This window comes from Tiliqua scincoides, chromosome 13 (genome assembly GCF_035046505.1).
Source record: "Tiliqua scincoides isolate rTilSci1 chromosome 13, rTilSci1.hap2, whole genome shotgun sequence".
NCBI classification, from domain to species: domain Eukaryota; kingdom Metazoa; phylum Chordata; class Lepidosauria; order Squamata; family Scincidae; genus Tiliqua; species Tiliqua scincoides.
Genome location: NC_089833.1, coordinates 16,658,351 through 16,765,414, shown reverse-complemented (window position 1 = coordinate 16,765,414; position 107,064 = coordinate 16,658,351). Strand labels below are relative to the sequence as shown.

The following is a 107,064-nucleotide window of genomic DNA, read 5'->3' as shown; positions in this document are numbered from 1 at the left end:
GGTGGCTACGTACGGGCACGGGCTGATCTCAGCTGCCACGGGGGAGGGCGGGGCGGGGCGCTGGCTGGCTGGGGGTCCCTCTTTCCATCCTGGGCTGGGCAGGCCAGGAGTGGACGCGGCCCCGCGCCTCTCCACTTGCAAGCTGCACTTACTAGCGGTTGCACGGGCGTGTGGAGGGTTGGCAGTGGAGGGAGGCACGGAGGGGTGCCCCCAGTGGCAGCCAAGGGCTTGGCAGAACGCATGCACCCGGGAAGGCCATCCAAATGTGCGCTGGTAAAGTGCGTGTGAGTTGAAGGACCACGTGGATCGAAGCGCATTTGAATAGAAAATTGCAAGCAAGACCAGAGTATGGATGAGCCTTGCATGGGGGGTCCTTAGGCACAGGGCCCAGTTGGACCAACTGGCTGAAAGCCTGCCCTGCCTCTCCCCCATGCAAGCTGGCAGTGGGCCTCTTACACGACAGGAGCCGCAATGGGCTTCCTCCAGCCCAACACTCTGTCCCATGCCTGCCTTCGGGCTGCATGGGTGCCATATGCCAGCTTCCCTGCTAGTGTGAAGGTGCCACGACCGTGTTGGGCTACACATCCCTCACCCTGTGTTCCTAGGGATGAGACTCTCATGTATCTTTGCCCTACTTGTCATCAGTATGTCTTTCTTGGGCGATGCAGAAGTCAAATTTCAACCTCCTCGGTGGCCTGGAAGTAGTTTAGCTGTCCTAAGTTGCGTTTTGGGCCCCCCACTTGGAAGTGCAGTCTCCCAATGCCCTGCCGTTAATTGCAGTGTACCAGGTTCCTGGATGTGGTGTCATTGGGAAGCATTTGGAGGACACACTGGTGTTTACAGAGTGCAAACTCATTGAGATCCTTCTAATAACACTTACGTCCCTATCAGTTAAACCGTTCAGGCCAAGCATATTTGGATGTATACTGTATATTCATCATATCAAATGTTGCACCCTGTATTTTGGATGCAGTGCATTCTGGGTTGTTGATTTTCTTTTGTCCATTTAAGTGAAATTAACCTTTAAGCTGCCTTGAGCCTCTCGCATAAGGTGGGGTATGGGATCACCTGTGGGTCACCCCATGTGAACACTAGCCCTAGGATTTGATACCCGCCAGTACATTCTCCTCTCAGGACCTAAATAAACAAATGTTTCACAGACAGGGAATGCTTTTTGCCAAGAAGCACTTCCGCTTCATTTTGCGAGTGTTTCTGTTTTGGGTGCGTTGGGTGGGGTCGCTCCACAATCCAGAAGGAGTTCACATTCAGCACTACCACAACCCTCTTGTTACACATTAAACCCATTTCCTATTGATTCAGTTCCTCCTTGGCCTTCTGGGAGCCAAGAACCCAACCAGAGTTTACACAACCTTTTGATACGACTGTCCAATTGACTGTTATGCAAACCGGTTAAAGATTAATATTAGGGCACTTGCTCTGAAATCAGAAGTGGATTCTGATTCTTCTCTTCCTTCCAGGGATGAAACCCATTGATCATATCTATATCCCCTGCACAACCCCTAACTCACAGTCCTCACCAATGAAACCACCAAGGGACACAGATTCCGAAAATTTTTCCAGGTCGAAAGAGGAACGCTTGTTATATCTGATTTCTTAAAACCAGAGTTTCTTACATGTACTGCCTGGATGCAGAAACTCTGGTTTAAGCACTCCATACAAACCAGGTTAGCAAATCACAGTTTGACCTTTGTTTTATTTCTGGGGCTGGATGAGTTCTCATAATAGTGAGGGGAGGGAAGGTGGTTCCAACTATTCCTTGTACTGCTGACTGCATGAATAGAGAGATGGGTTAGATGAACTGCCCCCTCTGTGATTATGGAAACTCACTTGGCACAAGGGGAACGACCTGGGCATATGATAAGTGAGGGTATAGGAGAGCCATGATGGGGTAGTGGTTCGGACTTAGACCTGGGAGATCCGGGTTCAAATCCCTACTCAGCCACAAAGCTTCTTGGGTGACCTTTGACTGGTCACTCTCAGCCTCGCCTACTTCACAGGGTTATGAGGACAAAAGGAGGGAAGGAATCATGTATATCGCCCTGAGCTCCTTGAGGAAAAGTGGTATTTTAAAATGTGACAATAAATAAACAATGTACACACCATGAGCTTGATGCCAGGTTGCTGAGATGTAGCTGTGCACTGCGCTCTTGCCCTTGGTGCCTCCATCCTACCATTGGGTGCTACGGTTGCTACCATTGCCACCAGCCATGGAGGGCTGAAGAAGTGACACAACCAGTACCTGAACGGGCTGACACCTGCCACCCGCTTGACCACAGTACTCTCAATTTCATTCAGTGTGCAACACAGGAAAGTGCCAGTGCACGTTCCCAGTCATTATTGATTTTATTTTTCACATTTTTATACCATCCTTCCTCCAAGGAGCTCAAGGGGGGGGTGTACATGGTTCCTTCCCTCTGTATGTCCTCACATCAACCCTGTGAGGTAGGTGAGGCTGAGAGAGAGTGACTGGCCCAAGGTCACCCAGGGAGCTTCATGGCTGAACCTGAATCTTGCAGGTCTCAGTCCGACTCCTGAACCGCTATACCATCCTGGCTCTCTCATTATGTCTGCATCCAGTCACAGCAAGCATCCTGCCTTCATAAGGTCTGGTGACTGGACTCCACATTTTGTCTGTCTTCTCCATAATGTAAAACATACCCACCCATGCCTGCTTCTCGTACATTTAAATTCATCAGGAGTCCCATGTATTTTGCACTATGTGACACACGCCTCCGTGTGCACAAGTGTTACTTTTAGATTTGCAACAAGAGTGCAGAATCGCTATAAATAGATTAGTGGTAATGTATATGTTTGGCATGTATCAATCTCAGGTGTCAGGGTGGGGAAGGACCTCTGCTCATGACTCGGTGGAGCGGCTGAGAAAAGCTGTGTTCGGCAGTTTGCATAAATTGTGCAACGTGAGCAGATTTCCGCATATGCTGGTTGAGGCATAATCAATTCTGTTTCTGCTAGTCACAGGGAGTCACTCAGCCCACTATACGCCTGGCTATTAGAACCTTCCTCCCCTAAAGTCTGAGATTTCACTAGAAGTTACCTTTCAAGACAGTGTCTCTGCAGCCTTGAGGACTAGATACTTGGGTATTAAAAAAAATATTATTCTCTCCTGTTCCTGCGTTAGCCAATCCAGTTTCACCAGCCAGTATTCACTGGAAGCAAATCAGGAAGTTGAATTACAAGTTTGTGTGGATGTGATTAGTGGTGGAATTGCTGACATGGAAATCAGCACCAGTTTAAAATGATAGCTGCCCTTGACTGGCACTGGGTACCTGCTATAATTCAGTGTTTGTGCTGAATTATAAGAATTATTGCTATAATGTACCTGAAAGTGATTGGAGTCCTGAAAGGACTTTGGTCTACCTTTGAAGTGCCATATTGAGAACTGGTGTAAACGTGGAGGCCAAGAGACTGAGCTGTGAGTGCATTCCTCGTTCATCAGGTTTTATCAACAAAACCTTTATTAGGCATAAACATTTGATAGGTGAAGACTCTGTACAGAAATCATAGAGAGAGTATAAACCTAAGTAGTACCCAAATATATGTATATGTGTGCAAAGTGCGTTCAGGTTTTATGTCTGCAGGGCTCAGCCCTGGAATGGCAGGGCCCAATGTAACACATTTTTGCCCCTCGTGGCCCCCCCCCCCCCCACTAATCCATCAGCTTCAGCAGTGAACAACCGTGGCAAGCCCCAGGCTGATGATGCCATGCGGAAAGCACGGCATCCAAAAATAGGCAGAGGTGACATGATGACGTCACCACCAACTGCTTCCAGGAGGTCCATTTTGGACCATTTGGACCTGGGGACAGGAGGGCCACTCACAGCGCTCTACTTGGCATAGATGATTCCAAGCCGGGGCGTCAGCTACAGAGCAAGCTAGCAGCATCAGCCCAGGGTCCCTTCAAAGCACAGGCCCTGATTTGGACAAATCTGCTAAATCACCCTAAGGCCGGCCCTGCAGGTCTGCTGTAAACTCACACAGTAGCCTTGGGCAAGCCGCTCCCTCAGTTTTCCCATCTGCAGTATGGGAAAAAAATAATCATATTTACAGGGTCCTTGTGAGGAGAGCAACAAGATCCCCCTCCATGTGATGACACTCAGGAAGTCCAAAAGCCAAAGATTATTTGTGGGAGAAGGCCAGAGAGCACAGACTTCTTCCAAGCAGGTACCTCTCCATGAGGCATTGAGCAGTGCTGCAAGGCACTCTCCCCACCCATGCTGATGTCTTGCTGAGATCCCAGTGGGTTTTTTTAAACAAGGGCCTTTTCTCCTCTAAACAAAAGCATGTTAATAGAAGGAGCAAGGAATTCCCTCCTCTGACAATCCCAAGAGCATTTAAGTGGATTAACTGCAATAACACAAGCAAGGAGTGATAACTAGCCTTTGGGTGAGACAATAGCCTGCAAATGCACAAACATAAGCTTTCATCTGTGGCTTTCAGGGGGGTGGGTTGGAGTTGCAGTGCTACTGGCTCGGGCATGCTCTCCCTTGCCCTCCCCCCCATTAAAAAAGTTAATTTAATGGGCCACTTTGAAAGTTCCCAGCAAAAAAACAAGTGGCTTTTCAGTGCCTTATGATGTCATTTAGCCTTCCAGGGTGGTCTTCGGAGCAGATTCAAAGCTGGAGCTTCTGCTCTTAGGATAGCCAACTCCGAACCCTTTGCGAGTTGCTTGTGTTCTGGAGGGGAAGAGACCCCTGCATGTCACTGCCTAAAATTTCAACAAGAAAATATCATTTTGTCTTTTTATATTGCACAAAGGTTCGAGCCCATAATCTTTTTTTTTCCCCTTCTAAGTTGCTTGCCTGCCTGCATTAAGCAGTCACTGTGCCAGTGAGGTGACAAAGGAAGAGAGGTAAGGTAGGTTCCCTGGGCATGATTTAAAGGCAACATCAGACATTGTTTTCTACTGAGACGCTGGCTGGCAGCAGCTCATTATTGCCCAACACTGGTTGGCAGTATCTCTCCAAGGTTTCAGACAGGAATTTTTCTCTGCCTTACCTGGAGATGCTGCTAGGAGCACCATCTGCATGACAAGTAGGTGCTTGGCCACTGAGCTACACACATGAAACCATGCCAAGCCAGGCTATTGGTCCGTCTGCGCTGACTACACTGACAGCGGCTATGCAGTGCTTCAGGTTGCAATCTTTCCTGGAGAGGCCAGGTATTGAACCTGGGGCTATCTACATGCAAGGCATGTGCTCTAGCGCGGAGCTGTAACTCCCCCCCCCCCCCAAAATGGATGCACTGCTGAAAAAAAGAAATTTGCTAAATTCCATTCCCAGGAAGACTGGATTATGCAGTTGCATAAATTACATCTATTTGTTTGACAAGTGGGATATTAGCAAAACTAACAAGTAACAAAATGATGTGCGTGAGCACTTCTGAGGAGGAGGAGGTCCTACTCCATGGACTGTACTTTAGAGGACTTTAATGTACTTTAGAGGACTTCATGGACTATACTTGAGTGTAAACATGATCACACTATCTGGTTGCAGGGACTGGGTGAGGCTTCAACACATGACAGTCAGCCAAGACCCATTATCTCCAAAATCAGCTAGAGATCTTTAAGTGACGTACAATAAGTTTCAAAGTAGGAATCCATGAGGGCTAGAAACATGTTGACGTCTTTTAAAATGAAACATGAAATTTACAGGGTCCTGTGCAGATCAGGGGCTAAATCCTGAAATTGCAAGAGGCTGTCAATAGGCCGGGGGGCTCCGAACAGTCACACACACCTTGAGAAATTCTGCAGGTCTCATCAATTTCAGCCCCTTTGAAATTCATTGAACGCTTTGCCTGGAGAAGACTGACCAATATCGCTTTGAGTGTCACCTTAGCACAATTGAGTGACAGCTGAAGTTCATTCTGTGGAGATGCAACTTTTTAATTGGTACTTCCCCCGTGCACTTTTTAATTGGTAAGCTCATTTTGTGGAGGTGTTTCCATCAAGGCATTCTGATATGGTGCAGCCAGATGTGAAAAGGGCCAAACTGAATTGGGACCATGGCAGGGCAAAGGGTTAAAGCCCTCGCACCCTGTGCCACCATCCTTATCTGGATTCCCCCTCCCCCCAATAGCTCCCCCCCAATAGCTCCCAATTTGAACAGACAAGTTAAGTTGTTGTTGGCAGTCTCGAAAGACTCTGGGATCGCGCTCTGAAAGGTGGTTCTGGAACAGCGTCTAGTGTGGCTGAAAAGGCCGATTCGGGAGTGACAATCCCTTCCACACTGGGAGCAAGTGCAGTCTGTCCCTGGTCTGTCTCCCTGGCTATGGGCCTTCCTTCTTTGCCTCTTAGCCTCAGACTGTTGGCCAAGTGTCTCTTCAAACTGGGAAAGGCCATGCTGCACAGCCTGCCTCCAAGCGGGCCGCTCAGAGGCCAGGGTTTCCCACCTGTTGAGGTCCATCCCTAAGGCCTTCAGATCCCTCTTGCAGATGTCCTTGTATCGCAGCTGTGGTCTACCTGTAGGGCGCTTTCCTTGCGCGAGTTCTCCATGGAGGAGATCCTTTGGGATCCGGCCATCATCCATTCTCACGACATGACCGAGCCAATGCAGGCGTCTCTGTTTCAGCAGTGCATACATGCTAGGGATTCCAGCACGTTCCAGGACATGACCAAGCCAACGCAGGCAAGTTAAGTATCTCATTTTTAATTATGTGCTCGGCTTAACATGGATTGTGGTACTGCATGAAGAAACATTTTGTTAATGGAGATGGGACTTGTGTGGTATGAGAATGAGTGTGATAACTTTCTTAGACAGAGCAGCAACACAGAGATGGAACAATGCCAGACAGATGGACGGTTATCACCTTTTTCCCCCCAAGGAAGTAGATGACATCACACCACCAGAAAAAAAAAAAGCATGAGTGTTAAAGATGTCTGACTGTAATCATTCTCTGAGGTCAAAAAGTCCCCCCAATTATGTGTTGTGTTGTCATGGCAGTAACTAACAACAACCCCTCCTTCAAGCAAAGATTTGAAGACTTCCATAATACAAATCTCATGGAATTAGATTTGTTGGCAAGGGCTTATCTAGAAAACATAAGTGGCTGGAAACAAAACGAGACCGTATATACATGGTCCACATTATATATGTATAAATTTGTGGTTTTTCAAAAAGATCCAAACAGCCAAACCCAGCTTGAGTGATAATTTCAGCTGCATTTTATCTCATGATAATGAAATTGCTGGTTCTCTTTTTGCTGCAGGCTGTCTGGGAGAGGCTTGGCCCATCCGTTGGAGAGGTGGGATGCTTGTGTCAAGAGTCGAACCAAGAGAAATTTGGCTTCAGGTACGTTCGTATTTTTTTAACGCTTCAGTTCCAGTTCAGACACTAACTTTAACAAGATTTGAAAACCAGTTTGAATCCCCTGAACCCTTTTTGAACCAGTTTAGGTACGTTTCATGTAGAATAGTGTCAAACACTTTCATTTGACATGTGACTCTATAAAATGAATACCATGATGACTATTTAACTTGGGGAGGGGGGGGAAATATATATACAGTAACACAGGTCTACCAAAACCAAACAAAACCTTTTTTTAATTGCCAAGGGTGTTTGAACCAAGAGCATACACTGATTGAAATTTTTCCACAAAAAAAAAAAAAAATTGAAAGGTGAGAGGATTGCAAGCCCAGAAGAAGGGGCAGATGGAGATATATGGATTTTGGAAGTAGGTTGTTGAATCAAACCTGACTCCAGCCCCCCATACTGGTTCAGAAATGGTTATCCAGTCAACCTGAACTATACCCAGACTTGTAATGGTTCAGCTTCCTGTTTGTAGGGGCAGTGGGGCCAGAGCTGGCTCTCATTCTGCATGCCAGAATATTACTTTATTATTCATTTGTATTATCTATGCGCCATCATCAGAGGTTTGCAGAATGCAAAGGAACAATTTCTGCCCCAAGGAACTTACAGTCTAAAACTCCCCACTGGGGAAACAACAGAGGAAAGGGGGAGAGATGAAGGTTGGGGTTGGTAAGGAGGAATGTGCATTCATTTCAGATACATCTATTTTGTCTTAGGGTCATCACAAGATTAAGGAGTTGGGCTTTGGTCTGAAAATATACAATCTGGGCATCCTGTCCAAGAAATTTCTAATCCATTTTGATCGGGTGGAGATTTCTTCTCTAGAGCTGGAAAACCTTTTGCATGCTGTTTGAAAATCTGATGCTTTCACTTTGATTTTAACCCTGCTCTGTGCCTGAACTTGTGTAAGAGGAAATATTTGTTTAGTTTGGCATTTGGTTTGACCACCAGAGACCGGCCAGGTGCCTCTGGAAAGCTGAAAAACTGGGCACGATGGTGAACGCAATTCCCTTTTTTCTTTGTCTTCCAGCATTCTGTAGTCAGGGATATACTGCCATTGAACATGGGAGCCCTACGTAGCTTGCATGGCTGATAACCACTGATGGACCTGTTCGCCTTGAATTTGCCTAATCCAGTGGTTCCCAAACTTTTCAACAGGCAGCTCCCTTGACCTACTGAGTCGTTGGCTGTGGCTTCTCATTAGGCGTTCAATCCTAGATATTGTATAGGGCAGTGGGTCTTTTGCAAGGATTCTGCAACTCCCCTGGCTGATTTCTATGGCTCCCCAGGTTTGGGAACCACTGGCCTAATCCATTTTAAAAACCATAAAAATGCACAGTCACCTCCACACATCTTGTGACAATAAAGCCATCAGTCGCTGGTGTTTTACAAGATGTTTGTCCTTTTGTATGTCTTGAAGCTGCTGCCCAAACAGCTTTATTGCATGATCTTGGTATTACAAAAGACAGAGAAAAACCTGTCTGGCCTAGAACAGCTCTTACCCAGCTCTGAACAGCTCTTCCCTGCATGTTATCCTGGTCATTCTTTCATGTGTTGTTCCTATGTAACCCTACGTTGTCCAACAGCCATCTCCCAGGTGTATGGGAGAGTTAACACTCCCTGGGAGGTAGCTACTGGATAACATTTATTTACCTAAGTATTTATATACTACTATTCAGGGCAGTTTACACAGGCACTATAGTCCTAAACCACCATTTTTCAATGGGATTTTTTACAGTGGTTCTCAAACTGTAGGTCATGACCCACCAGATGGAGAAGCACTGTCGCTTTCCTCTCACAAAACAGGGATGGCATCATCAATGATGATAATATTTATTATAATTGTTCCTATTACAGCAATGTAATACTTTGGCCACTCCTATTCCCATTCCCTTCAAGAGACCGCTGAACAGCCACTGGGCAAGTACTTGACGCACTTTCCCTTTTATTCCTTCTCTTCTGAAAAGAATCCCAGATATATTTTCCTTTCCAAGTGTTGTGAGAACAGGAATTTTTCCCTCTTTCTGCCAACTCTACATACTTTTTGTCATCAGAGAAGATGTGGACGAGGAGGGCCTTTTAGCAGAGGCTAAAAACAGGGGAACCGCAGAATATATTTTGGGAACAGATCAAGCAAACAGAAAGTCATTGGAAAAACTTGAGGAAAAGGGAGAGAAGTTAGTTGAATGCCACTGCAGGCAGCATTGTCTCAGAGGCCTGTATTGTGATGGAGCAGAATTTCCCAAACAGTGTATTGGGAGAACTGCTTAATTAAATACTCTGAGGCCCAAATATCATCAGAAGAAAGTGCCAGCCCTGACTCTGTATGAGTTGTGGCTTCAGCCTTGCTTCCTTCCGACTGGCTTCTACTAGAGGGTGGGCCATTCTCCCATGACTGCATGAGTGTGATTGGCTCATTCATTTGCTCCCAGTGCAGATTGCAGGCAAGGTTATTCACCCTCTGAGGATGTTGAGGCTTCCCTCTTTCCAGTCGAGGCAGAATCATGCTCAGAACAGTGACTCATTCAGAGATGCTGGAGTGGGCTCCTTTCAGGCTGGGCAGCTTCTTAAACACTCCGTAAGGAAAACATCTGAGGTGTCCAAGTGAATTGTGTCCCAGTTTTAATTCAGAAACACAGAGCGCTTGAAGCTATCAGACAGTTGCAAGATGGTGTGATGAAGAAGGAAAGCAAAAGCAGCAATTGGGAGGAAATATTTGATCCTGCAACACTGCTCACCAGATACAAGCCTGCACAGCAACCTTTAGAAATCATCAAGGCAGCTTTGCTTTAGTGCACAACCATAGTCGTCCCCCAGCTGTTGGGCGCACAGCTGTCACAGAGGTGAGAAATAGGGCCCTTCTGGTTTCCACTGACCCAGAAGTCCGACAGCAGCCCTCCCTGTTTGGGGAATTGCCAAACAGAAAGAGATAATTTGAGCATTCAGGTTGGCTATAAAAGAGGCGAAGGGCGATAAATCTTTAGTGCGTGTGGTGTTACATTCCTCATGCTGGCACTGATGACTCTTTTACTGGCAGTCTTTCTCTGTCCATAGTTTAATTTTTTTCTCACCAAGCCCGTATATGTTCACTGAATGTAGGGTAGACAGCTATGTAAAGGACCAGAAGTAGCATATATATATATATATATGGAATATAGTGTCGATGTATATGAATGCATGCGTGCTCTGTGTGCCTGTTCCACATAGGGGGAAAATTCTAATGCAAGAAGAACCATTTGGGGCTCGAGAGTGGAACTTGCTCGTGAGCCCAAATTCTCATGCGGATCTGCACAGGAATCAGACTCAATGAAGTGCGTCCCTCGCTATTGAGCAAAATGCTTGGGGGATGAGGCCATAACAGTCATAGAACATCTTCAATCAGTTAATTCCCCAATCCAAAGTGTTAGGAGGTAAAACCATCGATGCTGGTATCAGCCGCACTTAATCTCCATCTAATCTATGGCAAATATTAATATATGTCTGAAGAGCTAGCTGGGTTTGTGTACATTGGAAAATGTTGCCAGAGGGGGCTTCGGAGTCAGATTATGGGGTTAATCTGACCGTAATCCCTTTGGCAAGCGGTGTGAATGCACATTGCTCTTTGCTGATGTAATTTCACATTACCTGCGCTAGGTATTGAAAGGATTTAAATTCAGATAAGAAATGATCTTTTTGGGGGGAGGGGGAATCTTTTAGAACAAGGTGAAGCTGAAAGCTTTGAAATAACCACAATAACCACAAATCTGTTTTCGGATTTGGCAGAAACAAGACCCAGAATATTCTGATGATAAAGGGAAGTAGCAGCCAGAAGGTGCAGGGGGGGGGGAGGGGTGAGGAAGGAAAGAATTGGCCAGAAGGGAAGAGAGAAGTGATTATCTTCATGGCAGGGCCATTCTCCACATTCCCTCTTCCCTTGTGATTCTGACTCTCTAGCCCACCACTAGACACAGGTCATGGTTCAGGATGTGGACTCACCTCCCTGCATTACAATCTCTGCGCATGAACTGGAGGTTGTCCATGACTTTGTGTACCTTGGCTCAACGATCTCCGACACTCTTTCTCTCGATACCGAGCTAAACAAGCGCATCGGTAAAGCAGCTACCATGTTTTCCAGACTCGCAAAGAGAGTCTGGTCCAACAAGAAGCTGACGGAACATACCAAGATCCAGGTCTACAGAGCTTGCATCCTGAGTACACTTCTGTACTGCAGCGAGTCATGGACTCTTCGCTCACAACAGGAGAGGAAACTGAACGCATTCCACATGCGCTGCCTCTGACGCATTCTCGGCATCACCTGGCAGGACAAAGTTCCAAACAACACAGTCCTGGAACGTGCTGGAATCCCTAGCATGTATTCACTGCTGAAACAGAGACGCCTGCGTTGGCTCGGTCATGTCGTGAGAATGGATGATGGCCGGATCCCAAAGGATCTCCTCTATGGAGAACTCGTGCAAGGAAAGCGCCCTACAGGTAGACCACAGCTGCGATACAAGGACATCTGCAAGAGGGATCTGAAGGCCGTAGGAGTGGACCTCAACAGGTGGGAAACCCTGGCCTCTGAGCGGCCCGCTTGGAGGCAGGCTGTGCAGCATGGCCTCTTCCAGTTTGAAGAGACACTTGGCCAACAGACTGAGGCAAAGAGGCAAAGAAGGAAGGCCATAGCCAGGGAGACAGACCAGGGACAGACTGCACTTGCTCCCAGTGTGGAAGGGATTGTCACTCCCGAATTGGCCTTTTCAGCCACACTGGACGCTGTTCCAGAACCACCATTCAGAGCACGATACCGGAGTCTTTCGAGACTGAAGGTTGCCAACAAGAGAAGCCCACCACTCTTCTTCCTCCACACATCCTGTTCCAGGCTGTTCCCTTCTTTCTCTTTGACTTTCAGAAGCAGGAGAGAGGAGGAGGAGCCAGAGAGACATTGACCTCAGCAAATCCTCCATAGGAGATTACTTGCTTAGTCAAACTCATGGATGTGCCAACCTTGTTTCAAGGTAAGGCTGTTTCATGACAGCATTGCCAGGCCACTGCTGCCTGTGACCCTAAAACACCAAAAGTTATCTTACACTCCACGGTGTGGTTGATTTCTCACCCATCCAGTTTAGCATGCAAGCCTCAAACACATGTAAGAAAGTTTTCTGGAAAGAGCCTCGGTAACACCAGAGCCTCACATTCCACTTCCAAGGCCGGAATTAGAGAGTAGACATGTGTAATATCGGAACGATTTAATGAACTAATCCAAATGTTCCAGCCGGGGCCAATTTCTGAGCCCCACTACAGCTGCGCCATGAAGGCAAACCTCCAACATTTTATTTCCTCCGCACATACCAGCATCCGTTCTCCCTCGCTCTCAATTGGAACAAAACACTTAGCCCACTGGGGACCATGCTGAGTTGATTTGCCCGAAGCCACAATTTTGCATGATTTAGAGGTATGCGCCTTTTTCGCCTTTGCACCGCAACTGTGACTTGAGGAGAGACAGAGAGAGAGAGAGGGAGAGGGAGAGAGAGAGAGAACCTTGCTGGAAAGACAGCTAATCAACAGATTATCTTAAACACATGGTAACGCCATAAAGCCATTCTGCAGCCCACAGAAATTCCACACTTGCAAAAGAATGCAGAGCAGGTCTTGCGACTGAGCCCCTGCTGGATTCCTTTGCCCACATTTGCAGTCGCTGTGAGAACTACATACAGTGCGTACGCCTGAGAGTGAATGAGCTCTCGCAGGACTCTGCGAGCACCTGTAAATGTGCTTCTTTTTCAAGTCAACATGGCAACTCGGTCCCTCAAAACTGCAAAGTTTGGGTTGCGTGTGCTGCTGTACATGCATGGAATGTGATGTGCAATTAACTGCACACTATGCACAGATTGAATGGAACGTACAATGTGAATAGGTTTACGACTGCTCCCCCTGAATGTGAGTCCTACAGGACACCAAACAGAGACCTGAGGCTGTGGCAAGCAAGCCGTTTCTCAAAGAAGCACGATCTTCTCCGTGTAGGAACCCTGATGATCTTGGAAGGAACTCCAGGGTTTCCCAGAATACGGCTTGCAAACTCATGCCGTAAATCTCGCAGCAGAGGCCATTGTAAATTTCAATCCAAAGAGGGCAAGCCAAATGGAAACTGGAATGAATGTGGCACCATCTCAATGGTGTCGCCACTCCGGGTTATGTTCACTCCCTGCCGCCTGCCAAGTCATTCAGAGCTGCTTGGAGGACACACCAAAATGGCATGCTTGCAGGATGTGTTCGGCCCTGGCATGGCTGCCTTGGCCAGCACTAAGAGGATTCTCAGAGGCTTCCCCCTCTCCCCTCCTCCCTGTCCTCATCTCGAGGGTTTAGAGAAAGCTGCAGCTTCCCTTTGCCATGTGATAGCCCTGGTGAGCCCAGAGCTGTTGGCATCCTTCAGTCTCGGAAGACTATGGTATCGCGCTCTGAATGGTGGTTCTGGAACAGAGTGTCCTCTCCAGTGCGCGAAGCCTGGGTAAAGTAGGTATGGAGGATAGGCTGTTACCCATGCAGCAAATCCCCCCTCTCCACGTCGCTGAAATGGTCCAATGGAAAGGCAGAAGCCAATACGGTTGGTTCCAGCGGCGTCGCAGGAGTTGCCAGAACGTGACTGTGTTCAGCCATGAACTGCCTCAGGGACTCCGGCTCTGGATTTTGCCTCGAGGTTGACTCCTGAAGCCTTTTCCACAACTGGATGTAGCCACAAGGCAGTGGAGGTTTAGGATCAGAGTTTTCCTTCTCTCAGATGAGCTGCCTTCCCAGGCTGACGAGTCCCATCTATCTGGTGGCTGTTTAGTCGACTCTTACGACAAGTACAGCCAAACCGAGGGCCTATTCATACCCCCAGCCTCCAGGGGATTGAGCCCAGAATCCTTGGGGATTTCCACTCGGAATATCTTTTCCAAAGTAAAAGGCAGAGATAAGCAGAACAGTCACACCCTGGGCAGTTTGTGGGAAGTTCTCAGTTCCATTCCTAGACTGTTTTCACATCTTGACAAGCAGGACTGGCCCTACTGTTAAGCGACCCACGTCATGTGGCACTTATCCCTACACTAGTTGGCAGCAGTTCTCCAGGGTCTCAGAGAGGTGTCTTTACCAACCCTACCCAGAGATGACAGGGATTGGGTCTGCTCCTTCTGCCACAAATGTAGCACTGAATGTGTTCCCCTGGCTCCGGAGGGGGAGGGACCGCTTGCATGCTGCAGTGAGGCTCCCTGAAAAACTTGGTGCTTTGCACCCCCTCTAGCTACACCACTGCAGACAGTGTCCCTCATGCTCTGCCTCGCAAGCATGATTGGACCAGCCCCGTCTAGTGCAAAACATCCTCTGTATTCCAAGCAATGGACAGATGGCAGCAGATGTTCCCCTCACTGACTGGCCAGTTTATTCAGACTTGCCATGCAAGAGAACCATGTCAATTAAAACCATATTCCATACTGAGAATTAGTGGGGAACTTTAAAGAGCAGAGAATGTCTACACACCATCATTTACAGCAGATTAATAGATCTAGAATTTTCTGTCCTTTGTGCAGAGACACTCCAACATCACGGTTCACTCTCTTATTCCCCATCTTATTGCTGCATTTTTCTGCTTGATCTTGCTGCCCCTGCTCTTTGCTCAAATTCTGCTCAATCATACCCCATCTTTGTACTGTTCTTTCTGGTGATTTTGCCTTTCTTCTCATCGGGGCTGGCCTGAGGTGCTCTCATGCCCAACACAGTGCACCAAATGGCCCCCACCCACCCCCAAAACCCAGCAGCATACCACCTGCTGCCTCTACCTCTCTCTCTCTCTCTCCCCCTCCTTACAGAACTCTCCTAGCAGGGTGTGCTAGCAGGTTTTGTAAGGCATCTTTTGGGGAGGGAGAGGAAAAAATGGGAGGTGGATTGGACCCAGGACAACAGTGATAATTCATCAACAGGAAAACTTCTCAGATGATGATGATGATTTTACTTTTCAACATAAAGTTTGCAAAGCAGTTTGCATTCTCTGTCCCAAAAGGGCTCAAGTTAGGCAGAGAATCAGGAGAATGGGAGTTTCTAAATAAGACTCAACACCATCTCCACAGGACTTCATAGAGACAATGTTGTTATCACATTACACTGTAGTTAAGTGATGCAGCATCTGTGGTAGGTTGCTCTTATCACCAATTGTGAATTGTCGCTGTGCTTATGTTGTTCTGTACACTTTCAAGCTTGCTACCCTCTTGCATTTTCTTTGGCAATTGACTCTGCTGTTTGTTTCAGTCTGTGTGCATCTTGCATAAGTACACACACACACAAAGTTTCTCCTGCAACACATCCATTAGCCTTCAGGTGCTCATGACTCTCTGCTGTTTTTGCTTTTAACACACAACTCCAACTAGCCCTTCTTGAAGTTGCTCCCTTTTGGATTATTTCCCTCCTCCCTGCCTCATTATGTTTATCCTTTTAGTGATTGTTATAATTTTGTTTTGTTTTATTTTATTTGTTATATGCCAATAAAGGTTGTGAAGAAGAAGTTGCTCCTTTTCCAGGGTTTGCAAACAAGCAATGCTGTTAGACTGCTCACCCTCTCAATGATCAGGGCACCAAAACCTATCCAGTCTCTGAAAGTCAGGCAGTGAGAACCCAGAAGTCTCTGTAAATGCAGTTTTTCTTCCATGAGTGGAAGCTCCTCCATTCACAGTGCAAAAGTTTCAGTTCCACCCTGCTGGGCTATGGTTTGTTTGGTGTCTCAGACAGTGCCTGGCAATGTTCTGAATACTGCCGATTTCAATGAGATGTGACAGCATCTCACTTTTACTGAATTGCATCAAGTTTATCAACCTGTGCGCTGGGAGTCTGATACTCTCCATGATGCAGCAGTGATCAACAGTTTCCTGCGCATCACATCATTCACTTTTTTTTTTCTAACCGGTCCAGCCATAAGCAAAAGGAGTTATTCAAGATTCATCTTTTGAAAATACACACACACACACAAACCAAACCCTCCTGTACAGAACAGAATACAAAAACAGTTCACAGGAAATTAGGTTTATATGACAATGATTATATATAGATATACGACCTTGAAAAACCATTTTTAGATAGAGCCATTAAATTATCAAATTATCTAACACAGTGTGTGATTTTCCACGATTCATAATACATGCAAAGGAAAAACAAAACAGAATCACGATCATAAATAAAGACAATAAATACAAATTACAAAGATCAATGAAAGTGTATGGGAAGAAACTGAAAACATATCTTGCAAACACAGGGTGCTGTTGTGGAATTAATGGGACTGGGCCCGATCCATTGGGGGGGTGCTCTCCTGGGCAAGATAGTAGAATCAATGAATGGACTCAACAGTATTCTTGAGCAGCACCAGTTCATTTCAGTGGGCTTCCGAGGAGAACCTTATGCTACTTAGGTTGACTATCTTAAGACATCACCAGGCCCCTCCTCAGAAATTTCAGGATTTTAGATATACCTGACCTGGCAATCCTAGTAAGTAGATGTCATGCTGGCCTACTGGGGGCTCTTTTCCACAACATATTCTTTCTTCAATATTAGATATTTTTTGGAATGTGGGGACTGGGAAACATCCTGTTCCTCCAAACAGGCCTTCAAAATTGAATATCCAACGAACTGGGGGACACACCATGTAGTGGTTAGCTGAAGTCCCATACCCATCAGAATGCCTGCCCGCACCTGCTGTCTCAAGACTGGTGGCAGGAACACTGCCCCCTGTGCCAACAAGGGGGGCAACTGAGGCTGGCATGGGAAACCAGAGGAGGGCTTTGTTCAGGACCCTAATAACTTAGTCCCAACACTAAGCTCAATATTGATTTGGGGGGGAGAAGACTTGGCTTTTCAGCAGAACCAGCTTACAGAAATGCTGAAACAGTCAGCTATGTGGCTCTTGATACTTAAAAATGCATCATTAAAGTGCTGGGGGGGGGGGGAAGCCATGGTGAACGACATCCAGTGGAATGTAATTTTAATGAATGACTCCAACCAGTTCCCCAAAGCCACCTGCATTCAGTTCTCCATGATCTACTCTTTCTAATAACAGGCAGCAAGTGGATCTCCGGTGCACCTGATGTGAGACTTCAAAAAAAGTAAAACACACAAAATGCACATGTCTGATTTTCTTTGTGGAGCTATGGAATGGCATGGGTCAAATCGTTTTAAGTGCACAGGTTGTGACGCGAAAAGGCAGCAGAAGGAACAACTTAAACGGTGAGAGAAATGAAACTGTTGTATCTCTGGATGTTCCTCTTGAGGATCTCTGAACAAGGGCCAAGGACTCGCTCGAAGCGTGGACGATCCAGCTTGACGCACTTCAAGGGCCCACGCGCCACCACAGTGGCAGCCCGGGGCCGGTTGAGCAGAAGTGCGATCTCCCCTGGAAGCAGTAAGAAATGTACTGTCACATATAATTCGTTATTCATATCCCACCATCCACAGGCGTGGCACTCTGCCCTGAGTGAGAAGAGGGGCTCCAGCCTCAAGGAGCTTACAATCTTAGAAGAGAAACAAGAGAGACAACAGAGGAAGGGGAGGGGAATGGAGGCAGGGGAAGAATTTGTGATTATCCTGATTCTTGCGAGGCCAATGAAGGAGGCCTTAATGCCTCACCCCTTTCTCTGCAGGTAGGGTTGTAAGTTGGCCATAAATGACTCAATTTCTACAGAATTTACTCTTTTTCTTCAAGGCAGAAAGGCTGCTGGTGGGTTCTACTCCAGCACAATGTTTTCTTTTCCTATTTAATAATTTCTGGCTAATTTTCTCAATCAATAAGTACAAGCCAACTGGCTTCCATTAAGCAAGACAAGTCTTCCTGCTGCAGCCGACTGCCATTCATGGCCATAACTACCATCTAGATTAGCAATTTTCAGCCGATATGCCAGAGCACAAAAAAAGTCCACAGATGTGCCATGAGTGTTTGGAGCACAGTTGAAAATTGCTGAAAAACGTGCCCAGGTTCTGAAGCTCTGCCACTAGGGCAACTATCTGTAGTAATGAGTTGTCTGTCTCAATTCCTCTGCTGGTTCTGCTCTAGAACCAAGAAGAGTCTCCTGGAAGCCAAAAGTGACATCACTAGAGGTAAAGACCTCAGGGGTTAGGGGGCTGTGAGATGTTGCAAACTGCTGATCTAGAGATCATAGAGAAAGGAAAAAGGGAGACCCAGAACAGCGTGAACCACCCGAGATTACTGCATGAATGCCACAAGTGCACAACGGACGTGTCCTTCTAAACATTTTTCAACCTGGAACAGCTGCTCACCAAAATAATCCGATGGGCCGAGCCGCCCGACTTCCACGTACTCTTCGTTATCAGATCGACGCTGAAGCACAGAAGCTGTGCCCTGGAGGGGGAAAATGAACCAGGCAAAAGGTTGCATGTCACGTCACTTAAAATAAAAAAAAATTACACACACACACACACACACCCATTTCTTTAGGTACTGCATGTCTACATTCATCACAGAACCGAAAGCAGCACACATGAGGCTCCCAGGCTATTCTCCTTCATCCACTGTATCCAAACCTTTGAAATGTACTTAAATTACACAGGTCTACTCACATCTTGTAAAAGTTAGATCTATTCTTGGGTATATTTTGGGTGCTGAACCCAAAAATGGTATCTTGGTTGGAGGGTACAGCATAGCCACCTTATGTGCTGATTCAAACAGCTTCCTCGTGAGGAAGCAGATGCCATGCTTTCCTCACGAGGAAGCTGTTTGAATCTGCATATAAAGCTGGCTGTGCTGTACCCCCAAAACTAAAGGCAACTGAGCAAAACCAGTGCCTTTTTTTTTTTGATTCAGCACCCCCAAATATCCTAAATTTGTTGAAACTTCCTTGGCAACTAAAAAAAGAGGGGTTTTTGTATTTTTGTATTATCCGTCTTGTAGCATGAACATGAATCAGACTTTGCAGAGAAAGAGAGGGCAAGGCTTGCCCCAAGGGCCTTACATTCTAAAATGTAACGCAGAGCGACAATGGAGTTGTGCAGAATTTGCACAACTACATGTGCTTAGGCTAAATTACAGTAGGATATGGGAGACTCGGGTTGAAAAAGCAACAGCACAGAACTTTGGAATCCGATGCAATAAACGCTGTCCCAGTCAGAACGAGCCTGGATGTCTCGTAAGTCTTGTGCTTATGGGAACTGCGCCAGCCACGTCTACGGGGCACTGTGCTGGTACGGCGCACAGTTTGGCTGCCCTGTGGAATCACAGCCCAGAGAATGCCTGCTGTTTTCATGGCCTGAGTTGGAATAATCTCTCAGGGATGCTGACCGGTCCTCAGGAGGTGCTTAATTGTTCAGCTGCTCCCTTGCAGTGTGCCAAAGCCTTCCAGTTGCCGTCTCCTGTGAGCTCCCTTCTACAAGCTGCAAACCCTTTTGTTTCCTTCCAAACGCCTGGGAACAACAGGCTGCCCACAAACTTATGCCCCAGGACCTTTTCTGCGGTATTTGCCCAAGGTGAACTCAAAGGTGGGCAGCTCAGAGATGTGCAGCGGGGTTGGTCTCCGGATCAGCAAGCACTGGAAGACTTTTGATGATGTATTTTGCAATCAGGCTTCAACGACATGTGCAAATGTAGACACTGTGATGTATGACAGTGATTTGGGTTTGGACGGATCTTCTTCACAATGGACGCAGCCAGAGCTGAAGTCTCCCAGGGCTTTCCCAAAAATACGTATAAATGCAAAACTGACAGAAGGGGAGCATGTATTTTTCTCCACTGCATGCGAAGCTGGTGCCTACGGCTGCAGGTGTAGACACTCGTGTGGAGAGAGAGGTCCAGTACTGGCAGTCTGAGGAAGGGAAGTCAGGACTCAGCTGTGTCTCCACTCAGCTCGGGACAAAGAAGGGAACAGCAAAAAAAGTGCCCATGCCGGCGAGCGCCTCCCTGATGCTGGCTGCAGTGCTGAAAGGCCAGTGGAGATCAGGTGCTTGACAAGGGCTTGCAAACGAAACTGGGTGAGGTCTGCTCTCTGCACTGAGCCTGGGGGGTGGGGGCTCTGCTGGCTTCCAGGGAGAGGCAATTTTATCACTTTCCATCTCAGGAAAAGCGGTCACCATTTTATGGCTGCAAAGAGGGCCATCTGCGGCCTAGGAAGCCTGCAGTGGCCGAGCAGCTGTCAGGTGAGAGGCAGATGGAGCAACTGCATCCTAAAGCAGCAGCACCAGCAGGACGTTCCTTGCTCAGATGGTTTGCTGTGGAAAAAGAACGAGTCCCGCGTGTCTCCTTTCCCGAAGGTTTATTACAGATGAAAGCAGGGGGAGAGGCTGGCATGCCCCCATTTTACAAGGGGGAAAAAGTAAATAGATTCAGAGCTTTCTCCTCCTGTCTGGTCTCAGATAGTCTTCCTGCCAAACGCCTGATTCCACAGGCACCACTGAACAGCCTTCCCGCCCCATGTGATAGAAGGCTTCAGCAATAGGGAGCTGTCTGGGGCGATCGCTCCTGCCTCCCTGTTGCTGTCTGCCTTCCGAGTCCAAGAAACACTGTGATATCTGCTGGAGAAGGGCAGAGAAGGCGAGTCTCCATTTGTAGAGATGCAGCTTGGCAGCTGGGAGTGATGCTGATTCCAGGCACAGAATTTTTCCATCCTTGTTGTTTTTTTTTCATAGTCACATTTTTCTGCCTCTACCCTGCAAGAACACATCTAGCGTGGACCAAAAGAAGAAGAGAACACACACACACACACACACACACACACACACACACACACACACACACACACCTCTCAATTCCTGACAACAGGAAGCAGATGCGAGAAAAGATTAGATTGTTTCACTGCTGGGCTGCAAAAGCTCCATTGCTCCACCACAGAGTCCTGGAGCCCTCCCCGTCCAGAAGTGTGACCCTCCTTGCAAGAGAGGCCTCTCCGGGGCCCAGAGGGGAGGGTGCTTCTAATTAATCAACAGCAAAGCTTCTTTCTGTGTTTTGATTCAGTCCTACAGAGTCTTCCGTCTGGACGCGTCCCTGTCATTCTGTCCTCCGGAGGTGCCAAGGCCAGTTGTGGAAACAGAGATAACACACCCCGACTGGAAGCTTTTGTGACTCAGTGGCATGCAAACACTGATGGGTTTGGAGCCCTCAGCTGCTGCCCCAGCTTTGGTGGGCCGCTGTGAGATACAGGAAGCTGGACTAGATGGGCCTATGGCCTGATCCAGTGGGGCTGTTCTTATGTTCTTAACTACAATTCCCAGAATGCCTTGCAGGTCTCTTGTTATCTGGTGTGCTCCCTGGGGCATTTGGTGGGCCGCTGTGAGATACAGGAAGCTGGACTAGATGGGCCTATGGCCTGATCCAGTGGGGCTGTTCTTATGTTCTTAACTACAATTCCCAGAATACCTTGCAGGTCTCTTGTTATCTGGTGTGCTCCCTGGGGCATTTGGTGGGCCGCTGTGAGATACAGGAAGCTGGACTAGATGGGCCTATGGCCTGATCCAGTGGGGCTGTTCTTATGTTTTTTCTTTGGATTGAGCAAAAGTGTTCACCAACCGTTTGCAAAGAGGAAGATGAGAGCAGGTGGGGGGCGTTCACAGGATTGCACTGGTTGCACCAGGACTGCTGTCCTTTCACCAGGCTGGTTGAACCTCACCAAGGGCAGCTTGGTGAGCCTGGATAAAATAACAGCACTGTGCACTTCAGCACACCTTAATGCTCTTCAGTTAACCAAGAGGAAATGGGGAACCAACGTGGGTTCCTTTGAACCGGGACCTGCATTCTTCTGCCTCTCTTTTGGTGCAACGGTAAAAAACTATCACAGGCTATGGACCACAACAAGAGTTATTGTCCCAGAGTCTCCATTGACTTTGAACTGTCACCAACAAGGCATAGCGCTAAACTGTCATTCTCCAGTCAGCCCTGTACCCTGGATCCTGAGGTCTGGTACCGCTCTTCCAAAGCACATGGGGCAAATATTTCCCTCCCACCCTTAGATCACCCTAAGCCTGTCCCTGGTTCAGGCCTTCAGGTGGATCGTGTTGGGGGGAAAATGCCCATTACCTCTGCCACCAAAGCAAGCCCCCCAGCCTCCCATGAACCTTGGGGGGGCCCCAATGCTATAGGAAGGAACCCCACAGCACAGCCTTTTGCTTAAGGCCCAGATAAACTTGGAGCTGGCCCTGACTCAAGGAATGGAAGCCTCAGCAATACTCTCACAGTCCTTGTTAGTAATCAGTCAGTGCTCCCCATGGGCTCGCTTGATTCATAAGGGATGACTCTTCCACCCCTCCCCAGCATCTTCCAGAACCATGTTCGCTTTAAGGTACTGTGGGAAACTGAGATGGTAGCTACCAGTCACCCAGCACCAAAAGTAATGCTGGGGAAAAAAATTTTTTTTTTAAAGGTGCAGGGCAGATTTCCCCAGGGAGCTACACTGAGATGCTGGAGCTCCAACTCCTACCCACGGAGGTAGTATGTTCATATGCATCCAGTCTAGTCATTCATACTGGACAAATCTGCCTGTTACAACATAATTAAAAGAGCCACATTTGCTTTCTCCATTACAGCACCGCTGTTGAATTTTGGCTTGCCAAAGAAGCTACTGAAAATTTACTAGGGTACTATGGAATAGAATACCAAAAAGCCAAGCAAAAGCGCCATCCAAGTCACGCTGAAGCAGATGGAAAGTTGCTGGCTTCTCCTGCTGCTGGATGGAGCTCTCGGAGAGCAAAACACAGTTACGGAGGAGGTGACTTAGGAGTATTTTTCACCCTCTCTGGTCGTGGGCTTGGTCAGTTCCCAGACCTGCCTGACTGACGCGATGCCTCCTGGTTGTTATTAGCTGGAATTAACGGGGCCCTTGAAGCTCTGACTGCTGAAATTACAAGTTTGGAAACAGGGCCTGGCTAATCACTCCAGCAGATGCACGGAGATTCAACCCAACCTCAAGGTGATGTTTTTCAAAACCAAAAACCATTTTTAAGACAGAGCAGCTGGTTTTAATTTGAACTTTACACCAGTGCAATTTTCAAGCAATTCCAGCCCAATTCCGCTGGCCTTTCCTTGCATGCCGACTCCAGCTTCTTGCCTGTTAGAATGATTACCCCTTTTGCCGGAGTCCGGGTTGCCTAGACAGGCCCCGCATTTGCATTTCAAAAGCTAGCGCTCTCTCTGAGCGATGTCCGCCAACTGACTCCCGCTTTTCTTGGTCTGGGAAGATTAATTGGACAATAATGTGATGAAAGAAGCATTTCTCAATCTGGGGAGACACCAGCTTCCAAGCAACAGGAAAGAGCTAGTGACTTCGGAACCAAATTGGAAATGAGATTGTTCCCCAACAGCCACATGCTGCTTCGTGAATGATGGGCCGGGGCCGGAGCGATGCCAAGAAGGACAAGGCAGCGGCTCAGTGACAGAGTGCCTGCCTTGCATGCACACAGCCTCAGGTTCAGTCCCTTGTAGGGCTGGGGAAAGAAAAAACACCCCTTGACACGCTGCAGAGCTGCTTCCAGTCACAAGAAAAAGTGCTGAGCCAGGTGGTCTCAGGGGTGGCCCAACCATGAGGACAACTGAGGTGGTCGCCTCAGGCAGCAGACTGGCACCTGCTGACTTGCCTCCACTGTTCCTTCTCCTTCCACTGGAAAGGACTGTAACAGAAAGAGGGAGACAGAGAGGAGGAGGAAGTGTGGAGAGGAGGAAGGCACTGGGCCGGAGCTCTGGAGGGTGGGAGGAGCAGAGGCTGGCAGGCTGCCTCCAGACTAATATTCCAGACTATTCCAAAATCTAGACATTTTTGTCCAAGACTTGTCTTCTGTAGTGCAGCCACTAGAAGGTCTTGTGCTCGTTCCCACACACAGCGCAGGTACAGGCTATAAGTTCTATTCTCTGCTCTGCTGCATGTAAAATTGAGTGTTGGGAAAGTTAGAACAGACAAAAGAAAATATTTCTTTACTCAGCGTGTGGTCGGTCTGTGGAACTCCTTGCCACAGGATGTGGTGATGGCGTCTAGCCTAGACGCCTTTAAAAGGGGATTGGACAAGTTTCGGGAGGAAAAATCCATTATGGGGTACAAGCCGTGATGTGTATGCGCAACCTCCTGATTTTAGAAATGGGTTATGTCAGAATGCCAGATGCAAGGGAGGGCACCAGGATGAGGTCTCTTGTTATCTGGTGTGCTCCCTGGGGCATTTGGTGGGCTGCTGTGAGATACAGGAAGCTGGACTAGATGGGCCTCTATCCTGATCCAGTGGGGCTGTTCTTATGTTCTTAACTACAATTCCCAGGAAGCCTTGCAGGTCTCTTGTTATCTGGTGTGCTCCCTGGGGCATTTGGTGGGCCGCTGTGAGATACAGGAAGCTGGACTAGATGGGCCTGTGGCCTGATCCAGTGGGGCTGTTCTTATGTTCTTATGTACCTGTGCAGACATGGTTGAAAAATGTCAGAGGCCAGCAGACACCCAAATGGGTAACAGTGCAAAGAGCAAGAGGAAGCAGTTCTCATTATATTTATGCAATTATTTCAAAATTCAGACACCTTCCCATCCTAAGCAGTCTGGATAAGGGATACTCAACCTGCATTGCTATGAAGGTAGGGGAAGGTGCGCTATTTAAATAGAGTTCACCTGTCTCAGTGGCCAAGAAGAGAACCCCCACTGTTATGGGGGGGGGGATACCTGTTCGCTTGTTTTAAACTACTGCAGCCCACTTCAAGAGGCTGGGATGAAATGAGTGCAATTTTAAATGAAGTATAGTATGTTTCAAAGACAGAATAAGTGGTAGGCAGGGGGAAAAAAACTCTAATACAGAGATCCGAAGCTGATTTTTGCTGTCCTAGAGCTTCAGTGGGACATGGCTAATGTGGGGAGGAGTGTGACAAGTTCTTGTATTTTGAAATTTACCATGACACTGCTAGGCAGGGTGGCAGACTCAGCCCAAGGCGGAGGTGTGCCTCTGTCAGATACTCAGTCGAACTGGCCGGACTGAAGATGTCTCCCTAAGAAACAAAGCGGCAGGCCAACTTGCTCCAGTGCCTGTGCTATAAAGGTGGCATTTAGGTATCAACTGAGGGGGGGGGGGTGAACCACCTGAGAGACACCTGATGTTTTTGGCCAGGAGGAACAATCAGCAGCTTCTGAGAAAACAACAGACTTATAACATGTGCTCTGACGTCAGGTCTTCCAGGGCCAAGCAGAGTGGCACCTGGCCAAGAAGGCTCTGTGTTCTCCCCTCACACATGCCAGTGGACAAAGGCTGGAGAGTTGCAACAGTGAGGAGGGGTGCGGGAGAGATGTCGCGTTTGAAAGATCCCTCAGTTCAACAAAGCTCATCATTCTCTTGGCCCTCTCCCTCTCTCTCTCTCTCTCTCTCTCTCTCTCTCTGGAGCCAGGAAATGTCCACTGAGTCAACATTTTTTTTTCAAAGGCTCCCTAGTGACTTATTCATCAGCTCTTCATATTTGGAAGTGACCCTGGCGGTTCCCATGTTCAGTGTGCAGAACGCCACCCCCTACCAAGTCAGCAAGACCGAATGCAAAGAAAGGAAAGGGGGAGAGAGAGAACAGGGAGAAAAGATATCAAAGAGGTGGAGGCCGTGCAGAACCGGCACTTGATACACTCACCCCAATGTGCCTTTCTAGAGAAAAATCATTCTAAGCAGCCGATACTGTATTACGGCCCCTTTACTCCCACTGTCACCTGCTACTCGCTGTGAAAACATTCAGCAGATAGGCAGGCAAGCAGACTAGAGGTGGGGAGGGAAGCACACAGGCAGATAACATCCCTGAAGTCTCTGAAAAGAGGCTGTGGTGGGTGGCGGCTGTGGGAGGCCAGGGCAAGAGGGTGCAACCAGGATAGAAAAAGATGAGACGTTTCTAGTGGGGGGGGTGGGATTTCTCTTAGGGCGTGGTGGGAAGACGGCCCCATCCTGCAGCATCCTAACTGAGACCAACAAGGTCTGGTTGGAAGACTGCCTGGGAACTTGACGTGTACCATTTTGTGCTTAGTCCTGGAATAAAGGCAGGGCATGGATGACGTCAAAATCAATATTTGGACACAATCCACCAGGAAAATCTTTTCAATTGGACGGGCACTGCACAGCTGTTGGGGCACGGGGAGGCCTTGACCATCAGGATGGGGAAAAGTCCAAGCAGTGAGAAAGACTACAAGAATCGCAATACAGGTGGCTCCTTGTCATCTGAGGGTTTGTGATCCTCTGGTTTGACTCAGCGTGGATTGCAAGCCCGCATTGGAAGCCCTTCCAAAATTTAAAAAAAGGGGGAACAAGCAGTCAATGTGTCTCTCGTGGGGATGAATGGGGGTCCAGCCCGCTTGGGGCACCTTTTGCAACATCCCTGATAATCTCCCAGAGAAACCCGGCATGATTAATTATTAATTAGGAAGATGGATGTTGTCTGGAAGGGATTGTAAAGGCCAGGCCAGGCCAGGAGCCTCTTGAAACCCCCCGGATCTGTGGATGGAGGGCTGGCTCAGTACCTCCCCACCTCCCTGCACACACACAGCATCTGCCCCCTCCAGCAAGCAAAGCAAATGAAAAAGAACAGCTGGAGGTGAGGGGTAGTTATGGACAAGTTGTTTGTTTGTTGTTTTTTTTTTGCAGCAGCAGCAAAAGAAGAGCGCAGAAAAGGTAAATCTAAGAAGAGCCCTGCTGGATCAGGTCCGAGGCCTGTCAAGCCCCAAAATCAAGCGTCGAAACCTTTTCCGTGCACATTCTACATGCAGCGCAACAAATTGGCGGGGGGGGGGGGGGTTTGAAATCCACATCTGGAGCAGCAGCTTCCTCCAAGCAGTTCAGCCTTATCCAAATGTAATGCAAAACATCTGATTTGTAAACCCCCTTAAAATTGAGGTTTGCACCGGAACTGTGGTGCTAACCCCTGCTAATTGGGTAAGAGGCACTTTTTCAAGTGGGTGCTCCTTTTTTAGGAGGGGGAGAGTAACTGGCCCACCTCACCCCAGCACTGTCTGTTCTAGAGACTGTCTGCTGGTATTCATTTGCATCTTTTTAGATTGTGAGCCCTTTTGGGACAGGGAGCCATTAGTTATTTGATTTTTCTCTGTAAACCGCTTTGTGAACTTTTAGTTGAAAAGCGGTATATAAATACTGTTGATTGATTGATTGAACTGCCGAGGCGGCCTTAACCAGGGTGGAAAACGGCCGTTCCCACCATGGGCTCCTTTGATAGCTAAAGGGGACGTTCCTGGATGCATAAAATTAGCGCAAATTCACTGAGGACGCCCATCCTGTCTTCCACAGCCCTTGATCTTCATAAAGGTGGAAGGAGCTGAGTTTTCAAATTCTTTTTTCCATTTTCACGTATGTTCTGCTTATTCATCTGCCCTGCACTGAACCTCAGCAGTCTACATCCAAAGTTTGCCCCCAAAGCCGTTAGCCCCAGGAGCTAACAATGGAAGTTTTCCTCCATGTGGTGATTGCACCTGGTCTGGATGACCTGAGCAGATGGATAGAGGAAAAGTCCAGCGCAGGTTACAAGTCATGACGGGTGCGTGCAGCCTCCTGGTTCAAGAAGTAAGTTACCTCAGAATGCCAGGTGCAAGGGCATGGCCAGCATGCATGGATTTTGTTGTCTTGTGTGGCTCCCTGATGCATCTGGTGGGCCCAGGAAACTGGTATAGATGGGCCCCTGGCCTGATTCAGTGGGGCTCCTTTTATGGAGGAGGACTGGGGTGGGTTGGGGGTGCTATGCCAATGATCAGGAGCTGCAGAGGTCAGAAAGGCTCATATATTGATTCGACATGAACCAAACCTTTGGCTCAGGGCCTCTGAATGCACCTGCGGTGCACCTTCTGTTCCTAATACGTTCGTTCACACTGAAGACGGTTTCAGAGGCGGGCGGATTTCAGCAGCTCACGGGAAAAGGGCTGCTGAAAATTAAACCATTTGGCACCCTCCACCGGAGTTCTTTTAATGGCATCCCGCTCCGTATTTGTCTTCCTGATTTGTCAGCGAAGTTGCTGGGATGGTTTCCCATCCACATGTGGCTGTGATCCCAACTACTTAATCTGGCATGGCGAGGCTCTCGGCATGCAGGCGATATCAGGCGAGGGCTGGCTCTGCATACTGAGCGGAGTTCCATGACATAACTCCTGACCGTATATGGCACTGGCCGATGGGGACCGGAGCCAATGGATCTGACACAGGATGGAGCGGAGGAAGTGTGGGAGCCGGAGGGGCCGGGATGGCCTGCCACAGCTGTGGGCTGCAACGTTCTCAGGCTCCCACATCAGGCCCACTCCCTTCTGGGGATGGAGAACAAGCTGGACTTCCCATCGGAGGGTGTGTCTCGTGCTTTCCCCACTCATCCCACAAAGGCGCTGATGTAAAGAAGTCAGGCCCAGCGTGACCCACCAAGTGAACCACAGTCCGCCAACCACGTGTAAGGTGGCTCACAAAGGACCCACTAAAACTTCATTTTTTAAAAAAAGCAAATTGCTTTCTTACTGTGTATTACTTTTTTGCTTTAAATGACTGTTCTATGATGCTTTGATTATATGTGTTTTTAACAGAATGCAAGCAGCCCAGAGCAGGGATGTCAAACTCGATTCATACAGAGAGCTGAAGTTAGGATTCATGGCGTCTGCTGAGGGCAGGAAGTGACATCATCAATCAGAAAGTGATGTCACCAGGCAGATGACGGCCAGAAAGAAGCATTTTTGAGAGCCAGGGTGGTGTAGTGGTTTGGGAGGTGGACTCAGACCTGGAATATCCAGGTTCAAATCCCCCCTCAGCCACGAAGCTTCCTGGGTGGCCTTGGGCCAGTCACTTTCTCTCAGCCTCACCTACCTCACAGGGTTGTTGTGAGGTCAAAAGGAGGGGAGCAGCTGTGTACGCCGTCCTGAGCTCTTTGGAAGAAGGGTGGTATAAAAATGTAATAAATAAATACAATTTGTTCTCACACAGACACTCATTAGCACTAAGTGGCAGAAGGGAAAATGTGCAAATCTAGATACGAAAGAGCCCAGTTATCACACTGGGACAGCCCAGTTATAACAGGGGCCAGAGAAATTGCTTCTGTGGCCTGCATTTGGCCCATGGACCCTGGCCTAGAGGGTCTCTTAGGAGATGGTAAGGTGGCCTGTAGCACCCAGGTAATAAAAATAAATAAAATCATCACAGAGCTCCTGGGGAAACCTCCATTCACACATGGAATGAGAGGCAGGAAGCACTGACAGAGTGACTCTCCCAGGCAAGGAAGTCGTTCTATGACTGTAGGAAAACTCTGAGCACAGAAGTGGATTTAGGGAAGGGCACTGAGCCCTTCTGAGGGTGCTGGGCAGCTGCCCTGTTCTGGGTCAGGATTCCACCCCACTGTTCAGCAACACTCTGCTCAGTTTGATGGCCGAATTGGAAAGCAAGACGTAGCCTGCCGGTGAAAAACAAGCGCCTTCAAAAAACAAGGACAGAAAGAAAGGGATTGGTGGAGATGAATGCTGAAAGCAAAATCTCCTGAGTATTGTGTACACAACGGCGATAGTTTATGACATAGCAGCAAATTTGTTTTGGGGGAGCTGCGCATCTGTTACGAGGTCTGCCTGCCAAAACCTCATTCTTTATGGCAACATTCGTTGCGTGGCGCTTAAGGTTCTGCACCTCCGTGCCAGGAATCTCGAACGGGATAATTCCATGACCTTGGAACCCAGCAGATGCATTCCACATCTGCCCAGTCTGGGAAAGCCTGGAGTTGTTGTGTGAAAAGCGGGGTGGGAAAACAAGGTCTCAAAAATATCCAAGGGCAGAGAAAATGATGGGAGATTTTGGGGGACGGAACACATGTAGGTGGGGTTGGGAAGGCAGCGCTCTCAGTTCAAGAATTCTTTCAAAGAATCAGCAAAGAAGACAGGGCTTCTCATGATTTTTGGAAACTCTAAATTCTGACTGAAATCTTGATATAATAAATATTAATATTATTTAGCACCACAGAGTACACAAAGCATGTCATTCAATGTATTCACATGCATTATCTTGGAGAGCCAGCATGATAAACACCTGACCTCCTTGGAGGAAGGGTGGTATAAAAACGTGAAAAACAAAGAATATTTAAATTTTATTTTGTGCTTTCTGAAAGTGCAACTTCCTGTGTATTAATTTGATGTCGTTCTTACAATGACCCAGTAAGACAGGTGTGCTAAATTATCCCCATTTTGCAGATGGGGAAGACTGAGGCTACGAGGGCATGGCTTGCAGGTCTAAGTTCGGCTCCTGGGCCACCACACTATCCTGGCTCTCTAAAATGAATTTCGAAGTCTTCCACAACAACCTTATAAGACAGGTCAATATTGCTATCCTGCAACTAAGCCCAAGTATGTGCCAACTAAGGCTGCAATCCTATGCACAATTTTTTGGCAATAAGATTTACATGTCTAGGATGATACTGTAAAAGCGTCACATCTCTTGCCATGTTGTCAGCAAGTGCTTCTCATGAGAAAGTCCACCTTACCTCTGTGATGATGAAAAAGTCGTCTCCTGGTTCCCCTTGAACCACAATTTTTTCTCCATCTTCAAACTGGACAGGTTCTAGCGCATCCGCCACCGTCAGGCGCTCCCATTTGTCCAGCGATTCTGAAACACGAAGGAGCGCAAAGGGGGGGTTGGATGCGCCCATTCCATTGATCTGTTAGTTTTTAAGTGGCATGGCGACTATCACAACATGACTGCTGATTGGCTGGGACTGCCCATGTGACTGATCCGGGAAGATGAAAGAAGCACTACCTGGGAGAGGGGAAAGGGGCAGGGAAACAGCAGCAGACGTGGGGAACGTAAGGGGCTGCCTTTTACTGAGGCAGGTCATTGGTTCAGCCAGGATTTCAGACACAGCCCTACCTGAGATCCTTCCAGAGACTGAGACTGAGATCTCATGCATGCCAGACATGTTCTGTCACTGAGCTATGACCTCTCCTCGATGCTGACTCTGAACAGCATAGAAAAAAAGGGTGAATACTCTCACGGATCTGGTAGCCACCGATCTGGTATCTGTGGTTCTCTGTGGACCCCGAACTCCCATCCATTACTTCTGTTTCTCTTTAGCTTCAGTGGAATGCTTCCACTGCTAGTAAAGAAAAATGGAGGGAATGGACACTGGGGAGTGGGGGTATGGAGTATTGCAATTTATATTGGGTTCCCCCATATCTGCGGTTTCTGTATCTGTGTTGCTCCCCCTGTCCAGCATGGCTCCGAAGGGGAGAGGGAGGGGCCACTTGCACACCACGGTGAGGCTCCCTGCAAAACTTCAGCTTTGCACCCCCGCTAGCTACGTCACTACCGCACAGATACGGCAACAGTCACACAGGTTGCTGGAGAAAGGAACCGCTAGATGTTTTTGTGGGTTGGCTTCCTAAAACTCTGCAAGTTATTTGCATCCTTGGCTTCATTAAACTGCAAATTAGATGTCTGGGGGGGGGGGATTTAACACAAGTGAAGCGTTTCAAGGCTTTGTAGTCCAAAACCAAAAGCGAAACCATGAAGATAAAAGGCACATCCCATGGGAATTTGGTAATTGTCAAGCTTTTGTGTTTTAAAATGTATTTAAACAGTCTCAAATAATTTTTTCCCCCAGTGATATTTCTGCTTTCTGGGTGTGCTGAAACAGCTTTGTAGAATGAAAGCAAAAGGGAGATGAAAGAGGGCTGTTTCTACAAGGCTCGACACAGCGAGAAACAAGAAAACAACTAAAAGCAACTGTTCAAATACATCCAAAACGCAAAAAACAAGAGTACATTTTTAACTCAACCAACGGGACTGAGGTCTTCATGGCAGTTAAGTAATGTATGTCTAAAATGGCAGCTGGTTACACATTTACTAAAAATGAAAAATAATTTGAGACATTTCAGCTAAACACTGTGGGCCCTCAGTATCCATGGGAGATCTGTTCCCGGACCCCTTGCACATACCAATTTCTGCAGATAATCAAATCTGCTGGGTGGACCTCAAGAACCTCCTAGACACACAACCATTAGAGTCTTCTATTCACATCCAGGAGATCCTTGAGGCTCTCCAGACATGGGATCGGCACCCACATTGAATCAAATCCTGCAGGTGCCGAATCCATGGATAAAGAGGACCCACTGTACTCAGCAAAAAATGCCTTATGCTCAAAATATATCTGCAAAGAACTTCAGCTCTGGTATCAGGTTTTCTTCTTTACTTATAGGCCATCCATTACGGCTTACTCCCCAGTTACAAAGACATTTTGAGCTGCAGGAATATAAACCTCAAATGTCCTTATTTAACAGAGGATACCCCCCATTTTCTGGTACCTGTCCCTGCTATCTCTTCTCTCGTTTGCAAGAGCCTGGGGGTCTTCTGCACGCACGGAGGGTCCTCAGCTACCAAGCTATGGTTCCTCTTCTTGGCTTCAAGAGGACCAAGCCGAAGTGTAAATGGGACATTCTACAGTGTCACTCTGGCAAAGCTTAGGCCTCTGCAAATCTCTGTCTACTCCTGTGTCAGTCAAGGGCTGGGCTGCAGGGTGTGACATCCTATGTGGTGCTGGCCGATACCGACAGCACAGCAACTGAGACTCAGCCGATCACGCTGACATGACTGTCTGGGATGGTCCATGATATTGGCTGCATTGCAGTCACGTTGCACTGGTCAGTGTTTCCCCGTACAGAAGGAGATGCTACTAGCTCAGTGACAGAGCACATATTGTGAAATCCTTGGTAACTGCACACGCCGTTCCCAAGGATTCACTTATCTGCAGGACACAAGCCTAACATCAAACCATTTGCTGGCTGTTTCCAGGTATCCGTGGCCATTCTGAAGCTATCTGCAGTCGCCATTTTGAATCCGTGGCAACCACTTTGAAGCCATCAGTTGCCGTTCTGGAGCCATCTGGCCAGGCTAGCCGCCCCTCCCCCTGTACTGCATCAGAATCACGATCATTTCCTGAGGCTGGGGTCATCATGATAAAAAAGGGTGCCAATTTGATTTCCCCCCAAACCCCATTTTTTTCAAAGGGTCAATGCTTCAGTATCTGCTTATTCGGTATCTGCTGGGTTCTCCAGGAAGCTAACCCCAGCAGATCATGAGAATTGACAGTGCCTTGCACTGAGAAGGTTCCAGCTCCAATCCCAGGCATTTCAGCCAGGACTGGGGAAAAGCCCCACCTGAAATCTTTGGGAGCCCCTTGTGATCACTGTTAGCAAAACAGCTTGGTGGACAATAACATGGCTCGATAGGTGGTCCTTTCACTTGTTCACAGACCACAGCTTTGCACAGCAATGGACAAGCAGAGGCCTCAAGGATGTGGGAGCAGTTCAGCAGGTTTCTCCATGAACTCACTAATAAATGAATGGGAGCAAAATGAGAGGATACACAAGGGAGACTATCCCACTAGTAGGTGTCTTGTGCCTCTTCGAACAGTCACAGCACTGAGACCCCAGAGAGGCCCTCTCTGATTTCCCAGGGTTATCTCAGTACAGCCTCAATGAAAAGTGCCCTTTTGCACCTGATCTGAAAATGCCTCGTGATATAATTGTGTCTTCCAAGATTCTTTAAGATGCTTGCTATAATTGGCCATGATTGGCACTTGGGATTTATCAGTGGGGGGAAAAGACTGCAAAGAGGGTAGTCTGGCACTCTTGAATGCTTCACAAATAAACTGATAATTTTTCCAGATCTCTTCTGGAGCATGGCAAGTGCTACTGGAAGGAAGAGTTCAAGGACTTTTATTCTTCCCCTTTCCCCTTGCTCAAAGATACGGAGCATGTTTCTGGAATCCTGTGTGGGTCAAGGGGGGCAAGACAGGGTGCTGGTGGCAGAAGGATAACAGGAGGCCAAAGAAGGGCTATATATGGGGCACAGTGGTCTGCGGCACCTGCCAGGGTGTCTACAATAGGTTGGGAGCTGTTCCGACAGGTCCCAGACAAGCTGGCTCAGACTATACAGGGATACAGACAAGAATCAACATCTGTGGGCAAGGAGTCGGGAGGGAAAGATTGCCACAGGACAGTTTCTGAACTGCACTTCCAGTGGTTTCCTATCCTCTCATTCAACTCTAATTTGCACTGAATATAGGTGCCCCCCAGTATCTGCGGATCAGGTTATCCACGGTTCCCCACAGTTTCCCCACACCGATTACCTTCATTTATGTTGTTTACAGTTGTACAAAGGAATTGGGTACTTGCTTTAACCAGAGGCTATAAGCAGAAAGTTTATATCAAGACAAGCAGGAAGGCAGGCTGCAGCTAGAGGGGATAATTCAGCAAATGTTAACAGGAAACAGGAAGCACAGTATGCCCAAATCCGCAGTTTCCTGCATCAGCAGTGGGGCAGATATGGGGAGGAGGGACGCCTGTATATATAAACGCATGAAGCTACCTTATATTAAGTCTGTACTATTCCTGCATTGTCCACATCAATCTTTGTACAATCTTGATTTTTATTATTTTTTTTTTTTGGTACACATTTGCTTTATGGATAGTTTCTTCACATTTTGTTTCCAATCCGTATCAAAGCAAACAAAATCCACCAATCTCATGAAAAGTGGAGTAGAAATCTTTTAAACAAGTAAATAAATACAACACTTGGGGGGGGGGGAATCAAATGAAAAGAGAACACATACCCAAGATGGAAACCTTGCTGAGGAATTCTTCATACATCTTCCGCTTTCTCAATGTGCTGCCCTGAGGGGGAGAAAAAGCAGGCAGGTAAGAATGTCAGAAGCGCCTTGCTGAATTAGACCAAAGGCTGAGACAGCCAAGCACTTCATCTCTAAAAGTAACCAGCCTCTGGGGGATTCACAATCAGGGCTTGATGAAAATAAAAAATCCTTGTTTGTGTCTGACCATCAAAGGTATTCTGCCCCTAAATATGGAGGTTCTATTTCGGGATGTGCATCTGTTTGCCTCTAAAAATGCTACAAGCCTTTTTTTTCTGTTTTGGCTATTGCAGACTCACAGCTAACCCCTCTGGGATTTCTTATCTTTCAACTGCAGCAGGGTGAGTGACTGACCCAAGTTAGCTTCATGGCTCCCATGGTGAGTTCCACTGTGTGGATTTGAGCCCAGTCTCAGCTCAGGCCAGGGGTGGGCAGGGACCTTGGGAGGCAGGCAGGCTCAGGGCTGAATGGCTGGCAGCAGGTTAGTTGGATGCCGCAATTTGGGAGGCACAGAGGGAGAACTTGGGGGGTTCCCCAGCCTCAAACTGCCCAAACCCATGGAAATCAGCACATCCATGAGTCTTTAAATCCCTGACCAGTGCTCGACTGGCCCTCCAGGATCACCTGACATCGCAAGCCAGAAGGGTCCTGAGCTGCTCAGGCAAACTCCCACTGGAGTGGCCAACCAGTAGCCCCAGGGCTGCAGACAGTCAGTGCCCAATTCACACATTTCAGGATTCACTCCCCTTGACACCTGGACATTCAGGAGTCTAGTTTCACAGTGATGATTTTGAGCTGCACAATAGGTTTGCACAACCTGCTTCTACGGCTGCTCCTCCCCCATCTTCCTCTCCTCCAAAAGTTGGGCACCACCAATACAAATGGCCTAAGGAGAAATTCCTTGCCTGGATCAATCATAGCAGTTAAGGGAGGAGGAGGATCAAATGAACCCCTCACACAACTGGCTTTTCACCACAGATGAATAGAGTTCCTTCTCTTTTTCCGACAACAAAGGCTACGCAGAAGCACCCATCAATTAATCGCTTAATTAAGCTGCCTTGTTATCCCCTTAAATTTAGCCAAGCCTGCAATTAAAACAAGAGGAAACCATTCAAATGACATTAAGTCCTGGCCACTTGGGCCCCAGAGGCTTCTGCAGGCAGCCTGGAAACAGAGATCATTACCTGGTTTCCTAACTTCTGTATGCTTGTCTCCCGAGAGGGAGGACCGGAATATAATTTTTTTTGCACCTTTTTGTGTCTAAACATGGGCAAGCAGCACTTTGGTGGTCCTAAATGCTGCTTTTAAAAAAATGATAACATACATATCTGCTGCTGAAAGCAGGGCCTTGTCGGGCATGGCCCCCAAAATGTGGAAGTTCCAACTGGAATATACAGTATTTATTAATTGAAAATTATTTTTATCCTGCCTTTTAATTTCCAGGTCATGCGCAAGGCAATTTACGTAACGTCAACAAAATACAAATAAAATTTTTTCTTGATAATACCACAAGTGGTTGTAACGTGTTATGAATACACACTAGAAAAATAAGGATATAAATATTTTCACAGCAGCAATTCTAACCTAGAGCTATGTAGAAATTTATTATTATTATTATTATTATTATTATTATTATTATTAATTTATACCCCGCTTTTTGCCCAACGGGCACAAAGGCGGCTTACAATTTAAAAGTGCAACATGAAAAACAATCATTAAAAACAATTTACAATAATTAAAAAATCTAAAAACAAACAAACCCTGTGGATTTTCATATAAAAAGCAAGAAGCAAGAATGCCAGCCAGCCTGTCAACAATTAAAAGCTTTTTGAAATAAAAAGGTCTTCAGTCCACACCGAAACGTTAGCAACGAGGGAGCAGTTCTCAGTTCTAAGGGGAGGGTATTCCACAGTTCGGGGGCCACCACCGAGAAGGCCCTCTTCCTGGCCGCCACCCCTCTCACATCACTTAGTGGTGGCACAGTCAAAAGGGCCCCCCCAGATGATCTAAGAACACGGGCAGGATTGTAGGGAAGGAGGCGGTCCCTCAAATACTCTGGTCCCGAGCCGTAAAGGGCTTTAAAAGTCAAAACTAGCACCTTGAATTGGGCCCGGAACAGAACCGGCAGCCAATGTAGCCGCCGGAGCAACGGCTTGACAGTCACACCGATGTGCCGCAGCAACCACACGAGCTGCCACGTTCTGTACTAGTTGTAATTTCCGGACCATCTTCAAAGGCAGCCCCACGTAGAGCGCACTGCAATAATCTAATCTAGATGTCACTAGGGCATGGGTTACTGTGGCCAGGTCCGCGCAGCTCAGGTACAACAAGGTCTGAACAAGGTATATGTGACCAACAAGTGATGAACAACACCTTTGTTCCCACCAGGTGATTTTGCTAGACATAAACTGCCTGTGTCCATGAGGGATTCTTCATTCACTTTAGCAAAGGGAAGCCCTGACACACAAATGGGCAAACACACTGAACGTCCCCCCTCCACTGGAACCAGTGGTGCAGCTAGAGGGGGTGCAAAGCACTAAGTTTTGCAGGGAGCCTCACCACAGCATGAACGTGGCCCCTCCCCTTCGGAGTCAGGTGTATGCCTCTGTTTTGCTTCCACCACCTGGAATGGGTGTAAAGTGGAGGGGGAGGGGCTCCCTGCACATTTTGGGGACACCACCTTCAAAACTTAGTGATTTGCACCCCCTCTAGCTAGGCCGCTGCCTGGAACAGATGGGGAAGACTGTACAGCAGCTCCACAGGTAATTTACATGTGGCAACTTACATAACACAACATGTGGGGTTGTGGATCAAGATGGATGGGTAAAACCCAGAGAAAGGCAAGGTGCCAAGGCTGAAGTCCTGTGCAGAAGCACTTGGGAGTAAGCCTCACTGAACTCATAGCAGTCCCTGCTTCCCTGTAAATATGTACAGGATTTGGCTTCACAGTCCATATAAAGCAATGGGATTTTGTTTTGGAGGCAGCCCCCCCCCAGGCAGTGCAGAAGCTCCCCCTTTCCTCCCTCTCCCTCCGGCAGCTGGAAAGCAACCCAATAGCCCTCCACCGCCCTGCTGGCAAAGGCTTTTCAGATCTGCCATTGACGCTTTAATCGATTCATCACACCAATTTGCCCAGCTCGAGCCTGCAGTCTTGGGGCTGAGCTGTACAAAAATCCCTGCCTGGCTTTTCCCTTCAGTGGCTTTTCCCTTCACCTGCCAGCCCACCCTCACAAGGCCAAAGACTTAGCACAGGGATGACATGTTAATCTTTCCAGGATGGGGCAGTCATTTGAGGGCTGGAGGGAGAAGCCCTAAACAAACATTCATGTTTGCCGTTGGGGTGGGAGGAGGAGGGAAGAGGCCACTTGTCTTGTCTTTCCTGGCAAGGAAAAAGTGCTGATAAAGTCCAAGAGGAGACAAGGAAGTTGAGAAGGGTCACAGAGAGCAGGCGGAGGGCATCACCTCCATCACTGAACCTGACCCAGATGGTGAAGGCAAAGCTGGAAAGAAAAATATGGACACAGCCAACTGGCAGGACGTGAGCACTGAGCGGCTGGATTGGACTTGTTGCTAATTCAGAGACTGTGGTAGGGAGCAGGGTAAAGCCCCTCTAGCCGTCACCATCCCAACTGAGCCCCCGTTCTTGTGCACTGATCCAGCAGCTAGTTGGCCTACCTGGGGGCCGTGCAGGATGGAATTGCTGCTGGGTGACCCGGAGAAAGTAGAGGCTGCGCAGGACAACACCTCCGGAACCCACCCACAAGGAGACCAAACTATGGGAAGTTACGTTTCAGCCCAGTGGACTCGATAAAGCTTGAAAAAACGTTAACTTTTATATTAATTGTGATGCCCAAAGGATCTCGGCCAACATAATTCCGTGAGCTGCACATGATGTGTCAAAGAGCCGCGTGTTTGCCTATCCCTGGTCTAGAGGACAGTATAAGCATGCCAATGGCCCATCTAGACTGGTGCTTTTCATTTCATAGGTGGAACTTGGCCCCATTGCAGTGGTGACTATGCGGTGTGGCCCTGCCCAGTCAGACCCCCCACCAGAAGCAGAGATGGCTGGGGCGATGGGTGAAGAGGTGGACAAGATGTGGCTGTGCAGGTTACGTGGCCCTTCAAAAGGGCAGGGTTTGGGGAAGGGGAATGCAGACAGAAGCCGCCACTCTGGGGAAAGCCATTCACTCTGCTGAACAGTCTGGCCACAGTGGCAGTGCTGGCAAAAGGTGGTCCTTGGAGAAGACATGTGTGCAAAAAACAGGCTGACAAACCCCAGATTTAGACCAATGCCGTCTACTCTGAGATGCTGCGGCTCCCCCAAGGCTCCAGGGAGAGTGGAGATTCCAGCAACTGGACTTGTGCAAAGCAGATCCTCTTCCACCCAGCAACAGGCTTGCGAAAATTGGTGTTAGCTGTGCTCTCAGACCCATCTGTCTGGTGTTCTCCTGAGCTGCCCCAGCCTGCTGTGACCCCCCTCTGACCTCCTGCTCTGATGAACCCTGGAGGACGCCCCAGCCCTGGAAATGTTGGAACAACAAAGCCTGGCCAAGACCTCAGCAGCCCAGCTTGGGACACTGAGTGGAAAACTGGACACTGTGCACTCATCTGTGGCCTCGCTCCCTCGACAACCAGGGTGGAAAGTGCACCGCTGCGCATAAAAGTCCATGGCTGTGGAAAACCAGACAGGTGCTCGCCTTTGTGCCAGCAGGGCTGGAAAAAGCCGAGGCGGGCCGTGTGCGCCTGCTCCTTTTCAGAGCTGCCTGTGGGTGAAGAAGCATTTTAAGAAGCAGTAATCAGCAGCCGGGCTGCACAACCACAGTCTGAAAAAGTTAGGGGGGGAGAAAGGAGCCCAGGATCAGGAGAGGAGGAATTCAGCTTGAGAAGGAAGGCCAAAGAACAAACCAGAGCATTGGACCTTCCAGCTAAGTAATGTCTACTCGGGCAAAGAACTTTCCAGGCACCTGCAATTCACATCTTATTTTGGGAAGATTGTAGAGGTGCTGGGGATTAAACCTGGACCCTCTCCATGAGATGTATGTGTGCTATGCTGAAGCCCTTTGCTTCTTACAGGGAAAAGTATATTATTGTTGTTACTGCTGTTGTTGGTACCATCAATGGACACTACATTTCTACATGGAGTGAGAGCCCAGGGAAGCTTACAGTCTAGATACTGATGCAAGGGAGACAAGAGAGAGGGAACAAAGGCAGCAGTAAACAGGAGAAGCACATGCAATGGTTTTTGTTGCACATATTTCAACTGAGCTACTGCAGAAAAGGGGAACTGAGGCTCTCCTGGAGAATGTGGATTTTAAGAAGGAAGCAAGCAGGCGTCTCAAGAGGGCAGCTCCAAGCAAATGGGGTGGCAAAGGAGAGTCACTGGTGAGGGCAGGAGAGCTCTGGACAGGTGAGGGTTGTGGAGCTGAAAGAATGGACATCACGGCAAGAGTATTAAACACATCAACTTCACTATGGTGCTCTGTAACAATCAAGTCGAGACCTGTAGTTGAATCCTCGGATACACAGCCATAGGTCAAGGCATTGAATCCCTGCCTCCATTTTCCATCTATAAAATGGAATCTGTAATATCTGATCAAGGATCTTATAACCAGCATATCACAGTTCCATGGAGCCCATGTGGTGACATCAGGAAGTAAAATCGGAGGAGGACAAAGTTTTCTGCCTTCTGTGTGTCTGAATGGGTGAATATTTTCACTCCATTTTCCAGGCCCCCAGAACTATCACCACAATTGGAAGTGGGACATTTTGCACAAAACAAACCCCCCACTCGCCCAAACAATATTTGTGCTTCCATAAATTTAATTCATTTTTGTATGGGTTGAAGGATGGATGATTAACCAACTAAACATTGTTGAAATCCCTGAAAAGAAGTCATGGTTGTATTATTAATAAACAAGCACGTTCAAAATCCACAGGTGGCTCTTAGAGATAGGATACTTCTGAAAATCTACAGGGGAAAAGTCATTTAAAGGCTTGTCAAAAGTGAGAACCACAAAACAAGATCCCAGAGAGGTTCATTTTGGAAAGCTGTATCTGTGGGATCTAAGAAAGGGGGGAAAAAAATATCCATGGCACAGATTCAGCGGGAAAGAAGAATGCCGAAAAGGGATTTACAGATATCAAGTGAGTTCAGGGCTTGCAACCTGATATAGCTTCAAGAAAGTACAAGCTGATGCCATTTCGATTAGCCTTTGCAAACACACCATCACACAAAGTCAGGGAGATGACGGTTTCTGTGGCTCTGATGTTCTTGCACCTGCGATCTTGTGTTCCTTTCCATCTGGATGTCTCATTGCCAGAAAGTTCCTGACAAACAGAAACGGAGTTCAGGAGTATTGCTAAAATATTCAGCGGTGATTTATGGGGCAGGATAAACATTCAAAGCTGCATGGCTTGCGCCTGCTTTTTTCTTTTCTCTTTTTTTCCCCCCTTCCAAGCCGGACAACAGTCAAAAAAGGTTTCAACAAGCAGAGCAGCCAATGGAAAAATCTTCAGATGTTTCGAGAGGGCAAAACTCCCAAAGAGAGTGTGAGAGATGAACAACGGTCATATAACAAACCACATCACTGCACAGGGTCGGACCAACTAGAAAGGCTGGGGAAAATCCACCTGCCTCTGAGATCTTTGAGTCTGCAAAGATGTTTTTCCAAGGAGAGTGATGGTAGATGAATTGCCTGAGGGGGTCAAGAAAAGACTAGCCAAAGTCCTCATAAACACACTGTCCTGGAGAAACATTGTCAGGTTGCCCACACGTTGTCAAGGGGCAGTGGACGTGGCCGACTGGAGTTGCCAATGGAATCTATTGCCAAGAATGAGCTATAACATCCTCTTAAAATAAATCTGCATGTACAGTCTACCTGCAAATAGCTCTCCCGACAGGTCAACTGCTTCCTTTTTGCTTATAGCCAATGGATGATAAATGCTCTGTAGGTGGGGCTAACCTTAGGGATAGGTCAAAAGCTCTAAATGCTGCAGAACGGGGTCCATGGACCATTTTAGCACCTTGTCAGTGTGCCATGAGATGAAAAAGGCTGAAAATTGCCTTTTTCTGAAAAAGGCTGAAAATCGAGGACGATTCCTAGGAATGAAAACATAAATGAAAAGACAACATAAAAAAAAAACCCTGCTTCTGTTGTTGCTGTAGGTGCTCCTGGCCAGATTGGCTCCTCCTCCCTGCCCCCTAAGGCTGCCCCCTAAGGCTGCCCCCTAAGGCTGGGGCTGTGGCCTGGAGGAGGGTGCTCTTCTACAGGTGTTGCCAAGGGATGGCTACAGAAGGAGAGACATCAAGCCTTTCATTTCTTCTTCCAAACACTAGGCTGATCTGCTATTTCAGATAGTTTTCTGGCATGTTCTAGAGATCGATCCTTTTACGGCTTAACGGCTCTTGGATCAACTTTCCCGCACTGCTTTTCATGGCTCTTCGGATGCCTGGTGGGGTTGAGAAATACTGAAAATAGGCAAAGGCCTCCAACTGGCTCAAATCCTGCTCCGGATGAGTAGACGGGAGGCTGGGAAAGGGAATTTGCCCTCTCACACTTCAAAACCAGAGAATCAAAGGTTTGGAAAGGATGAAAAAAGGCCATGAAGTCCTTCACAGCAGGGGGATCATCTAAGCAGCAGCCCCCCTTAGCTCCACCTGCCGTGGGCAGAGATGAGGAATTACTCCATGGACAAGTGCTGGCAAATGGGTCCCAAGTGCCTCAGAGTTGCACAGGTACGAAAAAAACTAGAATCACGCATCACCATCACGGTCCTCACTGCAGGGGCGGCCCGTCCGTTCGGTGAGGGGAGGGAACGCCTCCCTCCAAGTTTCCAAGTGTTTGTGTTGTTTGTTTTGTAGGCTGCCTCGGCAGCTTTGGTGGGAGTAAACAAACACCCTAAATAAATAAACATGATGAAAGGTGGATCCCAGCACTTCCATCTTTCCACTGCACCCTCGCACGGAGCCTCCCTGCCATCCACATCAATAATTGTGGACGGAGCGAGAAAGATGATCTGAGCTCTAAGAAGGAATTCTGGAGAGGCTTGGGCTGAAAAAGGCCGTCTGCTGGCTGCGTGGAGGTCTCAAGAGAATCTACCACCTTCCAGAGCCTGCTCCAAACCACCCACTCCTCTCCACGCCACTCTCCGTGGCTTCTCATTTTGCTTTCCACTCCTCAGATCTGCTTCCCCCTCTGCTTGACTCTTGGCTTCAGACTTGCTGGCTTGCTTCCGGGTTCTTCTTCTTTCCTCTACCCACTCCATCCCTGGTCCTTCCAAAATGACATCTGTGCTATGAAAGAGCTATTATGTCCCCCAGAAAGCTTCACCTTGAATGAAGAAACCAAACCAGTGACGACCAAGAGAACAGCAGAGAGAGGCTCACCTTACAGACAAAAGACCAATTCTGGCCAGCATTTGGTTGGCTTGGGATAAAGAATGGAGCAAGCCGGATACTGAATGATGCTTACATTATACATTCTTAGCAGAGTATCACACAGAGAGAGAGAGAGAGAGAGAGAGAGAGAGAGAGAGAGAGAGAGACTACAACAGGGCAGGAGGTCTGGTCTAGAGGGTAGAGCCTCCGTTTGCCTGAAGACAGCAGCTGAAGGTCGCCAGTTCGAGGCCACCGGCACCGTGAATGGCAAGACCTTGAAGCAGCTGACAAGCCAAGCCGAATTTTTCCATCTGCTCTTTGGCCGCCCTTCTAGTGAGATATGAAGGATTGTCAGCTTGCGTGGGAGGAAACTGGAGGCCAAAATGTGATACCAGATCATAAAAGGATCCATCTGAAATGTTGTAGTTCTTGAAAGACAGAACCTTCATCAATTGTAAAAATCCCTATAGGGATTTAGTATAGCCTGCCTGTGTAAACCACCTTGAAATAAAGTCTGAGCAGAAATCTGAAGACCATGAAAGGCGGTATATAAATACCTGTAATATTATTATTATTATTATTATTATTATTATTATTATTATTATTATTATTATTACTACAGTGTGCACTGACCACGAAAACAAAATACCTTGAATTGTCTATGCATACATGGTAAATGGAAATCCAGCACTAGGCCCATTTCAATTTTTTGCTTTTTTCTCTGAGGAATTTCAACTTATTCTCAGACCCAAGGTGACTTGTGAGTGTTGCTGGCAAAACACAGTTCAGAACCACAGGCCTGAGCAGCATGAAGGGTCTTTCCAAGGAAAGAGAAGAGAAAGATAGTGGAAAGGGAAGGTCAAGAACCAGAGGGAGAAACAAGACTGAAAGAAGATATGGGATGGAGGAGAAAACCACAAGAATGGTGAATACTTTGTAAAAACAACATGGGGTCTTGCAGCACTCTAAAGATTTGTAAGTGCATCTGCAGGCTGGTGTGTCTCATTTTGGTTGGTTGGCAACCTTCAGTCTCGAAAGACTATGGTATAAGCCTATAGCACCCGGTATTCCCAGGCGGTCTCCCATCCAAGTACTAACCAGGCCTGACCCTGCTTAGCTTCCAAGATCAGATGAGATCCGGCATATGCAGGGTAGCAGCTGGGCCTTATGATTTGGGGTGATTATTTTTATTGCTACCACAGACTACATCTCAGTGGGGTTTGCTCCCAGGTACATAAGCATAGGACTGCAGACTTAAACTAGCACAGAGCGTTGCTTAGGACCATGGATTTCTCTCCTAACATCATTAGCACGGCAAAGCTCAGGAGATATGTTATCACCCATCAGGGCTATTGTGAAGGGTCAATCTTGTATACATTTCAGCTTTGCACAGAAGCGCCCCATATCTATTGTACTGCGTGGCCTTTTGGCCTCATCACTTCTTAGGTGTATCTTTTCCTCCATCTCTTTCATTTACCCAGTGAGGATAGCACCTGACGAAGTGGACACTCACCCAAGATGCATCTTCTAGCCCTCGGTTGCTGGTCTGATTCTCAATTACATGCATGTTCTGCCTTTGTTTAATGGTAGAATTCAGAGAAGCATAAGTGGGGCAGCCCAGCAGTCCCTCAACCAACCACTGACCAGCCTCAGCCTTGCTTAGTTACTTAGATTACTATGATTTGGAACCTGCTGCAGGATGCCCTGGAAAGGACTTTCAGTTTTACTTTCCTAAGTGCAAGATTTGGAACTGCATCTCACTCCTAAAAAATAAAGTGAAGGAGGGAGAGATAGAGAGTTACAAAGAGAGGGAGGAAAAGGGGAAGAAGATTTGAAGCAGAGAGACAGAGAAAGATAAGGCTGACCTTTCTACACCGGATATTACAGTCTAGCCTCTGCAGCTCTCCATTGTGATCCAGAGTTGTGCTTACTCTGAAGTAAGCCTTACTGAATTCACTTACAGGAAGATGTTCATCCTGCAACATTCTGCTTTAGGCCCCTCTTGTATCATTACTAATAAAAACACAACTGCCCCTCTGAAGACTGCATTTGTTTTCTCTTGGCTTTTGGTGATACTCAAACCCTCTTTCCTGCACTCTGGACTTTGGCAGACTCAACAGTAATGTGTTTGACAGCTTCAGGTTGAGAAAAGGGTGAAGATAGTTTGTGGAAAGAGACTGACTAATGGACATGGATGAGTCACGAACCTGGTCCCAGTAAGGAAACCCACTCAATCAGCAGCAGGAGACGGGCTAATATGTGCTATTGGGTGGAACCTGCAGATGATTCTCTTTACTTACAGAAAGCCCCACAAAGGTACTCAGGCCAGGAATCAAGGGAATTATTAGTCAGATGGTCAACGTGGGAAGCACCAGGGCCTCCTCGGAGAAGTTACGGGTGACCAGAGAAGGGTTGCACAATACGTTCCATCTGATCTCGCTCATCAGTGGTAAAGATGAATTTCCCACCAAATGAGTGAGAAAGCGAGTTTTTAAAAGTGGGAGGAAGTCCACTGACCAAGCTCTGGTTTGGGAAGGATGATTTGCCAACAGAGATGCTTCTGTGGGCCCAATCCACCGATAATTTCTCCTGCAGATGCCCCACTAAAATGAATGGGGGAGAGGAGAATGCAAAAACAGAGTCTTGCCTTGTAAGGGTTGTTTCTGTGCAACCAGCTCTCCTCTGTGAATAGCAGCAACAAATAAGAACCCTACTTTATGGATTTTTTGTTACTGTGATAAGGTGGGCCCCCTTCCCTCCTTGCAAGGTCGCTTTTGGCTCCAGCCTCCCAGGGCTGGCCTGTCCATGAGGACAACTGAGGGAGTCGTCTCAAACGGTGCATTGGTGGGGGGGCACAGCTCCTCCTCCTCTTGAATCGGGGAACAGAGGAAGATGAAGTACTGAGAAGAGCGGAGTGACAGGCTGGAAGCAGGGGTGTCAAATGCTTTTTACACAGCGGGACAGGTAGCATTCTTGATGCCTGCGGAGGGCTGGGAGTGATGTCATTAAGTAGGAAGTGATGTCATTAAGCGGGTCATGATCAGAAATGAGCACTTTCTTCTCATTTAGGAACTCCTTAGCTACAAGTGACAGAAGATAATTGATAAATTAAAGATCAATAAGTCACCGGGCCCTGATGGCATCCACCCAAGAGTTATTAAGGAATTGAAGAATGAAGTTGCAGATCTCTTGACTAAGGTATGCAACTTGTCCCTCAAAACGGCCACGGTGCCAGAAGATTAGAGGATAGCAAATGTCACGCCTATTTTTAAAAAGGGAAAGAGGGGGGACCCGGGAAACTATAGGCCGGTCAGCCTAACATCCATACCGGGTAAGATGGTGGAATGCCTCATCAAAGCTAGGATCTCAAAACACACAGACGAACAGGCCTTGCTGAGGGAGAGTCAGCATGGCTTCTGTAAGGGTAAGTCTTGCCTCACAAACCTTATAGAATACTTTGAAAAGGTCAATAGGCATGTGGATTTGGGAGAACCCGTGGACATTATATATCTGGACTTTCAGAAGGCGTTTGACACGGTCGCTCACCAAAGGCTACTGAAAAAACTCCACAGTCAGGGAATTAGAGGACAGGTCCTCTCATGGATTGAGAACTGGTTGGAGGCCAGGAAGCAGAGAGTGGGTGTCAATGGGCAATTTTCACAATGGAGAGAGGTGAAAAGCGGTGTGCCCCAAGGATCTGTCCTGGGACCGGTGCTTTTCAACCTCTTCATAAATGACCTGGAGACAGGGTTGAGCAGTGAAGTGGTTAAGTTTGCAGATGACACCAAACTTTTCCAAGTGGTGAAGACCAGAAGTGATTGTGAGGAGCTCCAGAAGGATCTCTCCAGACTGGCAGAATGGGCAGCAAAATGGCAGATGCGCTTCAATGTCAGTAAGTGTAAAGTCATGCACATTGGGGCAAAAAATCAAAACTTTAGATATAGGCTGATGGGTTCTGAGCTGTCTGTGACAGATCAGGAGAGAGATTTTGGGGTGGTGGTGGACAGGTCGATGAAAGTGTCGACCCAATGTGCGGCGGCAGTGAAGAAGGCCAATTCTATGCTTGGGATCATTAGGAAGGGTATTGAGAACAAAACGGCTAGTATTATAATGCCGTTGTACAAATCTATGGTAAGGCCACACCTGGAGTATTGTGTCCAGTTCTGGTCGCCGCATCTCAAAAAAGACATAGTGGAAAAGGAAAAGGTGCAAAAGAGAGCGACTAAGATGATTACGGGGCTGGGGCACCTTCCTTATGAGGAAAGGCTACGGCGTTCGGGCCTCTTCAGCCTAGAAAAGAGGTGCCTGAGGGGGGACATGATTGAGACATACAAAATTATGCAGGGGATGGACAGAGTGGATAGGGAGATGCTCTTTACACTCTCACATAATACCAGAACCAGGGGACATCCACTAAAATTGAGTGTTGGGCGGGTTAGGACAGACAAAAGAAAATATTTCTTTACTCAGCGTGTGGTTGGTCTGTGGAACTCCTTGCCACAGGATGTGGTGCTGGCGTCTACCCTAGACGCCTTTAAAAGGGGATTGGACAAGTTTCGGGAGGAAAAATCCATTACGGGGTACAAGCCATGATGTGTATGCGCAACCTCCTGATTTTAGGAATGGGTTATGTCAGAATGCCAGATGCAGGGGAGGGCACAAGGATGAGGTCTCTTGTTATCTGGTGTGCTCCCTGGGGCATTTGGTGGGCTGCTGTGAGATACAGGAAGCTGGACTAGATGGGCCTATGGCCTGATCCAGTGGGGCTGTTCTTATGTTCTGAAGAGAAAAATATGCAAATCTTTATTTGGGCCATAACCTGCTCATGGGCCTTATGTTTGACCCCTGGGCTAGAGTGTCTCCAATTCTCTAGTCTCTCCTCCACACCTCCTCTTCCGCTCTATTCCCTCTGTCTTTTTCAAATCTGAGGAAGAGGAAGAGAGGCAGGTGCACTACTGGATCCGGGCAGGTGGTGATTGGAGGCCTCTCCTTTTTCCATAATGGTGATGTATGAAATAGCAGTCAACAAGTAGTGCCTTTTTTCCCATAGATGTCCACTCCTGTGCCTGACCATTTATTCTGCAAGCACAGCAGGGCCTACGACACTGCCCTGAGCAAAATCCTCTAACCCCTGCCATAAACTGCGATCATGCTCCATGGAGGTTTATGGCATCGTTAAAAGGGGCCGGTTAAACAGTGGCAAGAATTAAGGCAAGTAATTAGGTTTTAAACCCACCATTAGGATGCGTCTGTAGCTATCCCTATCAATGCCCCAGAGCTTGAGGTCTGTCTTGGCTTTGACGGTGGCTGCTCTTGGTGTTCCGTAGATGAGCGCAAGCTCTCCGAAGCTGCCTCCTTCGCCAATGCTGGTGACCCATTCTCCATTCACATACACCTACCGGCGACACAAAAGGGAAGCAAATCAATGGAGTCAAAGAAACTCAGTTGGGGGGAAGGGGTTGTCCTCTAAAATACACATGACACACACAAACACACACAGAGAAATAGCTTTCTTTCTCATGCTAGGGTCTCTGGAAGTCAACAGTCCAAGGACAATAGGTTGCTGAGCCGTTTCCTCACAGACTTGCCTTCACACACTCACACACACAACATCGGAGAGAGGGAAACAACCTGCTTTGTGGACAGAATTTCAAGTCTTCTTGCTTTAGTACAATGATTGTATTTACTCTTTGTGCGTTTCAGTTCCCTGCGGTTTGCTGGCATCTAAACGCTCTTTCCCCCATTTCTGGAGTTTGGTGCGCTCATGGAATTGAGGGCCAGAGCTGACACCTTTTGCTGCCTTTTCATTAAGACTGTCAGACTTGAAAGGAGGAGAGGATTGGAGAGGAGATAGCTGCAGTGTGGGTTTTATTTGGGGGGGGGTGTAGGAAAACACCAATGCACTGGGGAACGGAAAAGAAACCTCTCACAAAACGGGGAAAACATCTTATATAAAAAGGCCACTTTCACAGATATGATGCGACAAACACCAGTAAGAGGAGAGGTTCAGGGTGGACGGGAGGGCTTTTTCGGGCACAGAAAAGCACGCTTTGTAGCTCTGCCCACCAAGCCAAGCCTCCTACCACTGTTTGCTGCATTACATTCCTGGTCTCGCAGCTAGGCGGCAGGCATCCAGGGTCCCACGGGTACCACTAGACTCCACCTCAAGTACCACTTGTGGTACCTGTACACTGGTTGAGAAACACTGCGTAACCTATTTCTGCTCTACCAGCTTATATGAGCTAAACAAGCGCATCGGTAAAGCAGCTACCATGTTTTCCAGACTCACAAAGAGAGTCTGGTCCAACAAGAAGCTGACGGAACATACCAAGATCCAGGTCTACAGAGCTTGCGTCCTTTCTGTACTGCAGCGAGTCATGGACTCTCCGCTCACAACAGGAGAGGAAACTGAACGCTTTCCACATGCGCTGCCTCTGACGCATCCTCGGCATCACCTGGCAGGACAAAGTTCGAAACAACACAGTCTTGGAACTAGCTGGAATCCCTAGCATGTATGCACTGCTGAAACAGAGACGCCTGCGTTGGCTCGGTCATGTCGTGAGAATGGATGATGGCCGGATCCCAAAGGATCTCCTCGATGGAGAACTCGTGCAAGGAAAGCGCCCTACAGGTAGACCACAGCTGTGATACAAGGACATCTGCAAGAGGGATCTGAAGGCCTTAGGAGTGGACCTCAACAGGTGGGAAACCCTGGCCTCTGAGCGGACCGCTTGGAGGCAGGCTGTGCAGCATGGCCTTTCCCAGTTTGAAGAGACACTTGGCCAAAAGACTGAGGCAAAGAGGCAAAGAAGGAAGGCCCATAGCCAGGGAGACAGACCAGGGACAGACTGCACTTGCTCCCAGTGTGGAAGGGATTGTCACTCCCGAATCGGCCTTTTCAGCCACACTAGACGCTGTTCCAGAACCACCTTTCAGAGCGCGATACCATAGTCTTTCGAGACTGAAGGTTGCCAACACAATGAGTTTAGCTTTCACCGCCGAATCCTGGGAAATGTTGTTTGGAGGGGGTGCTGAGACATTCCTAGTTTCCCGCATAGACCTTCAGGTCCTCGGGTCCCATTTCGAAGAGAGCTTAATTGTTATTAAACCGGTTCACGTCTGCGGTATAGATATGCCCTAGGAGAAGCTCCGCTGCTCTCTGGCAACCAACCAGCCCATGTAAAAACTGCCATCTGGATATGCTGCAAGTCCCCAGTGGTGTGAACTTAAGGTCCTGCACTCATTTCCCCAATAAAAATGCCATTTTCTAGTATTCAGTCACATAAAAGGAAAAAAAATATACCCTCAGACAAACGACTGATGTGCTCCAAGGGGGAAGCCACTGTACTAAAACCTCAATGTTTGGCCAGACTTGACAGTAAATTTTGTCTTCGTGATGATGACAAAGTAGAGTAATGATATATTGCTCTGTCATCCTGTCCTTTGGCTGAAAGTTCAGCCGTGCTAAGTTTACTTGTGGGGAAAAAAGGAAAAAAAGAAAGGAAAGGAAGACTGTCCTTTTGGAAAAATTCTATTTAAAAGTTCCAGCTTATTTTAAGCCCTCTAATTTCCTGAGAAAGAATGAGGAGGGACAAATTCAGGACCGTGTGAGGGGGCTTCTATCGCAAACCAAACAGAGCTCTTTCAACTTTGCTTCCGGAGAACTAAAGGCCATTTTTGCCCCCCTTCTGAGTGGCGTAAAGGAAGCCTTTAGGTTAGAGAATTTCTCAACGAGGGCTCGTAGCTCCATGGCTGAGCATCTTTCCTGCCTGCAAAAGACGCCAGGGTCAATCCCTGCCATCTCCAAGGATAGCTGAGGAAGACCCCTCAGAATCCATGGAGAGAGGCAGGCCCAGCATTAGCCAAACAGGACCAGTTTGGTCCAATTGGGCCCAGAGGCTGAGAGGGGTGTGTGCTGCGGCGGTAAACGGGTCACCTGATCGCAGCCGGCACTCCGCATGGTGGGAAGCCTCTGTGCAGAGACTGGGTGCGCTGAGCAGAGCTCTCTCTGGGCCCTCCTGCCTGCCCCTGCTTCTAACTGGCCTGAAACTGAGCCAAGCCAGAAGCAGTTGGAGGTGACATGCCAACATCAGTGCATCACCATCAACCTACTTCTGGGTGCCATGCTGGCTCCCGGTGCCACGTGTGGCCCAAGCCACTGCTGCAAGTTGTTGCAGGAAGTGGGAGGGTCTGCACTGTGGGGGGCTGTACAGCAGGCGGGTCCTGCAAAACAAGTGTGTGGGGCCCTGTGTGGACTTTGCGGAATTGGGCCCCACCCCTTCCGAGGCCGACCCTGGAGAGAGGTGCTGCAAGTCAGAACAGACGCAGTGACTTTTGGTTTGTCAAGAACTGGGATCCGCCTTCCAGAGACAGCAGGTGGGTGACCTTCTTCGGAGTCCTGCCTGACCTGCTGAAAATCTCCAGTGCGCATGATACTGAGCTAAATGGGCAAAGGCAGGCTGATGATACGACCAGAGCAGGCACACATTTATCGGCCTTGTGGGGGACCCTGGAGCCGCATAAAAACTTGTGCCAGTCAGGCCTTAACAATCCCCGCTGCAGGAGGTTGTGGAAATCTACTTATTTCCAAAACCAAAAGCCCGGAGTGAAACCTGCTTAATAGGTTTGTGTGGTGAAGGTATCTCCAGACTGCACCCGGCAGAAGTCGGCACAAAATCCAGGCATTCCTCTTTGTTCCTCAAGCAGCTGACCCCAGCTGCATAGTACTTAGAGAACTAAATTCTTTTTCCCCTTGCTTTCATGTTGCTGAGAAGGAATGTGGAACTGCAGATACCCAAATATTAAGAGCATCGATGCCGCCAAAGCGTGCAACTTTCTGGAGATCAAAAGCATTGCTGGGCCTCTATTGTTTTCCATTCCTTTTTATATGAACAACTGCAGCCTGTGAGGGGTATTTGTATGCTTTCCCAAGTGAACTGACTTTACCCTCCTTCAGAGGCTGGCATGGTTCTCCTCTTAACAAGGACAATTACCCGTGGAAGCCTGATTCTCTTGCAGGCAGACCAAATAGCAGAAAACAGCAGCCCCTTCTGCACTCAGACGGCGGAGGAGAGAGAATGCACATAACTCTCTCTTCCTCCTCCCAAGTAGGCACCCAAACATTCTGGGTAAGCTGAGTATGTACCCCCAGTCCCTCACACATACATACGTGACCGTCCACATCCGGCCACCTGCATGCAGGGGGGTTGATCACCCACTTTTTGCAAACTCCTCCTCCTAAAGATAGTTTTAGTTTAAAGATCTAAACACTGGAATTGTAGTTCTCGAAATCAGACAACACCCTCATCCAACTACAATTCCCAGGACTCTTTGGAAGAATCCACTGTTAAACAGCTATGAAGTTTACAGCCCAACCCTCACCTGCACTGGTGCACGTGGAATGCATGGCCCATGTTGTATCCAGCCCAGGTGAGGAGGAGGATGGAGATCTACTCAGGGTAAAGGGATATTTTTCTACTTACCTGGTGCAATGCCCCAGCCACCCCGTGAGGCTGCTCGGATCTATACCGACAACGTCGCTGGCACAAATCTGGGAAGCCCCATGTTATGCCAGCAGGCCCAGGAAGTGGGTAAACATAGGGCGGAGGCCTCCTCTGCCAATCCTGCTCCCCTCCCAGGCTTGTCCCTAACCCCATTCCACCATTATACCTCCTCCCTGCCTCCAGAACACCCTCTCGCCACCCCTTCAAATACAGAACTTTGCAGTCCAGTTGTATGGGGGGGGGCAGCTACTATCAGACGGGGCACTTACCCTCCTCATACCCTCTCCCAGTCCCCACCCCATATTAACAAGAAGAAAGCTCTGGAGAGTTACTGCAAAGTAGTTGCAGATTCAACCAGATATTATCCATAGGGTAATGATAAATGATTAAAAAAAATCAGGGTAATGATAAAAAAAAATCATCTTAAGATCTATTTTAAAAGCTTGATTGACGCTGTCTCTTTATGCAGAAAAAAAGTAGAGTTTGTAAAATGAAACTCACCAACAGGAAGAAGGGTTTATATTTGGAACTATGGATTTGGGCTTCTTTTCCCCCTCCCCCTCCCAAAACACACACTTCGGAGCAGGTACTTTTAACATTTTTACTAGAAGCTCATCATTTCTGTTTCACCAAAGGCTTTCAGGCAGGAGGCCAAGCTTCTCCGTGCACCGATGCTGCCACCTGACCGCTGGAACAGAAAACCTTAAGCCGCTCTCCTATCTGGTGGATGTATTTTCCATATTCGGAGCTGAATGGCTAATTAACAAGCGGTCTGGAGGACGCTGCTTGACTATCAAGCGAAGTCTAATTATTTCTCAAATTATTCATACCCCACGTGCCATCCCTAACCAGGACTCCCCAGGTGGGATGACTGTGCATCCAACAGACCTCAGGAGGCAGGGCTACAGAGGCTCACTCCTCCTTCGCACCTGCTTCCGTAGCCATTCACAGGGGTGCGGTCAACACAGAAGGCAACCAGGCTGGGCACCAGTTCAGGATCTGTGCCCATCTGAGGATCTACGTGGCCAGGCCAACCCCTGAACACACATGTACACCCAAAGTATCTTCGGCAGCAGTGGCAAGAGTCAGCCAAGAGATTCTTACTCACTCAGCCCCACAGCCTCCTCTGAGCCAGAAAAGTCTGGCCAGGAGCCTCTGTATCCTTTATGTGCTGGCTTGGCCTCCAGTGGGGGCAGATCAATCTGTAGTCAGAGTGGAGCATTGAACCACCTCCCACTACAGAATCACAGCTCACAGATCACAGAATCCCACACAGAATCACAGCCCACAAGAGATGACTGCCTGTTGCATCTCTGGATGAGTCAGTGCCCCAGGCTTGCCTCCTTTTAATCAAGGTGAACTCCCAGCAGAGTGATTCATGTCTAAATGCAGGGCGAGGCTCCTCTGAGGGAAGGTAATTCTTACTCTTACATGTTTTTGAAGCAAACCTTTTTGGGTGTTAGGGACAAGTTATGTCTCCAGTTTTAACTTGGGGGGGAGGGGGAACATGAGCTCTAATTAAACTTTCCAAGGAAAATGTGCAAAAGCTCCAATGACTCTGTTTTGCCTTGCCGCAAAGTGGGGTGGGTGATTTGAAGTAGAGGAGTGGAAGAGGAGAGGGAGGCCTTGACCTCTTCCCAAGTCTCTTTTCTGCTTCCACTTTCAAAATTCAGCACAGGAAAAGAATATCGGGTGGGAGGAAGATGGAGATGGGGATAAATGGAGGAAGAACAGGCCTTCAGCTACACTACCCGTACTTGGGCTTTCTGTACGGGAGGCAGGCTGGCCCAAGACTATCCACTGCCTAACTGAGCACCAAGTGCTTCCCCTCCTCACTTGGCGGTGTGCTAACCATCTCCATAGTTCTTCCTCCAGCTCCCTGGATTTGTAAAGAGCGGAAAGGAGCAGACCAGGAAGAACTAAGGAGAGAAGAGTGGTGGGCTAGACTGTCTCTAATGGTGGGTGGTTGGACAGAGGTGGGCAACCCACCCACCCCGCCACTCAAGGTGGATTGCCAGAATCATGGACCCCGAGAGGTGGAGGGTGGAAGGATTGTGCCACGGAAAATGTGGGTTTCAAGGAGAAATCTGAAAGAAGTACTAGAACAGGGGTGTCAAACTCATTTCATACAGAGGGCCAAAGTCGGCATTCGTGGCACCCGCTGAGGAGCAGAAGTGACATCATTAAACCGGAAGTGACATCATTAAGTAGATGATGGCCAGAAATAAGCACATCATTCTCACCTTAGAAACTCATCAGCGGCAAATGACAGAAGAGAAAATATGCAAATCTGGTTCATATTTTCAAGTTATGAGAGAACCCAATTATAATGGCTGGGAGAGCCCAATTATAATGGGGGCGGGGAAATTGCTTTGGGGGCCACACTCCACTTGTGGGCCTTCCGTTTGACACCCCTGGACTGTGCTACATTTCTTTGCTTGCTTAATTCAACTCTTCTTGACATAGAAATCGAGAGTTGCTTGGTGCCTATTTTGTTTTGCCTTCTGTTAGGGTAGAGTCAAGATCCAGACCTGTCTATGCCACGACAAGCCAGTTAACGGTGAAGGTGCTGTAACATTAGCTTGTGTGTGTGTTTTCAAGTTGCCACGCTTCTCTACAAACTCTGCCCTTGTGATATTTCTGCATTTTATTTCTCGCCAAACAAAATGCAGGCCGGCAAACAAACGTGGCGAGGCCGGCAGCTGAGGCACAGTCACCTTCCCTGGCAGGAACAACGTGTCGTGCGGATTTCCTGCGGAGTGTGAGGTTTTTCAATTCCCAACAATGCCAATTAGACAGTCCCCTGACACAAACAAGTGCTTTTTTTATAAAAAAAAAAAAGAAAGAAAGAAAAGAAAATTGACTTTCACTAAAATAACTGCAAGGCACTGCCAGGCGGCTGGAAAAAACCTCACTCTGTCTTGAAATAGGTTCAAGGCAGGAAGCCAAGCCCACTGGATCGGGTTACGTGATTCTTTGACGGGGGGGGGGGGAGAGATTAGCTACTTCAAGAACCCCTGAAAGATGCCCTCAGCGTTTGCTTCCAAAAAGTCCAAAGAAGGAGGTTTCACACCTCTTTCCTAGGCATCAGCTGGTCTCATATTTTATTACTGTGGACAATTCGGCCAATATAAAACAAATCTCCCAAGGTAGTGCTGTTATAATAAACTGGGGTAGTACAGCAGGCCCTCGGTTCCAGGACCCCTGCAGATACCAAATTCTGTGGGTAATCAAATCTACAGGGAGGGGTCACGCTGACAAATCAGAAGCGCCTTCAAGTTGTGCCCTAGAGGCCTCCAGCCAGGGTCGCAGTATCCACGAATATTCCAATCCGTGGGTGCCGAGCCCGCGGATCAGGAGAGCCACTGTATAGTGGTTAAGTGAGTGAGTTGTGAACCAGGATTTTCCCAGTCTGAGTCTCGTCTCTACCATGAACTTAACTAGGTGGCCTTAGGCAATCTTCTCAGCCTCAGTCTTCCCCAGCTGTGATATGGGAATAATAAAACTTACCTTACAGGGATGTTGTAATGACAACATTGCGGCAATACACCTGAAGTGCTTGGCACACTCAGAAAGTGCTATTGTTATAACACTGGTTAATATTAAGCTTCTGATTGGCTCCACCTGACCCCTTGGAACACCCAATCTTTCCCAACCCTTCTGCCTTCCTTTTAAATCATATTCACCTGCCACATTCAGTGGCAGGGTGGGGGAAATCTCTCCTCTCTGGACCCTGGAGTGATGCAAAGGCTGCGCACCAGGGCCCAAAGCCCCAGTGGCCCTCAGAAAATGTAGTTTTGGCACTGCATTGCAAGCAGAGGTCAACTGGGTAGGACTCTCCCAAAGTGGCAACAGATGTGGCAACAGATGTGAGTGGTGGCCCTGTTAAAAATTAGTTCCTGACCAGGGCTCTCTAACCACCGGTCTAGGTTCTTTAATGCCATGGACGTAGGAATGTCACAGCCATTTTTGAGGATGCCAACCCTTGCAAATGGGGGATAAAAATCTAGTACTGGAGCAGAGCCCAGACTACAGGGGATGCAGCCCAGTAGCCATCCTGAAAAAAACAGCCTGTGATGGATCTTTATCTGCCTGAAAAAACAAAACAAGATGAAGAAACACGTTTTGGGCAAAGGGGCAACCTTTGAGTCCTCACGTCTGCTTCGGGGAAGCCTTCCCTGTGTGAGCACCCCCAATCTATTACTCGGCTCTTCAGAGCAAGCTTGAAAGAGCAAATTGAGATTTTTGAAGATGAAACCATCAGCCTGAGGCTCCCACTCATCCTCTCCGGGGAAAGACACTAGTTGAGTTGCACATAACCTAACCGGGGTGATTAGAGAGAGAAGAGAAGACTTGGGTTTCACAGGGCCCCCCAGGCGCATTCCATCTTGATAGCCTTCCATCTTGATGGTTCAGTGGCAAGTTCTCTTGCCTGCAGCTGTGGTTAATATGGGTTCTAAAACCTAAAGTAATTTGTTTGCTGATGATAGCACGTTAACCGACTTTATACGGACAAATAAGTTTGGCTCGCGACTGCGCCACATGGGAAATTATGCCTACGAGAGAGCTACCAAATCTAATTTTGGACGCCTCTCTAGAACTCTCTAGAAACAAGGCACATCACTATGTTTGCTTGCTTGCTTGTTTAAATAAACAAGTTGGGTGCATCTATGAAAAGAATACTGCATGACATAAGGGGTCAAATTTTTGTCTCTGGGCTCAGAGGGGATTAGTTTAGCCAGAGGCTAGAACAGGATGCTGGCCTAGAGGAGCTTGGTCTTTTCTAGGAGTTGTGTTCTTCTGTTTAACAGTCTTCCTTCTCCTACACAATGCAGTGATAGCTATGAGCTTACAGGCCTTTGAAGGAGGATTAGACTAATTCAAAGAGGTCAGATCTATCCATTAGCCATAATAGCTAAATAGACCTTGCATAAATACCAGGTTTGTACCTATCACAGGGCAGAGTGCTGAGGAGAAACAGGGGAAGTCCTTGTTTCTGGGCTTCCTGAACACATCTGGCTGAATACAAGAAGTGACCTTAAAATGATCTAAACCAGTGGGTCCTTCTAGCTTAGGACTGTAGTCCTCCAGAGTTCCCATGACCTGGAGATACTAGAAAAGTGGTTCCCAACTCCAACTCCACGGACCACAGGTGATCCGCGAACCCCTGAGAAATAGTCCACAACATCTTAGGAAAAAAAAAAGATGATCACCTTCAATCACTTTCAGGACCTCACTGAGAAAGCGCTCCTCCAAGGACCACCAGAGAGGGCCAAGAATGGACCACCAGTAGCTGCATCTACGTAGCACTTCCAGTGTCTTAAGTGCTCCACCATGAACTACCAAATGTAACTGTATCTTTTTGCGTGCTTGGGGGTAGGGGGTTGCATGTGGTCCATGACAATTCTAATTTTTGCCTCAGTGGTCTGCGGGCTTCTAAAGGTTGGGAAACACTGTGCTAGAGATTGAACCTGCGAACCTCTGGACACTAACCAGCTACAGTTGGTCTGATCCAGCAGGGCTCTTATACACACACACACACACACACATGCACGAGAGAGAGAGAGAGAGAGAGAGAGAGAGAGAGAAAGAGAGAAAGAGAGAAAGAAAGAAAGAAAGAAAGAAAGAAAGAAAGAAAGAAAGAAAGAAAGAAAGAAAGAAAGAAAGAAAGAAAGAAAGAAAGAAAGAAAGAAAGAAAGAAAGAAAAGTGTTTCTCCACCAGGACTAGCCCATTGACAAGGCTGACTGAGATTTGATGCAAAATTCTCACCCTCACTGCCTTGTGGCTGGCCCTATAAAGATCAGAATGTATTTAAGGTGGAGGAATGGATTCCAACTTACATCCACTTCTCCTTGGTCAATCACATAGAAGTTGTCTCCTTCATCTCCTGCAGGGAAATAAAAACAAAGAAGAGCTGGTGCATTTCAAAACCATTTCCAAAATGTGTCCAGTAGATACCTGCACAGGCCTGTGGAACTTAAATTCCCAGGCCCATTTTCACACTTCCTCTTCTGGCTCTAGCCCATTTTCTGAGTCTACACGCAATGCATATATTTTTCTTTATTTTTTTAAATTCACATTTCTCATACTGCCCATGAGGTGCCCACAGTTCCTCTCCTCCTTTTGTCCCCAAAACAACCCTGTGAGGTAGGTGGGGCTGAAAAATAGTGGCTGGCCCAAGGTCAGTCTAACTCCTGAACCATTACACCATCCTGACTTTCGTCTCTCTCTTCAGCGAAGCAGAACCAGGGGGATGTGAACGAAGAGGGTCCCTAACTCAGTAACTGAGCACTTGCTTTGTATGCAGAGCATTCCAAGTTCAGTCTCCAGGTAGCTGTGGGCAAGTCCCTTATTCTTAAGCCCTGCAAAGCTGCTGCCAGTCCGTGTCTGATGATACTGAGCTGGATGGACCAAAGGTCTGACTCAGCAAAAGGCAGCTAAATGTGTACATTTCCAGCATGGCACCAAGGCAATGGGCACTAAATCCTCCGCTAGTCCAGGCTCCTGAAATGGAAACACAGAACCGAAACCTGCCCATGGAGGGGGGTGGCTGGAGAAGAAGCTTGAGGGGGAGAGCAGGGGAAAAGTTCAGCACTCCACTCCTACCTGGTCTCCCCCCCAGCTTGCTGAAGAGAAGCAAGATCCAGGCTCCTGGCATCTTTCAATGAGACGGCTGTCCCGAAATCCTCTCTAAAGGAGGGTACTCAAGGAGCTACCATCCAGAAACCATCTCATGCCTCTCGGGGGGGGGGGGCTTCAGGCTACAAGAAAACTTCCCCACTCTAACTTTAGATTATGCATGGTACAGATCATGGTGGGTTCCTGCAACACGCCCACTTTCTTGCTTCTTGTCTGTTTGCTTACTATCTCCTGAATGAAGGAATTTGTTGGGTCCAAACCCCCCCCCCCCCATATGACAGTCTGTTACTTTCTGGTTGGCCCTAATGGAGGCAATAACTGATTTCAGTTCAAGGAACACAGCGCATCACACAATTTCTGCAATGTGTATTAAGTAGTTAGTGCTTACCTTGTTGTATGACTGTCTCCCCAGCAATGTGTGTAACAGGGAACATGGCGTCAAAGATGTCACTGCAAAAGTAGAAAAAGATGCAATGGATAGAGATCTCATTGGCTCAAAAACCCTGAATTCTACATGAATTGTGATCCTTCCTGCTCAGTGCAAAAAGAAGGTTGCACGTATACAACTACTTTAAGATTCGGGGTCACATCTACTCAGGACACTGAGAAAAACAGTTTTAACATATTCAAAACTCAGATTCAAAAATCATGAAGAACGTCAAATTAGCACAACATTTTGTTCCAGTTCTAGTTCACATAACAGGTTTTCTATACTGCTCTTTTAAATGGTTTTCAAACTGGTTTACCTGCCCAGAGAACATTGGAAATTGTTCATTTTTGTGAGAGTATACCAGTTGTCTGGGAAGAAGTTGTCTAGTTCTTTTACATAACTGTTTTTTCCAATCTATAGCCATGACACTTAAACCGGTCCAAGAGCTGGTTTAAATCTATAGTGCAGACATGCACAGAGTCCCCAGTATCAAGGAGTTAGTCCCTCTGCTTGATTCCAGAAGACCAGAATTTGAACACACAAGCACACAATCCTGATCCACCATAATTTATTTTCAAAAGATCACAGCTCTCTTAAACGTATGAAAGTCAGTCAAGGTATCAGAAATATTCATTTGGAACAAAGGAAATACTTTTTGTGTCAGAAGAAAATGGCTTGGTGGTGGCAGAGAAAAGAAGCACACCGTGATGGCTAAATGGCCAGCAGAGAAAGGGTCAACACCCACTTCCCCCCTGCTACTTTTCTATGCACAAAATCTTCAAAAACGTTTCTATGCAGGAAAGCTGTCTTCACTAATATTAACTATCAGGACCTTGTGTACAATGTGTGGTTTTCCCCGGTGGTGTAGCTAATGAACGTGTAGCCCAGTGCGGAGCTCAAAACGATGCCCCGGAAGTGATGTCATAACCGGAAGTGACGTCACATCCGGGTTTTTTAAAAAGTGCAAATTGAGGGGGAAACCTGCCTGCTCCATATTAATACCTTATTGGTTCCATGCTGCATCATAATAACATCTCACTGGCTCTCAGAACAGTCTCATAGGTCTGTTTTGAGTTAAAGAAATCCACTTTTTGTTTCTTAAGGCAGTTGTGTTTTTGTTTTCTGGTTAATTGGCCATACCTTTTGATAGAATGTAGATATTCTGATGTGGTTTGTTTCATTGCATTCTGCATTAAATTACCTTTCAAATGATATATACGAGTAACATGATGGTATTATTCATACTTACCAAGATTTTAACAATTTTGGTCACTACTGTCAAGCTCAGCTTGTTGCCCCCCTAAAGCTTGTTGCCCCCCTAAAGCTTGTTGCCTGGTGTGACTGCTATCCCCTGCACTCCCTTAGCTACGCCACTGATTTTCCCCTTGGTGAGAAAGAAGAGTAGAGATTAAGAAAGCAGAAAAAGAGATAAGAATGGGAGGTGGAGTGCATAGGAAGTTGCCCAACTGAGTCTGACCATTGATCTAACTAGCTCAGTGTTCTGGACACAGATTGGCAGCCTCTCTCTGCAGAATTTCAGAGAGGGGTCTTTCTCTGCCACACTGGAAATGAAGAGAGATAAAGGAGAGGTTAACTAGAGAATGGGTTAAGACCCCCCCCCCAAATACATAACATTGTGAAAAACATAATAAAAATGCTTTTTCTGAAGTTAATGTAGCCAGGCAGTTCTTTTGAATTAATGAAAATGAAAACAGAACCTCCAGAGTGATTTGGTTTGTGCATCGTGATTCACATAGTACATTCCTCACCCTATTGAATGAGCAAGGAGTACAAAGGAATGCTTAAAGATTCACCCAAACAGCCAGGAGGTCAGCAACTAACCTGTGGCAAATTTTCACTCCCTTATATGGGAAACAGCACATTGCAAAATCCCATTATTAGCTTATTTCCTGTCCAGCGGTTCCAAAATTCGCTCAGGCTTCGGTTCTAGGAAACAGTCAGTCATAAATTCAAATCAGAGCATTATCTTTGCTCTTGATACCTAAGCAGTTATCGTTTTGCTAGAGAGGTTCATGATAATTTGCGCATGCAGAGAGAGAGAGAGGTGCTTGTGTAAGGGAGTTATCAGAGTGGTTCAAGGCTGCCCCCTCCTGTTTGCTGTGATCTTGGGGCTACCCAGCATTGGCCTAGAGGTCAAAAGTTTTTTGGGGGGGCTATAATACCCACGTTCGCCATGCCCTGAAAAACTGGAAAGGTAAAAAATGTGATACTGGAGCGGGGCCCTTAGGTGAAGGGGAGGGGCCTGTCAATAAAGGGGAGGGCACTAAGTAAAGGGGAGGGGCCACCCACTCCAAAGAGATCTAAGATTCACCTTTGGCACCCATCCACTTGAAAGGAAAGAAAAGCAAAGATTCTAGAGAAACGCCTATTTTTGGGAAACCAGCAAGCTTACATCTGCCTGAGTGGCACAAGATGGTTGCTTGAAGTGCTGGCCCCAGAATTCGGGGGGTGGGCACAAGAAAAGTATTCTCAGTGGACCCCCCCTTAAGTTGCACAAGGCAGGGTGCCTGGTAGTCCTGTGTAGGCCTAATTTACCTGGCAGGGTTGGTGCAAAGACAACATCAAGGATATGTTGGGTGTTTGCACCTAACATATTGTGATTAGAAAAATGTGAAGTATCATTCCCATTCCCTTTCTTATTTAAGAAAATAAGAGACTGCGAACAACAGAGGGGACAGACTATTCCCAAAGGAGAAGCAAAGGGGTGGCAAACAGGAGCCTGTTGAAATCAGAATAATTTCACAGTAACACTGAAACCCCACCAGAGTGAGAGCCAAAGGGAGCTCCCAGGCAGGGGGTCTTCTATATATGGTTTTCCAGCCACGCACATTTCCTGCCCCTCTGCTTCATTCGTTAATCCATCCTGACTCACTAGCAGGTCTTCATCCCAAGAAGGACGCTGGCTAGGGATCAGGTCTCTCTCTGGCTGAAGGAAACTGGCCAAGTGGATGAGGCAGTCCATTCATCTCCTGTTTCTGCGTCCAGGGAAAGATAGGGCTGGCCACTAACTGCCTCCCCCATCAGAGATCCTCTCACGCTGCCTACCTGGGGGTAACCAAAGAAGTAACAGAGCAGATGTTTATCTTTTCAGATGCTCCCAACAAAGAACATCTGGGCCAATTAATTATCTATTGTTTTTATTTGCGTTTTTGAGGCATTTCCAACCACACTAAAGAAACAGCCCCAATCCAAGGAGGGGAATGTGTGCAGTTTGGCCAAAGGAAACTGAGAACCCGAGAGGCTTTAATGAACGGACCAAGTGGAGGACACAACCCATTTGTTCACTGATGGCAACAATGAGGTCCAGCTGGTCTCAGCGTCATCACACCTAAGTTTGGTGCACATCCTAAAACACACTCCAGAATCTTCTCCAGTGATTGGGGTTTCCTTGGCAAAATACCAGGGGTTCCAGTGGGGTTGCAGCAGAGCCACCCAAAAAGGCTCTAGCTCATCACCCACACTTCCTCTTCCACCTCGCTTCCCTCTTCTTTTGCCAATTCAGGGGGGTGGAGGAGGTGAAGGTAACTGGATGGATAGAGTTGCACTCCCTCTGCGTATGTGCTGCCTGGGATGATTACCTCTGTTGACCTTGTGAACAGGCCCGTCCTGGGTCCCAGATAGCATAGAAGTCAACGGAACTGTCCTTCTGTCCCTATAAAGGCCCAGGGCAAATACAAGCATAGGAGCTTATAGGGCCATAGCTGAGTCTTGTCTCTTTGTGAGAGAACCATAAACATGCCCCTGAAAATGGTTTTCTTGTCCGTTGTTTCCTTCTTAGAGAGACCTCTGATGTATTTAGCTCATTGGGCTGGGGGGAGGGGGGAATGATGCCTGTCACAAATTCATAATTTAAAAACCATTATAATCCGTAGATTATGGCTTGACAAAACAGACAGGTGTTCTGCATTTTCTTTGCTCTGCTGAACTTTTATTACCCAAGACAAAGATGTGCCTCTAGGCAGTGAGCACACACCGCTTGGCCCCCAACGAGAGCGCAGCACCAGTGATGTGGAGGAGGAGAAGGAAATGCCATGTGCAGTGACGGCACGCTCTTTCAAATGGAGCATCTGAGGGAACTGAGACACCTGGTGCATAGTGGGGGGGGGGAACTAACTCTGTCAATGAAGAGACAATGCTCCCTTTCTGAGCTTGGTTCAAGCACTGCTTATAATACATAATAATAATAATAATAATAATAATAATAATAATAATAATAATAATAATAATAATACAGGTATTTATATACCGCCTTTCTTGGTCTTTATTCAAGACTTTATTCAAGGCAGTTTACATAGGCAGGCTTATTTAAATCCCCGTAGGAATTTTGACAATTGAAAGAAGGTTCTATCTTTCAAGAACCACAACAGTCCAGATGTTTCTTTCTGATCTGGTTTCACATTCTGGCCTCCATCCTCCCACGCTCAGAGCAGATGGAATAGCTGGGCTTCAGCTTGTCAGCTGCTTCAAGGTCGCACAGTGCCGGTGGCCTCGAACTGGCGACCTTGTGGATGTTATCTTCAGGCAAGTGGAGGCTCTACCCTCTAGACCAGAGCTCCTGCCCAGAAAAGCCCAGAAAGCCCTACAGTGCCTAGAATCACATTCTCTCAAGGACCACTTGGACCCACATGAGTGGGTCTTCTCGTGTCTTAAGGTTATCATCACGGCCCCTGCTCACTGTGCCATCACTGACACAAATTACTGGTGAGGTGCAGAGACAGGCAGGGGTATCATCAAGGGAAGCAAGGGCTTGCAGCCTTTCTCAGCCCTTCCTGTGAGGTCCTCCTTGGGCAGGCATGGAACCCACGGATACTGAAATCCACAGGTGCTGAGTGCATGGATAAAGAGGGCCCGTTGCAATTGCCTATTCTTCCCCCATTTACCCTGCCAATGCCCCCCTGCCCTTCGTCTGCCATGTCCCTTCTGTCTGCTTCTACATTATCAGCCCCCTTAGGGCAGGGATCTAGCGCCTCTTCATTTTTTAAGCATCAAGCACGCCAATGGCACACTCCTCCATCTCCCAAGACTTCGTTTGGCAATCAGGAATTTCCAAAGTTCCTCTGTGCAGGAGTGTCATGGACATGTACAGTTCAGGCCTAGTAGCATTGCAAGGCCTGAACCAAGCTAAAACAGTAACACAGAAGTGGCTTGCATTTCCTAGCTGCTAGGATTTACAACTCAATGGAAGGTGATTATGTAGCACCTAGGCAGCCAGAAAGACGGCCATCAAGGATGGAATGCAGGCAGATCTCCAGGGGGAAGGGAAGAGCTGAGAGGGTGAGCTTCCAGCCCCACTTCCGGAGGACAGGGTCTTTGTTCCTTGTCTCTTGGTGAGAGAGGTGGTGGGTGCACATCCTGTCCCGCCAGGACCATGTGCCCATAGGTAACTGGCCTGAGGATCTACAAAAGAAGCTGACCCAGGTGAGAGTCAGGGATTAATAGAATTAGCCAGTTAGCTTTGTTGTTTTATGCTGATATGTTTCCTAGAAGTTTTATGCCTCTAGCGTTTGCTGCCTTTTGTAACCTTTCTGTAACCCTATGTATTTAATAAAGTAGAAAATCCTTTTACCATGTTGGTTCATTGTCTGTTGGGGACAAAGGTTCAGAATCCTGCCTAGCCGTTCAGCAAGCTACCAAAAATCCTCATTGTGCACTAGAAACTTGAGGACTGAGACTTTAAGTAAAGAAAGTGCTCAGTGCCTACAAGGGATATAGTTAAGCCTAGAGGGTCTCAGTGTCCCTGGACTGAGGCACTGGCTCTTACAGGGTGGTGGCAGTACTACTGAACAGGGATCTTTGAGGGCTCTAGGGTTCAGAACCAACAACTCTGAGCACCCCAAAACCCTGCGAGTGAGACCAAGTGTACGACAAGGAGGACGCACATGCAACGCACGTCAGTTTCTGCACATGTTCTTGATATCGTGATGCATGACGATAAATCAAATTCTGAGCAACAGTGTAAAGCAAAACTCCGTGTTAACTAGATGAGTGAGGAGAATATGACAACTTTGTTCAGACACGAAATCCTTATCTCCTTCAAAATAATGATAATAAAACACCAGCTGCTTTCTCTAAGAAAAACCAAGTTTTAGAGTTTTTGGTTTGTCTTTAAAGAAAGCTGCAGCTATCAAAGACAGTTGCCGAGCGTGTCTCAACATGCAGGGTGCTCTGCAAGCAGCATGAAGCCTCATCCGCAATTAAAAAATACCCCTTTCTGTCTTACGACTTATGCAGTCATTCACATTTATGCATAGGGAAAGTCTCTAGTTTGGAAGTGAAGGGTGCACTCCCTCACCCAGTGGGACAATTTGGTCCCATGACAAAAGCTTGCTGGCACCCAGATCTCCTCGAAGCTTTTTAAACCAGTGGAAATGACAATGCCGGGCAGAAAGTGGATAAAAGACAGGCTTCTCTCTCATGGAGTCCTTACATCCTACTTTACAGTGGGACCTCCTTACCTGTGAGCTCGGCATCCGTGGACTTGAATATCAGTGGATGCAGAGAACAAGGCTGGAGAGCCTCAGGGGATCTGACCTTAAGGCACTTCTGGTTTGCGCCCAGAGGTGTTCTAATGCACAGGGAGGCCAGGTGTAGCCTCTAGAGAGCTGGGTGCAGCCCCCAGGTAAAGGATTGAAGCACCGCCCCCCTTTTAATTATCCAAGGAATATTGTATCCCTGGAGGGTCCTGGAACAGATTCCAGCAGATGCCGAGGGCCCACTGTAGCTGCATGGCAAGGCAGAGGATAGAGAGTAACATTCTCCCACACAAGGGGATCCAGCTTCAGTTCCAAGCTTCTCCATGCACCCCAAGCTCTGCCGCTCAAAAGCCTGGAGTTGGGTCCCTGGTGCTACAATTCAGTCTGACTGCCAGCCGCATAATTAGGCTTTGTACTAGGATGAATATGGGCCTCTGAAAACCGTTTCATCCAAATTGTGTGTAAGGCATCTTATTTTCCTGGAGGAATGACAGGTATGAATGAGCCCAAATTATTCATTAGCCTCAATTCTCCTGTGTGTGCGTCTCTCTCTCTCTCTCTCTCTCTCTCTCTCTCTCTCTCCTGTTCACATGTCCCCAAGCACTTAGCTGCATATTTGCAAACCTGACAGATCTGAGAGAGGCAGGCAGGTACTGGGGTGCACACGCATCCCCTGCAGATTCCAGAACTTTGGACCCACAGCCAAGCCCTGAGGCCTTCCCCATGTCTGACAAAGTACTCTGCTACCAGTGAGCCTGTTTTCCAATCAAGGAGCTTTCCAAAGTGCTCTGAGCTTATCAAACAGGGCGAGGCTCCTCTAAACCCATGCGGCAGGGGTGGCATTGGAAGCTGGCCAGACTGGGCACTGGTTGAGAACCCACAAAGGGGGGCCCACTCCTGAAAGCTCAGCACCAATGGAGGTGGCAGCACCCAACAAGTCTTCAGTGGGCATCCGAGAATACTGTCCAATTAAAGAAATCTTAGTTAAGTAACTGATTAATCTGGGGTGCCTCTAACAGATCTGATGGGAGAGTCAGACCCATCTCCAGATCCCTGGCACACCAAAAGCACATTCCATCTCTCCCACTCTTGTTCTTCCCAAATCAAAATGTCCATCAGAGCCACACAGGAACACTTAATTTTACTAGCTGAGAAGAAGCACCTGCCACTTTCAATTTTGGATAATTAATGCACCGTGATTTTGTTGGGTTATAAAATACCACCCTAGTAAACACAATGCTATTTTTAATTGTGGCTACCACCACATCACACTACCATAAAAAAATTAAAAAAAACCCCACTAAGGGTGGGATGATTGTCGATTCTAGATTCCAACATCTATTTTCTACCTTGTCATGGTGACTTAGAGAACCCCCTATTCAGGCTTTCAAGCATATTTGATGGTATGCATTTGATACTGCTTGATTAAAAATAGGATCAATGTCAGAATGCCAGATGCAGGGGAGGGCACCAGGATGAGGTCTCTTGTTATCTGGTGTGCTCCCTGGGGCATTTGGTGGGCCGCTGTGAGATACAGGAAGCTGGACTAGATGGGCCTCTGGCCTGATCCAGTGGGGCTGTTCTTATGTTCTCAACTACAATTCCCAGGAAGCCTTGCAGGTCTCTTGTTATCAGGTGTGCTCCCTGGGGCATTTGGTGGGCCGCTGTGAGATACAGGAAGCTGGACTAGATGGGCCTATGGCCTGATCCAGTGGGGCTGTTCTTATGTTCTTAACTACAATTCCCAGGAGGCCTTGCAGGTCTCTTGTTATCTGGTGTGCTCCCTGGGGCATTTGGTGGGCCACTGTGAGATACAGGAAGCTGGACTAGATGGGCCTATGGCCTGATCCAGTGGGGCTGTTCTTATGTTCTTAACTACAATTCCCAGGAGGCCTTGCAGGTCTCTTGTTATCTGGTGTGCTCCCTGGGGCATTTGGTGGGCCGCTGTGCGATACAGGAAGCTGGACTAGGTGGGCCTATGGCCTGATCCAGTGGGGCTGTTCTTATGTTCTTAACTACAATTCCCAGGAGGCCTTGCAGGTCTCTTGTTCTCTGGTGTGCTCCCTGGGGCATTTGGTGGGCCGCTGTGCGATACAGGAAGCTGGACTAGGTGGGCCTATGGCCTGATCCAGTGGGGCTGTTCTTATGCTCTTAACTACAATTCCCAGGAAGCCTTGCAGGTCTTCTTGTTATCTGGTGTGCTCCCTGGGGCATTTGGTGGGCCGCTATGAGATACAGGAAGCTGGACTAGATGGGCCTATGGCCTGATCCAGTGGGGCTGTTCTTAGGTTCTTATGTTCTTATGTTAGGATCCTAGCAATCAGGTTGGCAACAAATGGAAATAATAGAAGCAAGAGAATCTGCTAGCATAGGCAGGACAACGCAAGGATTCTTGAATCCTTAGTATCAAGGATCACACTCAACACTCAACTTGTGTTGTAGCTCTGGATGAGAGAGAAAGGGAAAGTCTATATTCAGCGCTGGAGCACAGGAGTTACTCCTTAGTGAATGGCCTGCGAGATTAGGCTCCAGCACAATCATCAGTGGAGTTCTGAGGAGGAACGGGGAGGACAGGAAGGAACTAGCAAATATTCAGTTACGGTGCCAGCCATCAAAATAGGATGCAGCGGAGCTCCTGAGGAAGCAGCAAGAAACACACACACACACACACACACACACACACAGAGAGAGAGAGAGAGAGAGAGAGAGAGAGAGAGAGAGAGAGAAATGCCAATAGCCTGCAGACCCCTTGGGACCCTCTGTGAATTTCCCCTCCCAGACTACCCTGGGCAGCAGTCTCGCAATTAGCAGATTGTCTCCACCAGATCAGAACCTTGTCTCATCCATCCATCCCTTATCCCTCTCCTTCCTGCACTCTTTTCCTAGCCCCCCTCCCAGGGCTCTCTATATACTGCTGCTGCAAGTACATTTTCAGTGTTTTCCTAGCCTTTACAGCAGACACACCTTGGTTTGCATGTGGTCATCCTTTCCTCCACCCAGTGCCTTCTCATCTAGCCTCCAGGCTACTGTATAAAAGGCCCAACCAAAACGCCACACCCCACACCAGCCTCACCTCTCTGGAAGTCTGGAGTGGTGGGGCAATAGAGGTAGCTGGGCAGTGGCCTGACGCTTCAAAGGAGCTTTGGTTTGAGGGAGGGGGTTGCAAAGTAGCCACTAAAAGGTGATGTTTGGAAAAGCACTCCTTGGAAAAGCCACTGGAGCTTTTCCAAGCTCCAGTGCTGGAGTGGCCGGAGCATCAGACCCAGGGCATGAAGTGGCAGAAGAAGGCAGTAGCCGCTCCCCGTCAGTGAGCCACCGCAGACAGGACGGCCCTGCTCTGCAACCACATTCGATGCCCTGAAGGGGCTTCTGCAAGGAAGCCATGAGTTCTGTGCAGTGGCCCAGTCGTCCCCCTCCCCCTTGTCACGTCAATGTGTGCCTTCCAGGTCACGGAAAAGACTGTGTGTGGCGTTGGGTGTTCTCCCCCTTTCTCTGCCTACTTTCCACCGTTCTGTTAATCAACGGCTGACAGCAATAACCCCCTCTCCAAATACGACTTCAAGCAGGTATGCGGCTCAGACAAGTGCGGTGCTTGCTCTATCAGGCCTGCTTTTATAAGACGGCTCTCAAAGTGGCCTCTGGCATTCTCATCTCTCTAAACGCTAAGCATGGAGGAAGGAAAAATGCTTTACAATCATTTTCCCCCCTGAGGACTCGACATAATGCTGAGCCACATTATCTCAGTGAAAGAAGAAGAAGAAGAAAAACCCAAAAATTACAGCTTTTGACATTTTATATCTGAACGCACTGAAATGGTGGAAAAAGTCACTGGGAAAATTCCTCTGAGTTAAGCCCTACATTCAAAAAGATCACAACATAATAGGGCAGGAAAGACCCTCCTAAGGTTACTCAGAGCCTTGCTCTGTGCTGCAGCAGTACCACAGACATCTTGGGAATCTCTCTTAAACCATAAAACAAAACAAGTAACCCTGTGCACTCCCCCCTTGTCTTTCTAGAACATTCTTTTGGATGTGTCACATCAACCTTTGTTCCAAGGTCTACAAAACCCGGTTCTAGACTCACTTAAAAGCTAAATTGCTCTCTGGACAGAACCCCTGTGCAGTGATTTTTATCCATCTACAACTGGAGCTGCTAAACCTCAGCCCACGGGCCAAATCCAGGGCTCCAAGATTATCCTTCCAGGCTCAGAGTGCCCCAGAAGGCTCCGCTCCTTTCTGGGGGGGGGGGGGGTTAGCAACTGCCTGGTGCAAGTTTCTGAGATCAGCTGCAAAGATAGGAGGGTGTGACGCACAACGGTAAGGCTTCGCTGCTACTACACCGTGCCCAGAAGGATAATCTTGGAGTGCAGCAGGCTGTGCAGTTTGATCTAGAATATCATGAGTTTGTGGACACAATAGAAACATCTCTACTTTGCGGTTCCAAATGTACAAAACAAAGTATTTTTGCTCTAGCGAAACTCCAGGATAGGAGAAAAAAATGTAGTAGACCTTTCCCTACACACTAAATCCCACTTACTATTAATCCACTTAAAGAGGAATAACCAGGAAGCAAGAATAACACATTCCTTGTATTTGCTTCCTTGGAAGTCCTGTCCGGTTCATGCCAATCCATATGTGCTCTTCTCACTCGCAAAGGCTCTCCCATGTGATGGGGTTTAGAATTCTGCACTGCACAAAACCAGTTAACCCGTTTACTGCCTGCCTGCACAACACTTTGTCCTGTGTATTAGGGCTTTGGTTAGGGCCGGCTCAAGGTCTCTTCAAACCTGAGCTGCCATGTTCAAGCCACATACAGCCCCCAGCACCACTTTTTTGGGCAGTGAACTGGTCACCACACCTTTTGCCCTTCCTCTCACTTCCAGGATCTGAAATGCAAGAGGGGATAGAGAAGAGGAATTATGGAGGAAAGGAGAGCAATAGGCTAGAGCAGGGGTGTCCAAAGTTTTTGGCAGGAGGGCCACATTGTCTCTCTGACATGGTGTCGGGGGCCGGGGGGGAAGAATTAATTTACATTTAAAATTTGAATAAATTTACATAAGTTTTCATAAATGAATATATTAAAGATGAACTTATATGAATGAATGAAGGTCTTGCAATAGCTCAAGGCCTAAAAAAAGGCCTTGCACAAAGCAAGGCTGGCCTTTCCTTTGCTGCCTCTGCTGCATCACAGACATGAAGCAGTGGAGGGAGCCCTCATCCCACAGCTCACACGAGAGGTCAAACAGTCGCCCACACTTTGAGAGCAGTTGCGTCGGGCCAGTGCGGGCTTCAACAAATCTCTGGAGGGCCAGAGGCTCATTGGAGACTGGGGGTTTCCTGAGGGCCGCAAGTGGCCCCAGGGCCGGGGTTTGGGCACCCCTGGGCTAGAGCATGGAGGACTCTCCTCCAGACTTATTCTCTACTCCCCTCATCCATTTCAGGTCCAGGGAGAGAGAGGAGGCAAGCAAAGGAAGCAGGAGGACAGAAGCTAAATGGTGATGCATCCATAGGAAAGAGCTGCTTCAAGCATTAAGACAGCCACCCAGAATCAATGCCCATAGATCTATAATGGGATTAGATTAGCTACCACAGAATTAGAACCACAGCAGAGAGCGAACAGACAGACAACTGGAAGGCCAAAGTTCCAGATCATGTGTTGAGGTTCTTACACTTTGTATACATGGGGGGCATTTGTCCAGGGAGGGGCTGTAGCTCAATGATAGAACACATAACTCTGCCTTCAAAAAGTTGCTATCTGCATCCACTCCAAGTAGGGCAGACTCAGAGAATCCTTCCTGAAACCCTGGAGAGCAGCTTCCAAACAGTGTTTGACTATATTAAATTACACAGACTCAGTGGCAAGTAGCTTCCCAGGCTCCCCTCTACAGATGTTCCAGTGAATGAACATAGCTTGGGACATGGCCATGGTGACATTCCCTGCTGCCCTCCTCCTGCCTAACATCCACGAGAAGTAAATATTATGGTAGAGGCAGAGCATCACTCGGGGAGACAGAAAGAAGCCACAGTTAAATATTGGACAAGACAACCTTGGGGAACAAAAACACTCCATAAATGCCACCTCCCAGCATCAGGGGAACATTTTCTACAAGCGACAAAGAAGTCTTCTTCCAGAGATAATTATTGAGCCACTAATTTGAAAGGGTTACTGGGAGGGGTGGGGACAGGACATTAGACCCCTGCCATTCTCCTCCTCAAGTGCCAAACTTCAAGGCCTGTTGCACATCTGCTGAGCACTGAAGGAAGTGCAACTGCTGCGTCTTGCTAGCAAGCTAGTTGGGAGTTTGAAGTCATGATAATAAAAGGTTGACAATCTGTCCAGTAGATTATGTATGGACGGTACAGCCCATTGCTACGGATTTTCTCTTTCTTTTATTCTTTTTGCAGTTGTTGTACGCTTCATAAATCATGATGGGAAGGGGGGAAAAAATGTTTTGCAATGTTCCAAAATGACCTGGCTTCTATGCTTAAATCCAGAAGAAAAATGAAAGCTGATGAGCCAACAGCAAATCCCTCACCATTTGGTCTGGGTCTTTGAACCTGTAGGTACAACCATTCCACTGGATGCATGAATTCTTGGCTTAACCAGAAACTTAGCCTGTTGCCAGTTCAACACTCTGCTGTCGCAGGAGCCGTTTCAGGTTTGCTTTGAAGACATCCAAACTGAAGAGTTACCAATAAGGGAGCAGACAATAGGTGAGGATGAGGCTCTGAGGGTGCGCGGGGACAGACTTACCAGCCTCAGGGAACAGCCTGCCCAACAAGCCCAGGGCCAAAGACATGCTGGGAGGGGCCAGGAAGGCCCCAGCTGGGCCGGGCTTGAGCTATTGGCCAGTGTCCAAGTACCTGCAGGAGCCTTCTGGTCCCATCATAAGTATCCCACTTGTCAGGAGGTTTCCCACTTGTTGCAAGAGCAGGCATCGGACCCAGAGGGCAATCGGGCAGGGAGGGTGGAACCAGAAAGGGGGAGGAAGGACTGGTTGAAAATTGCTGCTCTAACTGTTACATCAACTGGCTAAACCTTTAGTTGGCCAATTGATGGAAATGCAAAGCAAGTAGACACTTGCTTCCGGGGGGGGGGGATGGCTGCTTTTGAGGCTGGCCTGTTCGTGTCACGGGGAACAAAAAGAGAACCAGAGAGCCACCTTTGCTCTGACAATGACTGATTTCAGTTTTGTTTCTTGGACAGTTATCTTAGATTCAATCTACACATTAGACAGAGTGCAAGTGGTGGAGTTCCGGACTGTTCCACTCCAGACTACAGATGGGGGACGACGACACATATTTTAGAATCCTTCCCCATGCAAAACACACCTGGCATGTAGTAAGCCAGCAAACCAGGGAGATGCCTGATGCACAGCGAAGACTTTAGTAGGGGGCAGCATTCTAAAATATGCCACCAAACGTGCCTGCAGCGTGAAGGGGAACAATCCCAAATTCCACCACAGCAGCCTACCATCTCATTCTGTGCATGTGTAGACTGGATTTTTTTAGTGCCTTCAATACCTCAAAGAGAGGTCTCAGGAATGTGTAAATATATATCAATTTCACTGGTTAAACGGAGATGACGGTTCAGCTAAACCACCTTTATGCATCCAACAGTTCTGCTTGGAAACTGTGCAAAGCAAGTCTACACAAGCTTACTGGGCAGTAAATCCCCCAGTGATCAATGGTCCTTACTCCCAGGTAAGGGAGCGGGGGACTGAGGCACCAGCAGGCCTTTTCTTGCACCTGGTAAAACATTCTCTGATCATCTCCTGAAGCTCATGGAACAGCGCTTCAGTCTCTAAGGCAGCAGGATGCTTTTTGTCTTCTACCTTTCCTGCCGCAAAATGGGGAGCTGATTCACAGAGGGCTGGACACAGTAAGCATTCTGAACAGTAAATCCTGAAGCTCCGGTGTAGCTTAACTGGCACTTAGATTGGAAAATGGCTTGGAACTGATGTTGGCTGGCCTTCTGTTCCTGTGTCCACATGACTCACGCATCAGTAGATTTCATTCAGGCCTCCACACTGGGAATACACTGATTGCGAGAGATAATACATCCAAAGGACTACAAATCAGTAAGTGTTTGAGTGTAACCTTTGGAGTGGTGCAAGTTTTCCTTCAGCCAGGAAAACAAACCTACTTAACAGGAGCCGAGACCCTCAAGGCACTTCTCTCTGCCTCCAAAAAGCTTCCAGGATCAAAGTGGGCCAAGTAAGACAGAGGTAGAGCATAAGGGGGAGACAGAGAGAGAGAGAGAGAGAGAGAGAGAGAGATGGATTACTTTGTGTGTTTTCAGGATGTAATTAAATCTGCTTTATTAAGGCGAGAGAGAGAATTGTCCTTTTGTTCATGGGACAGGCTGACTGGCGATACCTTCTGCAAACAGGAGAGATAGAACACAGCTTAAACCCACTTTGTTTTCTTTGGGGAGGGGTCCTTCTGCATTTGTTCAAGGAAGTCCAGAAAGATTGATTTATAAACTTTATCTTCAGGAAACGCCTCCTTTAAACCGCTCAGCTGGTAAAGGATCATTCCCTTGGCGGAACTGGGATCAAGAGGTGGAATAGCCTTTATCATTTAAGGCAGCCGACACAGCTACTTTCAGTCTTTTTCATCTCACAGCACTCTGACAAGGTGCTAAAATTTTCAGGACACACCCATCAGTTTTTCAAAATTGTCAAGGTATACCATGCCGGGGGGGGGGGAGGTGGCTCAAATTCCCCAATGGCCCTACTAATAAGTGATCCTTCCCCAAACTCCCACGGCACACCTGCGGACCATTCGTAGCACACCAATGTGCCATGGCACACTGGTTGAAAATAGCTGATCTAACAAAACCGTGTAGCATGGATGCATCAGAAGATCTTACAGGTGATAACTGATTCTACGGAAATGGAAATTATCCTAAGAAGGATAAGTCACAGGTTAAGTAAAAAAGAAAAGTCCAAATAACTTGTAAGCAAGCAGGCTATAAGGACATCTCCAAGGTGAAAAGCAGAAATGAATTTTAAAAGTCTGGATTGCACACACAAACAAAAATGGTTTGGGGACTTAGCTAAGAGCCATCTCAGTAAATACAGGGTCCCAGTCCCATGTATACCAAAATCACATGAAATGGGGGGGGGGGGGAGAGAAACTAATGGGGAATATCAGGAAGGAGAAGCGCTTACCTCTCTCTACCCATTCTTCCCTGCAAATATTAATTTGTATCACTTGCCCTTCTTCCAAGGAGCTCAAGCCAGTGCACCAAGTTCTCCCCACCCATGCTATTCTTACAACAACCCAGTGAGGTAGGCTGGACTGCAAGATAAGCTAATGGCTCAGCATCACTCAACTAGCATGGCTGTTGTGCTAACCCCCACCCTCTCTCACCTCTGAGAACCCCATGTTTCCCCTCACACCATCTAGTTCCACCTTCTATTGTTCTTGCTGACTACTCAAAGGTAAAAAGGAAGAATGCAAGGATGTACTAGTGGGGAAAAGGAAAGTGATTAAGAGGGCAATCAATTGCAGGCTCTTGCAAAGAGGAAAGGGCTGTTGGGTGAGATTTTAAGAGAGGAAATGATTCAGTGGCTGGGGAGAGAAATTTTCAAGCAGATGGAGTCTCACATACTTAATTAAATCGGTCATGAGGGGGGGACAACCGGGAAGACGCCAAAGAAAACGAACATCAGTATTGCAGAGAGATTTTCTGTTGAGGTGGAAAGGACTTGGAGGAAGGCAGTGTAGCCTGCAAAGCCCTTTCGTATAATTTTGTAGGAAGGAAGGATTCCCACTGGGATATACAAAGTTCTTAGGCAAGCCTAGTATTTGGCAGCTTCCAAGATTCCTAGGCAGGCTGTCCCCCTTGCTTGCTAGAACTACCTTTTGCTCTTGCCTTGACAAGGGACCCGTATGTTCCAATTATCTGCATCAGGTGTGGAGCTGAATTGCAACTGGTTTGTCAAGTGTTCTTTCATGGCAGAGAGAGAGAGAGAGAGAGAGAGAGAGAGAGAGAGAGAGAGAGAGAGAGAGAGAGCGATGTTCTTTTGTCTTCTGCACAACACCAGAACCAGGAGACATCCATTCAAATTGAGTGGCGGAAGAGTCAGAACAGACCGAAGGAATTATTTCTTTATCCAGCATGTAAATGATCTGTGGAACTCCTTGCCACAGGATGTGGTGATGGTGTCTGACCTAGATGCCTTTCAAAGGGGATTGGACAGATTTATGGAGAAGTCAATCACAGGTTACAAACCACGATGTGTAGATGCAGCCTCCTGGTCCTAGAAGTAGGCTACCTCAGAACGCCAGATGCAAGGGAGTGGCTCCAGGTTGCAGTACTCCAGATGTACTGTGTGCTCCCTGAGGCATCTGGTGGGCCACTGTGAGATACGGGAACGAAGCTGGACTAGATGGGCCTTTGGCCTGGTCCAGCAGGGCTCTTCTTAGGTTCCTGAATGGCTGATGCATATACTGAGATGGTTCGGAAACGCTTGGGGTACAGAGAAGCCAGAGGAGCTGGGAAGCATCCAAGAGGGATGGGTCGATTTTGTTGCCCCAGCAAGCTCTGGTGCCGGCCTGAGATCCTTTTCTCAGAGTACAGACTAACTTTAAGGAGGATGGCAAACAACCTAGAGGCTGCACAAAAGATCATGGCGAAGAGATCTATCAATAACGAGTAGCTACATTGGCTATATTCAGCCTTCATTTTCACAGGCAGTCTACCAGTGAATACAATTGCAGGGGGGCAGAGCAGGGGAGGGTTACTGTTATCATTGCCCTCCAAAAGCAGATGCAATGCCTGGATCCGTACCAACTGTTTCTGATCACCAGAAGTCTGTTTGACCAGCCAGAGCCTGAGATTTCAGCAGCCCTGCCCTCAGAAGTCCAGAACAGTTCTGGGGTTTTCGATGTAAGAGCTGTAGGGGGTGGGCATGTGTGTGTGGAACTGGGAGGCTACCTTGGGCCAAGTAGTACAGCTAAGGGCCTGGACTAAAGGGCTGGGGCTTGTGCTTTCGGAATCAGGAAAAGTGTGTGTCGTGACAGTTCATTCAAAAAATGAGTTCACTCTAAAGTCCAGCCTTTAGAATCAGGAAGGCATTTGAGGACGAACCTGCCTCTGGAGTGGACATCCACACTCTCCCCTAGACTCATCTGGTTAGAGCCAGAGCATCCTCTGAAACAGAGCCAGTGAAATCTTCCTCCTGCTCTCATGCCTCCAACGCGAAGGCACTGTTTCCATTTAAAATCTGTTTTAATCATGTTCTCTGTCTCTGCGTCCAGAGAGTAAAGAAGCAGCCTGAGCCAAATGAAGTGAGAATCACAGATGCCTTCGGGGGGGGGGGGGTGATAATCCAACTGCTGGGTGGACAAACACCTCCACATTCAGGGAGCACAGCAATTGCAGTAGTAGCTATGCTGAGGAAGGGCAGGGGCTGGGCGAAAACAGGACAAGCTGGAAGGTCTGGGATCAGCAGCTGCAGGAATGTGGAGCTGTCTTTTCCAGATGTGACTTTGGGGGCTGGCTTTCTCATCACCACCTGCTGGATGGCTTGGCTGTTTGGCCCCCAAATCCGAGGGCAGAAGCGTCCGCCCACCATTGCACGGTTTGTAGCAGCATTTCGCAGCCTGACGTTTGCGCCTCAATAGCGAGTGTTGCGTCAGAGAGCAATGGTGCCTCCTGCTGACCCTGGGGTCAGCCGAGCGATACGTTGTCAGCCCAGGCTGGTAGCAGCAATCCAGATGCCTCAGTCAGGAGGGACCAGCCTTAGGAGCTGGGGGGGGCCCATCTGAAAACGTTTCTGCAGGGCCCCAGGTTCTCAGCCAAGATCCGTAGGATCTTAGAGATATAAGTAACATTTATTCAAGACTTCTATCTATATGGTAGAATGGGAAGCTGTCAGTATGTGTGCATGCATGTGTGTTAACAGACCACATGGACTTAAGCACATTTTAATATAACATTGCAGACATGCAAGCCGACAAATAAACAAAATGCGCAGACTGCCTTTGAAAAGGGAAGTAGCTATAAAATCACTTGTTTTAGCAACTTTGAAATGATTTAGTAAAAATATCAATTTTATTTTATTTTTACCTTAGTTTGCGGGACCCTCAGGTAGGGGACCCAACTGGGAGCAATAGGTCCAACTGGCTTAAAGCCGGCCCTGTCGGGCATCTTGCGTTCACAAAACTGCATTTAAGAACATAAGAACAGCCCCACTGGATCAGGCCACAGGCCCATCTAGTCCAGCTTCCTGTATCTCACAGCGGCCCACCAAATGCCCCAGGGAGCACACCAGATAACAAGAGACCTGCAAGGCCTCCTGGGAATTGAAGTTAAGAACATAAGAACAGCCCCACTGGATCAGGCCACAGGCCCATCTAGTCCAGCTTCCTGTATCTCACAGCGGCCCACCAAATGCCCAGGGAGCACACCAGATAACAAGAGACCTGCAAGGCCTCCTGGGAATTGTAGTTAAGAACATAAGAACAGCCCCACTGGATCAGGTCACAGGCCCATCTAGTCCAGCTTCCTGTATCTCACAGCGGCCCACCAAATGCCCAGGGAGCACACCAGATAACAAGAGACCTGCAAGGCCTCCTGGGAATTGTAGTTAAGAACATAAGAACAGCCCCACTGGATCAGGCCACAGGCCCATCTAGTCCAGCTTCCTGTATCTCACAGCGGCCCACCAAATGCCCAGGGAGCACACCAGATAACAAGAGACCTGCAAGGCCTCCTGGGAATTGAAGTTAAGAACATAAGAACAGCCCCACTGGATCAGGTCACAGGCCCATCTAGTCCAGCTTCCTGTATCTCACAGCGGCCCACCAAATGCCCCAGGGAGCACACCAGATAACAAGAGACCTGCAAGGCCTCCTGGGAATTGAAGTTAAGAACATAAGAACAGCCCCACTGGATCAGGCCACAGGCCCATCTAGTCCAGCTTCCTGTATCTCACAGCGGCCCACCAAATGCCCAGGGAGCACACCAGATAACAAGAGACCTGCAAGGCCTCCTGGGAATTGTAGTTAAGAACATAAGAACAGCCCCACTGGATCAGGCCATAGGCCCATCTAGTCCAGCTTCCTGTATCTCACAGCGGCCCACCAAATGCCCAGGGAGCACACCAGATAACAAGAGACCTGCAAGGCCTCCTGGGAATTGTAGTTAAGAACATAAGAACAGCCCCACTGGATCAGGCCATAGGCCCATCTAGTCCAGCTTCCTGTATCTCACAGCGGCCCACCAAATGCCCCAGGGAGCACACCAGATAACAAGAGACCTGCAAGGCTTCCTGGGAATTGTAGTTAAGAACATAAGAACAGCCCCACTGGATCAGGCCACAGGCCCATCTAGTCCAGCTTCCTGTATCTCACAGCAGCCCACCAAAAGCCCCAGGGAGCACACCAGATAACCTCATCCTGGTGCCCTCCCTTGCATCTGGCATTCTGACATAGCCCATTTCTAAAATCAGGAGGTTGCCCATACACATCACGGCTTGTACCCCGTAATGGATTTTTCCTCCAGAAACTTGTCCAACCCCCTTTCAAAGGCGCCCAGGCCAGATGCCATCACCACATCCTGTGGCAAGGAGTTCCACAGACCAACCACATGCTGTGAAAAAGAAATATTTTCTTTTTGAACGATCTGACCATCACCTTGTTGGGTCCCACAGTCTGTGCCCAGCATGGCTCAGAGCTTAATGGTGAGGTGCTTGGCTTCTTTACAAAAGGCCTCAGGTTCAATCTTTAGCATCCCTTCCACTAGGGGTGAGAAAGACCCTTGTCTGAAGTGCAGTTGCTTGTTACCAGAGTGTCTGTGGTCCTGCACAGCTGCCTGCTATTGCTTTGTAGATATCCTCCTGCTTCCACACCTGAGCTTAATAGAAATGTCTCTTTTATTCCTGGCCATTACTTGTGTTTCTGATTGTCCATGCCAGGTCACAGATTTTTTTCCCTCTTCAAGTTGCTTCCTTCTTTTCTGGTAATCATCTTGAACACAGTGACACCAGGTGGCAGGTACCAAAACAGTCACTCTGTAATGACCAAGCCCAAATTCCTCCACTTAAAGAGAAAAAAAATCTCCCAATAGCACCCTCAAAAATAGAGTAAGTGCAAGAGCTGTCAGAGGAATTCTGTGCATGTGCAAGATGTCAGGCTGGTCAGTGTCAATGCTGCGAAGGAGACAGAAATGGATAGCTAAACTGCTGGGAGGGAGGGAGGGAGGGAGGGAGGGAGCAGAGAAAGCCAAAAGAGAGGAAGAGAAAAAAAGGGTACCAGAGAATCTCTTCCCCTTTGAGTGTATGAGGTATCAAAGGATCCGATGGAGATGGAGAAGCAACACAGAGGTTACTCAAATTATACAATGCATCCCCGGTATCTGTGGATCAGGCACCCAAAGATCTGACTCACCACAGATGCTGTGAATACTGGGGGAAAGCCACTTCCATTTTGCTTATCGAACCAGAAGTGACACGGATTCACGTATCTGTGAGTTTGTGTATTTGTGGGGGTCCCAGAAAGGATCCCTGGCGATAACAAGGTTGCACTATACTAACATATCCCCCCCCCCCGATATGGGGCAGATCCAAAGGAGGACCAGCTCCTGAGCTCCCTGTCTCACAGCTGCCCTACATCCTGAGACTTTTGCCCAGTCCTCAGCCTGCCTCCAGGCAAAGATTTAGTCCCAGCTGAACTGACGACTTGTCCTTCCCCCACAGAAGCCGGACTGCAGACTGTTTGGTTCTCTGAGCACACGGAATGTTCTATGCTGTCACACACCAGGCTCAACCAATCAGCGCCAACTATACATTAGGGATGGATTTCTGGAGTTGGAGGGCCTTGAGTCTGATCTAAGGGGGGAGGGGGCTTGTCATATATTCTATGTGGGAAGGTTGAGAATTAGCCACAATGTGGGCACTGCCTGGTGTGAACTGCATTTTATCTATATATTCCATACACCGGACATCATATTCCTTCTTGAAACTGCAACTCTCCAAATGCCTGGGGAAGCCTTTGGACATTTTTACAACCCACTGTAAGGTGCCAGGGAGACTCAAACCCAGGACTCTGACAGCCAGGCTCAATATTTCCCGTCTGTCTCCCCTCAAAAAAAAAATAAAAAAATCTGGAGTTACCAAACACGGAAAGTATTCTGTTACAGCCAGCCACAATAACTGCAGGCAGAGAACAGCTGGTAGGGAACACGGTATATCAGACTCTTACAGCTGCTGCAGTTCGTTCAAAGACCACCTTTGTTTTGGGAAATCTTAGAAACCGTTCCTTTTTACAAGGACACGGAGAGGCCAGCTGCCGCCGCACAAGACGCAGCGCCGCCTCGGTCAGGAAGAACTAGGTTTCAATCCATGCTCTCTTTACACTGGAGGAAATGCATTAAAGGAAACTTGGCTGGGCTGGAGTAAGGAAGCTGTGAACTTCGACCTAAGTAGATAGAGAAGCTTAACTGGGTGCACAGAAACAGCCCCTTCCCCCCCCAGGAGGAGTTGCACCAGATCTTCTCATGCAAGGTGAATCCCACCAAGTGGCTGACTGAGGAGGCCGTCTCAGGCAGCAGATGGATGGAGGATTCCCCCCTTCATCTGCTCACTCCTCTCCATTGCTCCTCCTCTTCCTATCACTTGCTGGACTAGGGCTGGCTTTAGTACCACTGCACCAATTCTGCGTAATCAGGCTCTGCGCAATCAGGGTGGCAGGGGGTAAACCTCCGTGCAGAGGCCAGCATGGCGAGCACAGCTCTCATGTGGTCCACCTCTGGATCTGACAGGGCTGAAACTGCTGCCCCCCCCCCGAAAGTAGTTGGCAGGGACACCATAACGACACTGCCATCTACTTCCAGGTGCCATGTTTTGCACGGGGTGCCATCAGCCCCAGGCTTGCTGCTGCCACTTGTGCCAGTGAGTGGGGGGGCACAGGAAGTGGGAGGCCCACAAAAAATGTTTGGCGTTGGGCCCCGTAGCTCCTAACGCCAGCCCTGCCCAGGACAGGAGAAAGAAGAGGGGGATGGAGTGGAAGACAAAATGAGGAGAGGGGTAGGTTAAAGCATTGAGTGGGAGAGGAAGTGTGGAGGAACGGAGGGGCAGGGCGAGGGCACCCCTAACACTCTAGCCCACCACTCTGCTCTCCTCCTCACTTCCTTTCTCACAGTGACTGCCTCTTCCTTTTCCAATCCAAGGAATAAGGGAGGCAGAAGCTGACGCATGACCAGGTAAGACTGGACAGTATTTGGCAGGTACCAACAGATCTTGAGTTGCTCCTCAAGAAAACAGAAAGCTCCTTAAGGCACAGAAAGCCATCTAGGACAGGCAACATCCCCACATCCTGTGGCAAAGAGTTCCACAGATCAATGACATGCTGGGTAAGGAAATATTTCCTTTTGTCTGTTCCAATTCTCCCGTCACTCAATTTGAGTGGATGTCCCCTGGTTCTGGTGTTGCGCAAGAGGGAAAAGAACATCCCTCTCTCCATCCACTCTCTCCATCCCCTGCATAATTTTATACATCCCAGTCATGTTCCCCCTCAGACACCTTCTTTCTAGACTGAACTGAGATCAAGGAGAGGTCAAGATGGAGCAAAACCAGCCGGGAAAAACAGTTTCTCTGCACTGAACAGCCACCAAGTATTCTCTGCTACAACCCCTATTGGTCACATTTCCACAACTGGCGAACAATCAATAGCAGGACCAACAGGAAAGGCAGAAGAAAGGACTGGGTCCTACCTTCTCTCATTATCATCCAGGTGAGCAAAGAGCACATTCTTGGAGATGGCTTTAGCCAGAGCAGTCATCGTTTTGTAGTCCTTTGGAATAACCTGATGCGGGAGAAGAAAGGAAGAGGCACACGGTGAACAATACCTCACTGGTTCTCAGACACCAAAGCGTTTTGGTCCATGTTCTGTACTTGATCAGGTCTCATCTGCTGATCCTACTAGGGCTGACCCAAGACCTCAGAGCACCAGAGGGGTTGTTCCAATTGCTATCCCCCTGACCCCGCGATGGGCCAGCCTTTGCTCCTCCCACTTCCTGGACTGGAAAAGGAAGAGGGGTCACACTCTAGACAGCACAAATGAGTTGCATAGATTTAGAGCTCTAGGCAGAGCAGATGCATAAAGCGGCATAAAAAAATAAGATTTACAGCACCAGCACTGAGATCAGCATCCCACATACTGTTACCTTCCTGACATAAGAAACAGCATCTTCTTCGGTGTACACCTCGGCGCTGACCCCTCCCCTTCTGCGCCGAGCTTTGACCACTGGGTTGGGAGGGGGAGGAGAAATTTCATCATCGTGGGAATCAGACTGGGAGTTGGATTTCTGCCAAGTCAGGATCTTCTTGTATTCTTCCTGTGAAGTTGGAAACAGAAGAGCGAGACTGTGAGACATCCATTTTTGAGGAGCCCCTTCTAATGATTGGCCATTCACCTCTTGTTGCAATTGGGGCAGGGCATTTCTGCCAGAGCCCCATAATGTTGCTGAAAGACCAGAGACAGGGAGCGCCTGCCATGCAAGAATGGCACAGAGACGTTGACTTGCCCATCTCAGCTGCTGCACTGCTGAGCCCCCCCCCCCCCCCCCGGCAGAGATGCAACTTTACAAGAACAAAAATGGTGCCCCAATTGCCAGGGTCACAGAGATGCTGCATACTCTGAGATGAAGGGCAAGGGCAGAGAAGGAGCCTACGTGGAGTGCAACCAGTGATTTAAAACCCCAGCTACAACCCGGGAAGGGGTGAATGGAGCTCACGCTGAGCAGAGGGTGTGCTGGGAGCCAAACTCAGCAAAGACACGCCCAGTGCAAGCATTAAAACCAGTGCCTGATTTCCTACCAGGTTCATCAAGGAGGGTCTCCAAGAGGAATTTTATCAGGGGGTACAAAGTTTATGCCACCGAAACACCCCCAGCATCCTGTGTGGGCAGCGAGGCTGGGCGAGATCCGAAAATGTAAGAGCTACATGGCCACAGTGGTCAATTTCCATATGATAAAATGATTGTCGGCATTTGTCCAACATCTCTGTGCTTGAGAGACAGCCATTACCGTGGACGGACGTGCCGAATGGGGTAAATGAAGGGAGATTGTAGTCATGTGCGTTTCTTGTTCTTAACAATGTGTTATCACGTTATATGCTTGTTATCATGAAAGGCGTACACAGGGTTCTTCTCTCTCCTTTTCTCTTTAAGAAACCAACAATGCACTGTTTGTGATTTAGGGAGATGTTTGTATCTCACTGATCCCTGCCCTTTTTCCAAATGCCGCAGTTGCATTAACTGCACACAGGTAAGAGGGACACCTATGTTTTAAGAGTCTACCATAAATGCTTAGATAGCCACTACACCAGCAATTTTCAGCTGGTGTGCCACGGTACGTTGGTGTGCTGCAGAAGGTCCACATGGGAGTTTAGAGCACAGTGGTTGAAAATCTCTTCTGGGTTCTGCAGCTCTGTTTTTAGGCCAGCTGACTGTAGCATCAAATTGTTTGAACCTCTTTCTCCACTGGGAGAGGCAGTTGACCTAAAAACAGAGCCACAGAACCCAAAGAGTCTCCAGGAAGCCAGAAGTGACATCGCAAGAGGGGAAAACCATGGAGAAGACTGTAGAGGTCAGCTTGCCATGAGACAGAAAATGCTGAATATTGCTGCTCTGCATGATCAGTCATTCTGGAAACAGCTGATATGGCTTCTAGGAGACAACATGGGATTGCAATACAAAGGATTAGGATACTCTGAGAGAACCTTGCAAGGACCGATCACCCCAGAATCCCTCATGTAGATTCCGGAGACAGAAAGCTGGAGACTCAGTGTGCGTGATGCACATAAGAACATAAGAACAGCACCACTGGATCAGGCCACAGGCCCATCTAGTCCAGCTTCCTGTATCTCACAGCGGCCCACCAAATGCCCCAGGGAGCGCGCCAGATAACAAGAGACCTGCAAGGCTTCCTGGGAATTGTAGTTAAGAACATAAGAACAGCCCCACTGGATCAGGACAGAGGCCCATCTAGTCCAGCTTCCTGTATCTCACAGCGGCCCACCAAATGCCCCAGGGAGCACACCAGATAACAAGAGACCTGCAAGGCTTTCTGGGAATTGTAGTTAAGAACATAAGAACAGCCCCACTGGATCAGGCCATAGGCCCATCTAGTCCAGCTTCCTGTATCTCACAGCGGCCCACCAAATGCCCCAGGGAGCGCGCCAGGTAACAAGAGACCTGCAAGGCCTCCTGGGAATTGTAGTTAAGAACATAAGAACAGCCCCACTGGAGCAGGCCACAGGCCCATCTAGTCCAGCTTCCTGTATCTCACAGCGGCCCACCAAATGCCCCAGGGAGCACACCAGATAACAAGAGACCTCATCCTGGTACCCTCCCTCGCATCTGGCATTCTGACATATCCCATTTCTAAAATCAGGAGGTTGCACATACACATCATGGCTTGTAACCCGTAATGGATTTTTCCTCCCGAAACTTGTCCAATCCCCTTTTAAAGGCGTCCAGGCCAGTCGCCATCACCACATCCTGCGGCAAGGAGTTCCACAGACCAACCACACGCTGAGGAAAGAAATATTTTCTTTTTGAACGACTTTTTGTATAGATTTGTACAACGGCATGCCCTTGAAAGATATCAAAAGCGTCAGGCCAGAAGACGCTAGATTTGCACATGGCTGCCTAGATTTGCACATGGCAGCCCTTGAAAGACATCAAAGTCAGGCCAGAAGACATCACGAAGTAACACTTAACAACTACATGAGCTCACGGCATGAATTCCGTGAAACCCAACTAATGACCCCCTAGGGAGACTTCATCATTTTTCTGTGAAAAACCCGGCGTTCTTAAGCAGATTGCTCATCGCTAGTCTAAGTCATATTGCAGTCTGGACCAAAGTCTCTTCCGAGTCTCGTCTGCTCCTGTAACACATCGACAAGACAATTTAGGAAGTGTTTCTACCAAATAGTCAGAGCGGAGGAGGCAACAGCTCGGCTATCAACGGCAGACGTGCGGCTAATTATCATCTCAATCACTTGGTTATATTTACAGAGGAAATGAGTGATGGTGAGCTCATCAGTGGTAACATGAGGAAGGAGTAGGGTGCTGGTAATGGTATTCTAATTGGATGGCACCTTCCCAAAATGTTAAGAGACTCCGGAAAAACACATGATTAAAAAGTTGGTAGCCAGCAACATCTGTGACCATCTCAAAAAGAGAGACCTTAAGGAAAAACAAATTTTGTTTCGGTGTCCGATAAAGTGTAGAAAGCAGTTCCCAAAAGCGGGTGCTGAAATAAAATTGGTTTGTCTCCAAGATGGTATAAAACCCTTCGTTGTCTTGGAGGCAACAGGTGGGCAAAGCAACTTCCCTGAAAGTTGATCTCATAAAGGAAACTGTTGAGTTTGAAAAGAGGCAGAAAATGTGGAATAGGTTTTAGGGTACCTTCCCTACTAGGGAAGGCTATAGAGCTTGGGGCATTTTCGTTAAGAGACATGATTAAAGGGGAGGCAGGATCGAGGTTTATAAGCCTGGGGTGGAGAGATACATTTTTCTCCTCTCGTGATATCAACGGTTAGTATACCACTGTCTAAAGAAACTGAGCAGCGAATCAAGAGGTCCAGTTTGTATTTCTCCTCTGCCACAAACTTAGGCGAGCCACTCCCCCTCAGCCTGTCTTCTCCATTTGTAATATGGCGATAACAGCACTTATTTATCTTACAGAGCTGATGTAAGGACTGTATCAAGGCAATCACTGCACACTCAGGCTGCAATCTCATCCACACTTACCTGGGAGTAAGTCCCATTGACTATAATGAGATTTCCTTCTGACTAGACATGCATAGGATTGGGCTTTCAGTATGCTCCAGAAAAATGTTAAGTAGAACACAGGCCTGCAAATTTGAGGGTCAGAAAAACTTCTCAAAATTTGTGATGGTTTTTTAACGAATGTGGGGCGCCGATTCAGAAAATGGCATCAGTTTTGCCCTATGATATCTAGTTTCAAAGATACAGCATAGTGAATGGTTTGAGCAGCCTCCTCGCAAGGAAGCCTTGGCAAAAGCTTCCTCACAAGGAAGCTGCTTGACTCATTCACTGATGAGGCTATGGCGTATCTCTGAAACTAGACAAGATAGGGCAAAACCGATGCCATTTTTGGACATAAGCGCCCTAAATATACCCAGGAATAGGTCTAAATTTTAAGACAGTAAAATGTGTGTTGGTCTGCGTAATTATTATAAAACTGATTAGCAAGAGACTCAAGACAGACAAAAACAAAAAGTGCGAGGACTGAACATGAACTACAGCCCCCACCCCAAGACAAAGAAGCATCAGCCACAGTTCACAGAAGGATCACTGACTAGTTTCTGGATCCCCTCCCTATTTTATACATGGCCTTCTCAGTTCCAAAATGAAAGTGCACAAAACAGCTTATAGGAAAAGAACATGTTAAACAATAATACACAACTTAAAAATGCATACTTGTGGACCTACCGACCATTAAGTTCTTAGGCTAAAGATCTGCTTGCCTGCTAAAGACCTGAAGAGAGGTGGGTGGCGACAAGAGACATGTCCTTTTCAGTGTTGGCACCTCACCTGCTATGCCGTGGTATTGAGGGTTTGGGGGCAGCTAATGCCACCCTTAACAATTATAATAATAATAATAAAGTCTTTATCAAACCTGCAGATAGCAAACATCATCTCTTCTCTCAAATGCAGAACAAAGGACTTATGCCTTTTGCTTCTGAACTTTCACTGATGCAATAATTTAACAAGTACAAATGTAAGGAGTCAGAAACAGCAGTTGGTTAAACGGGTGATAGTCCTTACAATAAATAAATCAGAACAGTACACAGTCACACAACTACTTTGAGGGAGAAAAAAGACACAGAGGACTATACCTCTATAACTGCAGGTAGCAATTGCCGACTCACGCAATCCACCATGTCTCAGGAGTGGCAGCCCAGAGCCTCTGAGTTCTCTGCCTCCAACTCAGAGCCCCGACACACGCCTACATCACTCGCACAAGGCGCCTGTACGACACCTCGCCTTCAGAACCTCCCAACAAGCATGGCTCGACGACATCCTGCATCATCCACGCCGAGACTTGGCAAGGTCTGGACATCACTGGCTCAGAGGAGCTGGCAACACAAATACTCGCAGGCAAAAAAAATTGAGAATCGGCGCTGTTGCAAGCAAACGCATCTGTTTGGCGTAGCTGGGTCTCAGCTTGGAAAATGCTAGCGTGCTAGCATGAAGCAAGCTCCTCTGAGCCTTTTGGGCTGCCTCTCTCGCACTTTGGCACAACCATGCCACCAACATCCCAACTGGAAATCATTTCTTTACCCTATGGGTGACTTTTTCACATGTCCATAAAGTGTGACAAGGGCTTTAAGGACTTCTAACTTCCCTGCCCCACACCTTTATTTTTATTTTTTCCCCAATATCCAACCGCTCTTGGTCACAACGTTGCTTTCTTTTCTCCCCCACTCCCCAGTTCTTTACAGTGAACTTTAAGGATATTCCCTTATTTGAGTGCCTGTTTCATAAACACCATTCAGATCCGTCCAGTAGAATTAGGATGAGTCTGAGTGCATTGGAAGATTTAAACACACACACACTTAAACAAATACCTATAGCAAATCATGGAAAAGGGACAACACGTACACCTTTCTGAGTGTGGCTCTTTAAGCAATGATCCCCCGATGAAGCATGCCATGAAGCCTTCAAGAGAACTGACTTCTGCGTAAACACCTCACCTGGCTTGCCTGTTTTTCTTTTTGGTGGTTGTGGTTGCCATGACAACATGCCCGCACAGGCTGTGCTGGAATGGCACGTATAATTCACAAGTGTAGTAAAATCCTGGGTTCAGATTGGACTGACTGCCTGTCTGTCTGATCACATCTAATTCAAAAAAAGGATGCAGTTCAGAAAAAGGCACGGCTGTGTGCAAAAGGATATCAGGCAGGCCTTGTGAGGAAAGAAAGTGTGATCAAGATCATTTTTTCTAGCTAGTGTTGGTGCCAGGTTGGCAAGTACTCCCCCCACGGTATCCATACTGAGTACCCCCACAGGCACCTGGACTGAGGATCCAGAGATCAGCCCAGCCAGTTGAGCTCTTCACCCCTCTTCACTCTCCCTGGATGCCATCCCTGTTTATAGCATTTGAAAAAGAACAATTTCCCAAACAGACCAATGGATTGAAAAGCAGCGAGACTTGGCCTGACTCATAAGAAAGCAAAACAAGCCCTGCCAGATCAGGCCCAAAGTTGACCTAGTCCAGCACCCTGTTCCCCACAATGGCCAGCCAGATGCCTTGGAGGAGCCCACCAGCAGGAGATGAAGTCATGCACACCCTCTGCAACAGACAGTTCAAAGGCAGACTGTCTCTGAACCTGGAGGTTCTACGTGGCCATCTTGGCAAGGCGTCTTGATAAGGCATCTTGACAAGACGTGGCCACCTTGACAAGGCAAAGAAAGAATTTGTTTTTTTAAAGTCATCCAAGCTCAACTGCTAAAATTGTCAAGGCACACCACCAGTTTCTGGACAGTTGACAAGGCACACCACGCTGCTGCTGGGGGCGCTCGCATCCCCCAATGGCTCCACTAATAAGTGACCGTCCCCCAAACTCCCACAGAACACCTGCATATCATTTGCGGCACACTGGTTGAAAAACCGCTGTTCTATCCCATCACTCTCTTCTATTCCAGAACATTCCCCTCTTCCCTTTTCTAAACCAGGCAGCAGCAGGTATGGCAGAGGCAGTAGCTGAGGCAGAATTTGAGAGAGGAAGATGCAGCTTGGGGGTAGGAGACTGGCACTTGGCTCAGCACCAAATGCGGGGAAGTCCTTGGCCAGCCCTGGCAGAGCGAGTCTCATGCCCAATGCACAAAAAGGTATTTCTTTGGGCGCTTTTATGGTTCCAAGAAAACACCATTTTCTTCAGGCATCGTTGTATCTGCTGACCACAGCATCGAAGAGGTTTCGTCACATGAATGCGAGACTCAAAGTAACCATATTGTTTCTTAAACATTCCAGGAAGAGCTTCAAGAACATAAAGTAGCCATTCAATATGGCTTAGGTGCTCTTTCGCCCTCCCCAGTTGGCTTTCCCAACCCGCACAATGCTTTGAAAGGGCAATGCGCAGCAAGCAGCAAATTATTATTTCTTGCCGACCTTCTCAGTGCAAGTTGGTCTGGAGATATAAGTGGCGATGATTCTTTTTTTTTTTCCAGTTAATGTTTTATTTATTTATTACAGATACAGGTAAGGAAAATTGGATAGACTTAGGGTTAGGACTACATAGGTTACACACAAGGCGATGTGTGTATATAAGTGGCGATGATCCTAAAGACACACATACACAGTGGCCTGCGCATGTCTACTCACCATCTGATGTGGCCTGCTAAAAATGTCCAGGTGACAGACAGTCCAGTGGTCCAGTCAAATGGATGTACCTCCACCTGCCCCCACAGCTTGACACCAACCCTGCTGTTTCTGGTCTACCTGCTTTGATAACTGTCCTCTGGTTGGAGATGCTTGGATCTACGTGAAAGCAAACCCAGCCATTGCACATACCAAGGATATATCTTCCAGTGTTGTAAATGGTTGCCAAGGGTGTGCTGTTGCGCGACAAAGACATTCTCAATGATCTTTGCCTCTTAGCATCACTTAATGCATCATTTGCCGTTCAAGGGGAAGTTCCCTGGGCACCTCCTCAACCTCTATCTCTTGCCAAAATGGCATTCATGTATTAACTGCTGAGTCATTTAACAAAGATGCCTGTATTTTAAGAGACTGCTTTCTAGACTTAATGCCTTGACAGTCTCTGCAAAAGCAGCCACTCTGATAGCTGCAGAAACCATTCAGAGAGATGTGATTGTAACATGAACATTCAGAATGCCACAAGAGTCCCCCCCTTGCATGCCAGATCGTTATGGGAATCCACATCATAGATTCCAAGGAGGAAAATATGAGTCTCAACACGCCTCCAGCACAAGGCAAGCCTTGCAAAATGATCGAGAGCATCACATGAGAAGAGAAATCAGGACATGTAATTAATCTGTGAAACTCCTTGTCATAGGATGTGGACCTGGCCTGGATGCCTTTCAAAAAGGATCGGACAAATTGATGGAGGAGAAGTTCATCTCAGGCTACAAGCCATGATGACTGTACACTGTCTCTGAATACTTGGTGCAAGGGAGTTGTAACAGGATGCAGGAATTGTGTTGTTGTGTGCTCTGGTGGGCCACTGTGAGATCCAGGAAGCTGGATTAGATTGGCCTTTCGCCTGATCCAACAGGATTCTTCTTATGTTCTTAGCTATTAACATCCATCAGTTTAGAACCTAGCTTACATTTGTAATCCAAGGCCTTGCCTCATGCAATGCTTAGGCTCAAGTCAGGTAGCAGCTCCAGCAACAGAGGGCAGATGCAAAGTTGAACCTTCCCAGGCCATAGGCTGGAAATCACTTGCTGAGGATATTGCTCCTCTACCCAGCCCAGTGAATCTCCTGGATCCAACAACTTCACTTAGTTTTCATTCCTCCCCATCCCAGCGTGACAGGTTCTTACAATTCCTTTTATTTGCTTTTTCACACCAACACCAGAAATAGAAAGAGAACTTCACACCAGCAAAAAAAAACTTCACAGCTATATTGAAACAGAAGTAGTCAATCAGAAAGCCTGTAAGGAAATTACTCTGCAGTCTTTCGGATTTCACAGGAAAATAAGCTGGATATTTCCCAAATTAAGTTGGATATGGTTGTCACATTCCAACCACTTTTGGGGGTTGAGAACTCAGGACTTGGTCAGTTCCTCCAAGTTTGTGCCCTAAAATTAGGGGATGGCAGTGTTGATCAGTGGGTGAAGTACATGCTGTTCAAGGCAAAAGATTCCTGCTTCAACCGTTGGTGTCTCTACCAGGGCTGGGAAAGCTCTTGGACAGATGCTATAACCAGGCATGGAAAACCTCAGCTAGAGACAACCAACCAGTGGTGTCGCTAAAGGGGTGTGGGGTGCATGGGGTGACACACACGGGGTGGGGGGGCACCACCAGTGACCAAAATAGCTAAAATCACAGTTTGTAGGAATAATATCATCATGTTATATACCATTTGATGCATAATTTACAGCAGAATGCGAAGAAAGCAATCTGCATTGAAACACCTACGTTCTACCAAAAGGTATAGCCAAAAAACCAGTGGGGGCGGGGTGATGGTACATCACCATGCCCACCACCTGAGGCCATTGCCCCGTCCGCCGCATGGGAGGAGATCCATCAAGGGTGTGACGTACTAGTGATGCAAACCCTAGTGATGCCACTGCAACCAACGGTCTTGACTCACGTACTTTGGCTCTGGAAAATTCCATGTTTGATCCCTGAAAAAAAGGGGGAGCAGCACCAAGTAGAAGGGAAAGAAGAGGAAGTGAGGCCTCAAACACGTGCTCAAAACTTTTATTGAATGGTGCCCAAATGCCCAGTGAGTTTCAGCCTCGGCCTTCCTCAGGATCACTGAAAAAAACGAAATTTTGTATAAATGTTTACTAGTCAGGATAGGTTTATAAATAAACCGCTGAAACAAATACAAACCAAGACAATGAAACTATGGCCCCGATCCTATTCATACTTTCCTGGACGTAAGCCCCACTGAACACCCTGACTTACTTCTGAGTAGACATGCATAGGATTGTGCCATGAAGCTAATTTCACAAGAAGGTGGGGAAGTACTGCGGTTATTCTTTCACAAGGATGTTTTAAAAATGGCATTAGGGTGGTTACTGTGGCCCCTTATAGAGCCACAAATTTTTCATTCCATTTCAGTTCCTCCTTGTAATCAGGGAAGAACGTTGCACCGACACGTGGCTTCCTTCAATTATTTGCTTTTTAAGTTAATTTTGGGTCGTGTTTTTTTTAATGTTCTTCAATTTGATGGCTTCGTAAGAGCGCCACCAGCTTTGGCTTCAGACCCTGGCCGGGACAGACTTGGGTACAAAACCCTGGAGAGCTACGACGAAACTTTATGGCCCAATAAAGGCAGTTTCACACGTTCATAGTGCTCTTTCCTGTGCAAAAAGTTGCTACAGGTATGCAGTGAGCAGGAGAGGCAGTTCAGGACACTGGCAAACCAAAATGCACATCGTTTTGCAACTACTGTAATTCTTCCTTATATTTCTGGCTCAGCAGGACTCCTGAAGCTGCTTGAAGCTTCCTTAAATACAGACCCAGCAGTGACACTGAGCGCACCCAGACAGTGGCTGCTTGCTTACTCTGGCAGCCCACGTTGTAGAATACCGCTGTGGCTTTCTGACGCATGCACGCAGGTCGGATCCAGGATTCCTTACCGCCAATACTGCAATACAAAATGCTCAAGTTGCATGTCTGCACAAAATGTTGCACCCCAATATCCTCAATCTGTCAAGCAAGCAATGTGGGAACCCATTGTGCCCCAGACTCCCAGAGGTCTTGGACAGCAATTCAGGGACAGAGGAGACCTCTCTGGATGCAGGCCAGCGGGGTTCAGCCTCAGGACCCCCTCAGTCCAGAGACAGCCTAAGACCTCCAGGCATCTAAGGCAGCATACCAAATGTACACCCCCCTTAACCAGAGGTGCACCAGCAGTCATATCCACCACTCCTCCTCGACTCATAAAACAAAGAGAGAGACAGAGGAGAAGAGGAACAGTGGAGAGTAGTCTCCAGCACTCTAGCCCAGGGAAGTTTCATTCAGAGGGCTTAAGTTAGCATTCATGGCGCCTGCTGAGTATCGGAAATGACATCATTAAATGGGAAGTGATGTCATTAAGCAGATCACGGCCAGTAACAAGCACTTTGTTCTCACTCAGAAACTCATTAGCTGCAAATGACAGAAAAGAAAATGTGCAAATCTTGTACATAATTTCAGGATACGAGAGGGCCTAATTATCATGTTGGGAGAGCCCAATTATAACGGGGGCCGGAGAAATTGCGGACATTTGGCCCTCAGGCCCTTTGACTCCCTAGTTCTAGCCCATGACTATCTTCTCCTCTACACTGATCATTCTGGGCTGGTTCCTCTCCTCCTCTTCAATTTCAGGGACAGGAACAGAAGGAGGTCATTCCCTGTTGGTCCACCACCCGAGATGACCACCTTAGGGAGCTTCATGGACTCCAGGTTTGGGCCCACCAGGTCTGGTTGAGGTTTAGTTTGACTGACATGTTGCCAAAGACTACAGATTCCTTGAATGAGAAGGGGTTGAAATTCTGTGGTAGAGCATCTGTTCTGCATGCAGAAGGGGCCTCAATTCAATTTCTGGCATCTGGCAATCCCAGAAAGAGCCTGGAAAGAAGGACCCCTCCCTCCAATCCTAAACTCCGGAGAGCTCTGGAGAACAATCCTGAGATAGATGAATAAACAGAAGGCAGCTTCCTTGTTTGGCAACCTTCAGTCTCGAAAGACTATGGTAGAAGCCTACAGCACCCTGCAAGAAATCAAAAACCGTAGTATCATCACCTCTCCAAATATCAAACTCCTAGCAAAGGTAATAGTGTACTGTTGATCTAGGGCTGCCAGGGGGCCAGCTCTACTCAAGTCTCCAAAGCAGGGATTTGGCTATAAGCGGGGGGGGGGGGGGGAGAGAGAGAGAGAGAAGAGACTAATTCAAGAGCCCTGGTTTAAAGAAGAATCTGAAGCATTGCCACACTTTCAAGACGTGCTCTGAAGACATATGTCTAGAAAAGATTTATTCCCTGAAACACTTCACGGAGGGTGGGGGCCGGGCACAGCCACTTGATGCTTCCTGCTCCTGAAACAGCCCATTGGCCCATTTCACCCAGGTTTTAAAAACAAATGCAGTGCATTAAAACATTGTTTTTGCTTTGCAAATTGCTTGTGAAGTTTTTTGTTTTGTTAAAACACCATAAATAATTTTTTTTTTTATAATCTTTACCTGGCAGCTGTTCACCAGGGGTTTCAGAGAGAGAGGGTCTTTCCTAGCCCTAAAGATGCCCAGAGGGTTTGAGGTGAGGATGCTTCTGCATGAAATAGACATACCTGACCACTGAGCTTCACCCACACTGTATGACACAACAAACCCACAGCCCCTCCCCAAGGTGGGCAGAAAATGGTCCATCATTTGCTGATGGGCTGCTTCTGAGGACTCTTGCAAAGTTCCATCCCGCTGGGCAAGTCTTAAAGAAGAGTCACATTTGAGATAACTTAATACAGATTATTTCTCCCTTAATGGTTCAGAGATCTTAAACATGCGCTCTTCCTAAATACACCAGGAAAAACATCAGTGAGCTATAGGAACTTGAGTTTAAAAAAAAAAGCCCATGCAAGATTGAAGCCCAACCCTTCGCAACATAAAAGAGCAATTTTGAGGTGGAGGTGGTGATCTGTGGGCAATTGATTCATCAGCCGAGAGTTCTAGCCGAGCCTCATATAAAGTGACCTTGACAGGGGTCTGGCCTCTGCTAGTCTCTCATAATGCATGCCGTGTGTGCCTGAAAGTTCTAGGTGTTGCTCCACTTAAGCACAGGGTTTATGTTTGCAGATTTTCTTTAACTTGGTCCATCTCTCTGCTTTTTTGTTTTTTGGCACATTATTGAACAAAACTCAGAAAGCAAACACAAGCTTGGACCCGTTTCGGCCATGGTCCAAAAGACAGGTGCCCACAGCAAAAGTACAACTGCAAAATCAGCTTGCACACAAAAGGATCCCCCCCCCCACACACACACAACATGATACATAGGGTAACACTTTTGATTTGGAGGTCCATGGGCCAAAAAAGAACCCTTCTGGTTTTTTTTTTACAATCCTAGTCTCCCCATTGCACCCACCACCACGCTTTCCACAAAAAAACTATTTACCCCCTTCTTTTCTGGCGTTCCTTTCACTGGTGAAGGAGGAACATTCATGGACTTCCCTGCTGGGGTTGCTGGTGGTTTGGTCTGTGAAGGACTGGTTCCTACTGGCTTCCCTGGCGTTGGTGGAGGAGGAAGGGCCATCGGTTTCCCTGCTGGCTCCTGGATTGGTCTCACAGGCAGAGGGGGAGAAGGAGGTGGAGGTGGTGATAGAGGAATCGCCTTTCTGGCATGGTCACTCGGCACCCTTCTCGCATGGTCACTCGGCACCCTTCTCGCATGGTCGCTTGGCACCCTTCTCGCATGGTCGCTTGGGACCCCTCTGGGTTGAGGAGAAATCATTGCCACCCTCCCTGCATGGTCACTTGGCGGTCCTCTCAGTTGCGTAGGAGACAGCCCTCCCTTTGCTGAGAAGTCAGAGATTGGCCCTCTGGTGTGCACTGGGATCAGCACTGTCTTTCCGGGGTGGTCACTCTGTGTTCCTCTGACTTGCATGGAACCCGTCACTGTCGGCACTCCACAATCATTGGGTCCCCCTTTGACCTGCATGGAACCCGCCACGATCGGTGTCCCGCAGTTGCTCAACGTTCCTTTGACCAGCGAAGGCACACCCAGTACTTGCCCTGGCAGGTCACTCGGTGCTCCTGTGACCTGCATGGAACCCCCCAGGACTGGGCCGGCACAGCAACTCGGCGCTCCTTTGACCTGCATGGAGCCCAGCACAGTTGGTCCTGTACAGCAACTCGGAGCTCCTCTGACTTGCAGGGAACCCACCACGGACGGCCCTCCACAGTCTGTTCCTGCCCCTTTGACCTGCATTGAGCCCAGCACAGCATTCCCTATTCCTTTGACCTGCAGGGAACCTGCCACTCCGCAGTTGCTGGAGGTTCCCGCGACCTGCACAGGGACCATCATTGTTCTCCCTCTGCAGTCATTCGATGGTCCACCAAGATTCGATTTTGACATCTTCCTCTTTCATAGTTCTTGTTGGCTTCTCAAGACTTGGTATATTCGATAGAGGAATAAAATTAATAAAATGGAAAGATGGTTAAGTCCCAAATGTGCACTCCTGTTACACCACCGAGAGGGTCAAAGTTAAGGCCCAATCCTCTCTAACTTTCCAGCACTGATGCAGCAGTGCCAGCGGGGCATGTGCTGCATCCTGCAGTGGGTGGGCAGTCATGGAGCCCTCCTCCAGGAAAGGGAACATTTGTTCTGTTACCCTGGGGCTGCATCGGCACTGGAAAGTTGGATAGGACTGGGCCCTTAGACAAGGTGTATGCCTTTTTTTAATTTTCTAAATTGCAGCAAAATTGGGGCCCAATCCAGATCAGGAACCCCTAGGTGTATGGAGGGAGGTTTTAGCTCTTTCCTCCCTGGTGTGACACCAATCTGAATCAGGTTCACAATCCACCTGCTCTTTGGGCCTGGAAGCAAAACTCCCATTAATAGCTATGGGAAGTTCCCTTCCGAAACAACTAATAGGTGGGCTACAATGAAGAATGGGGTAACTACAGAGTTTGGGCAGATTCGATGCCAGCTAAGGGTCCATACTCAGAGATGCCACCTGGCTGGGCCAACCACTGAACCTTGCTACTAGTCACAATGGATATGCCCAGGGGCCCTTCAAGGTATGCCATACAGGGAGTCCAGTGCTGGGCTTCTACTGGTGCCAGGACTGGTGGCGGGGGGGGGGGGGAGGCGGGCGGAGAGATTAACACTCTGCTCCTTCTACAATTCTAATTCACCAACTATTTACAAAAGAAAATAAAAGACACATCGGCTAAACACTTTGTCTAGTTTAACCCTGGTTTAACCAAGGCTAAACAGAATGCTTCCTGTGTAGCATTCTGCTCCTCTTTACAAGTAGCAAGGCCTAAATTAAGCTTAAATTATATATACGTGCACAAGTATATATGCAAAGGAGTTGTTCTGTCTATAATTTAGGCAGGTCAGAACTCTCACTCTTCTTGGTTTGTTGATTTTTTTTTTTTAATGGCAAAATGCACATTACAGTTGTTCTGTGTGCATCTTGTGCCTCTCCCAGAAAGGAAGGAAATTCTACAAGTCTCATGAATGGTGGTTAAACTCGGACGGATTCCTGAATGGCTCCAGGATTGTAATTTGCCCATAAGTCTGTGCTTGAGGCCAGTGTGGAAACTGCATCTAACAATGTAGATTGTCTAGATCAACTGCACATCAGCAAATACCTTGAGACTGTGCATCAGTGGAACATATGTGACCTGGAAGCAGAGACTGGCCACAGGACCTATGTGCCTTACAGTGCAAGTCTATGCCTATCTATTCAGAAGTAAGGCCCTTTGGCTTCAATGGGACTTACTCCCATGTAACTACGTACAGGACTGCAGCTTCTATCTCTGTGCCACCCGATCCACTTGCCACAAAAGGAAGTGCTGGCTTTCTCTGTGCCATGCTTCACACCACTGCAGACAACTGAAAGTTGGTACTGCAGGTATCAAGCTAGCAGAGGTCAGGTGCCAACAGTCTTCCACCTGGTTCTATCAGGCTGCTAATTCCAGCTGAGGTCTACAGGTACAGACCAAGTTGCTCTCAGGCTGCCTGTCCTCCACTCCCAGCTCAACTACACCTGCCTGCCTCCAACTCTGCGATGCAGACACAGCCTAAGTGAATACCCTTTCCATTGTCACACCACATGTCACAGTGGGATATCCCATCAGCTCTCTGTAAAAACAAAAACTCTTCTCAAAATAACGTGGCCTTTGTAGGAGAGCACGGCCATTCTCAAAGCCAAGATTACCATTATAAGCCAGACTCCGGGAATAGGGGGATGGTGAAGAGGCCTCCTCCAGGCTGATGCTCTTGCCTTATGACCTCATAGGTTTTGAGGTCACAGCATCCCTCAAGAAGCAGGAACACCCAACTGCACAGGCTCAGGACCGGGGGCCTGATTGGCTCAGCTTCTCCTATATTAAGGCTCAGGTCACAATCAAGACTGCTTGGGTAACAGCCCCACACCTAGTGCTATAGGGGTTTCTCAGCTGGGATGCCTGCAACTGATATGAGATGGTGAACACAAGATACTTCTGAAACAACTGTGAGTATGTCACATGAGCTTCAAATATTCCCACAGAAGAGCCTCGGCCTCTACAACACAGGTCTGGCTTGGTGAAAGATGGCAACTGTCCACAGGAACAAGTTAACAGGACTTAACTGTTAACTTTCCACAGCAGCAAGGGTCCCTTTTGGGGAGAAGGGCGGGATATAAATAAAGTTTATTATTATTTTATTATTAACATGGGATTGAAACTTAACAGGAATGAAATGCACCTTTTTGCAGAAACTCAAGGTTTTTATTTTAAAGGTGTCATTTGTCTTTCTTGCCCAAGAGACCTCTATCCATGGCACTGCTGGATTCAGTATGGCACAGGTCGTCCCAAGGCCGTGCCGTGACCCACATGTTGAAATCCTTTGGCCTGAAGAGCCATGCCATGCCATGCCATGCCATGCCAACCTCATTCAAACACCTCTGCTGGTACCCAGCTAACTAGCCATCCCTCATCCTTGCTGCCTCTTTAATTTCCTGCAGAAACGGGACCCTTTAACGAGAAGAAGCCTAGGCTGCTCTTGACTGCTTCGCCGCTGAGCACGAAACAAGGGTGCTCTCCACCCCTTCGAAGCTCGTTTAGCCTGCCAGAGCTACTGTCATCTCGAAAGGCAAGCTTTTCATACAAAATTCATGCATCCGTCTCTAATACGTTAAACTGTTCGCGTCAAAGCTACGCGGCAAACATGATGTGCCTCGCTCGCTTCGCAAACCTCAGGATTCATGGGTGGGGAGGCGGTGACTGTTGGAATGAGAGCGATCAAATCTACACCAGCTTCTCCAAACCAAGCAGCCCTGTGTATTGCTCCACCAATGTTATTATTATTGAAGGCATTTATTTATATTGCACCATCAATGGATAAGTTGCTTTGCATAGAAGAGAATGGAGTCATAGCTGAAAAAGAGCCACAAGAGAGAATAGGAAAAAAGTGGCAAGGATCCCACAGAGAGCTGCACTGTCAGGTAAACACCCTGCCAATTCACACAGTTCGCCTCCCCCATGTACTCTCTACATGCAGTACACAAATAGGGCGCAGACAAAGGCAGCGCAAGTGGCTTTAGGCAAGCTACTCCCTCTCAGCCTCTGTCTCCCCCATGGGGATAGAAATACTCACTGGTGTACGCAGTTTCTGGAAGGACAGTATCAAGATAATAGCCAAAGGGAAGCAGAGTATTAAAGTCAATGAATAACGATCCCAGTTACGTAAGTAATACCGGTCAGCTCTCGGTCTTGATATTCAGAGGACAGTTGTGGTCAAGCAGCATCAATTCCGGGTTGCAGTGCTGCCCCAAGAAATAATAATAATAATACAGGTATTTATATACCGCCTTTCTTGGTCTTTATTCAAGACTTTATTCAAGGCAGTTTACATAGGCAGGCTATTTAAATCCCTGTAGGGATTTTGACAATTGAAAGAAGGTTCTTTCTTTCAAGAACCACTACATTCAGGTGTCTCATTCCGATCTGGCTTCACATCCTGGCCTCCATCCTCCCATGCTCAGAGCAGATGGAATAACTCGGCTCAGCTTGTCAGTTGCTTCAAGGTCGCAGGGTGCCGGTGGCCTCGAACTGGCGACCTCCGGATGTTATCTTCAGGAAAATGGAGGCTCTACCCTCTAGACCAGACCTCCTGCCCAATGAAGAACCTGCCCAATGAAGTATTCCCAATGCATGAGGCAGAGTGTCAAACGTCATTATCCCTCCCTAGCAGTCACTGTCGCTGCTGCTCCTCCTCCTACTTTTTGAATTAGAAAAGGAAGAGGGAAACAGCACATAACAGGAAGTGTGGAGGAGGAAAGGAGAGTGGTGGGCTAGAATGTCAATATTTTTGATTTTCACTGTCATTAAGTGCCTCGGGATTTTGCATTAAGCTTTGGGAAGGTGCATGGGATTACTTTTACCACATTATTTTTATTTTATTTTACCATTATTTTAACAGATACATTCAATAGTTCAAAGAGACAATGGCTGCAATCCTAACCACACTTTCCTGAGAGTAAACCCCATTGAACAAAATAGGACTCACTTCTGAGTAGACCTGGTTAGGATTGTGCCCAATGTTGTAATCTCCACCAATTGCAGGCCCTTCACTTGGCCTCATCGTTTGGTGCTTGCAGGTCTCAATAACCCAGTTGCTTTATCACTGACCAAGGCACACGTACTTGGACAACAATCATGGTTGTATATCAGCTCCCACTAATAAATTGCTGAACATTGTAGTACCGTAGTGCTAACAGACAACGCTGTGAATGAGGAACACGGGTTCAGATTTCAGCTCTGCCATGTTGGCCTTCAACAGGCTTGTCTCTCAGCCATTCCTACTAATATGGAAAATACTACTAACCTATAGGGCTGTCATTAAGGTTACTGCGATAAGGGAGCAGAAACACACTAGGCAGTCATAAAGCATGACTACAATGCAAAAAGCAGAATTCCCAAGAGACTTACAGATACCACCAGCAACAATGAGATCAATTTAAACCAATGCAAATATAATGACATAGAAGTGTTAAAAAAAAGAACACCTTTAAACTACAAAACAGCATAGCAGGTCAGGTCCTTCAAACACAAACATAAAAAGCTGGTAGAAAGAAAGAAGTATTTTAAGGGCACCTAAAAACACCGATGAGCGGTGGGCCTCAGTGGATCCTATACCACGGATTTGCTGACCATCTCAACGTATTCTTCATTTCCCACCTGAGTACACACTGGAGCCCCAGCCAATCAGAAGCACCATGTTTTTCATGTGTCTGTCTGAGAACATGCAGTATGTACATCGCAAGTAAGTGCTGAAAAAGTAACTTATGACACAACTTTCCAAAACATCTTCTATCATTCCAATTATGCTACTGGATCAAGTGGGGATGATTTCTTCAGATTAAATAATGCAAAGTATAAGGGTAGAATCGCACATATTTGGCAGCAGAAAAACTCTCTCTGCTACTAACTTTTAACACAATGTGTAACCCATGCAACATTTCTGAAATTAGACACTAGAGTTGGAAAATAATGAAGAATTCTACTGACAACTCTGGAAATGTGCAAGGCCACTGAAAAACACATTGGAAGAAAATCTACAACCAGAGAATTCCACCACAAATAAAATGCCACTCAAGCATGAAATGTAATGATTTGAACAAGCACATCCACCCATCTGTGTGCTCTGCCACAATGAATACTTGACAATCACTGACCTTTTCCAGTTTCTCAAAATGCTCTCGTAAAAACTTCATGGGCCGGTCAGGTTTGGCAATGCAGAGGTTGACGATGCACTCTTTCAGGATCTGCTGGATGTTGTGCTTCTGAACATAGAGCTCACATCCCTTCAGGCTCTCATCTTCTTCCACGTTGCAAGAGGATGAAGCAGCCATTTTTATGCTGGATAACAGACAACAAACCCGAGGTCAGAAGATGGTGTGATTTTAACGGAGAAAGAAAAAAAAAAACCACCACACATTCTCACAAATCATATATTGTCATCCAAAAAGTCTTGAACAACAAAGTATCCCAATTGTGTACTGGAGTCCTTATAAATCTTGAGGTTGTGATGCAAGTCATCAGGGGGTTACAGAAAATGATTGATGATCCTTTTGATGCCTGATGGCTTAAAAACAGCTGGGATCTAAAAGCACTGGTTACAATACTAGGCTGGTTTGCCTTCCAAGACTGTGGGATAAGAATATTTTGACACAGGTCCCTTATTTTGAACCAGGTTCATATTTTCCTTCTGGCTTCCTGCTAAGTTGATGGTTTGGCCTTTTGGTAGACTATGTGTTGGAAATCATGTCGCCTCTGAACAAAATATACTCACAAAAATCCCCCTCCCCATATCCAATTCATTGTACATTATTAATCATTGGTTTCTAAATTGTTCGGTATATCCATCACCACCACCCCCTCCTATACAGTGAAGAAAGTAACATCTTCAGAAGGTTCCTTTCCTAGTATTTATGGTCCATTTTATACTGGGGAAGACTCTTCTCCCAACTAAATAACAAAACTCAGTGTTTTTAAAATCAAAAATAACTGGTAAACCATTTTGCTTTTATCAAAGAGGACAAGCAGACACTGCAAATTATAGAACAGAAGATTGTGCCTGTGAAAATATGGTGGATAGCAAGCTCAAGAATCGGATAAAACAACACGTGTTCTCCGCTGTGATGATCCAGTTTGGCAAGAGTGATAGGAAAGTGCCAGCCTTAGATCAGGATCTCAAATGTCATTCATTCAACACTTGGCCAAGTCTCTAATTAGAAGCATTGGTCCATGATTCAAAGGCCGCTCGCAGACACAAATACCTTGCAGGGGGAAAAGTTAACAACATAGAGCCATCCACGTACATGGAGCTAACAGACAAGAGGACTGGTCCCTGCCCCAAGAGGGTTGCAATCCAGATAATGACACGAGTGAGATAATGGTTACAGGGGTGGGGAAAGAACCCAGAGGTAGGGGTAAATGGAAACAAATACGCAACTTATTTCAGCTCTATATTCTTGGGTGAGAAGAACAGTGTGATATGGGGACCTGAAATAAGGAATCTTTCGGATATGATCCACAAGAACAAATCTGCATCCTCTGCAATTAGAGGCAGTCTCTGAATTTTGGTGACAAGGACTGAATCAAATTTCAAGTAGATGTGAGGATTACTTACGATCAAACACAACACACTATACAGTTTTAAGACTGCATTGAAAGAGACACCCCCCCTCCTTTCCAGCTCATTTCAAAATGGTCTCTAAGGCTCCTCACAAGCAAGCAAAGACCAGCAGGGGAAAAAAAGGTAAGAATAATCTTTGGTTAGGGATAATTTTCAAATGGGACGAAAGGATCTCCAGTGCCTCTGGCATCTTCACATTCCCTAATGAAGCATCTCTCTCTCTCTTTCACACACACAGAGACACACGCACACAGTGGCAAAGGAAAAAGGGGGAATCCTCTCTCCTCTACCTTCATCAGCAACAGCCTTTTGTGCTGAATTTGATCTCAGCCATTGTTGCTGGGGGAGGAGAAGAAAGGATGGAAAGTGGAGAAGCGATGTCAGGGGAGAGCCCCTTCCAACATTGCTGGAGGGGCAGTAAGAGGAGGCTGGACGTGCGTGCCAGAGGACTGTATATAAATACCTGGGTTGCTGGACCAGGGACAACAGCAGCAATGTCTCTTCCTTTCCTAGCTCCCGTTATTCCGCAGTGCAGCCTCCTCCTCTTCCTCCACTGGCTGCTGCTGAATTATGGTTGCCTTCTGCCCCCCTCCTTTTTTCTGCTTGAGGTGTAGCAAGATTCCCCCCTCGTCCCCAGATGTGCCTGCCTCTCTCTGTTCCCAAAAATATGTTTCTCCTTGCACACAAAGCGTTAAGGCTCTGTTGCCACTACAGTAGCAGCAAAATCCCACACAGGAAGTCCCAGCGGCTGTCAGTCATTGGCAAGCTCAGCCTCCCTCTTGCAGGGAAAAACACACACACACACAAAGCAGAAAACCTGCTCTAGGCCCTATGGGATGCTTGTGGTTAAAGCCACCAACCCCTCTGCACAAGAACAATAAATAAAACTCACGCCCCAAAAGGAACAGCTGGAGTTTGAATTCCAGGGCCTTCATCTTGGGAACAGAGTGGTGGTCATCTGCTATCTGGTTGGTTCTTTCATACTCAGGATACCAGCGTTTTGGCAAAGCGCACCTAGTTCAGAAACTTCGTTTCTTCAGATCCTATAGAGTAAGCTGAACTCTGAAGAATGACACCAGCTACAACCTGCATTAATGAAATGCATACAAAGTATCCCCGATAAGTAAAGCAGAGACAATGTAAAAGTAATTTTCAACCAGTGTGCTATGAATGGTCCACAAGCGTGCCATGGAAGGTGGGGGGAAGGGGAGGGCCATTTATTAATAGGGCCATTGGGGGATGTGAGACCCACACCTGCACCTTTGTGTGCCTTGTCAACTGTCAAGAAACTAATGGTGTGCCTTTTCAGTGAGATGAGATGAAAAGGGTTGAAAACTGCTGCGCTAAGCCATCCAGGTTCTTATTCCTGATTAAAACAAAGAACTATTAGGTATACTGTATGCTGTTTCTTTAACCCTTTTCTGCCCAGCCCACAGGTGTACACATTTTATCCCTGTTTCGTATATGCAATGTTGGGCAGAAATGTCTTCATTTACCACAATTACTCTTCCTCTCTCAGAGCTGCGTTTGGATCACTTTTTTCTTAAAAACAACCCACTCCACAAACTCCTTCCTTGGCCTAGGAAAAGCCCTGCTGTAGGTCTGCATTACTGGTATGCTGGATCAATAAATATTTCCTTTTGTGTGTTCTGACGCTCCATTTTGTGGCTGCCCCTGGTTCTGGTGTTATAACTGGGCAACAAACAACAGATAGCTGGGCAACGGATGTCTTCACCACGTCCTGCGGCGAGGGGTTCCACAGACTAATGACATGCTTGGTAAGGAACTGGACTGAGAACTAGTTGAAGACCAGGAAACAGAGAGTGGGTGTCAATGGGCAATTTTCACAATAGAGAGAAGTGAAAAGCAGTGTGCCCCAAGGATCTGTCCTGGGACCGGTGCTTTTCAACCTCTTCATAAATGACCTGGAGGCAGGGTTGAGCAGTGAGGTGGTAAAGTTTGCAGACACCAAACTTTTCTGAGTGGTGAAGACCAGAAGTGATTGTGAGGAGCTCCAGAAGGATCTCTCCAGACTGGCAGAATGGGCAGCAAAATGGCAGATGCACTTCAATGTCAGTAAGTGTAAGGTCATGCACATTGGGGCAAAAAATCAAAACTTCACATATAGGTTGATGGGTTTTGAGCTGTCTGTGACAGATCAGGAGAGAGAACTTGGGGTGGTGGTGGACAGGTCCATGAAAGTGTCGACCCAATGTGCGGCGGCAGTGAAGAAGGCCAATTAATTCTATGCTTGGGATCATTAGGAAAGGTATTGAGAACAAAACGGCTAATATTATAATGCCGTTGTACAAATCTATGGTAAGGCCACACCTGGAGTATTGTGTCCAGTTCTGGTCGCCGCATCTCAAAAAAGACATAGTGGAAATGGAAAAGGTGCAAAAGAGAGCGACTAAGATGATTACTGGGCTGGAGCACCTTCCTTATGAAGAAAGGCTACGGTGTTTGGGCCTCTTCAGCCTAGAAAAGAGACGCCTGAGGGGGGACATGATTGAGACATACAAAATTATGCATGGAAGGATAAAGTGGATAGAGAGATGCTCTTTACACTCTCACATAACACCAGAACCAGGGGACATCCACTAAAATTGAGTGTTGGGAGAGTTAGAACAGACAAGAGAAAATATTTCTTTACTCAGCGTGTGGTCGGTCTGTGGAACTCCTTGCCACAGGATGTGGTGATGGCGTCTGGCCTGGACACCTTTAAAAGGGGATTGGACAAGTTTCTGGAGGAAAAATCCATTACAGCTTACAAGACATGATGTGTATGTGCAACCTCCTGATTTTAGAAATGGGTTATGTCAGAATGCCAGATGCAAGGGAGGGCACCAGGATGAGGTCTCTTGTTATCTGGTGTGCTCCCTGGGGCATTTGGTGGGCCGCTGTAAGATACAGGAAGCTGGACTAGATGGGCCTATGGCCTGATCCAGTGGGGCTGTTCTTATGGAAATATTTTCTTGTCTGTTTTGACACTCCTGACACTCCATTTTGTGACTGGTGTTATAACTGGGCAACAAACAAGCCATAATTGGGCAATAGGTTCCTTCACCACGTCCTGTGGCAAGGCGCTCCACAGATTAATGACAATCCATTTTGTGACTGTCTGTG

At 47.6% G+C, this 107,064-nt stretch overlaps 1 protein-coding gene and 1 pseudogene across 2 annotated transcripts; both read right to left on the bottom strand.

Annotated features, from left to right (window-relative positions):
• Window positions 1–16,363: 16,363 nt before the first annotated feature.
• On the bottom strand, window positions 16,364–104,912 carry PRKAR1B (protein kinase cAMP-dependent type I regulatory subunit beta). 2 transcript variants are annotated; one of them, XM_066640526.1, is made up of 11 exons: window positions 104,831–104,912; window positions 102,476–102,659; window positions 83,549–83,719; window positions 83,096–83,187; window positions 59,835–59,896; window positions 58,648–58,694; window positions 48,540–48,698; window positions 34,891–34,951; window positions 30,766–30,887; window positions 18,612–18,693; window positions 16,364–17,730 (listed from the first exon to the last, which is right to left on the bottom strand). In XM_066640526.1, the coding sequence occupies exons 2-11, from the start codon at window positions 102,650–102,652 to the stop codon at window positions 17,558–17,560; spliced, it is 1,146 nt and encodes a 381-aa protein (XP_066496623.1). In that variant the 5' UTR covers window positions 102,653–102,659; window positions 104,831–104,912; the 3' UTR covers window positions 16,364–17,557. The 2 variants fall into 2 exon arrangements, with proteins under 2 accessions (XP_066496623.1, XP_066496622.1); XM_066640525.1 differs by lacking the exon at window positions 104,831–104,912 and adding an exon at window positions 104,402–104,653.
• On the bottom strand, window positions 44,353–44,474 carry LOC136633844 (5S ribosomal RNA; annotated as a pseudogene).
• Window positions 104,913–107,064: the final 2,152 nt, after the last annotated feature.

What these genes read in the sequence shown, in the direction of transcription:
- PRKAR1B (XM_066640526.1), bottom strand. Translation starts at nt 102,652, where the DNA reads ATGGCTGCTTCATCCTCTTGCAACGTGGAAGAAGATGAGAGCCTGAAG. An exon ending in CTGTTTCTTATGTCAGGAAG is followed by an intron (nt 83,188 to 83,548) that starts GTAACAGTATGT and finishes CTCCCGCATCAG; the next exon opens with GTTATTCCAAAGGACTACAA. An exon ending in CGGCCCATCGGATTATTTTG is followed by an intron (nt 17,731 to 18,611) that starts GTGAGCAGCTGT and finishes TACTGCTTCCAG; the next exon opens with GGGAGATCGCACTTCTGCTC.